This window comes from Oryx dammah, unplaced genomic scaffold, assembly GCF_014754425.2.
Source record: "Oryx dammah isolate SB20612 unplaced genomic scaffold, SCBI_Odam_1.1 HiC_scaffold_3, whole genome shotgun sequence".
NCBI classification, from domain to species: Eukaryota; Metazoa; Chordata; class Mammalia; order Artiodactyla; family Bovidae; genus Oryx; species Oryx dammah.
Window position 1 is genome coordinate 44645551 of NW_024070187.1, and position 144179 is coordinate 44789729.

General features: G+C 43.7%; 1 protein-coding gene and 1 pseudogene across 1 annotated transcript; one reads left to right on the plus strand and one right to left on the minus strand.

Annotated features, from left to right (window-relative positions):
- Window positions 1-7871: 7871 nt before the first annotated feature.
- Window positions 7872-117657, minus strand: SEL1L3 (SEL1L family member 3). The gene is made up of 24 exons (XM_040237972.1): window positions 117493-117657; window positions 100788-101358; window positions 87579-87705; window positions 85554-85675; window positions 85082-85197; window positions 82731-82789; window positions 74397-74529; window positions 72376-72508; window positions 70538-70678; window positions 57586-57797; window positions 55915-56094; window positions 47267-47386; window positions 44419-44559; window positions 39886-39948; window positions 36686-36862; window positions 33844-33971; window positions 32408-32491; window positions 24399-24489; window positions 24182-24266; window positions 22967-23076; window positions 18624-18751; window positions 17691-17793; window positions 17535-17607; window positions 7872-8997 (listed from the first exon to the last, which is right to left on the minus strand). The coding sequence occupies exons 1-24, from the start codon at window positions 117655-117657 to the stop codon at window positions 8858-8860; spliced, it is 3402 nt and encodes a 1133-aa protein (XP_040093906.1). The 3' UTR covers window positions 7872-8857.
- Window positions 79952-80330, plus strand: LOC120862000 (annotated as a pseudogene).
- Window positions 117658-144179: the final 26522 nt, after the last annotated feature.

Genomic DNA, 144179 nt, shown 5'->3' on the forward strand with positions numbered 1-144179 from the left:
TGGTGTGTATCAATAGTTCATTCCTTTTTATTACTGGTTAGTAATCCATTTTATGACTATACCATAGATTGTTTATCTATTCTTTTGCTCATAGACATTTAGGTTGTCTCTAGTTTAGGGCTATTACAAAGGAAGCCACTTTGAACACTGGTGAACAAGTGGACATGTTTTTTCCTGTTTTATTGGGTGAATAACTAGAAATGGAATGGCTAGGTTGTATGCAAAGTAGAGTTGCCAGATTTAGTAAACAAAAATATATAAACCCCAATTAAATTTGAATTTTAGATAAACAAGCAATTCTTTAGTATATATATGTCCCATTTGGGACATACTTAAATTTTTTTCATTGTTTATGTGAAATTCAAATTTAACTTTGTGTCTTTTATCTGGCAACACTAAATTAGGAAGTGTACTATTAACTTTTTAAGGAATTCTTCAAGCTTAGTTCCTAAAGTGATTGTATCATTTTACATTCCCATATTGCATTCCAGTACTTTTTGCCATCAAACTTAAAAACTGATGTGAAGAGCTGACTCGTTAGAAAAGACCTTGATGCTGGGAAAGATTGAAGGCAGGAGGAGAAGGGGGCACCAGAGGACAAGAAGGTTGGATGGCATCACCAACTCAATGGACATGAGTTTGAGCAAGCTCCAGGAGATGAAGGACGGGGAAGTCTGGAGTGCCACAGTCCATGTGGTGGCAAAGAGTCGGACATGACCAAACAACAACATTCCCATGATGAGTAAATGAGGGGCTTCCCAAGTAGCTCAGTGGTAAATGATCCCTATTCCAGTATTCTTGCCTGAAAAACCCCATGGACAAAAGAGCCTAAGAGTCAGATATGACTTAGCAACTAAAACAAGTCCCCAGGAGGACTGATCCTCAAACTTAAACACAGGGGAGTCCTGGGCATAGAGTCAGACATGACTGATTGAGCATGCACGTGCGAGCAGTCAGCGAGAGTTTCATTTGCTTCATGTCCTTGCCAATATTTACTCTAATCAATCTTTTGAATTTTACCAATCTAATGAATATGCAGTGGTATTTCAATGAGGTTTTAATTTGCCTTTCCATCGTGACCAATGACATTAAAGTATATTTTCGGTCTGCTTATTTGCCCTCCCTATAGTCAGCTTCATGAGGAGGTTATTTTGTTCAGTTTGTTTCTCCTGTTTTTGCATTGAGTTTCTGGTCTTTTATTATTGAGTTGCAAGGATTCTTTACATATGGTACATTCAAGTCCTCTGTCATATACATTTTTTTGCAGATATATTTTCTCAGTTTGTAACTTGCCTTTTCATTGGGTAAGTGTCTTTTGAAGAGCAAGAGTTCCTCATTTTGGTCAAGTCCAATTTACTGATTTTTTAAATTTATAATTCATGTTTTTTTGTATCTTACATAAGAAAATCTTTGCCAAATTCAAGGATACTAGAGGAGCCTGGAAGGCTGCAGTCCATGGGGTCGCTGAGGGTTGGACACGACTGAGCGGCTTCACTTTCACTTTTCACTTTCATGCATTGGAGAAGGAAATGGCAACCCATTCCAGTGTTCTTGCCTGGAGAATCCCAGGGACGGGGGAGCCTGGTGGGCTGCCATCTATGGGGTCGCACAGAGTCGGACACAACTGAAGTGACTTAGCAGCAGCAGCACTTTCTTCCACAAGTTTTATAATTTTAGTGTGTACATTTTATGTCCAATTTTAATTTTTATATCTGGTGTAAGGGAAGAATCAAATTTTTTGTTTTGTTTTTGCTTATGACTATTAAGTTGTTTTTATGAAAACATCTTTCTTTCTCCAAGGCAGATAATTTTTTTTTTTGAAACTTTGTTGAAAATCATGTGTATGTGTGTGGGAATTTCTGGAATCTCTATTCTTTACCATTTATTTGTCTATTTTTATGCCAGTATGACACTCACTGTCTTAATAACTATAGCTTTATGATAAGTCTTAAAATCAAGTAGTGTCAGTCTTCCAGTTTTGTTATTATATTTGTTTTTACATATTTTCTTTTACCTTGCTTTCTTTATTCCAGGTCTTTGCATTTCCATATAAATTTTAGAATCAACTTGGCCAAAAAAAAAAAAAAAAGAATCAACTTGGCAATTTCTACCAAAGTATCCTGCTGAGATTTTGATTGTTATTGCATTGAATCTATAAACCAATTCAAAAAGGATTGCTATCTTGAAAATATTAAGTCTATTAATCTATAAACATGGTATATATCTCCATTTTATTCCAGTTTGTTTAATTTTTCTCTTTGTTTAATTTTAAGTAATGCTCTTAGTTTTCAGAATACAGACTTCATAAAATTTTGTTAAATTTATCCCTAGGTATTTTATATTATCAGACACTGTGTGTTGTTTTACACTTCATCCATCCATCATATCCATTCTCCAACTGATGGGCATCCAGGCTGCTCCATCACCTTGCTCTCTCGGTACTGCTGTGAAGAACATCCTCCCTCATATATATTCCCCATGGGACCTGTGCAGTTTGTGGAGTCCATACTCAGGAGTGTTTGCTGAGTCTATAGATATTTAATTTCACCATTGCTGCCATATTGCTTGCCAGTTTGCCCTCCTAGTGACTAAGAATGAGAGTTACTATTTTCCCATACGCATGTCTTTCTCATTCTTGCAAATATGATGGCTATGAAGTTATACCTTTTAATTTTAGTTTGTATTTCTTTGACTTCAAGATAGATTGAGCAGCTCTTTGTTTGTAAGTCATTAAATTTTCTTCATTTATGAATTACCTGATAATAGGTTTTGAATATTTTTTCTACTGGGTTTTCTGTTTGTTGTGGTGGTTAATTAACATACATTCCTAGCACAATCTATATATTGATCCTTTGCAGTGCTGGATGTTACAAATGCCTTCTCCCAGCCTGTCACCAATCCACCAACTTTGGCTGTGGTAGACTTTTCTGAATAAAAATCCTTCATTCTTGAAGAGGGAAAACCTATATATTGTTTTAAAAAATCTTTCCTTATTAAAATGTATAAAATATTCTCCTACAATTTCTCCTACTAGCCTTGTGGTTCTACTTTTTATGTTAAATTTTTAATTTATTTTGAATTTTAAAAATAAAGGGCATGAGGTACAATTTCAATCTTATTTTTCTGCATATGATTGGCCAATTTCCTAACTCTATTTATTAAATATTCCACTCTTAGTCCCACTGAGTTGTGATAATATTTTATCACACATCAAATTTCCATATAAATTCAGTCGGTTCCTGTGATCCCCATTTTTTCACCTGGAATCATTTGTCCGTTCCTGCATCATCACCCTACTATTTCTGCTATTATGATTTTGTTGTATAATAATATTGGGTAGGTCAATGCACTTCACTTTTGTTTTTTTAGTTAGTTATGCATGGATTTTTATTCTTTCATATAAATTTTAAAATCAGTTTGCTAGTTTCTCACAAAATCAGGACTTTGATTAAAATTTCAGTGAATTTATATATCAACTATGAGGAAATTGACATATTTTTATGTTGTTATCCCACCCATGAACTTGGTATATTGCTTTATTTATATCTTCTCTATACACTTTTAAAAAATGTTTATCCATTATTTATTTTTGTTGTTTTGTTATCCATTATTTATTCTTGTGTTGCTGCATGCTGGCTTTCTCTAGTTTTGGTGAACAGGGGCTACTCTCTAGCTGTGGTGCCTGGGCTTCTCATTGCCGTGGCCTTCCTGTTCCAGGACACAGGCTCCAGGATATGTGAGTTTCAGTAGTTTCAGCTCCCTGACTCCAGCTTCAGAGCACAGTCTTGGTAGCTGTGGGGCACAGGCCTAGCTGCCCCGAAACACATGGAATCGTCCCAGACCAGGTATCGAACCCATGTCCCTGCATTGTTCAGTTCAGTTCAGTTCAGTCGCTCAGTTGTGTCTGACTCTTTGCGACCCCATGAATCGCAGCATGCCAGGCCTCCCTGTCCATCACCAACTCCCGGAGTTCACTCAGACTCACGTCCATCGAGTCAGTGATGCCATCCAGCCATCTCATCCTCTGTCGTCCCCTTCTCCTCCTACCCCCAATCCCTCCCAGCATCAAAGTCTTTTCCAGTGAATCAACTCTTCGCATGAGGTGGCCAAAGTACTGGAGTTTCAGCTTTAGCATCATTCCTTCCAAAGAAATCCCAGGGTTGATCTCCTTCAAAATGGACTGGTTGGATCTCCCTGCAGTCCAAGGGACTCTCAAGAGTTCTCCAACACCACAGTTCAAAAGTATCAATTCTTTGGTGCTCAGCCTTCTTCACAGTCCAGCTCTCACATCCATACATGACCACTGGGAAAAACCATAGCCTTGACTAGACGGACCTTAGTCGGCAAAGTAATGTCTCTGCTTTTGAATATGCTATCTAGGTTGGTCATAACCTGCATTGTTAGGAAGGCTCTTAACCACTGGACCACCAGGGAAGTCCATTATATACTTTGAAATTAAAATATTTTTCTTGGTAAAGATCTATTGAATTCATTGTTAATTACTAGACATGTTTGTTTATCCTTTTTATAACTGTATTGCTATTGTAAATGAACTATTTAAGTTACAATATTTATTTTATTAAATATTTGTTTTTAACAAATATAATTCTTTAATATTTTATCATTTAGTTATTTGTTGGTGTAGGAAAATGCTAATCTTTAGAAAAATTTTTCGGTCTCATTGTGAGGATTGTGGGATCCTAGTTCCCAGACCAGGGGTTGAACCCATACCCTCAGCAGTGAAAGAATGGAATCTTAGTCACTGGTCTGCCAGGGAATTCCCGAAAATACTGTGTTTTGTTTTTTTTTAATTGACATTTTATACCACAACATTTTGGACAATTTACTGGGACTTCATGTGACTCGCAACTTGGCCTCTCCCTCTATCAGACCACAGAAAGACTACCATTTCCCTAGTTCCCCAAGGGCTTTACAGTGATTAAGCAGTAGATAAATTTGGAGGTCTGTCTCAAACTTGTCAAAATAATCATTAAGCATGAAGAGAAAGTCCAAAGCATGGATCATAAATTCAAATACCTACGTAGGTTAAGTTTAAACAGCAGGCAATGGTGGAGATGGGGGCAAACCAGAAAGAACAAGATCTATCTAAAAAGAGCAGACCTTCTCAGCTCCAGCCAGTTCTTACCACATAGCAATGAAAGTGCAGTTTTTTCACATCTGTAGATTTTTCTAGGAAAAGCGTAAAATCTTTAAGATAGCAACATAATTGAATTTTTAAAAGAATTTGGTGGACCAAATAAATCACATTTGTGTGCTAGATCTGTTTGACAATCTACTGAACTTCACCCTCTGGCCTAAGAATGTCCCAAGGAGAGGGGATGACAGGGAAGTAAATGAGCATCACCTCTGGACCCCACCCTCCCATTCCTTTTTCTCCCCACCCCCCACCCCCAACCCCAGGCCCTGTTTCCTTCACTGGGCAGGGTTCTATTCCAGCCAGCATGGACATCGGACTTGGGGGAACTGAGCTGAGAACATAAGGAGAGAAGATGGAGATCAAGGCTGGACCTACATCATAATGTCTGAGAACTCTCAAGAGAACAGGAGTCTAAGCTGGAACAGGAACTGATGGAAGACCTACTAGCTTCCCTAGTAGCTCACATGGTAAAGAATCCAGCCTCCAGTGCAAAAGACCCAGGTTCGATCCCTGGGTCGGGAAGATCCCCTGGAGAAGGGAATGGCTGGCATTCCAGTGTTCTTGTCTGGAGAATTCCATGGACAGAAGAGCCTGGTGGGCTACAGTCCACAGGCTCTCAAAGAGTTGGCAGAACTGAGCGACTAACACTTTTACTCTTGTCCTACTGAAGTGATTGAAGTGGTTTGGTTCTGGAACCACTCCTGTTCTTTCCAGAATCAGCTGAGATGAGCAAGTTTGGGCAACTGTCGCAGATCAGGACACCTCCCAAGAGTCCATATTCTGGACCTTAATCAACCTCCCATGGTGTTTTAGGTTGGTATTATGGGCTGAACTGTGTCCTCCTAAAACTCACGTATTAGAGTCTTAACCTCCAGTACCACAGAATGTGATCACATTTGGAGATAGGGTCTTTAAAGAGATATTTAAGGTAAAATGAGGTCATTAGGATGGGCCCTGATCCAATAGGACTGGTGTCCTTGTAAGAGGAGGAGATTAGGGCACAGACACACACAGAAGGAAGACTATAAAGAGATACCGTTAGAAGACATGCGACTTACATGCTATGGAGAGGCCTCAGAAGAAACCACCCTGCTGACATCTTGATCTTGGGTTTCCAGTCTCCCTACAGCAAGAAAATAAATTCTGTTGCTTAAGTCACCCAGTCTGTGCTACTTTGACATGGCAGCTCTAGAAGACTAAAATAATTGTGTTTCTTGGAAACAGATTCTTAATGCAGAGTTGTGTGGAAAGGTTTATAGGAGCCTTTATAGGAGATGTCAGGAAATCTAACGTGAAAACAAGGAGGGCAGAATTGGGCAGAGGGAGAATTTGAGCTAGAATGAGGGTGCCACCAAGGTGGTGTTCTGGAGCTGGGGTGGCCCTTCAAGGACTGTTCCAAATTGAGGCAAGGAGCCTTTGTTTTCCTACACCAATCATTATCAAGGTGGAGGGGTGATGATTTTTTTACCCCCTAAGGAATGTTTGGCAATGTCAGAACTTTTTTGGCAGTCACAACTGGCCTACAAGGGGGTGTGTGTGTTGGGGGGACTGCATGCACTACTGGTTCCTAATGGGTAGAGACCAGTGATGCTGCTGAAGTACATCCTAATGCCCAAGACAGGCAACCTTCCTCCACCGCCCCACGACAAAGGAGCGCCTGACCCCGAATGTCAGTAGTGCTGAGATTGTGAAAACCTCCCTCCCAACATTAATCAGTCACTGGCCCTGAGCTGCATGTGGAAAGATTTACCTTGGGCAGATCCCTGTCACTGATGGCAATCCCCAGTGAGGAGTGCAGCTATGGACTGTCCGTGGCCTGTGTTCCCAGCAGCTGGAGAACAGGCGTGTTTGCCATGAAGAGCATCTGGGTGGACCAAAGAGCCCTTGATCTGACCCCTCAACTTCTCTTTCTAATATAAATAACAACCAGTCATGTTCAGGGCACCGTCCTGAGAGTTTTACACGTTACCCTACTTGACAGCGTGTGTGCTGAGGCGCTTGAGTTGTGTCTGTTGTCTCTTTGCAACCCTATGTTCTGTAGCCCGCCAGCCTCCTCTGTCCATGGGATTCTCCAGGCAAGAATACTGGAATGGGTTGCATTTCCTTCTCCAGGGGATCTTCCAAATGTGAGTCTTCTGCACTAGCAGGCAGGTTCTTTATCACTAGGCCACCTGGGAAGCTCTGTTATCCCACTTAAGCCTCATAAAAAGCCCAAGAGGTCAGTTATATGGCCAATATTTTGTAAAACAATAATCTGGGACTCAGAGAGGTTAATCACTCACCCCAGATTACAGAGCTAGTAAGCAGCAGAACCAGAATTTGTATCCAGGGCTGTCTGACTCCGAAGCCTAATGTTTTCACAAGCAGGAAGGACAATCTTTGCTAAAACAAGAACAGTACACAGAGGAGTAAGAGGATGGGCTACAGACTTAGCCTAGAACTGATAGAAACCCAGCCTCACAACAGCAGAGCCCTGAGACAACAGCTGATACTGTGTGAACATCACAGGGCCCAGCCCCTGAGCTCAGGCTCCCTGGAGAGGAGACTCCTGCCACCTCTCTATCCACAAACGTTAATGGTTACCAGCAATAATCCCTCTCATAAGGGGACTTTTTCTTTTTGCCTCCTTGAGGTGAATGTATGGACTTTAGGACTTTGTACGATGACAACAGTTAACTACAAAAAAGTAAAAAAAGCAGCCACTTCCTAGGAGTCAATGGTATAAAAATAATTTTTATTTACTACTGTAAATAAAGTAGTGCAAAGAGTAGTTTGGACCCACAATATTGCATTACTGATTTATTTACTACCTTAGCAGCATACAGTGTGGGCTTGGCTCTTTCTCTTCTTTTCTCTCTCTCAGACACACACACACACACACACACACCCCTACGCAGATGCAGGCAGGCATAATGGGTGGGGAATGAGACTATGAGCTAAAGTCTTGTTTCCTGCATTTTCCACTGCTGCCAGTCTATTCTAATGGGTAATTCATGGAAAATACTACACTTAAATACTAAGAATTTTCTAAATGTTATTTTATGGATTGCAATTGAAAAGTAAATGACATCCAACAGTGTCATTAACTTATTTGGAAGCATTACGACCCTAGAAAAAAAATCAAGGAGAAAAATGTAAACCCATTTACAAAGCCATTGCGTTTCCTGTGTTTCCAGCCTTAACCTATTCATTTCAAGGTGCCTCAGAAATGCTGGTCTTAGATGTCAAATGGAAGTCTGTCCGTGGGACTGCGAGGAATAGGGCAGTGGCAAACACGCATACCAAATATTATCCAACTGGTAGAGAAGTCACAATTTTCTGTTGTTTTAATAAAATGGAATGAACAAGGGGGTAAGATTCTTAAAATGCACCTCAGTGTATAAGGATTTGGATACACCACAAGGCAAACTCTGACTCCCTGTACACACGATCATTAGGCATGGACATCCAGAATAACCCAGTTAACCTTCCCAACACACCTCTGCGATCAGGATGCTCCTTGTATTTGTTTGATAACCTTTGGTATAACCACTGTCTGCTCTGGGTATTTCTTTAATTAATAAAAAAAAAAAGACACCAAGTGCAAAATTCGCATCCAGTTGAGAAGACATTTAAGGTGTATAATGCCCCAGCCATAGCTCTCCAATACCAGTTGCTGAAAGGATTCTCTCTCATCTGGAGAGACCTGGATCGCACAGTTCACCCACGTGGCTCTGGACTGTTGGTGGCGGTGGGCTGGTCCTGAGCGGAGGCGTCTGCCGTTGGAGTGACAGCTGGACTTGCAGGGGGGTCCGTAGGGTTTGCGGAGGCCCGGGCTGCTGTCAGGTGGGAACTGCTGGCTGCAGAGACACGTGCACAACACATGCTGAATCCTCAAAACAGTATGTATGGGACACACAACCACACCTGGACTCTAGCAAGCCAGAAGAGATGCTGCTTGTCTAGTGTCCTTGATACTGTAAACAGATGAGCAACTTTGGACCCATTATCTAGGTTCTTTGGACTTTGGTGTTTCCTCCTATAAAATGGCAATTGGAATAGATATACAAAGATCTCTGGGAGTCTAAGTCTTAAAATTATGCTGCAAATTCCAGGTAAATATTAAGAAAGAAAGAAAAAGAGGAAAAGAAAGGGAAGAAGGTGGAGGGATGGAAGGAAGGACGGACGGACGGAAGGAAGGAAAGGAGAAACAACTCTTGGTCTATGTTTTCTATGGTCAGATCTCTCTCTCTCTCTTTTTTTTTCCACTTGGTGTTGATGCAATGCAAGCTATGGATTATAACAATCAATCAGAAAAGAGTGTTGGTTTCATTCATATTCTGATTCCATTTGGATGATATACCAAAGTTGATTTAAATTGACTTATTTAAGTCCATGTATATAAGCTTTGGAAACATAATTACCAGGCTTAATTATTTATCATTCTACCTTTAGTAAGAAGCTTGGACCACCATAAAGATTAGGGAAGCTTATAAAGTTTTATACTTTATGTCAATAGTTTTCAAGTGGGGGTAATTTTGATTTCCAGGAGACAGTTGGCAACGTCAGTAGACATTCTTGGTTGTCACAACTGGAGGGTGAGGTGCTACTGGCATTTAGTGGGTAGAAGCCGGGGATGCTGCTAAGCATCATAAAATGCCTATGCCAGCCTCCCCCACTCCCATCAACAAGGAGTGATTCAGCTCCACTATCACAAGTGCTAAGGCTGACACACCTGCATTCGGCACTGAGGCTGAGATATATCCTGGTCCATCCATAAAACTGGGCTCTGGGACCTGGCTGCCCTGCCTTTAATCAGTGATGTAACTTTGGACAAGTTACCCACTCTCTTTCTGCCTCTAAAAAAATGGGCAAAATAAGAATATCTATACCTTATTGTCATAAGGATTAAATGAATTAATGTATATTCTGTTCTTAAAACAGTGTTTGGTTTGTCTACATACTCATTAAATGTTAACTATTACTACTAGTGACCTGGCTAACCATGGTAATGTGTTGATTTATCAATTTCTGGGGCCTGGCTGGCAGGACTGATGAAAGCATTTGTTTCTGGGATGCTTATGGCTCACTTTTAGACCCCAAGAGCTTATGAAAATAGCTAAAACTTTGAAGCCAGAAAACCGAGGAGTCACATGGTCCTGCCAGTTCCCAGTTGCTGAGCGATCTTGGGCAAGTTACTTAACCTCTCTGAGCTGCAGTTTCTCTGTCAAATGGGGGTAGCATGACATATGGCTAGTACAGTGGCCAGCTTTGTGGGAACAATTGCTAGTTTGCTTTTAAGCAGTGCTCTTAAGTTCTGCAGTCCTGGAGTCAGTTTTTTAAAGGTTCCCAAATGTCCATCCTGAAATGTACCAACTTGCAGAAGATGCCACCAGATGTTGATCATCTGACTTCTAGATAAACTCTTCAAGATTTCCACCTCTGAGAGGCTATTCAAGATAAATCAGGAATGGGCTCCAAAGCCTCTGACCTTTTTGAATATGTAAAGGAATTCTTCAAGGACCCCCCTCCAGTATCTACAGAAGACTTTGTGAATCCAGAGATTGTTCTGAAAGAACAACACAGGGGTGATGGTGGTGTGGGGTGGGGGGGGTGGTGCCCAGGTGTTATGTAATGATGTGATGCTTCTGGCAGGTGACCTAACCATGCATGGCAGGGACTGTGAGACCCAGTGATTCGGTAGAAAGACCATTTGTTGGAGTCAGGAGACCTGTTCTAGGCAAATCACATTTATCAATCACTAGTAGGCAACTTTGGGGTAGATACTGAATGGCAGACATTTCAGTCCTAAGATGATGCTTGAATCTCATAGGCCTCGGTTTCCTCATCTGTAAGTTGAGGGGCTTGGATCACATGGTGTCCAAAACCTTCTCAGGCCCAAAGATTTATCCTTCTGATGATTCTCTGAGGAAGTTAATGAAGTACTAAGTCACCTATTTTTCCATTTCAGGCTCAGGGAAACGTTTAAATCACCATGGTAACAAGATAAATCAGCAATCAGTTTTCTGATTAAAACAAAAAAATGCCAATGTGTAAATGTAGAAAGAATGCATAATTAGCATTGCCACCACTGAAATCTTGTTAGAACGTTATAAAAATGCTCAGTGTTTCAGCAGTAAATTTGCTATTATCCATGTGAGAACTCTTCCATTTTCATCAGGAGTTTGCAATCATTGGACAAGCCCCGTCCCCCATAGTGGGTCACAATTTTAGAATGGCCTCTTTGTCTCCACTCACCTGGACTCCATTCTAATTTGATTACTGGACTAGAATCAAGGTAACCAGGAAAACCAGCATGCTGCTTAAAAAATTGCAGAGTGCATTCCAGAGCCAAATAGAAGTGATTTTTGGATTATTTGCTGCTTGGGGGACCATTTCCTGTTCATTAGTGAGAAAAATCAAGAGTTGGCCCTGGGTTGGCAGACTGCAGTGCATGGACCTAACGTGACTTGCTGCCTGTTTTTGTATAGTTTGCAATCCAAGAATGGTTTTTGCATTTAGAAATGGTTGAATAAAAATCAAGAGTACTATTTTGTGATATGTGAGAAGTATATGAGATTTAAATAATCACGTCCACAGTAGCATTTTATTGAAGACCAGCCTCATCATTTGTTTTCCAGTATCGTCAATGAATGCTTTCGAACTATAATGAAAGTTGAATAGCTGTGACAGAGATGGCCCTCAAAGGCCCAAATGTTTATTACCTGGCCCTTTTCAGAAAAAGTTAGCCAACCTCTGTCGTGGACCATTGTAGGAAAAATATCTGCTTGCCAGCTCACCAGATGTAAGCACAAAGAAAAGAAGAATAGTAGAGAATATATTGGGTGAGTTGGGAGATAATTGAATATTTACAAAGACAGGGGAGGTAGGTGCGGGTAAGGAGGTGAGGGAGGGAAACTCTGAAAATCTGAAGATTAAATCTACTTCATTTGAGCCTCTGGCTCCAGCAGGGCCCAGCCCACGTAGAAAATCCATGTCATTTAAACATTTCTCATGAGTAAAGATACCAGTAGGGCACCAAGGGTAATGAGATAGGAGAAAAGTAAAATCTCACCATTAAATCACTCTGACTTTAAAGCTAGTGCTTTTTTCATGAGCACCACTTTGTGACATTTTACTGTAATTTTAGAAGAAACCTCATTAACTGGAAATGTAGAGGACAGGGAAAGAGTAGGGGAAGGTTTAATTAATCTTGTTCGTATCATCTTATTCTTTTTAAAAGACCCCTAAATTAACTACTTAGGGGAAACGGATGAGTTGGCTTAAATTATGAATGTTTTGAATTGGCTGACATTGGTTCCAAAGGTGACCCTGTGTCATGCCCGGAGCTGGTAGTTCTACAGATCTTGCTCTCTCCTGTGTGTTATGTTTAGACATAAAGTTTACACTAATCCGAGGAAGGCAGGACTTTCTCTGAACTGGTCATTACATTGTCTCCCTCTGTTCTCCCTTTTACTTTCTACTAGGCAGCCAGTCTTCATACTTTTTTTGGTCTTAGGGGAGATTTGTGACAAGAGAAATGGAGATGCTCCCAGACACACTTTGGGATTTCCTCCCCTCCCAAAGCCCGAGTCTATTAAGGCAATTATGCTTGGCATCTTTGACAGGGAGGGAAGAGGAAAAGTACTTTAGAGACGCAATGAGGTGGGGAAAGGAGGTTTTTGGAATGTGAGAAAGAGGCTGAGCCTGGCTGGGGGTATAGCTCAGTGGAATTCTCATCTTGCCATGCAGCAATCTGAGAAAGGAAGAATTGGGGGAAGAAAGGCTAATGGTGATGAGCTTTGGGACTCATTGATGACTCAGAAGCTGCAAAGCTGAAGGACCTGGAAGGACGCTGTAGGCCCAGATCAGTGTGTATTCTGCTATGAGACTGGTGATCATCTGAGTGGTTAGTGCCACCCAAGACCCATGGACCTTAGCACGTCCCTGGGAGGCATCAGCTTCCAGAAAGATTGAGCCAACTGGGAGAATGCAAGCTAGGAATCAAAAACAATTTCCCTCAAAGGAAAAAAAAGATCTATTGTGTGTACACAATATTTTTTGTGGACTTATTCTGGTATGCTTGCTAGACTAATCGGTATCTTTGTTCAGCTGGTTTTTGAAAATGAGTTTTATGTCTTAGAAAGAGTCTAACAGCAAAGAAAAGCATGCTAGACTCTAGTAGTATTGTGATATTGACTGAGGTAAACAAGCTCTTTAAGTGTAGGCATTACCTGGTGGCAGCGTGCTTTAACTGAAAGGAAAATGCCCCAGAGACCATTACTCCTTAGGAAACTACCAGCTAACATTTCTTGAGTCCTAAAGAACCCTATGTTCTTTCATTTGGCTTTCTCAACTACAATACGAGGTAGGTGTACTACTATTTTTGCTGTTTTATTTATTTATTTTTCTTTTCTTAAAAAATTTTTTTTGGAGTATAGTTGCATTACAATGTTGTGTTAATGGTACAGCAAAGTTTCTATGGTACAGCAAAGTGAATCAGCTATATAAATACATGAAAGTGAAGTCGCGTCTGACTCTTTGCGACCCCATGGACTGCAGTCCACCAGGCTCCTCCCTTCCATGGGATTCTCCAGGCAAGAATACTGGAGTGGGTTGCCATTTCCTTCTCCAGGGGATCTTCCTGACCCAGGAATCGAACTCAGGTCTCCAGCATTCCAGGCAGATGCTTTAACCTCTGAGCCACCAGGGAAGCCCATATATATCCCCTCTTTTTTGGATTTTCTTCTCATTTAGGTCCCCACAGAGCACTGAGTAGAGTCCCCTGAGCTATACAGTAGGTTCTCATTAGTTATCTTTTTTATCCATGGTACCAATAGTGTATATGTCAGTCCCGATCTCCCAGTTCATCCCGTTCTCTCCCCAACTCCGTCCCTGCTTGGTATCAGTATGTTTGTTCTCTATGTCTGTGTCTCTATTTCTGCTTTGTAAATAAGATGGTCTTCTGCTGTTTTAGAGAATGGGAAACCGAGGAACAGAAAGGGTCCCTCCCTTGCCAAAGGTCACACAACTAGCAACAGGCCAGAATCTCAGCAACCTGTGCTGTCAGCTACAGTCCCGCACCGCTAGCCTTCTGAATGCAGGACATTTTAATGTGGCAAACACAGTGAAATGTTGACTATATATCACAAAGCGAATAAACTCAGGAGGAAAATGAAGGTAGCTGGAGCTGAACGCAAAATGGATGGACAGTTCAATTTAAAGGTCTGGCCATAAATCATTAGTTTTTAAAAACAACTGACAGTAAAAAATGCAAATCACAAAATGACAAAGATCCCTAACTTATGGCACAATCCTCCCACCCACCTTAAGGGAGGCTCTGAGCGCAGCAAATCCTGTCCCTCTGTACTCTGGCAGTCAGCATCCGGGCTGCATTCCTGCACCAGCTACACCATGGTCAGGGTTACCACCTGCGCCTACTACATCCATCCCATTTGTGGGGCAGCTCATGGACCTTGGCTCATCCAGGAGGTGCCTGGGGCAGAAACTTTGCCCTTTCAGGACCCCTCTGCAGCGCTTCTCTTCTTCTCTGTGCTCCAATCCCCCACTGCCCCATTGCCCAATCACTGATGGAGTACCCCCTTATTTCAAAACTAGGGACAAATCTGCACTTATGTTGAAGACTTTAAAAATATGGAAATAATTTACTACATATTTTAATTCAAGGTTAGTCCTAACAGAGCTGGTAGGTACCCCCATGGGGGCATGTTTTGGAAATATCTAGAGGTTTTTTTTGTTTTTTTTTTTACTTCTAGGCCTTTGTGACTCTAAGTATGATCCATAGAATAGCTCTGTGGATGCAATCTGAAACTCTGTGCGAAATGCAGGATCTCAGAGGCCACCTCCAGACTGACTGACCTAGAATCTACATTTAACCAGATCCATGCCTGATTTCTATGCACATTGAAATTAAGAAGCACGGGACTAGGATATACATATTGAAATATGTGTTATTTTATTATAATTGCTTTCTTTTTTATTTCTTCTTTATATCGCTGTTTAGAGTATTTTTTAAAAAATAAGTATACAGGCAGGTTACTTGTCCTTCATTTTGGGGTACCAGAAAATGTGTTAAAAAATACGTCTTATGTAAGATGACAATGGGTCAGAGGCAGATGGTAGCCCCTGCTGTAAATTGTGAGTGTGAAAAAGCTTAGGTGTCAGCTGCCCTACATCCTTTCTTGGATTTTATTGTGATTTTGGGCAAACCATGTCATTCCTGTAGCCCCCATTTTACCATCTGTAAAATGAAGGGCATAGAATTAAATTTATATATATATATTCAGACTTCTCCAGTGCTCACGAAAGGAAAGAGGTATGTATATAAAGAAGCAAGTGAAAGAGTTTGAAAAAAGTGAAAAAAAAAAGAGAATGAAGGAGCAAAGGATACATAGGAAGGGGAAAACATCAAAAGGCAGGAGGGACAGGGAGATGGAGATGTGGAGGGACTGATGATGAAGCTACGGAGAAAGGAAAAAAAAGACGACTTCTGATAGAAGCCATTCTACCAGCCCATGAATTTTCATGGCGACCAGCTGGCATAAAATCATAAAGACAATTTTCAGCTCCTCTAACGGAATTGCATTTGTAATAATCATAACAATATTTCTACAGAGTAAAAATGACAAAGATAATTTGAAATGGAAAACACTGACAAGATGCAAAATAAATGTGCTCTACCTGGCAACAAATTTAGGGACGGGACAGAATTTGCATGAGGAAAATTTATCAGCCAGCATGCTACAGGGCATCAAACCTGAAAGGGTTTTTGATGGTTTCTTATTAACCTCCTCAGGTAATCAGGGAAAATGACTCTGTATTAGCCTCTCAGAAGAGTGACTTCCCATCTCACCATCGAATATGTGCTGAAATGCACTCCTTTTGCTTTTCATTATTTGCTATATAAACAACGGCTGTGCCGATGCTCAAATGCCATGTCCAGTCCTAATGCATCCATCTGTAAATGTCCCTGTTGGTCTTCGTGCATAATTCGGTCCTGGTGTAGCTTCCCAGGTGGTGGGGAATTGGAATTCTCCACTGAGAGGCGTTAGCAAATTTGAGCATCTACTAAGTGTGAGATCATAAATGATGAGACCAAGGCCTTCCTCTGACTCAGCCTATGGTCTCATAGGAAAGACAGACACAACAGTGAACTTTACCAAGAGGGTTTTATATATCAAATAAACATAACATCTTGGAGAAGGAAATGGTAACCCACTCCAGTATTCTTGCCTGGAGAATACCATGGACAGAGGAGCTTGGTGGGCTAGAGTCCACAGGTCGCAAAGAGTCAGGCACGACTGAGCGACTTCACTTTCACTGTCAAACATAACATCTAACATTGAACTACAGTTGTCATTTTAGTGCCATGAGTATTTTTTTTCACTGAGCCCTCCTAACAGCCCTGGGAAGTAGCTACTGTTATAACTTTATTTTATTGATGAGAAATTAGAGGATTGGGAAGGTGAATAACTGTCCATAAGTCACATAGCTAAAGAGGCGATAAGCCACACAGCTAAAGAGGCGATAAGCCTGGACTCTAAACCCAGCTAGAAGGACTGCCCCACCCTAGTTCAGAAAAGAACTACTGACTAGTGGAAGCTGCACTAGACAGAACGCTGGCTCCATTACCCTCTCGGCCCCTCCCTCTGAATCTAAGTGACTCGGCATGTTATTCATCACAAGAGCTTCTTTATCATCCCGCATGCTTGCCTGGGATGCACAGGAAGACTTTGTGCCAGAGGGAGCCTTGGAACTGGGTTTTAAGACACACAAAGGATAGTTTTTTTTGTTTTGTTTTGTTTTTAGTATTTCTTTTCTTTTTTTTTTCTTTACAATTCTGTATTGGTTTTGCCATACATTTTTGTGTGTGCACGTGCACTCAGTTGCTCAGTCTTGTCTGATGCTGTGACTCTCGGGATTATAGCCCACCAGGCTCCTCTGCCCCTGGAATTTTCCAAGCAAGAATACTGGAGTGGGGTGCCATTTCTTCCTCCAGGAGATCTTCCTGACCCAGGGACTGACCCACATCTCCTGCATTGGTGGGTGGATTCTTTACCACTGTGCCACCTGGGACACCCATAGTTTTTTTGATAGCAGGTATATTTTCAATGGGAGTAGACATTTTTGTTCAATTTCTTAAGCACCTTATTTTTTTGTTTTTTAAATCCTTGCTTATTTTGAAAAATATAACAGTACTTGGAGACTTGCATCAGCCAGAGATTACCATATAGCCCTAGGGGTAACCATCACTTTGTGAATGACCCTCCTAACAAAAGGCAACATCATGGCCAAGGGGGGAAAGTGTCATTTTTCTCGTAGGGAAAAAAAATCACTACTTTTTTATATATGGGCCCAGCTTTTTGTAAATCTTTACCTGAGACAGACTGGAAATATTGCACAGTCCAGGCGATCAATATGGACAGCAGGAAGGTTCCCAGGAAGTAGATCTGCAAACATCCGAAGCAGATGTCAGATGACTGATAGAAGGCAGGGACCACGAGGGCAGGGCTGGGGGGAGACGGTTCCTTACCAGCGCAGAATGCAGGACAGCGCCCCAGATCAGCCGGAGGTTAAGGTAAAGCCAGGCCAGGGAGCAGGGGCTGAAGGACTCCTCATTGCTATGGCTCCAGCACCTGCAGACAAACAGCACAGGCCATCCTGACAGTGTTGGAAGACGTTGGTAGCATTGCCCATATTTGCAGATCCTCAAACCCATGTCCCTCGTGTTTTGGGTCAAATGAGCACATGTAGATGAGGGGAAAAAGAAATAAAGCAGTTCTGAGGAGTCTGAGCCTACATGGAAATACTAGACACCCAGGCAACAATCTCAGAAAAGGTCAGTCTTATCATTTATAAAAAGACATTTCAAGGAAGACCTTGCAGCATAGAGACTGCCAAGCAACACTTTTGTCTGAGTGTCCAAAGTCCAGACACAGGGATACCTCTCTATCTGCAGAAGAGCATCATCTGATTGGACACTATTTTTTCCACTCTCATGGAAAACCTGGGTCAGCATTTTAACTTCAGAGCAAGCACATTCTGTATCTCAGTCCTCAGATACTAGAAAGGGGAATTAAGTTTGGGTCCAGCTGTGTGTTCTCTAACTGAAGCAAATCCTGGGCCCTCTATAATCACTGACATTAGAAAATAAGGGGCTTTTCCCTCGTGGCTCAGGCAATAAAGAATTTGCCTGCAATGCAGGAGATTAGGGTTCGAAACCTGGGTCAGGAAGATCCTCTGGAGAAGGGAGTGGCTACCCACTCCAGCATTCTTGCCTGGAGAATTCCATAGACAGAGGAGCCTGGTGGGATACAGTCCATAGCGTCGCAAAGAGTTGGACACAACTGAGCAACTAACACTAATACTTTAGAAAATAAGAATAAGGATAACTTTAGCCAAAAAGCAAACAGTACCCACTTGGATTCCTCCAGCGGTCACAGTACTGAAGAGGCTCTGAACTCACCTTTCATACAGTTCCCGGAGGATGGAGATGTTATTAGAATGGATTGTTGGGTCAATTTCCAAGAAATCCAGAATATGATGTGGGATTATAGCACCTTCCTCTATTAGCAGTGCCAGGTTAAAAAATCCCTGAAAACAAGCCACAAACCAAACTCATTCTTTCCTTATAATAAAACTTTGACGTACACTCCTCAGAATATAAACTTTTACAACCTCTGGATTTTTCCTCAGTCTTTAGAACCAGATGGCTTTGTCATCTTCATTGATAAATTGTTTCCCTAAATATATGCATCTGAGAAACTTATTTGCAGGAGAACCAGGAGGCTTTCAGAGGCTGCAGTGTCCCATCTGCTCAGAAGCCAGTCAACCGGAGGAATCTGTCCTCCTGCTCACTCTCTCAAGACAGAACTTTCTGGAAAACATGCCCTTGAGTTATCAACAAAACCAGAACACCGAGTCAAAGGCAATGTGCATCATTACATTACTACCCTGGGTCACCATCGGCATGTCAGAAATGGAGCTAGCTGTGGCTGTGGGCGCTGCTCACGGCTGATGTTCTAAGTGGAGAGGGTCTCTGATGCACATAGTCATGTATGAGTGTTTGACTCATCTTTCCTAGGCTAGTGAGGACAATCTCCTCTTCTGATTCCTCTTGGCACAAATCCTCTACTTTGGCATGCTTCCCCACCTCTCCCTTATTAAACCTCTTCTTCTTGACCCACAGAGGCAGGGACTACAATATTATGCTGTGCAGGTGCAATAAAATCGCACAGTTAAGAGCCTGATGGTTGAGATGCTTCATAAAGAATGACAACTATTATAGTACCTGGAGGAAATGTACCATCCATCATGAGCTGAGCACGTGGCCAGCCCAAGAAATAAACAATGATGCATTACTTATCATTAGGGCTTTACAGATTCCAAAGAGTTGTTGCCCTTCAAAGAATTAAGTCATACTTTAATGACTTATATCCTCCCTTTTCTTTCATTTAGTTGATTCTAAATAAAAATCACCAACCCTTGGTTTGTAAACAGCAGGAGTCTCACAAACATGCTAAGTGATGATCATGATAAAAATAACAGAGCCAGCATTTTCTGAGTGCTGTTGTATAGGAGGCTTGGTTCTGTTTTATGTATATTAACTCAATCCTCATAACAACAAATCAAGATAGGCGCTATTACCCTGTATACTACTGTTACTAGGAAGCTGAGGCACAGAGAGGTTAAGGAATTTGCCCTATGTCACATAGCTGGGAAGGCGATCCAGATGCAAGCGGACAGGACTCACAGTCCCAAATCTGAAGCTCCACTGTGCTGACAAATAATTTCTTAATAGTTATAGGTGTAAGGCATCTTTAAAATTTACACACACACATAAGCAGAAAGCAGACTATTTCTTCACTTTTTGAAAGAAAGGTCCTCTTAAAATGAGATATTAGAAGAAAAGGATAAAATGACTATAAAATTTTAAAGTCTCTGAACAATGGAAGAACAACATGGTTAAAATAAATGAGAAAATGGTCTAGGAAAATATTTATATGCAATGTAATAGCTTAAAATTCATTATCTATTGGCCAAATGTATAAAGAACTAATTATAATTTAAATTGAAAAATACCACAACTACAATAGATAAGCAGACAAAGAGTAAGAACAGAAAATTCACATAAGAAAATATGAGAGTAAATAAATTATCATAGATAAGTATATGTAACAGTGTCCATCCCCAGCAGTGGTCAAATACAGACAATTTAAAACAATAAGGAAGGATCAACTTGTATTATTCAATTAGCAAAATTAAGCCGTGAAAATATCCAGTGCTGATGTGATTTCCATTATCCTCTTATACTTAAATAGTGCTTGGTGATATATTGATTGGGAAACAACTTCAGAAAGCAAATTGGCAATATACTATTATTATGAGCCATAAAACAATTTAGACTGTTTGACTTAGTAATACCATTTGTCAGATTATAAAGAAATTAATCAAATGGAGGTAAAAGGTAGAAATATGAACACATTCATTGTAGTACTTACTATAATTGCAACACAATTGGAAATGACCTTCACATCTTCCTTAATAGACTTCCTTAGTAGACAAAAATATTGTCTATTTTTTAATGTTGTGCCCCCACGACTAAGCAGTGTCTAAGACATGGCAGGACTACATAAACATGTGTCAAATCAATCAATAAATTAGTGAACAAGATATAATAAATGTCCATGAAAAGATAAAACTTAATAAATTACATTCTATCAGCTTAACAGAATATGGGGCAGTAGTTAAGAGTAATGATTACAGAGATTAGGCAATAGGATGCACATATTCCTGCAAGATGTGAGAAGGAGCAGATTTTTCAAGTGGCCCATGGGCTCTAGTTACCATTACAGAGACCCAGTGGCCTGTGGCCAGGACTCAGAAAGGCATGAAAACTGAAGGAATTGATAGGAAAAGAAAGACCAAAGGGATACAGCCCCCTAACATGGAATTGTGGGTGCATTCTTCAATATTATTCTCTTTAAAAAATTATTCTTTAATGTTTTTATCACATTATCTTTTGAAAAATAAACACTCAGAATTGGAAAAAAAAAAAAAATTAGGTCCAGGCCTGCTTTTGAGTAAAAACAGATGTCATTTAGGGGAGTTTGGCTCTCGAGCAAATCCTTTTAGCACCAAAATTTATTTTATTCCAGAAGAAATAATAATAATATAGGCTAGATCATGTCCACTGAGTGTACTCAGAGATGGGCTCGGCACGTTACATCTAGCATCTCATTTATCTTTGCAACCTATGATTTGGATGCTATTATTATCCTCAGTTCACAAATGAGAAAATCAAGACTCAGTACTTGAGTGACTTTCTATGTACAAATAACTGTGAAGTGACAGAGATATGGGTAAAAGGAACATAGTATCTCCTTTTTTTTTTTTTTTAAAAAAAAGACGGAGATGGGAATTCTCTGGCAGTCCAGTAGCTGGGGCTCTGCCGTTACTGCCAAGGGCCCAGATTCAATCTTTGGTCAGGGAACTTAGAAACTAAGATCTCAAAAGCTGAGTGGCATGGCCCCCAAAAAGAGACTGAGATAGGAAGGTTTCCAACTTTTGCTCTGTGATCAGATCACAGATCACAACACTGGAAATCTGTGGCATAAGACAGTAACAGCTATTCTAACTTCCATCATGAAATGGCCTTAGATCCTTACAGGAGCATTTTGATTAGCAAATATAGAAGGAATGAGAGAAACAGAAAATTATCATTAGCACTCCACAGTTGGTTGCCTGAACATTGTTGCAGGTAAGATTTACTGAAGGATACTAAAATCAGTGTGCAGAAGTTTGAGGAGAAATAGAATATTTACCTTCCCCAATTATCTATAAATTAGAAAGAGAAAAAAATATTAACATTACAGGGAAGAAACCCAGCAGAAACCACCTTCACCGAGTGAATGAGATCAACCTCCCCAGTAATAAGACATCATGCATGCCTCATATGATACACTGAGAAGGACACATCACTTCTGGGCTATCCTTGCCCCAGTGCATAAACTCTACATTCATGAGACAAGAGACAGACACAAATCAAGGGACATTCTACAAAATATCTGACCAGCAACCTTCAAATGTACCAAGGTGATGAGAGACAAACAAAGATAGGAATGGTTCCAGTTGGAAGAACTCTAAAGAAATATGACAACTAAATGCAGTGTGGGATCCTGGAATACAAAAGTAACATCAGTGGAAAAAGTAGTGAGATCCAAGTAACTTCTGCCGTATAGTTACTGGTACTGAGTCAACACTAATTTCTTAGTTTGATAATGGTATTATGGTTATGTGACCTTTCTATAACTCTTAGAAATATTCCAAAATAAGAAGTCCCCCCTCTCCCGGAAAAACAAGGTCACTGAGAATAAAGTCCTATCACTAAAGCACTGACACAGCTATATAAGTAAAGTCCTTCTCATTTTGACCACTCAAGCAGTTGCTTGAGTTTCTATCTGGGGAGTTAGTTTGATGGAATCTGATAGAAAGACTCCTGGGTTTGGAGTCAGGAGACCTGGGTTTAGGCTCTGACTGCTTCATCTATTACCTGGTTGTTTATCCTTGAGCATCTTATCACCCTGTCACAATCTTGGCATTCTTTACTATAAAATAGGTCCACTGACCCCCATTCCCACAAGATTGTTATAAGAATGGCGTGGGAAACATAGTAAGTGCTTGATAAAGGTTTGCCATGCTGATTAGTGGCCTCAGAGAGGTTGTGAGGGGCTCATGAAAATGAATGAGAAGTGGATTTGCAACCTCAGGAATGAGCACAATCAGGAGCTCATTTCTGTTGCTATTTACCTGTGAGTCTCCATCCAGCGCTGCTTGGGCGTACATCTGCACAGACAACTCAAGGTCTTGTGACTGGTTTTGGTGGCCATAGTAGTAAAGATCTCCCATTTTCAAATATGCTGCAGGACAAGAATTACAGGTCCATTTGTCGAGTGGTTTGATTTCAGATCGATATTTTAGAAGAATGGCTCATTTGCATTATTTCAAATTTTTTCCACCAGAATCTGAATAAAGATACATCTTTAGGTTTCCTTGCTGTTAGGAGGGGGAAAATGGTTTTTGCGTTTCTCCATTTCTGGACACATTTTCTTACTTGGCTGGGTAGCTCTCCTACATGGAGACTACCCAGTGAAAATCAGTCTGCAACCTCACAGTCCAATCAGCCAAGGATGTTGGAGTATCAAGGTTTTGCTGCCTAGGTTTTATGATTGATGAGCATGTCTTTACTCTGTTTAAGCCATATGTTTTGTTTTTTCTCTAAGGAAAAATTTTAAGAGTGTATGTATCTTTCAAAGTCCAATCAGAAAAAGAATCCATGTTGGACCATTCAAAACTGGGATTCTGCTACTGGCTACGAGTGTTGGAAGAGCTGAAAGGGCAAATGGGAAAGAGTAGGCAACCTAGAGATTAGCAATGCAGGAAGCTACAACCTTCCCAGAACTCGGGGCCAGCCGAGACCACAGAGGATGGACTGCCAGGCAGGAGCTGGAACCATGGAAATGCAGCCATTGACAGAGATACAGCCCAAAGCAGACAGAGAAGTGGAGAAATATTTGGGCTTCTCATCTCCTCCTACCCTGAAATTTCCTGCCTGTGCCTCCCATTGGCTGAAACTAATCAGATCCAAACGGGTCTGGGAACTATAGTTCCTGAGGGTCAGCCTCCTATCACACAGAGCAGAACCAGGTAGACAGGGAATCCATCTGAGGGCAAAAGGGTAAAAGAGTGGCCCAGGGACTCTCCAGAATAGCTTTCTCTTATGAATTCTCGCTGATTCTTTAGAAAAGGGTGGATCTAAGCATTCAGTAGACGATGGATGAAGAGAAATGCACTGCTTGAGATTGAGAGCAGAGTTTAGGCAAGATCTTAATAGCTGAGATTTTTCACTCTCTTTCTTAATTGTTTAGAAATATCACACTCCACACAAAGCTGTTAGATGGTCCCTGTTACCAAAGATTAAAAGCCTCCAAAGCTTCAATTTAGCACCCGTTTCTCTATACATACCAAATGAAGGAGCATCGATTTGAAAAACAGAGAAATTATAGTATCTCCAAACACAATTAACACCCAAGTATCTCTTGGCCAGGTCCTAAGGGAATGAAGGGGGAGAAAAAGTTAACTCATTAATATTTTGGCCAAGTGACTGATTTTGCCTCCATAAAACCCAATTCATTATCCTTAACCTTAGAGCTTCTAGTCTGAGGAGAATACATTTACTTACTGGCCTCTCCTCACAGATGTGTGCTAAATTTGTCTGTGACACTTCAATTCCAGTTTCTGCTGCTAAAACATAATACAGCAAAGCTTCGTGCCTAAAAATAGATGATTAATAATAAATTTCATATAGTGGCTCTTACTAATATTCACAGAGAGCTTTATATTCACACATAAGAGGGCACAAAATAAGCAGCTTTTTTAAAAGCACAAAATCATGAGTTTTTTTTTTTTTTTTAATAAATACTGTTGTTAAAAATACTGCTTGCACTGATTTATTTTCTATCTTAAAAGGCTGAACTCACAGATAAGGTTGGGGAGCTGGTTGATACAACAGCGACCTCTACTGGCCCAATGACACGTGGCGTGCTGCCTGGGGAGCTGCCTATCGGCTTTGGGTCCTTGAAATCCTTCCATCCTCCATCCTCCACCCTTGCTTAGAGGAGATAAGTGGTATTAAGAAAAAGCTCTGTGCTTTTGAGTCCTGTTTTGTGAAGGGCTTTATGAGGCTTAGGACTCTGAACAAGCTTAATTAAAGCTGAGCTTTTGTGGTACATTAGAAGTTTGGCAAAGGAGAGGCAGTTTACAAGGGGCTTGATACCAATGGTCAAAAACACATTAAAAAAAAACAAAAGTATTCAAGTATACTGGTAGTTGAATAATTGCAAAACAATGAGACCACCTGTCATCTATTGAAAGATTGGCATCCGATTCATAATCCAGATAATGGCAAGGGCTTGGGGAAAATGGACATATTTCTCTAACCACTGCTAGTGGGAAGCACTAGCAATTGATGCAACTGTTAAATGTGAGAGCCTTACAAACGTACATACCACCTGGCCCAACAGTTCTGCCTCATGAAGGTTTATTCCAAGAACCATATGTAAAATAGACAGCCAACGGGAATTTGCTGTATGGCTCAGGAAACTCAAACAGGGGCTCTGTATCAACCTAGAGGGGTGGGATGGGGAGGGAGATGGGAGGGAGTTTCAAAAGGGAGGGGATATATGTATACCTATTGCTGATTCATGTTGAGGTTTTACAGAAAACAACAAAATTCTGTAAAGTAATTGTGCTTCAATAAAAATTAAATTAATGTAAAAAAATAGTAAATTAAAAAAAATCAGAAACATGCAAAGACTCTGTGACAACAGAGGTCATGTCAGATCTGTGTATATCAACAATGACAACATCAAAAAGCCCACAAATATCTGAATACCAGTGACGAGCTCAGTTAACCCATGGTGCAGCCACTTTCAGAGGAGGTCACTAAAGTGATGTTGAAGAAGAGCATTCAAAATCGTAGAAAGGTGTCTATGCCAAATTTTCCATTGGGTGAGAAAAGCAGGATAAAAAACAGTGCAATCTCATTTTTGCAAAACAAATATAAAACTGAATACACACATGGACATACATATGCAGATGCACATATGCAGAGAAAAAAACGACTTAAAATGACCTACCAAAATGCTAACAGTACTTATCCCTAGGCACTGAGAGGGCAAGTGATTTTTTTTTTTTTCACTTATCTGATTTCCTCCATTTTCTTTTGTGTTACCCATTTCATAAGTTAAAATTTTAACTATAAATGGTTGTTTCTAAGGCTTATTTTTTTCATTTTCAGTGGCTGACATTAAGAACTCTTTGTTAATGTTAGCTACATCTAAGAACTGGGCAGGGTGGGGGGGCTGGAGGCAATCATCTTTTCTTTTCTTTTGTTGGCCAGACCTCATGGCATGCAGGATCTTAGTTCCCCAACCTGGGATCCAACCTGTGCCTCCTGCAGAGGAAGTGAAAAGTGTTAATCACTGGACCCCCAAGAATGTCCCAGAAGGTCATCTTTTCTACGTGACTAAAGCAGCTCCTGGCAGGCCTTCCAGTGGAGACAAAGAGAGATGATTGGGGGTCAAATTAGGACAGGCAGACCTTCAATCAGACATCCCAGGTCATGGTTGCTGAGTGTGCTGATTTCTGGCCTCCAAGATACCCAAGGCAGCTGACCAATTAGGCATGACTCATGCTCGAGAGATATGGCTGGCTAAGCAGCCATGTAAGGGGTGTAGACAAGCCACAGAACAAGCCTACAACCGCGACTGCAACAACACAAAAGGCTCCAGGCATTTTCTTACATAGCCTCCAAGAATCACGTTTGGTGACAAGAATCCTCAGAGAGGACCCTAGATGGAGGACCCTCGAGGAAGATTCAGCAGCAAATCCCATCCTACAATAAGGTTCCATTCCAAAGGTCTTATAATATCAAACACTCAGGTTTGCATCGGTGCTTCAGTGTCCCCCCGGGATGGATGAGGGAAGGAGACGGCGTAGAGTTGCCAGCCCAAGGTCAGATGTCAGGTGGGCTCCCTCTGCTGCCATCATGGAACAGGGCTCAAATTACTTGCAATGTAAGAAAATGAGTTTTTCTTAGACAGTGGTTGGGCAGACTGTTAGAATTTGGGAGCAGGGGACACAGGTCGACATTTCCTGTAAAAACAAAGTCACTATGATAAATTTTATAAAGACAATACCTTGTCTCTAAAGTTACTAGGGTGATGGGAGAGGGAAGAGAGGAACACATTGTATGGGAAGACTTCCACTGACTGGGGCTTTCCAGGTGGCTCAGTGGTAAAGAATCCGCCTGCCAATGCAGGAGACCTGGGTTTGATCCCTGGGTCTGGAAGATCCCCTGGAGAAGGAAATGGCAACGCACTCCAGTATTCTTGCCTGAGAAATCCCATGAACAGCGGAGCCTGGTGGGCTACAATCCATGGAGTTGCCAAAAGTCAGACAGACTTTATCAGCTAAATGACAATAACAACCTTCCATTGACCAATTATTGTGTCAGTAGAAGCCAGGAGGAAATTTCACAGAATTCTCAAGCGTTTCCTTCGAGGAAGCACTGAAGTCATCAAAAAGAAGTCTAAAAACTTTGACTTCCTGGAGATCCAGTGGTTAAGACTCTGCGTTTCCACTGTAGGGGGCGCAGGTTCAGTCTCTGATCAGGGAAGATCCCACATGCCCAGGGGCAGAAAGAAAGAAGCGCGGAACAGAAATCCACTCTGTCTTCCATTTTACAGAAGCCATGGAACCCAAAACCACCAGCATCCATTTTCATACATTGAAGAGTGAACTCTGGGCAAGCGTCAGAACACTGAAGACCAGATTCTCTCAACTTATGAAAACTTCAGAGACAGGACACCTCTGCCGAAACCCTATCTACATTCAGCCTCCCAGCACTTTGCTCTTACTAGTGTCCCAACTGAGATTGCCTGAAAGTATTAATTACAGATATTTCTATTCTTCTATTCACAGGATAAACATTTATTCAGTATTTTCTCTGTGTAGAGGGCCCAGAGACAAGCCGGAAATCTGTACTATCCTTCCGTGAACTTCTTCAGGAAGCTGACCAGGGTGTCCAGCTTTATTTCCAATGTGCTAAAGTGAACTAGTTGCCCAGGCAGTCATTCTGATGGGGATTGGGGTGGGGGTGCAGAGAGAAGCGGATTAAAGAGCGAGTGTAGGGGCACATTTGCTACCCTTCCACTTCAGACTCGGCACATCCATTTATAGAACTTTCATAATGATACATCTTAATAATCAATCCTTTGGCTGCTTGCTGTGAACTGTGAATTTGAGTTTCTCTGAGCAGTTTCTCAAACAATCCAATTATTTTCTCTGGATTCCTTTCTGCCAATACCTGAAGCAGTCCAAACTGGAAGTATATATATATGTAAAAAAAAAATCCTGGGGTCTCAGTGGAATTTAGGACCCTGCTCCAAGGCAAAAAGACGCATCTCTTTGAACAGGAATCTTGCATGCCTGCTTGTCTTGCCTCAAGCTTACTAGAATCTGGCTAACCTCCTGGGTTAAGTGTTTGGGGGGTATAGTTAAGACAAAGGACAATAAAACACACAGCTCACAGATAAAACACACAGCAGGGTATGCGGGAAAGAAATGAAACACGACAGGTGACCTCTCCTTAGCTGACTTCTCCTGGGGTCCAAGGATGGCCTCGGGCATGACAGCATTATCTTCCGTATTTTGCCTAAGCAGCAAAATGCCCTTTTCTCAATCATGCTCCTCTTTTAAACTATCCCATATAAATCTCAGAACAACACAGAAAAGCACAAGCTCATCAAACTGACACATGTGATTTGAAAATAATGCCCAGAATAAATGCACTCACAAAAAATGAAAAAAGAGGTGAACTTGGGACATTGATGGATGATTTAGTTCTATAACAGCAAAATAGATGGCACTCCAAAAAATGCCATGTTGTGGTGTGAGGAGGCCAACGGTCATACCTTTCCTATTTAACCTCTGAGGCATTTGGAAGCTCAGAGAGAAGGAAAAGAGAAAAGCTCTTTGTCTCAAATGTACTTTGACAAAGATACTCCCACCGTAATGGGTACTAGGTGTTTCTTCCTGTTAGTAGGAGAAGGTCTCAAGTCCAGATGAAGACATATCTTTAATAATACTTAGCATCAGCATCAGAATTGGCAAGGCTATGAAGAAACAAATTTATATGGGGTTGACAGGAGTGTAAATGGGTAAAATACTTTGGAAAACAGTTGACGTTGTCTTGTAAAGTTGAACACATGGCAAGCCTGTGACCCTATTCCGAAGCATGTATTTTTAGAGAAATTCTTCCTACATGCACTAGGATATACATTGAAAACGTGCATGGCTACACTGTTCTTAAGGGAAAGAACCCAAATATGTGTTAATATGAGAACTGGTAAGTAAACTGCAGTATATGACAGCAGTGAAAATGAATGACCTACATGTATCCAAAGATATGCAACCCAGAAACATCAGGTTAAATAAGCATGATGTTTATTTATGAAGAATTACATATGATATGACTCTAATGATATGAAGCTCAGAAACAAGCCAAATCTATTGCTCAGGATTATATCCATATATAGCAAAACTATAAAGCAAGCAATGGGCAGAAGGACAAAAGACTCACGAAATGGTTAGTTCTGGATCCTGGGGGCTGGGGTGGTTTCATCTGGGAAGAACACGCAAGGGGTTTCAGTGGTCTATTTTCTTAAACAGGATGGTAGGGTTACAAGTATTCATTTTATTGTTATGCTTTGGAACTTGGGCTTCCCTTGTGGCTCAGCTGGTAAAGAATCTGCCTGCAATGTGGGAGACCTAGATCAGATCCCTGGGTTGGGAAGATCCCCTGGAGAAGGAAAAGGCTACCCACCCTAGTGTTCTGGCCTGGAGAATTCCGTGGACCGTATAGACCATGGGGTAGCAAAGAGTCAGACACGACTGCATACATATTACATATTATTGGTATGCAATAATTATTGAGTCATAGAAGAAGTGGAAACAGCTTACCTGGCTCAGACTGCAGCTCCAGCTCAAAAGCTCAGCTCCTTTAACCTGGGTTCTGAACTAACTCCCCCATTCAGGTTCTTCCTTCTCGTCCCCATAATTTGCAGCTGTTTGGTTAAGCATCTCAGAACCCACCTCTCTCATGTCACTACCCTCTCTTCAAACCATTATTGGCTCCCCACTACTTGACAAACTAAATAAAAACTATATAACTGCTATTCAAAATCCCATAACACAGCACCTCTTTGGTCTTGTCATAGACCACTTCCTTTTACGAATTTTACCCTCAAGGCAAACTGGGTGGCTTAAAAATTTCTAGACACACCCAGAATTTTCCTGTCTCTTTGCTTTTTGAGATCCTGTTCATTACTGTGAAAGTGTTAGTCACTCAGTCATGTCCAACTCTTTGAGACCCCAAGGACTGTAATCCACCAGGCTCCTCTGTCCACAGAAATCTCCAGGCAAGAATGCTGGAGTGGGTTGCCATTCCCTTCTCCAGGGGATCTTCCCGACCCAGGGATCAAACCCGGGTCTCCTGCATTGCAGGCAGATTCTCTACCATCTGAGCCACCAGGGAAGCCCATCGAAGTACCATGACTAGGTGGAAATTCCACCCATCCCTCGAGGCCATATAGTGTCACCTCCTTTATAAAGGCTGAACTAAGTGCCCCAGCCAGGCTGCATCTTGTCTCCCTCTGAATCCCTGATGCTCTTCATATACCGCTCATGGCTCTTCAGTGACAGTTGTTCTATTAGCCTTAAATTATTCGCTCAGTAGTTTTTGAGTACTTCCTAGAAGCCGTTAGGTGCTGGGCACTGGGATACACATTACAGGGCAATCAACAAGTAAAGAGCCATCATGACCCATGCAAGGACAAAGGGACTAAAGGGTTAGGCAGGACTTCTGGGCAGAGGGAACAGCAAGTGCAAAGGCCCAGAGGTCAGAGAGAATATGGGCCGCCTGAGAAACTGCAGGCAGTTTAGTACCAGGAAGAGCTGAGGCAGCAGACTGCCCCCAGTCTTACCTGTGACATCCCCTGCAGCTATGGCACTCTGCATTTAAGTGTACTCAGGAAAACTGCTGAACTGAACCCAAACTCACCAACCATGGAGAGCATACTTAATCCACCCCCCGCCCCACCGCCCCCAAGTCAATCATGTAATGCAGCTGAATATTCTAAGAAGGAAAGCAGGCCACTACAGCTTAATCCCTCTTGACCTTCACAGAAAATTTTTAAATGTGCTCCCTGAAGTGCTTTGTGATGTTAAATTCAAAAGTCGGCAAGAAAGCTAAGCTATTAGCAGATACCCTCTTTATGGGAAACAGTGTGAGACATCTTGGGGGCGGGGTGTGTGTGTGTGTGCTGGGGGTGTTTACATATGTGCTCTTTCTTTGGGAAAACCCCACATAGAAACATTTTGATGTTTGAATGCTTAGTTTCCCCTAAGAAATTGTCAGGAGCAAAGGATGGGAAATGTGGATGGGTGAGAAGCAGAAATGAGCTAAGGTCAAACTGGGAAGTTTAATAAATTGAAGTTTACTTGGGAAACAAGATAAACAGCACACAAATAGTAAGGTGTATCAATTGGGAAAAGAACCATTTCATAAAAAAATTCCTTTCTCATTATACAAAGTGAGGCCACAGATGATAAACTTTTACAAGATGATACTAATACAGTTTCATTAAGTGCTTTTTTCCACGTGGCCCATTTCCCCTGCATTTTCTAATTTGAGATTCTCATTCACTTAGATGCTATCTGTGGATCACCTGGGCATCCATGAACCAAAGAAGGAAATGACCTTCTTTGGGACTTATATTTTAATTTTTAATTGAAGTTCATATCAGAGCACAATCAATGATAGGGCTGCTCTAAAGTCTTTGAGATGGTGGACCAATGGGATGTGTGCTGATTTGCATTTCCCTTTTATTTATTATGGAAATATCCAGGTCATTTAGGCAATAAACAAGCACACAAAATGTAGCACAAAGAGAAGTAAGATGGGCCGCGAGGCCTGAAAACAGAGAACAGAGAGATGGACTCAGGTAGATCTTGGAGAGGAGTGCCCTTATATTTGTAAAATCAAGTAACTGGAAATGGAGCATTTACTGGTCCTCATGTATGGGGTTTCACCTCATTTCATACAGGGTGAGATTTGCTAACTCCATCAGAAGATACTTAGAGAGAGGGAGTCTCTTTGGCTGTGATACTTGAGGTCTGCTGAGTGACTTCCAGCAATCCTAGGAAAGAGGTAGCCTAAGCCCTAAAGCACACTGCTTTCACTCCTTCCCACGAACAAGATAGAAATCCTGGACTTTCTGTGACGTGCCAGTGAGAAGCAGAGGGTCGGTAGTGATCCCCTGTGCTGTCTACAGACTCTGAAGCCAAGTAGAACGAGCTGAAGGGAAGAAAAGTCAACGCATTCATGTGTTTCTCAACTTGATGAATGTGGACGCGCCCCCTAGAGAACTAATTTTTGCGTATAATTAAACATAGAAATGCTATGTTTTCTAATCAACAGCCAATCAGTCGGTGATACTCTGAATATCATTACCAGGAGACTGTGATTTCCCTGCAAATTGCTTTTTCAGTTGCATTTTAAGATTCCATCTCCTAAGAATACATTGACAGATTGAAAGGTAAGGACTGAGAAAGTTCAGTCGAACTTACCACGAGCCCTCCAGGTAGGCATTGAGGCCTTTGCGAATGACATGGCCCAAGTAGCCATTTTTCTCAGCTATGTGCTTTGCCCATCTATAAAGGAAACAGAGGAGAAAATATCCAAACTGTGGCAAATTAAATAATTTCTTTTTACTTCAAGTGATTTCAATAAATCTCACTTGGGAAATATTTTGCTTGTTAGAATTTTTATGGAGCCACAAGTTGGACCTGAATGTTAAGAAGGCAAAGAGAGATATACTTTGGGAGCGCTTGAGTTCAGTGCCCTTTATAATAAATGTTTAAGAGTTGTCATTTTTTGAAACAAAGATGTGAAAAGTGATTAATGAAAAGAGTCAACCAATCTGGAAAAAAGATAGCGTGAATCAAGAATTCTAACAAGTCAATAGCAGGAAGACAGCTCTCCCTGAACAAAGAGAAGAGATGTTGCCAAGAAGATTAAATGAACAGAGTACCTGATAGGTGTAGACATACTGAGAGGAGATTTAGACAACACAAGGAGAATGTGAACATCAACTACACAGGAAATGATAAGTACACAGAGAGCTAAGCAAATAAATAATAATTATTAGTAGTATTCCATAGAAAACAAAAAGTTATGCAAGAAAGGGTAGTCAGAGCACACTACATGGTCAGCTATGAGTAGCATTAAATGGTAAAAATATTGGGTTGGCCAAAAGAACTTTTTGGCAAATCCAATAATATGAACCCTGATACCAATCCAAGCAAAATGATGATGTTCCTCATGGGGAAGATGGGAGAAAGTAGGAAGTGTGAACATGTAGGGCAGTCAGAAGCAGCAGAGTGAAAGAACTATTTATATATTTGTCTTTTCCCGGTGACACATCATTAGACAAAGTCTGTAGTGAGTACAATAAGAAATAGTGATTTAAGCATGTTATTTAGACATAGAGGCAAATAAAAAGAGAAATAATTATTAATAAAACATGCTGCTGCTGCTAAGTTGCTTCAGTCATGTCCAGAAGTGTGACCCCATAGACGGCAGCCCACCAGCTCCCCCATCCCTGGGATTCTCCAGGCAAGAACACTGGAGTGGGTTGCCATTTCCTTCTCTGATGCAGGAAAGTGAAAAGTGAAAGTAAAGCCACTCAGTCGTGTCCGACTCTTTGCGACCCCATGGACTGCAGCCTCCCAGGCTCCTCCGTCCATGGGATTCTCCAGGCAAGAGTGCATGAAAAGTGATTTAGGGTAAGGGATAGAGACTTCCTATTTTTCTTGTCAAATTATTACTTTTTAAATTTTTGCCTCCTCAAATAATTTGGCTCTTTTTGTGCTCATGTAACTGATAGAAATTACATTTTAAAAATGAAAACAAAAAAAGAATAAAAGAAAAAAGAACTCTTCTCAGAAGTGGTGAACATAGTATATGGCTTTCCCTTCACAAGCAGCATCTGATAGGTTCTTACACAACAGCCTTCTCGGGATCTCGCGGGAACGTCTCCAGGTTGCCTGTGATATAGTACAGAGAGCACCACAAAGTTCCTTCTATGTGTCCACCTTGTGCAGCCTTATGGAAATATTCACCGGCTAATGTCTGGAAAGAGATGGGCAAACGTTGGTATCATTAGTGAGACGTCCTCCTGGGCAGGTTTCATCAGAGCTAAGGTCGTGAGGTACATAACATGTGATTTCATCATAAGCTTATAACCTCTGATATCTTTAAGAAACCAAGTCAAGTTCCAGGAAGACAGTCAATCACAGAAGCTTCTCGACATGATAACCTTGACTGCAGCTATTCTGTTAAGTTTACCCAATAAATAACATTACAAATGTCATTATCATCAGGTATCCTCACATAAACCCCCTGCCAGCCAGACAGAAGATCGCAGCAGAAATCACACCTGGTGAAACTTCAGGCATTTGCTTTCCTAATCTCACTTAATACCTTTTTTCAAACTCAGATGCAAAAACTGCAGTTCCAGTAGGAAGGTGAAAATTAGAATATGACAATTAAAAAATCCATTCTAGCAGATGTGTGGGAGGGCTAACAGACATTTGCAATGCATAAAAATACACAGCCTCCTAGGTAGTCAAAGAGAGGTAGAGTGAAAAGAGAAAGCAAGTGCTTAAATGGGTAGAAGCGCCACTGATTATCGTTATTTTTTCCCAGGCAGTTAACTGCCATTTTTAAGCAAGGGCTTTGGAGTCAGTGATGCCATGAGATGGTTGGATAGCATCACCAACTCAATGGAATGAGTTTGAGCAAGTTCCAGGAGTTGGTGATGGACAGGGAAGCCTGGTGTGTTGCCGTCCATGGGGTCTCAAAGACCCGGACGTGACTGAGCGACTGAACTGAACTGCACTTGGAGTCAGGCAGGCCTGGGTTCAAATCCCAGCTCTGCTCCTTATTAGCTGTGTGACTGTGAGCATGTCAGTTTAACTCTCCAACTAAGAGAATACTCCGTTTCTACAAATGAAACATGTGGCTTCTGATAGTAGCTACCATGAAAGTTTGTCATGAGGATTAAATAAGATAATGATATTTGAGGCTTTACCAAGTAATAATAATTTGAGGCTTTACCAAAAATAATCCTCTCATTTCTCACCCCCAAATCTGCTGTTACAGCTTGCCCATCTGTCTGAATACTACCTTTCTTCCCATCTCAATAAATGCCAAACCCTCTGGAGTCAGGCTGACTCCTCTCCCTGCTTCACACCTCACATCCAATCACCATCAAATTCTGCCCTCTTGACCTTCAAAACAGACCCAGAATCTAGTCACATCTCAGCCCTCTTTCTGATACTGCCCATCCATTCTCATTTGGATTCAATGCATTAATCCCCTGCTTCTTCTTTTCTAAACTTTTAATGTTGTATTGGAGGATAGCCGATTAACTATGTTGTGATAGTTTCAGGTGGACGGCAAAGGGATTCAGACACTCATACGCATGTATCCAGTCTCCTCCCAACTCCCCTCCCATCCGGGCTGCCACATAACAACATGGAGTACAGAGTTCCGTGTGTTCTACAGTAGGTCCTTGTTGCATCAACCCCCCGCTCTTGCTCGTCTCTTCCTCAAGCCCATCTTCATCAGGATCCAGGAGGAGCCTTTTCAAACACAGCATATCCCAGCCCTGTTCAGAGCTGCCCCATCTGGCTCAGGGCAGCTGCCTGGGCACCTGCCTCCTTGACCTTATCTCTTCTGCCACCTCTCTGTTCTCAGCTCCTGCCAGTTGCATCTCCCTGCTGTTCTTCTGCTGATCCTGCTTTCTGGAATGTTCTTCCCTCTTTCTGGAATGTTCTCCCAGATATTCACAAGACTCCTTTAGGAGTCTGTACAAGGTCACATTATCAGAGAGACCTTCTCTGATCTTGCTTATAAAATTGCATCCCCTAGTCTCTACCTTCTGGGTCCTCCTCATCTGGCTTTATTTCTCCCCATATCACTTCCCTCCATTTTCCCTCATGCTCTATCTTTGCTTACCATCTTTCTGTCCCACTGGAATATAAGCTTCTAAGCTTCCCCAAAGCAGAGACTGTCTGCTGCTGTAACCACCACTGCCCAGAAGAGTGCCTGGCAGAGGGTGGGTGTTCAGTTAATTTGTTGACTGTAATGGTGCTCAGATTGTTATTACCACCATTAACATTATTATCAATAACGAGGGGCTTCCATTTCACATGGGAACCAGGTCCTGACTCCACTCCAATGTCTGACGTCTGAGTAAGTTATGAAACCTTTCATAGCCTTGGTCGCTTATTCTGTTAAATGGATGTAATAACATTTGTATTCCAAGAGTGTAGTTAGGATGACATGGGATGGCACACAGAAAGTATCTATGCGTGTATGGCCCAGAGGAAGTGTTCAGCAAACACTGAAGACTGCCATTGCTATTTACATTATTATTATTCAATCCGATCTCATACCTGGCAATCCTTTCTGGACACAGCGCGCTTTGCTTCCAGTAAAATCAGTGATCAATCTCTGCACCATCTCTCTTATTCTTGTCTCGCATCATCTCCCTCTCCTCTCCCCAGTGCAAGTCTCCTCCTCCATGAAGCCTTCCTGACTGCTTTGGCTTTCCTTATTTCCCCTTTCCAGAACTGCTTGGGTCACAGCGATTAGAACGCACTTGGCATTTGGCTAATGCCGGTTTTTGCTCTTCACTCTCTTGTCTTCTTAACTGGGCCCTTGAGTTCCTTGAGCTCATGATCTGTATGTCGGGTGGTGTCTGTACTGGGCTGGGCGCATAGTACACCTGCTTCCTGACCAAGTGTCTGACCAGCTGCACAGCTGGTCACAAGGCTTACCTGATTCCTTCCAGGAACTCCTGGGAAAATGCCATCCAAGTACAGGACTCCAAGGTTGTATGAGGCATCTGGGTTCCCCATTTCTTCTGCTTTTAACCAGTACTTAGCCGCTTTGGCATAATTTTTCTTGAATTTGTGGTAATACCATCCCAGGCCGTTGACTGCCTGATGCAACCCCTGGATTTTAGAACAACAAGAAAGAAATGACTTTTTTTTTTTTTAATGAAAAATTCTCTAAAGAGAATCAGTTGTTGTGAAAGCATTCTGCCAGAGTCTGAGAAAAACCTTTCCTGTCTCTTTTTGGGGCCAGATGGCACTAAAGAAATGCTAAATGTTGGAAAACATGAGGCCACCTCAAAATCTTCCCAGGAGGACTTCACCAGCCTGCTGTTGGGATTTCTGCCTTCCACCTCGGCAATGATGCTGGCCTTGAATCATTACTCAGCCCCTGTGAACTGTTTCACAATGCCCTTGTCTACAGAAGGCCTTGTGTTGTCCTGAGTATCAGCAACGCCCTTCAAATTCACAAGCACTCAGCTGCGACAGGAGGCCAGAACCTGGCCTGGCTGGGCTGGTTTCTAGGTGACCTGCCGGCCGTCTGTTGATTACTCTGCACTGGACACCAACAAATAATCTGAGGGAAGAAGCCGCAATGGTCTGCTTGTAAAGGTCAGGGGCTATGGGTCTGCTTAGCAGACAGGTAGGTGGCTGGGCCTGAGGCAGAGGGGAGGGGACGGAGAAGGGAGGGTGGCTTCAGGACTGTGTCTAAACCTGGGATTGTACTGCAGAAGGGCTGGTTCTTGTGAGTCTAGTCTCAAATCTCCTTGTTCTTGCTGATCCGTGCTCTCAGGGGCCCACTTCTGCTCCCTCTAGGTGCTCCCACCTGCATCTATACAGTAGCTTCCAGCCTGGCTGTCGAAGGCTTAGGAGCCCTGTGGGGGTGTAAGTGTGCAAACCTGGACATTCGGGTCTCTCATTCCTGCTTTCCTGCCAGATCAACAAGACCATGGGCAAGCAAGTGAAAAAAGGATTAGAGGGGCAAACGGTGAGTGCCCTCGCATCTGTGAGACAGGTTAAGAGTCCAAGTGTGGAACAAAATCTCTTTCCCCTCCCCTTTGAGAAGTGAAGAACAGGTGTCCCTCAGCTATGGATGCCAAGATCCCAGCTTGCAGCCTTTTTATCTGCGAGGGCTCCCAAAACCCTTTTAGTTTTTACACTGGACTCCAGGTGCCAGGAAGACCAGGAGAAAGAAACTGACAAAGCCCATTGGAATAGATACTCTATGCGGGCAAGGATCTTTATTTTGTATTCCAAGCACCTTTGTTAGTACTTGCATACAGTAAGTGCTCAATAAATACCTGAGAAATGAATGAGAGCCCTCCCTTGAATGCTGATGACGCACAAAACAGAATCCAATCCTACACTGAGGGTAGTGCTCAGACTCACAGGCCCTCAAGATTGCTGACACTTGGCACAGTACCAGTGCTGCGGATCAGTCATGGAAATATTCTTCCTGAGCCTCGGGTGGTACCAGATGCAAGGCAGCCTCCTGAGAAGTTGCAGGATGAATGTATTTCCGTGAAGTGACAGACCACGCCATATTATGAAGTGGCAAGAACCAGCTTTGGAATAAGCCTATGGAATTTACATCAAGATGGTTTCTGTACTGCTCACCTCCATATGCCTAGGTTTATTCAAAGGTACCTGTCATCACTCAAAACATCAGCAGAACTTTCTTTAGAAATTGTACTAGGACCCAGGTCAGGAGCCCCACAGGAAATCTTGTTTTATTTCTTCATGCTCACACCTTATTGTGGACATTTCCAGCTATATCTGCAGATTTACCTTCAAGTGACTTTTAGCTAATTCCAGACATCAAACTCTGTGCTTCACCACGGTGCCTGACAAAGAGTAAGGGCTTAATAACTCCCTGCCAAATGAATAAGTGAGAATCATGTAACACTCTTAAGAATGTGAGTACTCCAGGCTATAAAACTGCATTTCCTCTAATATTCATCTCAGCTCTGCTAAAAGCATGCTCCGAATAAAGCACCTTAGACGACAATTCACCACTGGCATGCTAAAGAGATGCAAATTTCACACCTGCCAGGAAGCCCCATTTTAGGGTGCTCTAGAACTTGCCCTCAATGACCAACATTAAGCAGCTTTTCTATTTCTGCACTACAGTCTTTGTCAGGGTTGGGAGCTGGTGTGTGTTTCAGCCCACTGTCTCCTGGGTGATGTGCCCCCTTGAGACCACACAGGTGGAGAAAAAGCCTCTTGACTCTGACTACATGCTCCAACTTCCTAGTCTACAGGAAAAATAGACACTCTAAGCTTCCTAAGAAAAGCGAGCGAGGAAGGAAAATCGGCATGGTTACTTGAGGAATCGTTGTAGTTAGGGCAAATATTAGCAGCCTTGGGATGAAGGTACATTCAAGAGCCTGAAGGGCTATAAAGGACTCTGTCTAGGTTGTAGAGTCACAGTGGTTTCTATCAATCCATTTATTTACAAATAGGTATGCGTGCACATGTGAGTGTGCACGTGAGTGTGCATGCATGGGGGGGTGTTTGCACAGAGGGATACGTTGTGCATCCCTGCTTATGTGTATGTGTGTGTGTGTATCCCCTCACAAGCAATATTACAACCTCTATTCTGTACTGCGATACTGAAACTAGTTGGCTTGAAGGTTACTTTGAAGAGTAAATAGTGACAAAAAGAAAATAATTTCTAAACCCAGCAATAAACTTGATAAACAGTCCTTTTATTAAAGCACAGAGAAGGAAATGAGCACTGGACATGACAGGGTTAATCCAGAGGATTCAAGATTCAGAGGAATCAGGCTTTTGGTTTTCCTAATTCATTGGCATTTATATCCATTCAGTTTCAAGGAGCCCCTGCTGCTGCTTGTTATTAGGGCAGCCCTTGATTATAATTTTAGCCTTCAAACAAAATCAGTCTGAATTCTATTGACTGGAAAGTGAGTTCGCCTTTTGAAGTTTGTCATCCCCATTGTGCAGGTTTCTATGTATGTGTTGTAGCTCAAAAATGACTAATCGCTGCAATGCTAGTGACCCCTCCCTCCTCACTGTATTTCTACCTTCCTGGAAGGCTGGCCATTCACTCTCCTAGACTTATAAATGCATGGGTGGGTATGTGTAGGCAAAGGCTTCCCTCTGACAATATGCACAAGTGTTACCTTGGAAGCTGCTTTCTTCATCAGCTCCAAGGCAAGCCGTCTGTTCTTTTTCACTCCTTGACCCTAAACAACAATAAACAGCAATGATCACAAAAAAAAATAAACACAGAATGCACGCAAAACCATCACACCGATCCGCCAGTGTTCAACAGAAGATCCAACAGAAGCCCAGGCCCTGCCAAAGAAAAACCTAATCTTGAAGATTTCCACATGCAGAGCTATTATGTCATCATCATCATCTTGGGTATATTTGTAGAACAGTGACAACAACCCTCCCCCTTCCTGTTAAGCATCATACAAAATTCCCCATTTGATCATTAGGTGAATCACACTCTCGTCAATCCACTGGTGCAGCTTGGAGAAGCCATGAATAAGGTTACATGAGTCTGGTCATTCTGGTTGTGTTTTTCTGGGGATTACCTAACGTGTGAGTCAGATAAAGCACTTGATCTGTGTCGGACAGTCAAGACTTATCAGGCTGGGACAACTCAGTTATCCCAGTTCCATGTGGGAGTCCCCATGGTGGACCTCTGTGACTTCAGAAACAGCTGGAAGGTCAGTGGTGAAAGAGATAGGATCCCTTAGAATCAGTTCCTTTAGACACTGACGACTGACAAGCTTCCTCCAGCAAAATCAAGTTTTTCCAGCAGACGCGTTTTGTGGATCACGAGAGAAATGGCTTTGGGGTTCTTGTCCTAAGAGCAGAATTTCATGGGACCACTCTGGGGTGTCCGCGGGACCACGTGGGAAAATGGTGGGTCCAAGGGCGGGACAGGAGGAGTCGCTGAGGGCTCTCTCGACGTGGCTCTGACCACGAAGAGGGTAGGTGAGAAGACTGGATGAAAACCCTGATGCTTCCAAGCTCACTTAGAGCCTACTTTTGACCCCTACATCACATGTGATATAACGTCAGAGGGCTTTGCAATGACTACAACTATTAACTCTATTTAAATACTCAGCTCTAGTAATGAAGACAGCACTAGCAAACATTCCTACGTTAATTACCCTGGGCCAGGAGCTCTCCTGCTATATCTAATCCTCCCGACCCTAGCCGTGGTGCTGCTATCATTCTCGTCTGAGAAATCAACCCAGAGGCACACAGGGAATGAGGAACAGAGGCAAGATTTGAACCCAGGCTCCAGAGTTCAGGTTTATAACTGCCATGCTGTATTTTCTCCTGTATATTGTCATTTCCATGCTGAGAAAGTAAAATGATTCACAATCTCCTTACAGAATACGAAAACAACAAGCTGCAGAATCTGTCCTTAGAGTTCTGGGACCCAAAGTAAAACAGTGGATCCAATAAAGGTTAAATTACATACACTGAGTTTCTACTCGCCTTTAACTTACCTATTTAATAAAAAGCGATGAGCTGAAGCAGGATGCAAGATGAAACTATTTTTCAGAAGTGGACCATTACTTCGTTTAATTAGAGGAAGAGGAAAGAGAAAAGGACATGAAGGCTATTTGGAGTAACTAGACAGGGCAATGAGACAACTTTTTTGTACTTTGCAGAAAGGATCAGAACCATCAGGATGACAGAATGTTAGAACCTGGATGCACTCAAAGTTTATCTTCTCCAGCTTCTTTGTTTGGAAGGAATAAAACTGGGGCCCAAAGGGGCTGACTAACCCAAAGCCTCTTAGTTAGATCTGCAAACAGAACTCAAGATACTCGCATTTCTAGATCAGGGATTTCCCAGTGTAATTACATAATCAGAAGTGGGATGATTTCTTGCACAAAGACTATATACTCTGCACAAGTCTGAGTAGCACTGGAAGCTGTTAGAAGAAACATACAAAGTCCTGATGCATAGCAAACGCTCAGTGATGTCCACTGGATGAATTCATGGAGGACGGTAGCTGCAGTAAAAGTCCAAGCTCCATGCTCAGGTATATGTAAAATGGGATTGACTTGACCGTCTTGGAAAAACTACAACCATCATCATGGCACCATTTTTGAATACAATAAGCCAAATATCCACACAAAACAATAAGCCGAGTGCACACTGCCCTTCTTCCTGTTTGGAAAGTTCATTTTTTTGTATGAGGTTTTTTTTTTTACACTGAAAATACTTAAAGACACCTTTGGCCAGAGGTAAAAATCTTTCTCTAGATGTTGATAATGGGTTTTCTTCCTCCCACTCAGAGATAACTTAGAATGTAGGAAAACCAAAAAAACTTTCAGAAATCCGACCCTGAAGAAACATTTTGTCACCTCCCATGTCATATATTTATATCTTTGGCTTTCCCTCTAGATTTCAAGCTCCCTGGTAGGCAGAAATAATGCCTGAGTCATGCCTTTATCTTCTCTGCACTCTGGGCAATAACCAGCCCCAACTCCGGTGGACCGGTGCCTCTCCTCTGCACCTGTCTCAGTCCTGTCTTCCCCATGAGTGTCTGAGGCTCCAGAGATCAGAGACGTGGCGCATGCATCCATACGTCCCTCCATCTAGTGCAGAGCCTGGCGTTTTGTCAGCCCTGAATGGGTGTGTATTACATAAATACACAAATGCACTGGCATATGGCTAAGAGTCAAACCACTTCTATGTTGATTTAACAACTACAAAGAAAAAGTCTGGGCTCTAAACTTGGAAACCGTAACAACCAATAGGTTTTAAGACTTGGAGGGCTAGAGATGTAGCAAGAGTCATGGCTGTTAATCAGTGAGCGACCACAACTGTGGTTCTGGAGATGAGCCCGGCCATGTGCATCCAAGTCCTTGTTTGACAGCCCACTTGCTGTCTGTGGGCAGCTGCCTCCTTTGGGCCTGGACATAGCCACCAAGATTTTCCTTAGTAGAGCTAAAAGCTTTCTATTTGTCCAAGGTGGATGAATTGATGTCTCTGTGTTCAGGGGTGAAGAGCACAGACTTTGAAGCCAGACTGCCTGGATCCCAATCCCAGGTCTGAAATGTACCAACTGTACAATCTTGTACGTGTATGTGCGTGCTATGTTGCTTCAGTAGTGTCCAGCTCTTTGCAACCCCATGGACTGTAGCCTGCCAGGCTCCTCTGGCTATGGGGCTCCTTAGGCAAGAATACTGGAGTGGGTTCCCATGCCCTTCTCCAGGAGATCTTCCCAATCCAGGGATTGAAACCGTGTCTCTTAAGGCTCCTAGATTGGCAGGCTGGTTCTTTACCACTAGCGCCATCTGGGAAACCCTTGGGTAAGTTAAAAATCCTTTCTTAGCTTCTCTTAGCACACACATAAACAGAGATCATCATATACCACGATAGCTACCTTTGCAAGGTTGTCTTGCAGACTGAATGTACATCAGGTAATAAGCATTGCATCAATCGAAGTAAACTATTGTTACTCCATAAAGCATTTTGCAGTTCTTGGAGTCCCTTCTTTAGGTTCTTTCACTCAACCTGTGGTCATTACCAGAGTCCCATAACGTCCATCTAGTCAAGGCTATGGTTTTCCCAGTAGTCATGTATGGATATGAGAGTCGGACTGTGAAGAAAGCTGAGCACTGAAGAATTGATGCTTTTGAACTGTGGTGTTGGAGAAGACTCTTGAGAATCCCTTGGACTGCAAGGAGATTCAACTAGTCCATTCTGAAGGAGATCAGCCCTGGGATTTCTTTGGAAGGAATGATGCTAAAGCTGAAACTCCAGTACTTTGGCCGCCTCATGTGAAGAGGTGGAGAAGATGCTTGAGAGTCCCTTGGACTGCAAGGAGATCCAACCAGTCCATCCTAAAGGAGACCAGTCCTGGGTGTTCATTGGAAGGACTGATGCCGAGGCTGAAACTCCAATACTTCGGCCACCTCATGCGAAGAGCTGACTCACTGGAAAAGACTCTGATGCTGGGAGGGATTGGGGGCAGGAGGAGAAGGGGACAACAGAGGATGAGATGGCTGGATGGCATCACTGACTCGATGGACGTGAGTCTGAGTGAACTCCGGGAGTTGGTGATGGACAGGGAGGCCTGGCGTGCTGCAATTCATGGGGTCGCAAAGAGTCGGACACGACTGAGCAACTGAACTGAACTGATGAGGTCAGATAAGTCCAAGGATGCAGCTGCTGGTTGCAGGGGAGGGATTTGAACTCCATTTTCTTTCTCCTGAGCTAATGGTCCTCTCACCCATTCCCCTGCTCTCCTGTTGGCTTAAAACCAAGATCTTTGTTTTGATCAGAGAGACTGTTGGGATCCAGCCAAATACGCACTTCATCTCAGCTGTAATTCAGCGACAGCTCTGCCTGATAAGAGAACTTGCAGCACCTTTGGGGGCTGCCAGCAATGTACCAATCCGTAAAATATGGGGTGTCTCCTCCAGAATGCCACAGTGCTTACAAAAGCAAAGAGAATTCAGGTGCCAAACCTAAGACTAATGATTAAAAACAAGACCAGGGAACTGTTTCTGACTCTGCCGTTTCAGCAAATACCCCTTTCCATCCAGCCTGACAGAAGCAGATTCCGAGGTTCTTGGATTACAGGCTCCCTGTTTGCCTGCACGCCTACATCAAACTGCTCAGGAAATCTGATAGGAATTTTGCAACCTCAGCACAAATTGAGTGATTCTTACCTTGAATAACACAATGGCGTAGTCGTATATTAATGCGGGGTCCTCAGTCTCCAGGGCACCCTTGGCATACCACTCGACAGCTGCTTCCGGGTTCTTGGCCACACCTTGCTGGCCCCAGAACAGCATCTGGGCCAACCGTTGCTTTAAGACAGTAGCAATTTAAAACAATGACTTTCCTGTGAAATGCTTAACATATATGTGTGTGTGTGTGTGTGTGTGTGTGTGTGTGCACACGTGCGCTTAGTGGCTCAATTGTGTCCAACTCTTCATGACCCTATGGACTGTAGTCTACCAAGCTCCTCTGTCCATGGGATTCTCCAGGCAAAAATATTGGAGTGGGTTGTCATGCCTTCCTCCAGGGGATCTTCCTGACCCAGGGATTGAACCTGCGTCTGCCTGCAATGCAGGAGACCTGGGTTCGATCCCTGGGTCAGGAAGATCCCTTGGAGAAAAAGGAAATGGCAACCCACTCCAGTACTCTTGCCTGGAAATTCCCATGGGCAGAGAAGCCTGCTAGACTACAGTCCATGGGATCGCAAAGAGTCGGACACGACTGAGCGACTTCACCCTTCACCCTCCTGCATCACAGGAGGATTCTTTACCCACTGAGCCACCTGGGAAGCCGTAATATGTAACATATGAGATTTTTAAAGAGGGTAAGGCAAACCTAGTTTAAAATGTTTTTATATTGAGAACCGAGACTTAGGTGGACACATGCTATCTTTCTACTGGGGACCAGAGCCCTAAAGGTGTACTGGGTTAAATACAAGTTATTAACACAATGATGTGTGTCAGGGGGATGTGGGTGTGTGTGTATGTGAATGAATGTACTACACCCAGGTCAGAGCTGATGGATCAACAACCGTACTGTCTCCTCTCTCGAAATGCCCTTCCCTTTGGGAGTCACTGTCTGTCTTCTGGGCCCAGTGTGAGGCATGCATGCCTGTGCACATCTGTGGCCGTCAGGGCATCTCCCTATGAGGCAAGAGATAGATGGGCTCCAGGCTAGGCATTTACAGCTGGCCTCCTGTTTGCATTTCCTGAGACAGGAGGTAGGTGGGCTCCTGGTTAGATATTTACAACCAGCCTCCTGTCTGCATACTGAAACAGAAATAACAACAGAAACAGGGTAAATAGGCAGGCTTTGTCTCCTGAGGACACCTTAAGATAGCAGACAAGGCAGGAAGAGAGGGGCTAAACCCTGTTTGAGTAAAGGATCACGAGGTCATATATTTCCCATTCTTGGGGCAAGAGAGACACTGCACATGTGCAGAAAGCGCCTTGGGGAGCAAAAGGAGGAGGCACCACCCCATAATATGTGATGCCAAGGCCACCCCATAGGCCTCAATCCATCTTGGAAACAGTGACACACACAGGGGAGGGTCCTAGGGTAGGTCAAGTATGAAAAAAGAAACCAGATAATTGGCCAAAGGTAAACAAAGACCCTGAAGAACTGCCCTATATAAATGATTTATATCATTATATCTATATAGCTGATGCACTAGAATGTCTGATGGCGTCTTGGGGCTGATCATAAATCCTGTGACTCTCTCTCCAACGGGTGCAGATCTGACTGCACTCAATGTCAAGAGCGACCAACTGGGCTTCCCTGGTGGCTCAGTGGTAAAGAATCTGCCTGCCAATGCAGGAAACACAGGTTCCGTCCCTGATCCCACAAGATCCCACATGCCAAGTAACAAAGCCCCTGCGCCACCACTGCTGAAGCCCGTGCGCCCTAGAGCCCAAGCTCTGCAACGAGAAGCCACGGCAACAAGAAGCACGCACACCGCAGCTAGAGAGTAGCCCTCACGCTCGGCAACTAGAGAAAAGCCCGTGCAGCAACAAAGACCCAACAGAACCAGAAATAAAGACAGAAATCAAACATGTACCCCAATGTTCATTGCAGCACTGTTTATAATAGCCAGGACATGGAAACAACCTAGATGTCCATCAGCAGATGAATGGCTAAGAAAGCTGTGGTACATATACACAATGAAGTATTACTCAGCCATTAAAAAGAATACATTCGAATCAGTTCTGATGAGATGGATGAAACTGGAGCCGATTATACAGAGTGAAGTGAGCCAGAAAGAAAAACACCAATACAGCATACTAACACATATATATGGAATTTAGAAAGATGGCAATGATGACCCTGTATGCAGGACAGCAAAAAAGACACAGATGGGTATAGCGGACTTTTGGACTCAGTGGGAGAGGGAGAGGGTGAGAAGATTTGGGAGAATGACATTGAAACATGTATAATATCATGTAAGAATCGAAATGCCAGTCTATGTCCGATGCAGGATATGGCACGCTTGGGGCTGGTACGCGGGGATGACCCAGAGAGATGTTGTGGGGAGGGGGGCGGGAGGGGGGTTCATGTTTGGGAACGCACATACACCCGTGGTGGATTCATGTCAATGTATGCCAAAACCAATACAGAATTGTAAAGTAAAAAAAATAAATTATATATAAAAAAATGATATGTAATAGCAAGTTATAAATAACTATAATCCAAAAAAAAAAAATGAATGACCAAATGACTTGCTCTTGCTGATGAAATGTGCGAAGTGCCCCATCTGAGCAGAAGCGTCAGGAGCCAGCTGTGACATGTCACAGGGTGGCCCTGAGGCAATGGCTTTGGAAGCACATTTTGGTGACTCCTCTGTTAGCTTGGGCTCCTAAAGAACTATGAGAGCACAGCCCCCGCCGGCACCCCCAGTAGTGTGAACAGCAACACACTGGTGCTATGTTAAGTCACTAGGATTGGGAGATCTTGTTATCACAGCGTATCCTGGTCCATCAGGGATGAGACAGTTTCCAAGACAGTGGACCACACTGTTACCTGAGCTGCCGCATTGCCTCGAGTAGCTTCATGCTTCAGCCACATAAAGACATCTCCATCTTCTTTGGTTTGTACCTTGAGTATTTCATCATCTTTTAGTCTAATTGTTTCAACATATGCCTAAAAGGGAAGGAAGGAATATAAGGAGGGAGGGAGAGAGGAAAAAAGGAAAGGGAGAAGGGAGAATGAAAATATTCAAGTAATTTGGGCATGCAAAAGACATGCCATTATTCTTAAACCAGCAATTATTCAAGTAAAAACTCATAAATGGAAATATGAGGTGTGTCCACAATGCCATAAGATCACATTCTTTTTAAATGAGTAGATCACATGCCTTGCATCTAAATGGGCATTTTTGTTCCTATCAAAGCATTTGCCTTGGGAAGATGAAGCTTACTCCACTTTCTCTTCCTTTGCTCAAGCTAGTTGAGAAGTCCACCTCTGTGCCATCAGTTTTAGGGCCAGATTATACAAGGCATCAAAAAAGGTAAATCAATAAATTTTAAGTATAATCTTATTATTGTGTTTTATTATTATCCTGCATGACTAACCCTTTTTATTTAGCAGGCTCAGCCTCCAATATCTTTTGGCTATTTCCAAAAATGAAATCTGCTCTGAAAAGAAAAGGGCATATTAACTTTTTGAGTACATGCACAAGGATGCACCGGAGGTTCTAAGGAGGAACCCAAGGGGAAAGTTCACAAAATGCTTCAAACTTGCAAACAGCCTCCCAGGTATCTGCCTCCTTTGAAGAAAATAAGGCTCATTTTTATGTATAAATTTTGGCTCTTTATCCAAAAAACAGTCTTGTTGTTTCACAGTTTCCCCTTATATTTAATACATGATGAACTCTATCTAATGCCAGAGGGCCTGGGAAGGGCTTCAAGGCCACAAGCAGATGGTACAAAAATTGGTTCTGGATGAGGCTGGGACAAAGAACAAAAAGCTTTAGAGAACAAAAAGCTCAGCCTGATTTCCCTTCTGATCCTTTGTTTGTCAGTGAAGGGAAGGACTTAGACATGTACACACTGCTGTATTTAAAATGGATAACCAACAAGGTCCTACTATATAGCACAGAGAACTCTGCTCAATGTTATATGGGAGCCTGGATAGGAGGGGAGTTTGGGGGAGAATGGGTACATGTATATGTATGGCTGAGTCCCTTTGCTGTTCACCTGAAACTATCACAACATTGTTAATCAACTATACTCCAATACAAAATTAAAAAGAGAGAGAGAGAAAAGGACTCAGATTCACAAGCTCTAGCCTGCAGCCCCATCATCCTCTGTGGCCACATGCAACCAGAGGTCCCTCTTAGGTGCAGTAGAGGGCAGACTTGGGACCAGAGCTAGGACTCAGAACACAACAGGTATCAATTCCTGTTGGGTGTCTAACCTTGACATACCACCCAGCAAATAGCAACAAGTAGAATAATGATGCTGCCACCTTTGATTGAAACCATGTGCAGGGTGGTTAACAAACATTTTTTTCACTTAATCCTCATTGCAGGACTGAAACCCAAATATCACTGTCCTCAATTTATAGGCAAAGAACTGAGGCTCACAGGGTAAAACCGTGAGCTCAAGGTCATGTTGCAGAGAGGGCTTTGGAAGCCAGGTTGACCTGTCTCCAATGACAGGCTCTGAGAGACTCCCCAGCAATGTCGCCTTCTAGCAGGAAAGCCCTGGAGTCCTATCTGGGCACTGGTCTGTATCTCATTCTTCGCTAACTGCAAGGCCAATAAGTAGGCGCTTCAGGTCAAACTCCAGGAGCTACTCTGTCATCTGCGATGAGCCTGGAATTGGGCAGAAGCTCAGGTTGCTCAAATAATATAATTCTCAGCTATAACGTTTTATTTGTCAACTAGGGAGTTGGATATTTGATTTGGGATTGATTTTCTTCTTTTTCTTATTTTGCTTTTTCCTTCTTAACTTTGTTATGATACTTGAATGAAAGACATAGCACATGAAGACAGAGTTTCTATGCTGCAAGAATTTATACTCTTAGGTATTTCTGCCATTCTCTGGCAGTGATAACATACCATAATTACCAACAAGGACTGTGTGTGGGGACCGATTGCTTGGTCCAGACTGAGTCACTGAATCTTTGCAACCTCATGACAGTCCCTGTCAATATCCCCACTTCACACATGTGGAAAATGAGGCCCAGAAAGGTTAAGCAACTTACCTAAGTTCTTCAAACTAATGAATCAGACCCAGGACAGCTGGCTGTGAGATAGTCCTCACCCAGCCTCACCACCCTGCGAAGGACTTATGCGTCTGCGAGAAAGCAGCTGGGGGGCTGGTTCATCGTCTCCCTTTGTACATAATGAATTCCATCTAATAGTGTCATGGTGGTGACATCAGATCTTTCACATCACCCCCAGGGGAGATGAATTCTAACTCGCCACTAACTACCTGTAGGCCTTGGGCCACTGACTTTATTGATCTGAGTCTTAGCTCCTGCATCAATAAAAATGAAGTGTAGCATGGTATCTGCTATATCAAAAGCACTCTACCTACTAGCCATTATTTTTAATAGTGCAAAAGAGTTACAAACACTCAGGGTTCAAATCTAGGCTCTACTACTTGCTTGCTGTTTGACTTTGGGCAAGTTCTTTGGCTTCTCCGAGTCTCAGTTGCCCCATTTGTAAAATGGAAACAATACCTGTACTGGCCTCGCAAAGTTGCAGGAGGACTAAATGAGATTGTTTGTGAAGATCTTAGCAGAGCGTCTGGTATACGGGAAGCCCTCTGGAATGGTAACTCATGTTTTAGGTCCTGAACTCATTCTAACATGTAAAAGGCTGACAGCAGTTTAGAATATTAGCCCTCCTGTTGGTGTTTGCAGTTTTGTACAGCTCAGAGCCTTACGTTGTGGGGATGAATTTCTGAGAGTTTGACGCTTTTGAAGATGGAAGGGACAGAGTTGAGGAGGGAGTGTCAGGGCTGGAAACATCTGAGAGCGTCATGTTGTGTGTTGGGCTCCACTCAGCACACATCAGCTGAATTAATTTATTCACGCTATCAACTCTGTGAGGTGGAGCGTGTCATGGCAGTCTTTACTAGTGAAAAACTGTGCAGAGACAGAGAAGTGAGTGGAATTATCCAAGATTTCACACCCTATGAACAGCAGACCTGGGACCTGAATCCAGGCAAACTGGCCTTGAAGCTACACCTCAATTGCCTGCCGCACCCAGGCTGGTGGTCGCATCTTTACAGCTCTGGGGTCCCCACAGTGGCAACCAGCACCAGTCAGAGCCACACACCCGGGCCCTCTGTGAAAGTCAACCATCTACAAAGACATCTGATGAAAGAACTATCCCTAAAAGGGAGCAGTGTCGGACTGTTCATCCATCAAACATTTTGAGAACAAAGAATGATGCTTCAGATGGGAAAGTGACCAATCCTGGATGAAGCTATGGTGTGGAGAAAGACCGGTGGGGGTGAGTGTTGGGGGCAGAGCTGGGGAGATGCTGGCAGGAGTCCAGAGTCCCAGACTGACCAGTCTGGGATCTTCTATGGCTTCTGTCGGGGAAGGGTTCTTTTTGTTGCTGTGTTATAAAATCAAGGCCTCTAGGATGAGCAGTTCATAGCCTATACTGCAGGGTTAAGACCAGCTGACCAGGTGAGAGGAAGTCTGGTGTCCAGAGACTCTGCAATCCTCATACGTCCTTGGACCCAGCATCAGAGAAGTCTCCACACTGTCCCTAGACTCTTCATAGGCTTTGCCACCTTTCTCTCTGCTCACCTGCAGGCTACATCATGCCAGCTGTCTGCCATCAATCACTAGACAGGCCAGACGGAGCAGAGATCAGGGAGGGGTAAGGAGGGTAAAGGACTTAGTGGACTTTGAACCTGGGAAGCAAATGCTCTTAGTGGGCCCCCATTTCCCAGAGCATCTACGTTCTCTGAAGTTGTGAAATAGAATGGTTCAGTCAGCACTCCTGGGAACTCAGCAGCAGGGCAATTTGAGTCTATACCTAAGCCACCACTTCCTTCAGGGTCTGGAGGAGCCACTGGGAGGAACCCAGATCTTAGGGTGTTCAAAATCAGCTACAATGTCTGGCTTCCAATGCGGGGAATCTAAGTGTTCTTTGTTGAAATTTAACATTTTAGGGATTTTAAAAGTAAGAACAGAGGAATATCAAGTGTAAAGATGTAGACACAGAAGCAAATACCCAAGATTCCCCAAACAGGGGTAAGAGGTGTTGACTGCAAGGGAGGCAGAGTTGAAAGCCAAGTGCCTAGGTGCTTGCTGTCGACAATGATCACTGGTCACATGAAAAAGTACCAGAGAGTCAACAAAACACTGCGATCACTTTGTGTCCATTTCTGGTTACTCTGCATTCTCTCCTGTCAGTCAACAGTGAGTGCCACCTAAATTTCAAGCACAGTGCTGGGCCTTGGGATCACCAACGTGAACAGACAAAGCGTTTGTCTTGGGGAGCTCCCAGTCTACTGGTACAGCCCAGTCCTCAGATCCTGTACACAGCACCCATCATTGAGCGAGGGCACGGATGTGCCTGGGTGCCCAGGTGCAGGGCAAAGGGGACATCCAAGGAGAAGGTGATGCCTGAGCCCAGTGTTCCAGGAGGAGGAAGGGCCAGCAGACGGGAAAAGGAGGGGTTGGCATAGAGAAAGCAAGCCAGGCAGAGGAAACCCGGCAGGGTCAGGAGGTATGGGCAGCCTGATGTGACCGAAAGCTTGTCATCTTCAGAGTGGGCCGGCCAAGTAGGGACTGTTGAGCGCTGAGACCGGAGAAGCAGAGAGAAACCTGATCAAGGAATGACTCTTGTGCCAAGCAATGAGCTGGGCTTGGTGCTTCCGGGTCAGTATTTCTCAGCCCTGACTGCACGTTACTACCATCTGAAGAAGTTTTAAATACACACATGCGCGTAGACGTATATACCCATACTACACGCCTGGACCCCGCCCTGTCAATTTGATCAGACTGCGGGGTGGAGCCAGCACAGAGGTGTTCTCTGATGCCCCACGAGGTGCAGCCAGGTTGAGAACCTCCCGTCGTCAGCCCCTTCTGGCCTCCATGGGAAGAACATGGAAAGGGACAAAACTGGTGGCAGAAAGGCCAGTTGGGGGTAAATGTATTTGCCAGAGCTGCTGCCATAACAAAAAGCCACAGACGGCGTGGCTTAGACCACGGAAACTAACTTCCTCGTGCTCCTGGGGGCTGGCAGTCCACGATCAAGAGGCTGGCAGGTGTCGTTCTTTCGTTTGTTCTGGCCACGTGGCAGGTGGGCCCAGGGATCAGGCCCGTGCTCTCCGCATCGGCAGCTCGGAGTCTGCCAGGGAAGTCCTGGTTTAGTTCCTTCTGAGGCCCCTTTTCCCTAACTTGTGTTGTCACATGGTCCCCCTCTGTTTCATCCTAACCTCCTCTTCTTGTAAGGATACCAGTCATGCTGGATGAGGGCTACTCATGATTGAATGTTTTCCTCTCTTCAAAGGTTCTGTCTCCTTAATGTAGGGCCCTATTCTGAGGTACTGGGCGGGAGGGCTTCAACCTATGGACTCAGCGGTCAATTCATGCCATACTCAGCCCATAAAAGGAGGCCATCATAGTCGCTCAGCAGAGAGATGAAAAGGACAGTTGTAGGCTGTGGCTGTATACTGGATGGGAGTGGGAGCAGAGAGAAGTTGGTGTGTAAAGCTGCTGGGGATTATAACCCCAGCTGGATGATGGGGGGATTATAACCCCAGGTAGGGTGATGTGGGGATTGAAGATGACTCCCCAGTTCCTGGCATGGACAGGGGTGTCATGGGTTGAGGAGTTTGGGGGGAATGGAGAGGAGGAAAGAGTGTGTTGCCTTTGTGATAGGTTATTTTTGCAGATGGGGGTTTGTAAGAAAGAGCTCAGCCTGAGAGTCAGATTTCTGTGTCATCAGTATTTGGAGGGAGGGATGTGTGAGACCCCTGGCCCTCTAGAAGGTGTAGACACAAAAGGCTGAGGACCAAACCTTTCAGAAGAGCACATTCTGAAGGGCGAAAAGGATGATAGGAACTCATTTGTGATTAAGCCACAAAAACAAGCCAAAAAGCAATTAGTGTCTTCTTTCTCTTTGACCTGAAGTAGAGTCCCTCTAAATCATACATGAGTGACATGAAGAGAGATTGCTAATATAGAAGTGATGGGAACCACAAGTTACATAAAAAATGGAACAAGAACCAAGAACGAAGTCACTGATGGATCTCTGGTTTGTTACTTAGAGGTCTGGCTTTCCAGATCTCTTCATTTTTTATCTGCTGTGTGTGGGTGTGCTCGGTCATGCCTGACTCTCTGTGGCCCGCCGGGCTCCTCTGTCCATGGAGTTTTCCAGGCAAGGATCCTGGGGTGGGTTGCCATTTCCTTCTCCAGGGGATCTTCCCGACCCAGGGATTGAACCCTTGTCTCCTGTGTCTCCTGCATCAACAGGAGGATCCTTTACCACTGTGGCACCTGAGAAGCCCCTTGTTGTGTGCTGCCGGTGAATTAATAGATCTCTCAACAAAAGGATATTTAAATTGATGTATGACACCTGCTAAAATTCTCAAGAAGCCATTAATTACACACTCTTAAGAAAATGAGCTATGATACAACTAACTGTATAATTCGTATCTATGATTCTTAATCATACGACTTTCCAGCTGCAAGATGGATCTTCTCTATTCATCTTCTCTGGTTCTGACCAATTAAACATTTTCTTTCATAATCATAACACTTCATGGGCCAAATCTTCAAAAGAAAAGGAGCTTGTTAGCAACATACCATCTCCCCTTGCTCATTTATGCTGCATTAGAATTCCTAAAAGTGTATACGTACAGGACATTATTAACACATTCAAGCTTAGCAGAACAATAACAATATTATTTGGTGGTCTAATTTTTTTATGAATGTGTTTCCAGAATAATTCTTTAAAAACTTTATAAATGAATAAATTAAAAAATTCCTGTCAAACTGAGGTCAAAGTTTGCCCATAGCCTATGTATGCTGAGAGAATACAAGTTTATTCAGGAGAAATCATTATCTTCTAAAGGAATTAGAATGTCTATACAGACAGCCTTTGGGTGCTTTATAGCTTGATTCATGTTTAATGTTCACTGACAACATGTATCTCTGAGTCATTTATTTCATAACTCTGCAGTGGCCACTGTAGGTTTCTTTTCCAGAAACCATTCATTCCCAATCATCGAAGCACACGTTTCCTGCACTGGGGGTTTCTAAATGTAATACAGGAGCAGCACGGGGAACAGTAAGTGGTCTGGTTCCCAGTTAGCCTGCTCTGTCTAAGATTCCACAAGCCTGACCCATCCCCCAGGCTCACCAAGCATAAGGTGAAAATCAAGAGCTTATGGCTTTGACCAGAGCCAAATCTAACCATGCAGCAACCTACTGTCCCTGGTTGCACAAACCCAGGCACCCCATTGGTTTAGATACTATCTTTGGGAGAAGCTGAGTAGCTGAAATAGTGACTACAAAATCAGAGCTTAAAATATTTACTGTCTGGCCTTATATAGAAAAACATCATCAACTCCTGGTACAGTCTACTCGCATTTCTCAACTAGCTCAAGGGCTATGAAAAATACAAGCCAAGAGGCCAACCATGTCACAGTCTACTCCGGCTGGATGCAAATCTACATCATTTAAAGGCAGCTTTCTTTTTATTCTTACACTGTCACCTTTACTTGGGCTTCCCCCGTGGCACTGGTGGTAAAGAACCTGCCTGCCAATGCAAGGGATGTAAAGAGATATGGGTTTGATCCCTCGGTCGAGAAGATCCCCTGGAGGAGGGCATGGCAACCCACTGCAATACTCTTGCCTGGAGAATCCCATGCCCAGAGGAGCCTGGCGGGCTACAGTCCGTAAGGTTGCAGAGTCAGAAATGGCTGAATAGACAGTGCATGCCCGCATCAACTTTACCTATAGCCTTTTATTCGCAGTTTCTGAAACAAACCATCAGTTGGTCCAGTGTAACATATCATGTTTTGAAGGCAGATATTAGCCACTGATTTCCTTGCCTAACGAGTCAAAAAGATAGGTGAGCCTGCAAAATGAGAGGCTGGAGTCAGTGCCCCTCATCCAGTCCTTAATCCAGGACGGACTGCCTGCTGTCAGTCACCTGGAGCCCTGTGGCTCATGTGATGGGCAGACACTTCTTGAGGCACTGGGCAGCAGGAACATAGGGAGGGATAGAGCTTTCTTATATGTAGACTCTGCAACTCTGCTGCTTGTGACGTGTTGATAGCAGCCCTTGGCTTATTGCCCCCGCTTAATTTGACTCAGTCTCCCCTGACATCTCCAGATCCTGCCAAGTCACATGATTTTGGAACAAAGACAAAATGTCTCCCTTTCTGGTGCACATGGTTTTCAAAATCAAAGTCTGTCCAGGGCTGTATCTCCCCTCCCCATACCAGTCTTCCCACTCATGAAAAGCTCCTCACGCACAGATGTAGGATGGTCCCTGCGTTCAGCCTGAGAGCACAGTGAGGAAATATGAATTGGAGAATATGAGAGGGCTTCTCTCTGCATGGGATTATGCTTGCACTCTGAAGGCCAGTGAATAAACCAGCCACTGAGGCAGACACTTTATAAAATTGTTCAGGAAGCCCTAGTAAGCAGGGCCATAACCACTCCCACCCATTTCTCTCTTGTACCTGATCTCCTTGTAGTGTGTGCTGGTCAAGAGGTGTCTTGGTAGCGATGTTGCTGTAGTAGGCATAGGACAACTCCCAGTCCAGGGGGTAGTTATCAATACCCTGGTAATGTTTGTACCCAAGATTCATCGAAGACAGTCTCTCACTGCCCTGGCCTCCAACCAAACTGTACAACATGCCCTGTTAGAAAGAAATGGACAGTGTTCACAAGATTACAGAAAAGGGTGGTAAAATTCTAACATAGAAAGGTCATCTGGACCCACCCCTATAATATGAACTTAGTCATTCTGGAAAGAAGTTAATACGCCTTTTAAGAAAAACTTTAGATAGGATTTCCCTGGTGGTCCAGTGGTTAAGACTCTGTACTCCCAAAGCAGGTTGCATGGGCTCTACCCCTGGTTGGGGAACTAAGATCCTGCGTGCCACACTGCATGGCCAAAAAACAAAACAAAAAACACGAAAAACTTCAGAAAAGTCACAAGAGCTTTCTCATGATTATCTGTCCTTACTGTCTAATAGCTGAAAATTCCTTTGTTCTTCTCGCAGTGAAGACAGGGTCTTCCCCTGACTTATTTCACAGCATCTCTTCGTGTATCTACCAACTGTTCTAAGGATGCTGGCCCACTTCAGCTACATCATCTGTGGTCAGCTGATCTGAATGGTGGGCCACGTTCCAACCTCACATTCTCAGAATGTTAGTGTCCTTAGAGATCGACTGGTCCGACCACCTCATTTCAGAGTTAAGGAAATAGAGGCTCAGAAAGTTGAAGTCATATGCCTTTGGTCAACCAGTCGTTTTGTGGCAGAAACAGGGCTCACATCTTCTCTATACACCTCGATGGGGACTGCCTCAGGGACTTAGGAAAGCACGCCATCAGTCATGAGCTGCTACAGCCAGAGACGCACACAAAGAAATCAAGTGAAAGAAACGCGGAGCCACCTGGGAGGGTGTAAACAGTCTGAGTCTCTTCAAATCCAGGATAAACAATCCTGGGTGCAAATACAAAAACTATGTGATCAGGGATTATTTAGCAGCACTTATAAAAATGCAACTCCGGATGTTAAGCAAGTTGCATAAGAAATTTGGATTCAACACCATAAACAAAACAGTCTAGTATGACTTTTGTTTTAATGTGTGCAATTCATTCAGTCGTGTCTGACTCTTTGTCACCCCATAGACTGTAGCCCTCCAGGCTCTTCTGTCCATGGAATTCTCCAGGCAAGAATACTGGAGTGGATTGCCATTTCCTTCTCCTGTTTTAATGGTAGAAGGCTGAATGTGACAACTGTTTGCTTAGAGGTCTAAATGATTCCAGTAAGCTAAAAAGTCATATGGAATAATGGGCCCACAGCCAGAATAGTTACAAGAATTGGGTAAGAGGCACCTGTTCTTGAAGGAATAGGATTTTGATAAGCCCTGCACAAACTATTCCTTAGTATATCAATTGTATCCCCATGCTGTGTCCAGAAATGGATAAAGTGCACTTCTTCACTCACTGCCAGCAGAAGATCCTGTATTTAACACAGCCCTAAGCTGTTTTTCTTGAGTGTAAAGATTTTAAAGGACTCCAGGGAGCATGAATATGTCCAGTTCCACCTCGGGCACGAGGGCCTTACCCTGCAAATAAAATCTAGGTGACGGATATTCCTGCGACACATGAAATACTCTACCTGCAGCTGATCCCGAGGTACAGTTAATCCAGTTTCATAAAAGACTGCGAGGTAGTAGGATGCTTTATGGTATCCACAGCAGCTGGCATCCATCAGAAAGGGGACGATGGAGCTAATTTGGTGAAGGCCATCAACACTGGAGAGTCTCTTTACAGCCTTCTCGAATATCCGCCCACCAATGTCTAATACAGATTCATTTTGGTTCCTCGGCACTGTAAATAACACAATTCACAGCACACACAATTAACTACCATGGGATTGACATGGCTTTAAAAAGAATTGGGAAGAGCCAATTAAATCACCTGAGTTATTAATATTGTTGGCCCTGCAGTGCCTTGAAATATACCACCTTCAGGGGAAGTAAATCAAACCCTTTGGGGATGCCAGAGTGTCATTCTGTAAATAGCTTTTCCTTTGGCACTAAATGACAGCCTAGTATCCCGGGGGAAAGGATGTGCTTTCTATAGCTGAGAGAAAGCCTCAAGAGAATAATCTACTTAGTGTAACTCACACCAAGTTAGGACCACCGAAACTGCCAGAGAGATTTTTTCTTTCCCTCTAAAACTCTGAAGGAGAGTGTTTTATCTCAGAAATAGATCCTAGGTGCTGCTGTAAAAAGTTGAGCACAAGAATCTTATTTTGAGATGCCTTCTTATCATCTTTTGCCTCCAGTTTTCCTTGTGGGTTTCTAAATACAACAAAAAGAATGTCAACTTTTATTGAAGGCTTATGAAATGCCCAATACTGAGTTGAGTGCCTTATGCAAATTATATCATGTAATTCAAACAATTTTAGGAGGTAAAGTACTATTATTAGGGTCTTAATTTTTCGGATGAGGAGATTGAAGTCTACAGAAGTCAACTAACTTGTCTAAAGTTACAAAAGCTGGCAAGTGGCTGAGCCAAGCTTAGACTCCAGCTTGGTAGGTCACAGAAAAAGAGTCCTATTCACTGCGCTCCAGCTTTTTCCTGCTAATAGGCAACCAGGTGTCTTAATAAGTACCTTACTGCCATGGGTAGAGACCTCCCTATACAATCGCTTTAAGTTATGGCACTGCCTTTCACCTAGCCTCCCATAAATTGATAAACTAAGTCCACACGGGAAAGTTGTAAGGCCTTATAATCTGTCACAGTCCTTTAAAGTCTATCTACATTATTCATCTCTCGTTTATTAATCAGCCAGCAAATGTTTACAGTTCTACTCTGTATCTACTAGATGCTATGTTACAAAAAGCCACATAGGATTGCACAGGTACTATTTCCATTTAAAGAGATGCAGTCAACTTATTTAAAGTGAAAATTTTCTCCCCTAAGAATTATGTCCAACAGTCTTCTTTGAGCTTCTTCAATCTATCCCACATTAAAATGTTACTAACAACTTCCAGGAGGCAACGAGAGACTCATTCTATCAGCACTCCATCAAAGCAATGTGGGAGACCTGGGTTTGACCCCTGGGTTGGGAAGATCCCCTGGAGAAGGGAAAGGCCACCCACTCCAGTATTCTGGCCGGGAGAATTCCATTGACTATATAGCCCATGGGGTTGCAAACAGACACGGCTGAGCGACTTTCACAAAAAATTCACAAAAGGCATGAACAGAGATAAGTTTCCAACGTGGGAAACCTCTCTCTGGAGGATCTGAGATTGGATTGAAGGGCAGGTCATTGGCAGAGGTTGATGCCTCTGCCTTGGCATCACAGAAGCCAGTGGACTCCAACGGATGAAACTGTGAGACCCACGCCATTGATTATGAGCTGGTGCCTATCCCTTTGAGCACATAGGCAGCTGACTGCCCCTGTCAGGGAGGCACGTACCTTCACTTGCTAAGCTGTGGGAAAGGTACCCGCCCACCACCTCCCCTCAGCGCTAAGGCAGTCCTATCTCCTGGCTCCTGAAACGCCTCACCCTCATCCTCCTCAGCTTGTTCAAAGGCAGCACCTTGGATCTGTTTTACTCTCTCCATGCCAAGAGGTAAGTGCTGAAAGAACAAATGGACTTTGCTCATCCTTCTGTATATTTTTTTAACTCCTAAAGAAATAGCTGCTTGTTATTTTAAAAAAAGACTCAAACAAAGTAGGTTTATATAAAATAAAAAGTCCCCTCTCTCCCAGTCATTCTTTAATTGTGAAGGAAAACTATTGAAAGTTTGGTGTATGTACTTCTAGACTTTTCCTCAGCACAGATAATTCATTACACATCTATCTGCCTATATACATACATATTTTCCTTCTGAAAAGCTCCTATAGATTCAAACTCTCAACTTTTTTCCCTTATGAATGTTTTTATTGAAATTAGTTTAACATTGTGTTAGTATCAGCTGTAGAACAAAATGACTCATACATATTCTTGTTCAGATTCTTTTCCATTGTAGGTTATTACAGATATGAAGTCTAGTTCCCTATGCTTATCTGTCAACTTTCTTTTGAAATTAACAGCATACCACAAATACCTGTCCGCAGCAGTCAGAAGCTTATTCTTCTTCCCAAACTTTTAATAGTTTTGCATTTTATAGCAGTGCTGTTCTTCCAACCAGTTCTCTATTTTTAGCCTCTTGGGTTGCTTCCAGTGGTTTGGCTATAACCAACAACATGCCAATGAACATCCTTGAACATTTTCCTCTGCTCATCTGTTGGGATGGATCTAAATAATAACCCCCTTTTCCACCAGGAGTCTGGGGCTCTTCTTTTGAATTTTCCCTCTGCAGAGTTGAGAGAATTCCATCCCATCCAACTATTAGACAGGGTGAGAACCTACTGCAGTGATTCAGTGTGTACTGCAGCACTCAGCTGGAGTTGCAAAATAAACCCTACCCCTACTTGCTCTTATATTTACTTTTAAATACATGCTCATCTCCAATGCCCCTTTGTGCACACTCAGAGCAAAGCAATATTACCATTTTGTTAACGATTCATTCTGGCCTTACCTGCTTTGCCAAACACATAACTAAGATGATGAGTTTTGCCTGAGTACCCACGGACATAGGCTTTGGGGACTCAAAGGGGAGAAGAGACTCCAAACTAAATGAAGCTCCAAATGAAACACTTGCCCTGCTGACATCTGGCACAGAACCCCAGAAATCATTAGCAGGATTGTCCCAGAAGCACGGATTGCTGGAGAATAACAATCAGGAGGGAGAAACTTCACAAAGTTCAAATCCTCAGCAAATGCACACACACAAAAAAAATTTGCAGACTGAAATGAAGGCAGGTGGAAAAGCCTTCATTATTTCTTTTACCTATTAAAATTCTTAACTCCCCCCAAAACATTACCAATCGGTACTTTCTCTACAAAAGAATCAAGACAGTTTTCTGCCCTTGTGGATATAATAATAAAATAATAATACTTCTAAAGGAAAACTGCTCATTTTGCACATTTTTTAAAGTTTGCCTTTCAAATGTGGCACAAAATCAAAGCTCTGATGTCACTGGTGATATTGTAAAACTGGCTATCTAAAAATACATTTAATGAGACTGTTAATTTCACCCATCTGGTTTAGCATATGCATTTTTTTCTAGTGGATCTGTAACTAAAAAACATGCCTTGTTTATGGAGATTAATGGAGTAATGAAAAACAAACAAACAAAATAGAAGTGGAGCCATTTTCCCATTTTTCTTTCTTCCTACACGAGAGGCTAAGGAAACAAAAGGCACCACCACCGTTAATTAACTCTCACTCTCTTCCCAAGAGCACAGTATTGTTTATTTTGCTCTTTTTTTTCTTTTTTCCAGCAATACCATAAGGTCACCATTTGTGGGCTCATCATTAAAAGAAGCAAAAAGCAGAAAACGAGAAGGTAGCCGCCTACTGAAGGAGCTGAAGCCACATCTGATGGAAAATTGGGGAGAAAAGGCAGGCTTATTTATTCCTTGTGAGGGGAAAAAGACACATTAAGAAAGTCATTTTTGGTTTCAACCTTCCAAAAGGTATAATGTACCCAGAGAAGTTTGAAAAAGGGGGAAAAACATGGAAGGAGAAAATATCATTTAACCAGAAAAGGAAAGATCTTCATCAAGTTTTACTAGTTTTTTTTTTTTTTAATAGCACATCTCTCCTTTGCATTTGCATTTGATGAGTCCCACAGGGTTCCTGAGGCTTAAAGAGGTGGCTTATTTCTCTCCCCGAGATAAACTATTTGTACTTTTCTGTCCTGTGTAGATTTTCTGACTTTATACACGTCATTTCTCTTCCTCCCTCCTCTTCTCCCCACTCCCTCCTTCTTTTTATCTCTTTCTCTGTGTGTATTTTTTAAAAACTATAATGTATACTTCCTTGAATTAAAAAAATAAGATGGGGCCCTTTAATGAAAAACAGCAAGCATAGCTCTTAAATTCCAGAGTATCCTGGAATTGCTAAATAACACCATTGTGTTTCTACCCTTTTCATGCTCTGCATTTTAGTCTCCAAACAAACACTGCAAAAATATGAAAGAGTTGGGGGCTTCCCTGGTGGCTCAGACAGTAAAGAATCTGCCTGCAAGGTGGGAGACGCAGGTTTGATCCCCGGGTGGAGAAGATCCCCTGGAGAAGGGAATGGCAACCCACTCCAGTATTCTTGCCTGGAGAATCCCCATGGACCGAGGAGTCTGAGGGCCTACAGTCCCTGCGGTTGCAATGAGTCAGACACGACTGAGCGACTAACACTTTCCCTTTCAGGAACAAGCTAGAGTGACATCAGTGCAGCCAGCACCCCTCTGCATATTGTGAAGAGGAACCTTGTCTCCTGTACTCCACTCTCTGAAGCCTGGGGCAGGAGCCAGGCAGTGGTCCCGCAGGAACAATGCAGACAGCGTCAGCCCCAGGACGGGAGCCCAGCCTCAACCCCTCCCCCTGAGGTCCACTGAGGACCCCCTGAGACAGAACTCAGCCTCTCTGTAGCCACAGTCACCAGCTCTCACGGGCTCAGGGGTGCCCAGTCTGGCACAAAAAGAAGAAAGGGAGTCACCAGTTCTGGCCTCAGGGCATATGTCTGGAGGGCGTGCTGGCCGCTCACCTGTCTCGCTTCCCTGGCCCTCCCTGCCGGGGAGTCCCCTGCACCTAGGCCTTTGTGTCCTTCCTCACTCCTTCCCACCATGAGCACTTCTCTGACCCAGAGCCCTCACCTGGCTCTGCCATTCCGGTAGCCTCTTACCAGCCAGTCCCCACCATCTCTCTTCCCTGATTCCAGAGCCCCATTCAAAGGGTTTCTGAATTCAAAGGGTTCCGTTTTGTCAAGAAAGGTGTGAGAGGAGAGTGAAAGAAGCAGCCAGCTCTTCAAGGATGAAAAGGTGTGCATACTGAAATACTACCAGCCTAGCATTAGAAACAGCTAATAGGTGATTCTATGCTCTCACAAGAGCCATTTTCCAGAGAATTGGAGCTTCCCCAGGAAACAGCACAGAGGTTGGCCAATTAGAATGGTCCCCTTGAAGTCTTGAACATGGGGTCTTGGTCGGACGTCCCCCAGAGCCTGGACTTCAGGACAGAGTAGCACGGGAGCATTCCCGGACCACACGAGGGAATGAGGATGCAGAGCAGAGGCCCAGGAACGCCGTCGGCGGGAAGGGTTGGCTGCTACATCTGTATGCATCGCACCTGGGTGCCCCAGGAGCACTGCCATCTGTAACTCAAAGGCATGCTGACTCCGGGAGGTGAGGAACAAGTCCTGTGCTGCTTCAGAGGGGGAACTACCAGCGGGGACAGCTGCATTTTATATCAGGTTAGCACATCAGCTGTCACCATGTAAGAAGACTCCCACCTCCACACCCCCTGGCACTTGGCAGACATCAGTGTGTGGGTCGGTCTATGCTTCTCATTACAGTTGCCCCAGGGCCCAGCGCCATGCTTGGAGGTTCTCAGTACATGGGTGCCAAGTTGTGTCTGCATGAACCTTCGGGCAGTTTCATATCCAGGCACCTGTATTACCTCAGCAACGAGGTTACAGATACATGGAGGCAAGAACCCTGAGGGCTATATTTCGGGTATTCTTTTGCAACGCGTGTGCACAGTCTAAGAAGGATTCTGGTCTACTTGTGCTGACAGGCAAGAGTTGGGAGACAGCATTCTGCCTGACCTGGGAAACAGGACAGTGCTTTCAGAGCCAGGATGTCACCTCCTGAGGGGGAGGCAGACTAAAAATGTGCGAGAGAAATCAGAAAAATGTAGAAAAATGCAAATAAGCCATAGACTCCATCAGTCTGGATTGCTGTAATGGCTTGGCTTTGAACTTGTATCTCCTGGAAGACAAACTCCCTGTTCTCTCATACCCCCAAAAGATGTTTTTAGTACTTACAGTGAGATCACTTATTAATTTGGAGTGCATTTAATGACTTAACAAATACTTACGGAGGGTCTGCAAAGAAAGCCTAGATTTGAAGACATCTGAGTGCTGCTGTGGAACTAGACAGGCAAGTCAATATGGTAACTTGGTAAGATGGGTACTGATAAGGGAAAACCTACACAATGGCAAGGAGGGTAGGGGAGATGGCGCTGACTGCCTAAGGGGACAGGAACGATGATGCGAAGAGGCCGTTTGAGTTGGAACTTGAAGGCTTCTTGCAAGGCAGACAAGCTGAGGAGCACAGGTGGCGGAGATGTATTCTTTGTGGGGAGTGGTGCAGAAATGCACTACATCAGGACATATGGAAGAAGGACTGATAACTAAGCAGCTAACCTAAGTCCAGCATCATTGCAGACACTGCAAAGTAGGAAGTGTCAGTGGGATACTTACACCTCTCGCATCACCCTGGACAAGCCTGCAGTCAAGCAAGTAATGGAGACACACAGAGGATCAAGGACGTGTGTCTCAAGGCAGATGAGATGAGCTTTACGTGGGCAACTCTGTCGCAGGTCCATAAGTTACCTTTCTGTCTGTGGATCTCTTTCATAGACATCATCACTTTATGAGAGTATTGCATTCTTCATTCCTATGAAACTAGACTTACCCTAGCAAATAAATTACAAAGTATACCTCACACCTCTGAAAATGGCTACCATCAAAACCCCAGAGAATCACAACTGTTGGTGAGAACATAGAAAAATTGGAACCCTTGTACACTGTTGACAGGATTGTAAGATGGTGCAGCCCTTATGGAAAACAGGATAATGGTTCCTCAAAAGATTAAATGTAGAATCATCATATGATCCAGCAAGCCCATGTCTCAGTATACAGCCTAAAGGATTGAAAGCCAAGTCCTCAAGAGATACTTGTACATTACATTCAAAGCAGCACTATTTAAAATAGTGCACTTGGGTTGGGGGAAGCAATCCAAGTGTCCATCCACAGATGAAAAGAATAAACAAAATGTGATCTAGACATGCAATAAAATATTATTCAGCCTTAAACAGGAAGGATATTCTGACACAGGTACAGCATGGGCAAACCTTGAGGACTTTATGTTAAGTGAGATGAGCCAGTCACACAAGGACAAATACTAAATGATTCCACTCATATGTGGTCTTGAAGAATCAAATGCATGGGCAAAGAAAGTAGAATGGTGGCCACCAGGGGGCGGGGTGGGGTATTGTGATCTAAAGGAGTATACTAGAAGTGTTAGTCGCTCAGTCATGTCTAACTCTTTGCAACCCCATGGACTGTAGCGCCCCAGGCTCCTTTGTCCATGGAATTCTCCAGACAAGAGCACTGGAGTGGGTTACCATTCCCTTCTCCAGGGGAATCTTCCCAAGTTCAGTTCAGTTCAGTTCAGTGACTCAGTCGTGTCCGACTCTTTGCGACCCCATGAATTACAGCACGCCAGGCCTCCCTGTCCATCACCAACTCCCGGAGCTCACTCAGACTCACGTCCATCGAGTCTGTGATGCCATCCAGCCATCTCATCCTCTGTCGTCCCCTTCTCCTCCTGCCTCCAATCCCTCTCAGCATCAGAATCTTTTCCAATGAGTCAACTCTTCACATGAGGTGGCCAAAGTACTGGAGTTTCAGCTTTAGCATCATTCCTTCCAAAGAAATCCCTGGGCTGATCTCCTTCAGAATGGACTGGTTGGATCTCCTTGCAGTCCAAGGGATTCTCAAGAGTCTTCTCCAACACCACAGTTCAAAAGCATCAATTCTTCAGCGCTCAGCCTTCTTCACAGTCCAAGTCTCCCATCCATACATGACCACAGGAAAAACCATAGCCTTGACTAGACGGACCTTAGTCGGCAAAGTAATGTCTCTGCTTTTGAATATACTATCTAGGTTGGTCATAACTTTTCTTCCAAAGAGTAAGCGTTTTTTAAATTCATGGCTGCAGTCACCATCTGCAGTGATTTTGGAGCCCAAAAAAATAAAGTCTGACACTTTTTCCCCATCTATTTCCCATGAAGTGATGGGACCGGATGCCATGATCTTCGTTTTCTGAATGTTGAGCTTTAAGCCAACTTTTTCACTCTCCTCTTTCACTTTCATCAAGAGGCTTTTTAGCTCCTCTTCACTTTTTGCCATAAGGGTGGTGTCATCTGCATATCAACCCAGGGATCAAACCCAGGTCTCCTGCATTGCAGGCATATTCTTTACAGTCTGAGCTACTAGAGAAGCCCCTCTAAATGAGTACAGTTTCAGTTTTGCAAGATGAGAAAGTTCTAGAGTCTTTTGTGCAACAATGTGAATGTACTTAACACTACTGATGGTGGTGGTGGTTTAGTCGCTAAGTCATGTCCGACTCTTATGACCCCATGGACTGTAGCCTGCCAGGCTCCTCTGTCCATGGGATTCTCCAGGCAAGAATACTGGAGTGGGTTGCCATTTTCTTCTCCAGGGGATCTTCCCGACTCAGGGATCAAACCTGGATGTCCTGCATTGCAGGCAGATTCTCTACCAACTGAGCTACGAGGGAAGCCCTTACACTTAAAAATGGTGATGATGGGGAATTTTAAATTATGTGCATTTTACCATAAACATTTTTTAAAATTACAGTCCTTAAAGAGTGATAGTGTAAATACTTGATTTTCTTTTCTGTAGTAGATAAGTAGAGCTCAATCTTTTGGGAACAGCTAGGAGGTGGTGACCACTCCTGACTTCCCTGGGCAGAAAGCAGAAGACACTCCAACTGATTGTGAGGAAGCACAAGCTCCCGGCTCTGCACCCCATGCACTGTTCCCGTGGCTCCTTTGAAGTGATGATCCATCTAAAATTATATGGTGTCGGTGTTGGGGGATACACTCACATCTGAAGTGTGCACATACAGCAGCCTGGCAATGGAGTTGGCGGTGTATGTCAGGCAATGCTGCCAAGAAAATGGTGAGTCTGTCACAAAGAACGAGAAATTGCAGGCCATTGTCTGTTGCTGTCATATGTATTTTTTAACGCCAGGAAAAAAAATAATTCCACCAATTAATTCTATTTGTGGGAACTATGGGAGCTGATGTTTTTCTTTGCATTTAACCTAAGTCACTCTCACTCAAAACATGGCCCCATCTTTGTTCTATCCTGGCTCATGGGGGCCACTTGGTCAGTACTTGTCTAGGGAATGAATGAATGGAAGGTTGTGATACAAGTGACTTAAGTTATTCACACAGTTGCATTCCTTTATCTGTGCTACCGCACCTGCTCCGTTCCTACATCAGGAATTTTGAGCAGCCAACATCTGATCCTTGAGTCTGTTCCTATAGCTTATCTTAGATACGAGAAATGCAATCTGATGAGGGTATTCTAGAAAAGTCTATTAGTCAACAGACCAAAACAGCTCAGGCTGACAGCCGAAGACATGATACAAACATAGGTCCTATTGACTGGAGTTGTCCAAAGCACTCCAAAGCCAGCTAGACACCCACAGCAGGATACACTTGGGAGAAAAGGTATGTGAGGACGTGGGAAGAGAAACACACTCACACCAGTCTGACTACTCTTCTTTGTATAGGGCCAGAGTGAAGATATCTAAATAATCTTTAATTATTATTTTTTTTACCCTCAACTTACAAAACCAAATTTTCTTAATTGTCTCAGGATTGTTAGAAACTGTGCATGATGTGTGACACCAGTCTCTCTCTAGGATTAGGCAGGCAGAATATCTGGTTAACTATGATTGCCCCAAGTAAGGGCAGTGTGCCAGGCAGAGATGAATTTTAACGAGGAGTGTAGGCCCTACCTCTGCAGACGGCTCCCAGTTCCCACAGATGGGACAATGTAAGCTAGACATACAGGGGCTGACAGAATGGGGGTCTGAGGTTGGTTCTGGAGATCTGCCTATCCTGTCTGCCCCCATCCCTGTCCCACCTGCTTCTGCACCTCAGGAAGTGGCAGGGAGAGGCGGGATGCAGGTGGCCCCGTGCCTGGGGAGGCAGAGGCCCCTCAGGGTATGCTCACTGGTGCTGATGTGAGCAGACTTGGCACCAGCAGGGCCCACCTGGCTGGCTGGGCACCAGCAGTGAGCCTCGAAGCGGCAAACCCAGCTTCGCGGCCCCTCTCCCCCCAGGCATGGGGCAGCTGCATGCGTTTTTGTGCTGCCACGTGGCAGCTCCCCAGCACCGCAGCCCGTCAAGTCTCAGGGTTCGGGGGCTCATGATTTGGGTTTTTAATGAGCTCCCTTTCTAGGCCTCCACAGAGAATAAAATCATTCCACATTCTTTAAACGAAACTTCTGAGCTGTAAAAATAACACAAAAACATTCTTTATTGAGAGTATTTGCTTTAAAAAGAATGTTTTGTGAAAAATGATTCATTCCTGCTCCCAGTCAGCAAAACTATATTTAAACATATCCAAAATCTCATGAAACTAGTTTTCAGGTGGATGTTGTCTTCGTCCATTTAGCCTACACCTTCCAACTTTCATCTCCTTCTTCTGTTCACCCAACTCAGGGGGTCAACTCCACCATCTCCCAGAAGACCCATGAAGACCGGGTAATAACAGATTAACATGTATACAGCAGCAGTGATTCTCAACTGGGGGGAGTTTGGCCTCCTGGGGGACACTTGGCAATGTCTGGAGACATTTTTTGTTGTTACACTTGAGGTGGGGCGGGGACATGGGAGGAGACAGAGTGCCACTGATATCTACTGGGCAGAGATCAGAAATGCAGCTGCTGCTGCTCTGCTAAGTTACTTCAGTCGTGTACGACTCTGTGTGACCCCAGAGACGGCAGCCCACAGGCTCCCCCGTCCCTGGGATTCTCCAGGCAAGAACACTGGAGTGGATTCCCATTAGGAATGCAGCTAATCATCCTATAATGCACAGGACAGAGCCTTCACAACAAAGGATTATCCAGTCCTAAACGTCCACAGTGCCCAGACTGAGAAATGCTGTATACATAGCGTTTACTAAGTGCCAGTACTCTAAGTATAAATTCATTTAAACCAACAGGAGGAGAGACAGACTCCTGTTTGTCATCCCCATTTTGCAGATGAGGAAACTAAGGCTCAGAGAAATGAAGTGTCTTGCCTAAGATCACATAGCCAGAAAGTACTAAGTTAAAATTGGAACCAGGGGCTCCCCTGGCAGCTCAGTAGTAAAGAATCCAACTGACAATGCAGGAGACATGGGTTGGATCCCTGATCCAGGAAGATTCCACAAGCCTCGGAGCAACTACGCCTATGCACCACAACTACTGAGCCTGCACTCCAGAGCCTGGGAGGTGCAGACACTGAAGCCTGTGGGCTCTAGAGCCCATGCTCTGCACCAAGAGAAGCCACTGCCAAGGAGAAGCCTGCACACTGCACCTGGGAATTAGCCCCCAGTCACCGCAACTAGAGAAAAGCTTGTGCAGCAACGAAGACCCAGCACAGCCAAAAATAAATATTAATAAATAAAATTAGGAAAAAAATCAATCCCAGTGTCACTTCCTCCAGGAAGCCTACCCTGAACACCCTAGACTTCTAAGTAGAACTGACCGCTCCCTTTGTGCAGTTGTCAATTACTCCCATGGCGTTTATTTTTAAAAATACATTACTATTTTTCTTTGCTTTCAAGTCTGTCCTTCACAGGCAGAAATCTTGAATTATTTTACTTAACTCTGCAGTCTAGCCAAGTAACTGAGCAGTCACTCAGCAAATATCAAATGAACCAAAGATGAAATATCTTTTATGGTTTGAATTCTTTCAAGATGGGGTGAGGGTGAGTCACTATCTGCAAAGAGAATCTATTCCACTGGACACTCCCATTTTTAGAACGTTCTTAAGCGAAGCAGAAATCAGTTTCTGCATTGCCTTGCCTCAAGGGTCTGATCGTACGCCCAGCAACACCACAGGCTCTCACTAGTCACTAAAATAGTTCTCATCACCCTCCTTATCATTTCCTTCCCCAGGCTGCACACCTCCAGCTTCTCTCCTCTTCCCAACAGACACTGTTTCCTGATCCCTCAGTCTAACAGTGTGTACTTAATTACTATGCAAACCATAATGGCAATGGACTTAAGCTGGCCACACTTGGGAAATATACACAGACTCCTGGAATGGTGCTTGAAAATACTTCAAGTCAGGGGGTCTCAAGTTCAAGTGCCCAAGGGCCCAGGCAAGTGAGATCCATGATGGAGGTAGACAGGAAGTGCTCAGTTAGAGGCAGGAGGGGCTGCAGATGGACAAAACCCGTCTGTGCCAACCACTCACCTCTGAGCTCGCTGCCACTCAGGAATTGAGGCCCAGTATCTCCAGATCTCTGGATATTTTGACAAAAGCTAGAAATTTGTATTTTTATATGTTTTTAGAAACTGGAACTAATTTTTTAAAAAATTGACAACAATGTGTATGCCAGAGTAACCACATCTAGGGGTGAGGTCTGGCTGTCGGCTGTTTGTCTTTGGCCTTGGCTTTACATAAAGACTTGCTCAAGTGATTCCTAAATTTAAGTTTTTCTATTTAGTGTCACAAATGTGCACAGGTACATTGAGAGTGGTGGACATACAAGCGCAGAATTTAAATTTGAAATTAAGCTAGAACACCAGTGTTAAAAATAACTTCAAGGCATAAATCACTAAAGAAGGTAAGGGAAAGCAGAAAAACAGGGACCTTTCTAACCAATGTCCAAAGACAAGGCATGGACTCAATTACCTGTCACCAAACTCAGCTCCAACAAGGCCTGGAACAAGCTTCGATGCTTGGCTCTCAGCTCCTTCTCCCAGGGGAAGGCTCTGCACGTCGAGGGCCGCCCATATCTAAGTTTCAGGTCCAGGTAGGAATTTCGGAGGTTGCCTACAGGAAAGGGAAGCCCCAGGTACCGTTAGAGGGAAGGGCTTGCTCCCTAAATAACCAGAAATAAGGCGTCAGACTTAAGCTTACTAGATATTGGTTTGGATACATCAGGGATTTGAAATTGGCTACGATGCCTCTGCCTCGAGGTCACAGATTCAAAGCCTCGGCCAAGGGAAATGTGCCAAAGTTGCTGATAGCTGTTGAATAATTCTACAGAATGAGCAGCTGGCCTCGGATGCGTCCCCAAGAGGCCAATATCTAGGCCATTTTGTTGGCAGTGTGAGTCGAGGAGCAAAGCCCAGGGACCCCAGGGAATCGAGGCAGCAGAAGACGTTAGAAAAGTCCTCCCAATGCCACCACACAGATCAGCATGCAAGACCGGCCTTCTGACTCCGGGTATCTCTCCTGAAATTACATCAGCTATCAAAATCAGTTTCTTTCCTGTTTGGGATATTACTATTCTATATATCTTCCCCCTCTTCTGACAGCATCATATTTTCTGGATGATTCAGCGGTGAAAGCGGCAGCTGGGGGACTAGTATAGCCTATTCTTAAATTAAATTGCAGAAGTGCTGCCTTTCCACACTTACCTATCATCATCTCTAATCACTTCCCAGGACCATTTTATGTGAACCCTATCAGAATGGGGTATTGTGCAAGAGGCATCTATCCCTCCATGGTCTGAAATGGGAAGTCAGCTCTGGGGATGGTGCGATATCTTGGCGGGACTGAAATACTCAATTTGCTTTTGCTGATGGCAAAGGTCCCACAGGAATTTCTTTTCCAGAAGGAACATATGTGACTAACTGTAGTGCCACCATACCATGCAAAAAGATCTATAGCCAGAGAAATTTGTAAGTGCTAGGTTAAAGCTGGAACGTTGGAAGACGAGATGAGTTTTATAACAGGTACACCCTCCATATGAATGAAAGGATGTCCATGCAAATATGGGCAGGCATGAAAACACTCTGTTTGAAATTCATTCCTTCTGTTGAAAAATTACCAATGTCTTCCAGAATGAGTCAATTTCAAGGATTAAAAAAAAATAAAACCCAGCCCCTAACAACAAAGCCATTGTTCAACATTTCTGAAAGCTAATATTCAGATATTAATAGCCCAAGACAAAAGTGCACCGATGGGGAAACATTTCTAATGATTAATTTATTTTCCAATTCATTTTTATTTTCTTAGACTGGCCTAAGATCACATTATGGATGGGAATAATACAATTTGAGGCTCAAAACGCTCTTATTTATATTCTTAAACTAAATTACAGCTGCTTGAAGCTATGAGGCAGCCTTGGGTTCCTGCTGAGTGTTGGTCTTGTTGGGATCTAGGTAGAAGGCACACTTTAATTTGCATCAATCTATGTGAGGTCATACTTGTCCCCACTGATCAAGTCACATGTGTTTTATTTCAGCCTCCTGGGGATGAAGCTTTCTCAGGCTCAGATGGTAAAGAATCCACCTGTAATGAGGGAGACCTGGGTTCGATCCCTGGGTCAGGAAGATACCCTGGAGAAGGGAATGGCAATCCACTCCAGTATTCTTGCCTGGAGAATCCCTGGTGGGCCCCAATCCATAGGGTCGCAAAAAGTCAGACATGACTGAGTGACTAACACACTCACAGAAAGAAGCCAAATATGTTGATACAAATGCCCAGAGCTAAAATTGGCTCTCCTTAAGTTCAATACGTACATGCTTCTTGTCTCTTGTCCCCCTGCTGCACCGTGGATGTGTACACAGACACTATTTCTTGAACTTCTGCACACCTTTCGTAATATAACTTGATTTGTTGAGAAAGTTGCTTCTCAAGGAGGGGATTGAAAATCTACAAAAGGGCAAGAAAACGAAAGGAACAACACTGTCATCAAATGCCCATGGATAACTATGCTGGATTTCCTTCTCCCAGTGATAGCCCCAAGTTGGCTTGTTTGTACACAGATCATCCTCTCTGGATTCTCAAAAGAAAGGTGTTACTAGGAATTGAAGGGCACGCCAGCTCTGATCGCTTCCCTCTGGCTTCTTTTTGTAGCATCTTCTCGTCTGCAGAGCTTCTTAAATGTTAGGATTTCCCAGAGACCAGATCTCCATGCTCTCTTCTTCCCTACTGCAGCATTCTATCCCCAGAGATCACATTCATCTCCCCAGAGGTCCCAAACAGCACCAAGTCTAACCGTGATGCACCTGCTCTCTGGCAGCCCTCCTCTCCTTTTCTTCAGCTTGGAAGGCTCCTGCTCAACTTCTAAGAGTTAGATCCAAGGTCATCACTTCAGGGCTGCCTCCCTAGCAGCCCACCTACCTTCACACGAGTACCCAAGTAGATGAGCCCGCCTCAGCACTCCCAAACACCGTGCTCATGTCTGAATGAAAGCATGGACCCCAAAGCATGACTTAACTGTTTAAGACCCAGGCATGGAGCTCCTCAAGACCAGAGGTCTTATCTCAACTCAGTGGCTTTCAAAATGCGGGTTGCAATCCATTATCAGAGGGTCATGACATTATTTCAGTGGTTTGTAACCAGCAGTGATTTTGTTTTTTATGAAGCAGAATACAAAATATCATAGTACACTGAACATACCAAGGGTCTGTGTTTTTAGTAAAATTCTTCTTTCAGTTTTGTGTTTATACATTTATGTGTGTGTATTATGCACATGCATATATATATATATACACACACACGTAGGTACTGCATATGTATGAATATGTATGTATTGCTCATGCTTTTAAAACGATTTTTTTTATTGTAGATCACCTTCAAAAAAGAGTTTGGAAGTCACCACCTTAATTCATCTTGGATGCCTCCACCTTAATTCATCTTGGATGCCTCAGCATCTTGTACAGAGCCTGGCACATAGTAGGTGCTTAATAAGCACTGGTTGCACAAATGAACAAAAGAATTTCATTTTTTTCCTCTTCTAGAGATTCCTCAGCAGGGGCTCTAAGGTGACCCATGGGCAATAATGTGCTCCATTTTTCCTAACTGATTTTACCTAGTAACTCCTGATTTTCCCAGGACAAACTCCACAAGGTCATGGGAATGAAAAAAAAATTCTTTTTTCAGGTATCCAGCAATCTCCTTACCAAAGCACAAAAAGCAACCAGGGTGAAGTTTCCCATGTGGGGCACCCCTCCTCTAGCTGTTAGCCCTGCTGGAGCTGGCCTGGAGACTTGGACAGTTTGATTCCATTTGTGGGTGGGTTTTGGACTTGATAATTCAATTCTGACTACAGGGCCCTCTGTGATCTCTGCCACCGCCATTCACCCCACCCAATATGAGCTGAAGGCCTGTTTCTGGAGAAAGCAGTATGCAGAACCAAGAGTCTAATTTGCTGAGTGTCTCCTCTTCTGATACTTTAAATAATATCATATAAAAGAAGTTTTACCAAATAACTAAGCTGCTCTCCTTTCATTAGCTTAATCACTGGATAGGCAACAGCCTGATAAAAATTGACTCTATAATTAAGCTACTAGTTATTAAAACAGAGGAAGTAAATGGTTTCCATTTTATGAGTACTAAATGAACCAAACGTTAACAAAAATCTATTATCGTGTTTGCAGGGGGGAAAAGCCTCAATATTAATTATGTTTGGTGACAGAGCCGATGCGAGGTCTGGCATGGATAAATCTTTTGTTTGCACTGGACTGAGTTCCATGTTCCTGAGCCACCCGCCCATCACCCATAAGCACCCGAATACGCCTTGGTCCCCTGGGCTCACCTGTGCAGGGTGCAGAGCGTGGAGGCGATAGTACTTCAGGGGTCCAAAAAACCCTTCAATGCCGGCCACGTACCTGCTCCCTCCAATAATGAAGTACCCAGAGGTGTCATTATAATGAAAATCCTCACGGAAACTAGAAAAGTACAAAGGATTAAGAGAGCTCTGGGTTTGAACAGATTTTTTTAAAGACCCTTTCATTGACCCTCCTTGACTTAAAACCCCAAATTTCCACAAACCCTTTACTCTGAATTCGAGAAGATGAGATGATGGTGGGGTCAGGCAGGCTTGAGCTAAGATCCCATCTCTGCTATTTACCAGCTGTGTGACCTTGGATCAGTTGCTTAGCCTCTCTGAGATTGAGGTTTCTCATTAGTAAAAATGATAATTCCTCTCTTACTAGGTTGGTAAAAGGATTAGGTAGATGCAAAGACAAAGCATACAGCATCTATTAATAGCTTAGTGCCTTGCCCACCATAAATATTCAATGCAAGTGAAAGAAAAAGTGGTAGTCACTCAGTCATATCCGACTCTTTGCAACCCCATGGACTGTAGCCCACCAGACTCCTCTGTCCAGGGAATTCTCCAGGCAAGAATGCTGGAATAAATAGGTAGTCATTCCCTTCTTCAGAGAATCTTCCTGACCCAGGGATCAAATCCGGGTCTTCTGAATTGCAGGTGGATTCTTTACTGAAAACATACAGCGTCTGTTAATAGCAAAGTGCCTTGCCCACCATAAATATTTAATACATGCCAACTATTGATATTGGTGAAACTGTTTGGAATCACTGGATTTATGTGTAACTGCTAATCTTAATTAGAAATGTTTTACTCTAAAAGAAAAAAGGAAAATTTGTTGAGTAGACAGAAGGTGAATGTAGGAAAAATAAAAACACACCCTATTAGATAAAAACCAAGGTCAAATTCAGAGTTAGGAGAAGGGGGCTAGAGCAAGGTCAAAGGACTTGGCCAAAGATAAGAGGTCAGCACAGATGACGTGTTGGAAGTCCACTTTATCTTGAAAGACTCAAAGGATCAGGAAGGAAAATGGAGGAGGAAAATGGGTTGACATGAATAAAATGTACAAAGCTGTTCTTGGCAGCATTGCTTACATCCACCAAAGACTGGAAAAGTCCAGGTGTCTGTCAGTGAGGACTGGTACCCACACCATTCAATGGGTCTTAAGCATGAGCTCTTTTATTACATAGTTTAAAAAAGAACAAAAAGCTCTGGAGAAATATCTAAAATACACTGTTAAGTGAAAAAGATAAAAATGTAGGAGCAGAGCAATACATATACATTTTATCCAAGGAAGAGAAGAATGGATTTTTTTGTATCTGCATTTACAAAAACTCTGGAGAGAGATATATATATAAGAAACTAATAAAAGTATTTCCCCCTGGCATGAGGGTTAAGGGATGGAGTGGATGGGGGCAGAGATAGAAGCAAAACATCTAACTATGGACCTTTTCACATAGCTTTGGCTTTTCTACCATGCGCATTTACTACCAATTGAGAAAGTAAAATAGGTGTGGGTGGACAAGGCGCCATAGGGGCATATGTGAACAGCAAGGGGGGGTCAAGACAGGCATCAGGTGAGAAGCCAGGCAGAGACGAAAGAGCCAGGGAGCGCGGAGGGCAGACGGCAGCAGAAGGGAAGGGCACAGCTCATCAGGCAGGCTGCCAGGAGCAAGGGGCCAGGGCGAAGCAGATGAGACAGAGCGGCCACCAGTGGTGGGGGCAGAAGCCAGGCAACCTGGGGTCATCCCAGCAGAGAGGATGGGCTGACTGTCAGCCAGAAACCCGACCCTGAGCAGGTACTCCTGGCTGGAAGGAAGACACAAAGGTGAAGAAATGGGCACTGACACCATCCCCCTATGGCGGCCAGAGGGCACTGGAATTTAGAAATCAGCTTTCTGCAAAGGCAACCAATGCAGAAAAGAAATGCTTTCTGCCTGCTATTTCTTTTTCCAGAATCTTAGGCTTGAAGGGCCCCGGGAAGATGATGATCTCTTCTTCTTCTTTTTAAAGGCAGGACCACAAAGTTATTATCTCTGAGAGTGGTGAATTGATTCTGCTTCTTAAGACCTTTGAAAGATTTGAACACTCCAACTACCCTCATGAGGAGGTAATACCAGCACTTGGTGGACACGAAGCAACACTTTTGAAGTAGAAGCTCTCATGAGAGAACTCTGCTTAACCAACTCACCAGCTCACCTCGTGGCCAATCCTCAACATAATGGATACTAGCCAGCTGAGGTTACTCTCTGGAACCCTCGTATTCTCATTTTTCAATGAGGACAATATTAGTACCTATCTACAGGTGGCACTAGTGGTAAAGAATGTGCCAGTGCAGGAGACATAAGAGATGCGGGTTCAATGTTGGGTCAGGAAGATCCCCTGGAGGGAGGCACGGCAACCCGCACAGTATTCTTACCTGGAGAATCCCCATGGACACAGGAGCCTGGCGGGCTACAGTCCATAGGGTCGCGCAGAGTTGGACACGACTGAAGTGACTTGGCATGCACACACACACAAGGTCACTGGGAGAAATTAGCACTTAAAGCATTTATAAGGATGCTTGGCACATAGTAGGCACCATAACTGTTAACTACAGCTATTATTGTTAACTTAGTCCACTCTACTACTTTTGCTGCCATTTGTTGAGTTGTATGTTTACCAAGAGTAAGATGTGAAAAAGTGATAGTCGCTCAGTCATGTCTGACTCTGGGACCCCATGAACTGTAGCCCACTAGGCCCCTCTGTCCATGCGGTTTCCCAGCCAAGAAAACTGGAGTTGGTTGCCATTTCCTCCTCCAGGGATCAAACCCTTGCCTCTCGCACTGCAAGCAGATCAAACCCTTGTCTCCTTGTTCCTGACCCAGGGATCAAACCCTTGTTTCCTGCACTGCAAGCAGATTCTTTACCGCCCAAGCCAACAGGGAAGCCCCTCACTCACTTTCACTTTTATCATGCTTACTAAGAATAAGATGTGTTTGTTCCCAAACCTGTTTAGTCATTGTAACCCTACAAGGTAATTAAATCTTACATAATCCCAAAAGCATGGAAAAGAAAGAGATGTTCATTCTTTAAAAATTAAGTTGAATATTTTGGGTAGACTCAGTAAAGAATGGTTACTAAAAAAGCTCTTATGGAATTAGGACAGCTGGAAAAGGCTGGGAAAAGAAACTGAAGAAATCTTGATGAATTTTGGGCTTCAATGGTTTCACAAGTGTCTTTGTTTTCTTTCCATTTGGAAGAAACAGAAATTGGGTACCATTTATGCCAGAAAGATCAAAAGAAACTCCAATCAGTAGATCCATGCTCAAAGGCAAGGCTGTAACTAGAAAGATTGGCAAATGAATGTACATATCCATTGTTTCAATTAAAATAAAATGCTTATGGAATATTTGTATGGATCTTTGCTTTAACTGAATTTTCAATTAATCAATAAATTACTTTGTCCCTATGGTACTAGCTTGTAATTTTTTGTCATTATTATAATATAACTAATAGATCCTTTCAGTTCCATCTCTCTCCACATTTTTCTTCTCTAACATTCTCAGTGGCTGCATCAAGATTGTAAGAAATTCCTTGCACTGTGCATTGTTTGATGGTCATCAATTTTGCTGACATAAAAGCTGAGCTAGATGGTTCGAAAGCCCAAGCCTGTCCCTTCCGCACGCAAGCATCAGACAGACTGGCAAGCTATCTCTACTCTTATCTGGACATAGGAGAATGCTCTGGGTTATTACTGTGAAGGACCCGGCAGTGGGAAAGGATTGCCTCCATCGTTAGACTGGCTTCGCTCAAAATTAGGGAACAGCTTTGGCTCGAGGGTTCTGTAGCAGGGGAACTTAGAGCCTCAAATGAGCCTCTTACTCCTTAAAGTAATTCTCATCTTAAGTGTCACTTCCTCATGGCCTGGTCTAAATTCTGGCCCCTTTGTGGTCCTCTGAAGCCAACAACCTCCTTATTTCCTTCCCTGCGTTCATCACAATTTGCAATTTTAAATTTATTTGTGAATAGATTTGTTTAAAATCCGTCTTCCCCACGCTAGAATTTTTAGCTCCACGAAGGCAGGGACGGATTGTATTCTTGTTCGTTGTTTTATTCCCAGAGTCCAGCACTGTGTCAGGCATGTGGTGAATGTGTTGGATGAATGAGTACATACTGGATGGATAAATGGATGGATGAACGAATTCAACAGCAGACAGCTCTGCAACTGGCACCGCAGCCTTTCATGCAGGGCGGCACTGTACTTCTCAGCACGTAATTACCGACCTTCCTACACCGCTTTTGCGGGATAACAGCTATCATTATGTTTACATTATGAGAACAAATAAAAGGAGCATTAAGAGACTTTCCTTGGAACACCTATAAACACCTGAAATATTTGATGTGTAGTGTACTGACTTGGCCCATTCTGAAATCTCTCTGGTGAATGAGATTTCAAAAATATCTAACCACACGAATCCCAGGTGGGCCAAGATTAACTCTTTAGTTGTTCCATTGATGGTGGTGGTAGTGGGGGTACTCCAGGAGTATAGGATGAGCAGCTGAGATGGTGGTGAGGGGCAGTCTTGGGCCTGGATACTGCCTGTATAGGAACCATTTCAAAGCTTTCACTGGGATGTTGAGCTGGTATGTACCTGAACATCAGTCTTGAACTCTGGAATCCTATATGATCATAATGGTTCTGTCTTTACTTAAAATTTTGTTATTTTGAATGTTCTTAGTGGTCCAGTGGCTAAGACGCTGAATTTCCACCACGGAGGAACTGGGTTCAGTCCCTGGTCAGGGACCTAGATCTCACATGTAGCAACTAAAAAGATCCCAACTGCCACAACTAAGACTCAGCACAGCCAAATAAATACAAATAAATATTAAAGAAAAATTTGTTACTTTGTGCATCAAGGATTCTTTACATTAATCCTGATTTTTAAAACACTGTGTTAAATGTTATTTATTATAAAGATTGTTAAGTTGAATTGTGCCCCCTATAAAATGCATATGTTGAATCTGAACCCCCAGTATGGATAGGACCTTATTTGGATATAGGGTCATTACAGATATAGTTAGCTAAAATGAGATCATGCTAGAATAGGGTGGACTTTAATCCAGTGTGACTGGTAAACCTTAGAAAAGGGGGAAATTTGGACAAAGACAGACACACAGGGAAAATGTCACGTGAGGATTGGAGTTATGCTACCACAAGCCAAAGAACTATTAGAAGCTGGAGAGAAGCTTAGAACAGCTCTTTCCCTAGAGCCTGCAGAGAGAGCGTGGCTCTGCCGACACCTAGATCTTGGCCCTCCAACCTCTAGAACTGAGAGGCAATACATTTCTCTTGCTTAAAGAGGTGATGCTAGAGGGAAAAAAACCCTCCTGCCAATGCAGGAGACATAAGAGACACAGGTTCCATCCCTGAGTTGGGAAGATCCCCTGGAGGAGGGCATGGCAACCCACTCCAGTATTCTTGCCTGGAGAATCCCATGGACAGAGGAGCCTGGTGGGCTACAGTCCAGGGGGTCACAAAGAGTCAGAAATGACTGAAGTGGCTCTTTGGTCTCAGCGGCAGAAGCAAGATGAAGAAGGGAACGTCATCGTTCGGAAAGTGTCGGAATAAGACGCACACGCTGTGCCGCTGCTGTGGCTCTAAGGCCTACCACCTTCAGAAGTCGACCTGTGGCAAGTGTGGCTACCCTGCCGAGCGAAAGAGAAAGTATAATTGGAGTGCTAAAGCTAAAAGACGAAATACCACCAGGACTGGTCGAATGAGGCACCTAAAAATTGTATACCGCAGATTCAGGCATGGATTCGTGAAGAAACAACATCTAAACCCAAGCGAGCGGCTGTTGCAACATCCAGTTCATCTTAAGGACTTCAACGATTAGTCGCACAATAAATATTCTGGCTTTTAAAATTAAAAAAAAAGAAATGACTGAAGTGACTTAGGACAAGTCATTCAGTTTGTGGTACTGTGTTCTGGCAGCCTTGGCAAAATAATATAATCACTCAGTTTTGGGGGGCTTCCTTAAATTTTATGTGGAAGGTGCCCTCCTCGCCTTACCCTGGTCCTAGCTCTGGATCTTACTGTGATTCACTCCACTCATGTCAGAAGCTACATTTTGCGGATTTAAGAAGAAAGGAAGCCCTGACACAGAAAAAAAAAAAAGCTTATGAAATTCAATAGGTTGTCAGAAGTGTCTGAGGTTGGAGATGGGTGTCAGGGGAGAAAGGGCAGGCATTATTTTAGACTTTATATCCTGATGTGCAAACCCTTAGTTTCTGGGTCAGGACTTCCCTGGTGGTCCAGTGGTTGAGAATCCAACTGCCAACGCAAAGGACACAGGTTTGCTCCCAGGTCCAGGAAGATTCCACATGCCACAGGCAACCGTGCACCGCAGCTTTTGAGCCCGTGCATCCTAGAGCCTGTGTTCCACAACAAGCGTGGCCAGCAAAGTGAGAAGGCCGAGCGCTGCAACTAGAGAGGAGCCCCCGCTCGCCGTAACTAGAGAAAGTCCACGCAGCAACGAGGACCCAGCACAGCCAAAAATAAATAAAGAAATTTTTAAAAACATTTCTGGGGCAGAACAGGGCACTTGAAGACATTTCCAAAGGGGCCATGCATCATTTGTTTCTCCAGAGTAAACTCCCTGCCCTTCCTATTCTCAAAGTCTTCATAGAAGAGCCCGTGGTCGCCCATTATATAACAAAACTCCTATCTATTGATTTCTTCCTGACTGGTCTAAATCCACCTGGTGCCCTTGAGACTTCTGTTTTGTCCTAAGATCTTGGCCTCTGTGCTTCAATACTGCCATCCAGTCACCCCTGACTTTCTCTTTGTAAGCTAAGGAATACCACTGCTTTAGCCTCTCTCAGTAACTCTAATCCATTAATCTGGTCATGGACATAAGAATTGTTGTATGTGCCCAGGGCCTGACATAGTTGTTTGATTTAAATGTAAAGAGAAATAGTGGGGGAGGAAAGTGGAGTGTGTGCTCCCTACTCTGCTGACATCACCCCTCTTTGCTTTCCTTCCTTTAATAATTGGTTTCCAAGAAAATTTGGACTGCTCAGGGACTCTGAGTGAACACAGCCTGTTTGGAAAGACAGTTTTATGCTTGGTGTTGTGAGATGACTAAAGGATGAAGGGATGAACCACTTTGCCACCCCCCAGCCAAAGTGCCCAACAGTCCTGATTTTCTCCTTTTTTCTTTTGGCCACATAGCATAGCATGCGGGATTTTAATTCCCAGATGAGGGACTGATTCTGTGCCCGGTGCAGAGGAAGTCCAGAGGCCTAACCACTGGAGTGCCAGGGAATTCCTCTGGTAAGTTTTTTAAAATTATACATACAAAGCTACTAATTTTTGTTTCTGTTTTATACACACACACACACACACACACACACACACACACACACAGGGGCTTCCCAGGTGGCTCAGTGGTAAAGAATCCACCTGCCAATGCAGGAGACATAGGTTCAATCTCTGGATCAGGAAGATCCCATAATGGAGGGCATGGCAACCCATTCCAGTATTCTTGCCTGAAAAATCCCATGGACAAAGGAGCCTGGTGGGCTACAGTCCATGGGGTCGCAAAAGAGTTGGACATGACTGAGCAACTGAACAAACTACTTCTGTCTCCAGATCTCATTGTAAATTCTTCCTTTTATGACACCATAATGAGGTATCCTGAGTTCCTAAAGAACTCATGCCCCATGGTTCTACCACTATAAAACCTACTCTTAATCAGGGATGCAGAAGCAAGTTAAAATTATGACATACAAAGAAAAAGACCCAATTCTCAGTTTCTTTAACTCTTGTAGAGAATGATTATATCAAGATGAAAAGTTAGCCCAATATCAATAGTTACATACATTTCAAATTTAGATTATAAACATAAATATGAAGGCTGTCTGCTTTTATGTTTTACACTAAGTCAAAGTTATCAACTCCTCCCAGTAAGCAACATTAATACTTTGATTTGTTTTCTAGAATCCTTTGTAAATGATAATTTTCAAAGAACACGAATTATGCAGTGCTATAAAAGGAAGAATTTACAATGAGATCTGGAGACAGAACTAGTTTCTCTTGCTTGGGAAAAAACAAAAAGAAGGTTGTGGGGAAAACAAGGAGAGTTTGTGGGCATTTAAAAAAGAAAAAAAGAAAAAAGGTACAAAGATTAACTTCAAGGCAGACTAGTTACCATTTGTGCTTGGAAAAGCTGAATCAGATGGGGTAGGAATAACATTACGGTGCAGGGCTAACACAGGAAGGTTCCTTTAGCCCTCATCCAGAAAATTTTGACACAAATGAAAAGCCACACTTACCTAATGGTCTGATTATGGTAGTCTTTCAAATCCTGCCCAGTGCTGGTGGTTACTACTATCTATGTTGGGAGAGATACACAAGGATTAGTAATGCCTCCAGACCCCACACCATAAATACAGTCCTGGGGATGAGTTACTCATAACATATGCTTCACAGTCTTTTGTTTGATCAGTTTCTGCAAAAATCAAAATAGTAGTTTACCAACACTGTGTATATTTTGAGACTTAAGAAATTTAATTTCTCCAAATGACTTGAGATGATAAAAATATCTATAACGTAGTTTTCCCCAGGGGGTTGCAGACACTTCTAAACTTTGAGTCAAAAGATTCTTTTGGTGAATTTGTGCTTGAAAGCTTGTTGCATAGAAAGACGAAGAAAGGTGTAAGATACTTCCCCAGCACTAAGAATCGTCACCATCACTTCAATGGTGACAATGTTTTCATCGTGAGTGTTGTTAGCTGTCATGCATTCTTCTCGTGTCTGGATTACAACATAAACCCTTAAGGTTAAAGGGCTCTTTGACTCCCCAGTGCTACCACAGAGCAAGTGTTCAGAAAACACATTCTGGCTTAAGTAGATTCTCAAAGATGTAGCTCCAACACCATGTCTCTGAAAGAAAAGCTAACCCAGAAAAAGCAGCCCAATTCAGCCACAGACACCGTGTTGTTTCAGAGAAAAAAATGACTCAGACCAATTGTCTTTCTAAACCAACCATTTACTTTAGGCCAATGTGTCCATTTAGTCAAAGTAATGAATATAGTGGTCTTACCACAGAGCTGGATTTTGTATAGAAAAACAATAAGTATTATTTTGGAACCTAGGGGTATCACGGAGAGCAGATGGGATGCAAAGATAAAAGGGCAGTTGGTGAATGTCTACTAAAAAAAAAAAAATCTGCTTTTTTTTTCTTTCTACTCCATCTGTTCTTCCTAACTCTTCTCTCCTGCTTTACCCAATCATGTACTCTGCCATTAGTTAAAGGATTACTTTGATTTACTCCTCTGTTTAAAACACTTCAATGACACCATGCTGCATGGCAAGAAGAAATTGGAAGTGAGCATCCAATGACGGGCTAAAATATCCCCTCTGTTTCTCCATTTAAACTCTGTCCCCCATCTGTAGGAACCTTCTTTAGGAAACCTTCCCTGAGCATCCCAGCATGAAGTTGGATGTCTCTCTTCTGCGAGTGAATATGAATCATTTGGCAATTAGGCTCACCTTATGACCCCCTTACCTGCTCTATGTGACTTCCATAAATAGTCTCTAAGCTCCTTGATCCTAGTGCCTGGCATACAGCAGGTATAAAATAAGATCTGTGATTTGCTCTGGTGATTTGATACCTAAGTGATATGAGGCACTGAAGTGACCTTAAGAGAAAGCAGCAACCAAGCTATAATGCCATCATAATCTTCATGCAAATGAGACACTAAAACTCAGACCACAGCAATGTCACCTAACAACAGTAAGGAAACAAATATACAAAAAATGCCAGCTAATATCTTACAGACTCTCCTCAGTTAAGCTACAAGGACTGACCCAATTTTTCTTCTCTTCAGAAAAAGGACATGTGATAAACCTAACCACCAAGGGAAGTCTGTGTATTCTCTAACACAGAAGACAAACAAAACATCTTTTCCAGTTTCGTTTTCAGAAAATCACAAATCAGTAAGAAAAGCTGATAAGAAAGTAATCAGAAAAAAGGCAGTACACCAATATCATATATAACAACATAAAGGAATGGAATTACCTTCAATAATAAAGAGAGATTTGCCATAATCCATAGAATCTGTGTTATGAGTGCTTGAACATGTTATGTGCGGTGTTTCATAGTACAAAGTAGATAAAGAACGTCCACCTCACGAGAATTATCACTCAGGTTTGTTGGTTACTATTTGTTTAATGTCAAACACAAGCAATTGTTTCCACTGCCAAAAACAGTCAAACCATTTCTCGGCTGAGCTAACCAATAAATTTCCTATAAAAAAGTTGTAGATTTGATAACACTATATAAATATGCCAAGGCTGTTTTACCATTTATCTCCTCAAAGCCTATTTTGCTAGGAAAAAAGGCTTGAATTGCTCAGATAATTGTGGTTATATAGCTAGATGTATTATTCATTCACAATGTAGTCGAAAAAAGCACTTTAAAAGTTAATTAAATGGGATAGAATGCTTATGATTTAAGATTCCAACTATAAAATTTTTATTTTAAAAAAGTGTTATGGTTGTAAAAGTTTATCAGCTACCACAAATTTGTTTTTGCAGATTTCTTAGCTCCCTGACTTTACAGCAATGCTTAAAGTTAAGTGACGGTGCTGATATGATTCATGATGGAACATGCTCTTGGTACCTGGCCACCATTAAAAGAGATATCCAGGCGAAACCACTCCTTCAAAGGTATGGTGAATTTCGTTTTTACAGCAAGGTCTTCTCCTTTGACAAGATGCATTTGAATATGCAAGTAGCCTAAAGGGAAAACAAAAGTTTGTGAAAATGACAAAGAATACTTAGAAGTGAAGGAAGTGGCTATATCTTTTCAATGATTTTCCAAAAAAGCTATGACTAGATCACATTCCTTCTTCCTTTAAATAAAAGCAAAATGAAACAAAACAACAAAAAAACACCTAAGTACATTCGTCTGTATTGAAAATGTTTGTTTTAAGCTTCCAGAAAAAGTTGAACTTGAAGTCCATATTTGGAAACCATCTTTCTTACTGCATTGCCACAGCGACAACATTCCTTATTCTAGACAGACATATCGTCCAAAAGACAGAGGTCAAGAAAACCACACTATCGTTCTAAAGATTCTATTTCATACTTACCCTCTTCAGTAAGAAATATAGAAGGTGTGCCGTACATCTCATTAGAATCAACAAAGTACAGAATCCCACAGAGACTGGCCTTGCAGTGATGGAGTAAATAAAGCCACAATGAAACAGTAAACCTGCAAGAGTGAGGAGAAAAAAGATCTGCAGATTGATATCAGCCAAGAACAGGTAATCATAGTTAACAATGACCAAGTAAATTGCTTTTTTTCCATTGAAGGGATGAATCTGCCTTCGTACTCATCATGGGAGATCCACTTGCAAAGCTTGATTTTAGAAACAAAGGAGGTAGTTAGAGTAACTGCGAAAGACAGAAGTTAAGCATCACTGTATAAAACTAGCAGACATTGTACCTTGCACCAAAAACTATTCCTATGCCTTTTTGAGAATCACACGGACCTGCCATTTGAATACTTGATTAAGGCTTATAAAGCCAGAAACAGACTAAAAATCTGGGTTTTAATAAGAGGTGATTTGATAAGAAGCTATTCTAATTTCAATGATTAAAAAAAAAACATAATTAGGGCTTTTTGAGCAATTTCATTTCTTTCAAAGATAAAAGCCCTAAGGCAGAAACATGTCATAATCTGCAAATGGCATTGCAATATGCTAATAGGACCCAGAAATACTATTTTAATGCACACATGAGGTTGTTTGGTATCACGGTTCTGGCTGACCGATATGGAGCAACTACTCTAATTGTTCCATTTTTGGATAAGGGCTATTTTAGTTGAAAAAAAATACACTGTCCATCTGTGATTTGCCAAGTGAGGATAAAATAACAGTAGTCAACTTCAAGAGGAAATATTTTAGCCAAGCTTTGTGATCCACGAATCATTCAACAAATATTTGCTGTTTGAACACTTGCTTGATGTCACACATTGTGCTAGTGACCAGCAGTTTAAAGATGAGCTGAGAGCAATTGTGTTTTGTGAGTAAAACATGAATCAAAGTCAAAACCCATACAGAGAATGCTCTCCATTTCCCCAAAAACCAATTCACAGTTTGGGTTAAAGTGGTAGCAGCTCCAGATTCTTTGGGGATTCATCCCCACAAGACCTTAGAATATTAGAATATTCTGGGCTTTATAATCTGGCCTCCAAATCAGTGTAAGATATACAAACAGATGGTGCCACACAGCTCCCTCCTGACCCACCCAGCTGAGCAAGCTCATGAAGATAAGTTATTACAAGGAAGCTTAGCAAGAACATACGCTTAGTAAAGTGACTCAAGATCTTTCTACAGCCAGCAGCATGGGAAGAATTAAATCACTCTGCTGAATCCATCCGGTCTGAGGTGAACCACGAACCATTTTCAGCATCTTCAATTCAGCAGAAGGGAAAAAAAATTATATATATATATATCTGGGTTTTGCTGAAATCAATGGAGGAGATCAGAAGTTATGAGATTTCAAGCAGCTCATCCAATCTTCCAAGGCAGAAAAAGCAAACCAAAGGTTGCAATCTGACAGGGCTGTGGCTGGCTGCATCTGACACCTTGCAAAACCTCAGGCTCCAATACCTGACTCCCTTACTTCGGTCATTCCCAGGAATGGCATACCAGTCATTCCGAGGCAAACTGAAGATTGCTAAGTGAGAGAATGATTTCCAAATGCTGAAGTTTTGGGGTCCACAAATTCTGCCTAAGCTATGTAGATCTCATCATTTCCTCAAAGCATATTACAAAGGTAGGTCCTCCTAAGTGGGTCCACTAGCCTGCTCTAGACTTCCCAGATGGTTCAGCAGGTAAAAAATCTGCCTGCAATGCAGAAGACACAGGAGATGCAAGTTCAGTACCTGGGTAAGGTAGATCCCCTAGAGAAGGAAATGGCAACCCACTCCAGTTATTTCTTGCCTGAAAAATCCCATGGACAGAGGATCCTGGTGGGTTACAGTCCTTGGGGTCACAAAGAGTCAGACATGTTTGAGTGACTAAGTGTGTGAGTCAGATCAGCCTGCTCTGGTCCTCAGATAAAAAGCACACTGTGGCCGCACTGGCCTCCCATCACCAGCCCCTTCTTACACTGGGTAATCTATCCGCTGGCGTCGGGTGGCCTCCAACTCTCGATTCTGAAATCTCAGGAACTTCTTCACAATGCCTGTGTTTTCTCCACTGGAGGCATAGAGAAATCCCAGGAGGGTAACCATATCTGTAAACAGCAAGACAGCTGACTTTAAATTATTTCCAGAAAAACACGGCTTTCAACATCACATTCTTTCTGGAACCTATTGCCTAGCTCCAATCAAACGTTTAAGTGAATCGTCTGAAAATATCAGCAAACATTTATGGCACCCTGAATATATGCCAGGCACCCAAGAAGCACTCTACAGAGATATCTCAATTCATGTCCGTAGCAACCCTACAAAGGAGAGTCTTCATTAGTCCCACCCTACAGATGAAAAGCCTGAAGTACAGAGAGATAAAATAACTTGCCTAAGGTAACAGAGCTAATAAGTAGTAGAACAAAATGTCAAGTTTCTAGCTTAGATTCTATGTGCTTAACCACCTTACATCCTGCCCGTCTAATGCTATGAAAAGCATTTTTAAATTGTGTAATAATACTAAGTACCATTACTATGGTCCATACTGCTGTTAAATAAATAAATAAATATGTATATGTATATATATAGTTGTTCAGCAAGTCAAATTACACTTTAGATAAGAAAGGGAGCGGGTCCTGGAATTTCTTGAGCCACCTAGGACTTCTCCTGTGCCTCAGCTGGTAAAGAATTTACCTGCAATGCAGGAGACCTGGGTTTGATCCCTGGGTTGGGAAGATCCCTTGGAGAAGGGAATGGCTGCCCACTCTAGTATTCTGGCCTGGAGAATTCCATGGACTATACAGTCCATGGGGTCACAAACAGTCCAACATGACTGAGCAACTTTCACTTTTTCACTTGGGGTCTAAGAAGTCTTCTGACTCACAAGGTGAAACAGAGGGAATTGTAAAAGTTAAAGAAAAATCAGAGCTGCATTTCTGAATGCAAACCGATGATGATATCAGATTGCAGCCTGGGGTTGTAAATGAGAACTGTGAAAACTGCAATTTGAACTCTTACTTGCAGAGTGAACACACAGCCCAGGACCCTTTTCCCAACTAGGACTCCAGATTGCTGTCATTCAGGACTTTCCAGGACTGTTCAAGTCTGGATGTAGATTTCAGCCCAATTTGGTGATGAATATACTACTACTTCTCTCTAATGCTTCTATTTCTTTTCTTTTAATGACTGCATATTGAAATTAAGTTAAATAATCTTCTATTAAATATTGAAATTGTTGTGTAATGAGTGGAATTGTGTATAATGAGTGGCTTCTTTTGTTAAGGCAAAACACTATACCCTTTAAAACTAGAGTCTTTGGTAACAACCTAGAGGGGTGGGATGGAGAGAGAGGTGGGAAGGATGTTCAAGTGGGAGGGGACATGAATAAACCTATGGACGAGTCATATTGATGTTTGGCAGAAAACAACACAATAATGTAAAGTAATTAAACTTCAATGAAAAATAAATAATTTTTTAAAAGAATCAATAAAACAAAAAAAAATAGAGAGTCTCCCTCTTTATTTTGCACATGTGGGAGAGTTCTGTGGCTCTAGAAAAGAGGAGTACCTGTAACAAATCTTATAGAGAAAACTGAGTTATTTCATCTGTATTTAAGGTCTAAAAGGTTAATATGGATTTTTTATTTCCCATACTCCACCCCACTTCAAAGAAAAATTAATTCACTGAGTTCAACGTAGAAATAAAGATCATCTTTTCTCTTTCTTAAAATGCTCCTGGTCTAAAGGTCTCTATTTAAATGGTGGAAATAATCTGCTTTCCTGGTCTTCTTAGAGAGGGAAGAGTTGACTTCTGGGCAAGTTACCAAATGACAATATTGGCAAAAATTATAGGAGCCTCAGCCTGGGATAGAGGACATCCCAGCTCTCATTCCTCATTGGGGAAAAATGCTTCAGTATATAAAGAGGTCCCTCTAGTTCATTATAACTTGAAAATCATAAGAGTGATGTTTTCATAGTCTCAGAGATACATTTAGAAACCCCAAAGGGTGGAGTTACTAATTCCAACAGAAATACTTCAAACGTTTTCCTTTGCAATTTGAGCTCGATGTGAGCACGCTGGACTTGCTGGTCAGTTATGGGAGCCAGGAAAGAGGATTAGAAATGGAGATACTGCAAGGGTGTCTTCAGAATCCAAGGAAAAAAACTGACCAAGAGGGTGATGCCAGCCCAACCTTGGCTGGCTTCCACCGTGGTGAGCAAAACATAGGAGACCAGATGGCCACGTTAGCCCCCTGGGAAGCCTTCTGCTGGTGACTGCTGTTATCTAGTATACAGTAGAAAAATTTATCAGAATGAGCAGGATTTGATTCTGCCCCATCTGACTACAGTAAAAGGAGTTTTCATAAAGGAGGTTTCCAAAGTGAAAGGAGTCAAAAGTGAATGTTGATGAGCCTTTCCTTTATCCAGGAATCAAAGTAAAGCTAGTTGAATAGGAGAACTTGCAGCAAAAGACTGTGAAGGGAAAATCTAAGACCCAAAGATCTAAAATAATTTTACAATAACACATATCTTTTGTGTCCAACAAAACCAAACTGATGATGGTTTTCTTGTAAAATCTGTAGCTTTAATAATAGTTCTATGATTTGGAGTTCTATTACAGTTTCCCTCAGTACAATACTGTCTTCCCATTTCATTAGAAATAATGAATAAGAATGAAACATTTTGGAGTTGGGAAAGACTTGAGAATTCATCGACATAAAATGCATCAATATAAAATATTAGCCCAGGATAAATAACATCCTCCAGTAACTGATTGGCTGCTTGGACTGCTATAATTGATTTGTGATGACTGTCATAGGCATTAAGCGGGAAACAGTAGTAACAATGCCACTGCCCATTGAAAGATTTACAGGTAGGAAAACTCGATTTCAAAACATGGGCTCAAAGAGGTCAAATGAATTGCTAACATAGAATGTAAGCTCCAGGGACAGCAAGGACTTTACTTCATTCTTTAATCCGTCCTCAGAGCCAGAACAGTGGCCCAAACATAATAGAGGCTCAAAAAACATTTAGAGAGTGAACAGATGAATGAACAAATGAACACAGCTGTGGCCAAATCAGGATCTGAATCCATGTCTCTTTCACCCATCATGTTCCATCATTCTACAATGTTCCCCATGCCCCCCAGGTCAAAAATTAAATGTCTTTTTTCAGATCCTTCCCCCAGATCCATTTCTTTTGGCTAATCTTGAATGAGGAAGTTACATGGGGAAGAGGCATCATTGGGACATAAACACGAAATGCCATAGAATCAGTTCAGGTTTGAAACCCACTCCTTGGCCACTTTTATTGCTTTGTTTCCTCAAATTTTAGAGCAAGAAGAAGCATTAGATTTAACATGGGGCAAACTCCTTCATTTGGAGACAAGAGAAGTGTTCATGTCTTGTTAAAGGTCGTATAACTAACAAGAGACCTAGGTATGACTCAAACCTGGTCTCCCACTGCAAACCAATGTGCTTGTTATTAAACCACATCACATCTCACAAGTCCTTCCAGAGAGAACTAGGGCTGATGTTCAGCTGGCATGCCCACATGCGGCTCTACTGGTTGTTAAAATACTGAAATATGTCTTATTGTTTAGGTGATGTGCCCCAACACACACACAATACCCACTCTGGCTTCTCCTTCAGAGTAGAATCTGGCTCAGTAATGATATTCAGCACATCCTGTTTCAGCACCAGGGCCAGTGCCTGGAGGAGCCTGCCTGGGCCCCCCACCTCGTACTATTTGTCAAATGTTTTTAATATCACCCTGAGTGATATTTTAAATATATATATACATATCACTCTGAGTGACATTTAAAAAAAAAAAAAGATGAGCACAAAAAAGACAGAAATGGTATGGACCTAACAGAAGCAGAAGATATTAAGAAGAGGTGGCAAGAATACACAGAAGAACTATACAAAAAAAGATATCTTCATGACCCACAATGGTGTGGTCACTCACCTGAAGCCAGACATCCTGGAATGTGAAGTCAAGTGGGCCTTAGGAAGCATCACTATGAACAAAGCTAGTGGAGGTGGTGGAATCCCAGTGGAGCTATTTCAAATCCTAAAAGATGGTTCTGTGAAAGTGCTGCACTCAACATGCCATCACATTTGGAAAACTCAGCACTGGCCACAGGACTGGTAAAAGTCAGTTTTCATTCCAATCCCAAAGAAAGGCAATGCCAAAGAATGCTCAAACTACTGCATAATTGCACTCATCTCACATGCTGGCAAAGTAACGCTCGAAATTCTCCAAGCCAGGCTTCAACAGTATGTGAACCATGAACTTCCAGATGTTCAGGCTGGATTTAGAAAAGGCAGAGGAACCAGAGATCGAATTGACAACATCCATTGGATCATCGAAAAAGCAAGAGAATTCCAGAAAAACATCTACTGCTTTATTGATTATGCCAAAGCCTCTGACTGTGTGGATCACAATAAACTGTGGAAAACTTTTCAAGAGATGGGAATACCAGACCACCTGACCTGCCTCCTGGGAAATCTGTATGTAGGTCAAGAAGCAACAGTTACAACCAGACATGGAACAACGAACTGGTTCCAAATTGGGAAAGGAGTGCATCAAGGCTGTATATTGTCACCCTGCTTATTTAACTTCTACACAGAGTACATCATGTGAAATGCCAGGCTGGATGAAACCCCAGCTGGAATCAAGATTGCCAGAAGAAATATTAATAACCTCAGATATGCAGATGATACCACCCTTATGGCAGAAAGCAAAGAAAACTAAAGAGCCTCTTGATGAAAGTGAAAGAGGAGAGTGAAAAAGTTGGCTTAAAACTCAACATTCAGAAAACTAAGATCATGGCATGTGCCATCACTTCATGGCAAATAGATGGGGAAACAATGGAAACAGTGAGAGACTTTATTTTCTTGGGCTCCCAAATCACTGCAGATGGTGACTGCAGCCATGAAATTAAAAGACACTTGCTTCTTGGAAGGAAAGCTATGACCAACCTAGACAGCATTTTAAGAAGCAGAGACATTACTTTGCTGACAAAGATCCATCTAGTCAAAGCTATGGTTTATCCAGTAGTCATGTATGGATGTGAGAGTTGGACTATAAAGAAAGCTGAGTGCTGAAGAACTGAAGCTTTTGAACTGGTGTTGGAGAAGATTCTTGAGAGTCCCTTGGACAGCAAGGATATTAAACTAGTCCATCCTAAAGGAAATCAGTCCTGGGTGTTCACTGGAAGGACTGATGCTGAAGACTAAGCTCCAATATTTTGGCCACCTGATTCAAAGAACTGACTCATTGGAAAAGACTTTGGTGCGGGGAAAGACTGAAGGCAAGAGGAGAAGGGGAATGCAGAAGATGAGATGTTAGATGGCATCACCGACTCGATGAACATGAGTTAGAGCAAGCTGTAGGAGTTGGTGATGACAGGGAAGCCTGGTGTGCTGCAGTCCACAGGGTCGCAAAGAGTCGGACACAGCTGAGTGACTGAACTGAACTGAACTGAACTGATTACCCTAAGTGGGGTGGCTTGGGGGTTACACAGCCCATTCTCTAGTTCAACAGAATGCTCAGAGCCCGAACAGGGATACCTGCTTTGGGGAAGTTCCTGTTTCTACATAACAAAGCCCTATTTAGGATGAGCTTCAAATACACCACAGTGATGCAGCTGAAACCCTCAGTCCTTTTGTGGAGAAATTCTGTCGTAGACAATAAAGAATTGCCTGCAGTCGGGGAGACCTGGGTTTGATCCCTGGGTTGGGAAGATCCTCTGGAGAAGAGAACGGCCACACACTTCAGTACTCTGGCCTGGAGAATTCATGGACAGAAGAGCCTGGCAGTCTACAGTCTATGGGGTGGCAAAGAGTCGGACACCACTGAGTGACTTTCACTATCACGTTTCTTTAGAGATAGTCTTGAGGCAAAGAATTCATTGTTTTGTTGTTGTTTAGTCACTCTGTCGTGTCTGACTCTTTGCAACCCCATGGACAATAGCCCACCAGGTCCCTCTATCCCTGGGATTTTCCAGGCAAGAATACTGGAGGTCGTTGCCATTTCCTTCTCCAGGGGATGTTCCTGAGGCTAAAAGTCTGTAAGAGAAACTTGGAGGAAAATAAGCTATGATTTTCCAACCCAGAGAAGTAAAGTTAGAATGATGATAACTCAATCTTCTTTCCAAACGCAGGACACTGAACAGGAAGTGGTGATTGGGAATTTTATTGTCCTTAAAGCCAAAGCCTGGGAACAAAAAATTCTACTTTCTAGCAAGTATGATTTAGGTTGGAATTTATCCTTGCAAAGGGCACTAGGCAAAGAAGTGAGTGGCTAAGGAAGCCTGTAAGATGTTCAATACTAGGAGTCTTAAGAATAAATTCCACTCTCAGGAATTTATCCTCCAAACATATTTATTTGTGTGAACAAAGATACACATGCAAAGGTGCTTACAGAAACCTTGTTGCTAACAGTAAAAGACAAAAGATGACCTGCATGACCATCAACAGAGGACAGGGCAAATAAATTATGGACTGCCAGGTAATGCAATGCTAGGGAGCTATTGCAAAGAATGTGGTTATGTTTCCTGTACTGACATAGAAAAAATTTCGGCCATATTGTTAATGAGTGCAAAGCAGAATCTTTAGGATCTTCCCACGTGTGTAAGAAGAGAAGGGTCTATCAGCCTAATGATTATATGGGCAGAGAACATCCCTGGAAGGAAACACAGAATCTAGTGTTACTGAGCTTGCCTCTAAGAAATAGAACCAAAAGACTGGGGCAGGTAGGAATTTACTCTTCCCCCAAACCTTTTAACACTCTCTGAATTTTTTAACCAGGTACATGTATTACTTTGTTGGCTACAAGAGAAAAGAACATCTCTGGGCATTTCCATGCAGGCAGGGAGAAGGAACCTGCCACACGCAGAGGCCTGCCCCGCCCTGGGCGCCCCAGAGGTTCAATCCACTTCAAAGAGGCAAAGTCCAGTGGGTGAGGAAAACAAGGTGATTCACATCAATCAAAATTCAACTTAGACAAAAGTGTATTCCTTCTAATGTATAACCTGGGTTGGAATTGTTTTAGCATATGTCAGAGAAGCAGCTTAGCAAAGTTGAAAGAACCAAGAACTTGGACTCCATTAAACAAGTTCCCAGAGCCTCAATTTTCACCTCTGTAAAAAGAGAATGAAACTACAGTCTGCCCCCGGGGCTCTTATGAGGGTTAAATGAGACACTGCTCATGGAAAAAGTGACTTGAAAATCATAAAGGGCAATGCAGACGCTAGGCATTCATTAATGGTATTATTGAAAAATCCAAGTCTACAGTGATTACCTGGGGGAAAGAAAGAAGTCTCTTTTGTCTCTAAGAGTGTCACATTTGTAGTTCTTATAATTACAAAAAGCATCATCATATCATTGACTTGAATTGTTCCACTGAATAAACTGATATTTTCACAGAGACATGTAAAGTCTGTCTCCAAAATTTGACTTACTCTTCTATGATTTTGTTGTAAATGAATTTTGTTATAAGGAAATCTTACTTACAATCCATTGGGTCTGAAAATGAGAATGAATTTTTAGTGGAAGGAAAAGAGAGTAAAGAAGGAGACTGCCAGTTTCTGACCTAAGAGGGAAAATCAGAAAAACCTTCGTCTAGGTGGAAGTGTAGCAGACATAAGAGATCCCTGGAGGAGGGCACGACAGTCCACTCCAGTGTTCTTGCCTGGAGATCCCATGGACAGAGGAGTCTGGTCAGCTACAGTCCACGGGGTCAGAGTTGGACTGAGCATGCAGCAGGTGGAAGTAGAACAAAATGCTTGCTACATCTGAGCATGGCATTTAAGGAACTCCAAAGTGTCGCCCCAACTTGCCTTTCCAGTCTTCTTTCTGGAACTGCCCATCTCACACTTGAGACTCTACCTGAACAAAAGCTCAAGTGTGGCTACTCCACACTTCCACCTGTGGCAGACACTGGTAATCAGTCTACATGGCGTCTCTCTCACTAAGCACAGACTCGGCCTCAGAATCCTTCTCAGCACTGTGCTCTAGGTAGCCACCCCCATTGCTCTGAGCTGGCAAGCAAGATGAAACCCATTTGCCATCCCTCATTCCAAGGGTTGCAGGCTCGTCCCCATTCCCGCATCAGACGGCATTCCTTTCTCTTTTTTTCCCTTCTGCCTAGATGTGTGTGCGTGCATGCTAAGTTGTTTCTTTCATGTCTCTTTGTGACCCCATGGACTGTAGCCCGCCAGACTCCTCTGTCCATGGGATTCTCCAGGCAAGAATACTGGAGTGGGTGGCCATGCCCTCCTCAAAGGATCTTCTCGACTCAGGGGTCAAACCTGTGTCTCTCGTGTCTCCTGCACTGGCAGATGGGTTCTTTCCTTTATTCTTTTTCTGACTATGGAAACTCTACTCTTTCTTAAAATTTCTGTTCAAATGTCACTTCCTCTGTGAAGAACCCTTGCAAAGTACTTAAGATGCAGATTGCTCAGTAACTTTTTTCTATGAATAAGTGACTTTAATAAATAAATAGCTTCAAGACATCCCCTGGCAATATAGCTTAGTGGTTAAGTGTGGTGTTTGGGAACCAAACTATGTGAGTTCAAGTCCTAGTTCGATCATTAGCTGTGTGACTTTAGACCAATTACTCTTGTTCTCTGAGTCGGTTTCCTCCTCTATAAATAATGACAGTAGAGCACTGGTATTAAATTAGATACTTGCAGAAGCACTTAGCACACTTCCTGGCACACAGTGAGTGCTCAGTAAGGGAAAGTGACTGTTACTATTGGGAGCTGTGTTTACTTCTGGATAACCACGTTAAAGAGAAGGACCATGTCTGCGTCTTTGAATATCCAGACTTAGTAAAGAAATTGGCGCAGGATAGGTGTTCAATCAATCTTTATGGAATTGAACATGATACACATCATAAGGGGTGGTGAGTACCAAGAGAGAACTAGAGGCAGCTGGAGGGCAGAGAGTTCGTTTCCGATTTGAGAATCAAAAAAGGAAAGAAAAGAAAAGAAGAAACCTTTGTGGGGAAGGAGTAGAAAATTTGAGCGGACTACTGAAATATGACTATGATTTTGCTAGGAAAACATGAAAGATGGCTGTGGGGCTGGGAGAGTGTTGAGGGGGCGGCAGGGTGGCAGCTTCTAGTAAAAAGAGATGCATTAGCCAAGGCATACAGATGAGTGATCACAGACTCGAGCTAGAGGGCAGGTGCACGGTGAAGGTGTGCTCATGTCTAGTTGCAAAGGAGAATCACTGCAGCCATAACCAGCGCAGCAAAACGGTCTCCACCCAGGAAGCCTCAGTGTATACAGGCCCTACGGAAGGCACACGGCTGACCCCACCCTACACGCTCCCTACCATAGCCATGTAAGAAGGCTGTCACAGTGTGACGGTCACACATAAGCTAAGAGAGAAAGGGTCCCTGCCTCTTGGCTAAGAGCCCTCATCCCTCAATCAACAAGCAGTTGTCATGTGCCTGCTGTGTACAGGGTGCCACACTGGGCACCAGAACCAGACAAACCAGGCCTTATGGAGCCTGTGTGCTAGTACAGAGACACTCCACAGGCAAATAAACCATTCAGTATATTCAATTACAAGGCCTGGGGGAGCTAAGGTTATGAAGGAAATAAAAGGTGGATACTGGTGTGGCGGGAGCAACTGGGTAGGGCTGCCGTCTTAGATAAGGTGGTCCAGGATGCTGTCCCCAGTAAGATGACATTCATGCAGAGGTTGCAAGGAGGTAAGAGAGCAAGTCACACAGCGATCTAGGGGAGGAGCATGTTAGGGGGAGGGGACAGTGATGCAAATATCTCAAAGTGGGAATGAACTTGGTACATCAAGGGAGAAGCAAGCTGGCCTGCATGGCTGGAACAGGTGGGCAAGGGGGAGCATGGCAGGAGATGAGGCCGGTAAGGGGACAGGGACAGATTCCACAGGCCATGCTCAGGGACGTGGGTGATCCTTCCCTACTCCATCAGGGAGGAGCCGGCTGCAGGGGCCATTGCGTAGGGGGACAAGGGCCAGTGGGGAGGCCATTTGCAGACTGTGGCCAGAATCCAGACAGGGACAATGGTGGCTTAGACCAGGATGACAGCAGACACATGGTGAACAGCGATTGAATACGTGGTCTGGGCTGAAGATGGAGGCCGCAGGGCCAGCTGACCTCTCACAACAGAACGTGTGATCCAGGTGCACCCCTGGAGCCACCAGCCCGAGCGGTTGATTTCTTTCTCTGGGTGAGCTCATGCGTGAGTCAGGCACACGTGTGACAAGGCAGCGGATAATGCCTGGTGTCCTCCCCTGGAGGGAACAGACAATCAGCTGGGCCCAGGCAGGGTGGATCTATTGGCCAAAGGCAAAAACAGGTGCACTGGCAGGGCACGTGGCTGAGCCTTGGCACAAACGTGTCCTGAAAGGCTGCCAGCTTCTGATCCAGGGTAGGTTGACCCAGCAGGGCGGGACGGAAGCCGGCTGCACCTCCACCCAAAACCAGCCCACCGGCCAGGCTGGCACAATCCCAGCACAGGAGATGAGCTACAAAGAGTGTCAGGGCGCACAGCTCTGGCCCCGGAAGCCTAACTGAAGACTTTAGGTGGGGGCGCTCCAACCACACAGACGGAACATGTATGCACCGAGACTGGGCTCTCTCTTCATAAAGAGAAAAGAAAATGCAAGCGAGTCACAGGGGGTACTTAGTTCAGACACAGAGCTCTTGCAGGATAGCAGGCACTCGACACAGAAAACGTCCCCCCTACTCCACACCAGGGCTGGCGGCAGACTGCGGTGGGGCCAGGCATGAAAGCGCCCCCGCGGCGCACTAATGCCACCTTGTTGTTCAGACTTGACTCTTGTTCTTCAAGAGCAGAATAAAGAAGCCCCCGCTGGGAACCAGCCAGAGGCCTGGCCCCCTTCCGTTGCGCCACCGATATCAAGAACAAAGGTCGTGGACAGTTTCCACGGGGCTTGCGGCAGACTCTCTTTTGATTTCCTTTTTAAGACAGGGAGGGGAAGTGCTCCCCTTTCCTGGTGAACAAACCTCAGCCTGGCAAATAGCTGGTTTTGCGGGTGGATGGAGCCCCCCGCCATTGTCAGTGATTTTGACTCTTAGAAAAGGTTTTCTTCTGCATTATGCCTTTATTAGACTGGTTCTCGCCCCAAAAGTAATGGTCTGAAGGAGGTGGGGAGAAACAAAACCCACTGCGCTGTTCCTGAACCCAGTGACTACTGAGAAGGAACAACAAAAGAAAGAAAAGCTGTTTCGCATTTTAAGGGTATGTTCGGGCACCCTAAGAACTCAGCCGGTTCATAAATGACTTCATTTGAAAACTTCCAGCTTGCGATTCAGTCATTCTTCATGAGAAATATGTGATTTGCCAAACATGAAATGGAATCATTAAGCCCTGACAAAATCAATTGGAGGCAAAGCAAAACTGTGGCTGCTGGTGCCCCGTGTTGCCTTCTCCTTAACAAATTAGGTATCCCCGCGGAAGGCATTCCAGACAGATGCTAGCATGGGGCCCTGCCTGGAAGAGGGATGTACACTGATCATCAAAACGCAGGCAGCTTGACTATTTCGGAGGCTTAACTGCCCATCCCGCCCTACCCTCAGTGTGCACACTCACACACACACACACACACAGAAAGAGAGAAAGTGGATTCTTCTTCCAGATTTTACTACATTTAAAGCACTGCTCAGACATAAGCCAGACATAGAAGAGGACTATAAAATAAAATGTGGAATGAAATTGTCTAGAACTATGCACACACAAAAGTGCTTGTAAAAACAGGTGCACTCTGAAGAAGGTCTGCAGTCTAGTTAGGAGTATTAGATCAGCGTCAATTTCCTGGTTTTGAAAACGTACTCTAGTTATGGAAGATGTCAGTTAGGAGAAGCTGGGGGAAATAAACAAGGACTTGATCCCATTTTTGCAACTTCCTGCAAATGTCTATTTATTTCGAAATAAAGAGTATTTTTAAATGCCAAATGTGTTGGTTCTACAGCAAGTGGCCTCTGACCAACTATATACTACACGGTTATTCTGGTCCATTCTGTTTTCATTATATGCCGGGTTGTTTGGGAGTGACCCCAGGAAATATTCACTGCCATTGTATTTCCTCCACCCTCCAAGTCTGCCTGGGGGTCCAGCCACTTCAACTCAAAGTCCCACCAGCTCTATCCTTGCTCCAGGGTTTCTCAAGCTTTAAGGTGCATCAGAGTCATGGAAATGTATTTAAAATGTGAATTCCAGGGCCAGACACCCCACAGATCCTGTCTAAGCAGGAAATGGGAATCTGCATTTGCAACAAGAGCCCTGGGTGATTCTGATACAGATGATCCTAGGGTCCCACTTTAGCAAACATGACCAGGCTCGGGGTGAGTGCCTGGGAGCATGCCTGGATAGGGCCCCCGTTGCAGGATGGGGAGAGAGCTGGCAGGCACTCCACATCCACATAGCAAGGTGCCCCCTGCAACAATGGAGAGAACTATAGCCCTCTTCTTCCAAATGCACGTAGCCAGTGACCTCCAACCCCAGTGCTTAAAGAAGGCTGAAAAAAGGCATAGGAGCTTCCTCTATTGATTCCTCAGTGGCTGTGACCCTGTGACATTTGGGTTAAAATATAGAGTTGGCATTCTATCATCATTATGCCTACTACTTTTTACTGAGTGTTGATTATGTGTTAAGCACATCTCATTTAATTCTCACCACACTGCCCTGAGGGAATTATTATTTATTATCCCATTTTACGGATAAGAAAACAGGTTCTGAAAGTTCCAAAGTTACGCTGGCAGAAAGTGGCAGAGTCAGGAATTGAACTCAGGTACTTGGCTGACAAGCTAATGCTGCACCAAAACCAACACTTGAGGGCTTTTTGAGGGACCTGAGGAGGAAGATTTTCCAGATCCTTATTTCAGTGGCACTAATGTTCCTCTTCAACGTAAAGCAGATTCAAGCCTCTCAAAGCACCCTTCCATGACCCTCTGTCCTCTCTCTCACCTCCATCTTCAATCCTGTTCTCTCCTACTCTTTCTCTGCTCACACCTTTTCATTTTATCCCTTTTCTCCCCAAAGTCCAGAATTACAGACTCAGTTTGCCTTGTGTCCCCGACTGCTAAGATAAGAATTTTCTCATACACTCCTCCTCCTCCCATCCAGGCTGTCTGAAGAAATGAGCATTAGGTCCCCAGCAAGGCAAATGACCTACCACTCTCGAGAGGGCACTGGGGAATCTTGTTTGCTCGAAGGTTCCAAACATAATCCATGTTCCACTCAAGGCACACTTGATGATCTTTGAAAGGGCGTTCAAAAGGCGGGACAGTCTTCAACAGCGTGTAATTCTTTGCTACAGCGTGTAGCAAATTTTCCTCCCATTTAACATTCAAGTCCCCGCTGCTATATTGGTGAGTAATCCAGGCGCGTAGTATCACCACAGATACTGAAATGGAGTGTCTGATGAAATAATCATCTCTGTAAACCATGATGCTCGGGAATTTCACATGTACAATTTGTGTTCTGCTGGTGTGAAGATGTTTCTCATTCTTCCACCTTTTTTTGTACACGGGAATGCTACTTCTGAACTCAGATGAAACAACTGCTTCCAAATTGACAACACAAGGCTGAGAGCATAAATACTCTACCGAGACTTCAGACACATTGCGAACATTCCCTTCGAAGATGGTGAAATAAATAAAGTCTTTGTAAGCCACACTTTGCTCCGCTCTGGGTATCACCGACGTTGTCAGGGAAGTCTGCCTCCCCAAAGATGGTACAAAATTCTGAGAAGAAAAGAAAAGAAGTAAGTTTAAAAATGATCATATTCTTGTTAACTTTCGTTTTAATTGCTTTACAGGGCTTCTCGGGTGGCGCCACTGGTAAAGAACCTGCATGTTAATGAAAGAGACATAAGAGACACAGGTCCCATCCCTGGGTCGGGAAGATCCCCTGGAGGAGGGCATGGCAACCCACTCCAATATTCTTGCCTGGAGAATCGCATGGATAGAGGAGACTAGCACGCTATAGTCTATAAGGTTGCGAAGAGTTGGACTTGACTGAATCGACTTGGCATTCATGCACATTTGCTTTACAATGCTGTGTTCATTTCTACTGTACAGCAAAGCGAATTGGCTATACATATATGTATATATATCCCCTCTTTTTTTGCATTCACTTCCCATTTAAGTCACTACAGAGGGCTGAGTTCCCTGTTCTAGACACTATGTTCTCACTAGTTATCCACTTTATGCATAGTATCAGTAGTGTACATATGTCAGTCCCAATCTCCCAATTCTTCCCACTGCCCATATTAACAGATACATGAATCATTATATTCCTGGAAGAAAAAAAAAATATCCATTTATATCATGCAATGAAAGTGGAAGATAAAGGATGTCGAAAGCACTACCAAACAATTGGAGAAAAACCAACATACACACAAGTGAAGATTAGGCCACATTAAATTCTCTCCCCAGACTGAGTAGCATCTGCTGATCAAAATGGGACTTTCAAAGCTACATGGCAATCATTCCAGAGTTGGTTTCCAAATGGAAGAGCTAGTTCAGGGCAAATCCTGAACAGTAGCGGTGAACATGCCTTAGAGTGGAAAAGAGGCAGTCCAGCTGCAGACATTTTCAAACTATTGTCCTGACTTCAAATGGTAGTCAAAAGCAGCCAAATGAGACGATGGGAGAAGAGTTCAAAGCGGCGCCCGAGAGAACACATATCAGGGATGCCAGCCTGGCCCCTTTTTCTCAGTTAAGTTCTGAGCCAGGATAAGCCTACATTACGAATGAGCCAGCAGGAAGTTTCTGTTGCTCCAAATCACACATAGGCAGGCTCGGACCACAGACTGTGTTTTCTGATTTTTTTTCACCATGGATGGTGCCGGATGTGCCAAGAAAGATTTTCTGCTGTGGGTTTATCTACTTGTTTCAATGATGAGGCCTTCTCACTGTAGACGTTCCTTCCAGAAAAAAGTCTGGAAAGTTTTGTCATGAAATCAAGGCAATACTTTTTGACTAGGAGGCACAGACGGATGGATGCTAAGAGCTCTTCTCTAAATGAGACTTTGTGATTTAGACATCCAAAACACAGTCAGCTCAGTTTAGTTCAGTCGCTCAGTCATGTCCAACTCTTTGCGATTCCATGAACTGCAGCACACCAGGCTTCCCTGTCCATCACGAACTCCTGCAGCTTGCTCAAACTCATGTCCATCAAGTCAGTGATGCCCATTCAATATCTCATCCTCTGCATTCCCCTTCTCCTTCTGCCTTCAGTCTTTCCCAGTATCAGGGTCTTTTCCAATGAGTCAGTTCTTTGAATCAGGCAGCCAAAGTATTGGAGCTTCATCTTCAGCATCAGTCCAGGGAATATCCAGCACTGATTTCCTTTAAGGATAGACTGGTTGGATCTCCTTGCAGTCCAAGGGACTCTCAAGAGTGTTCTCCAACACCACAGTTCAAAAGCATCAATTCTTCAGTGCTCAGCTTTCTTTATAGTCCAACTCTCACATCCATACATGACTACTGGATAAACCACAGCTTTGACTAGATGGATCTTTGTCAGCAAAGTAATGTCTCTGCTTCTTAAAATGCTGTCTAGGTTGGTCATAGCTTTCCTTCCAAGAAGCAAGTGTCTTTTAATTTCATGGCTGCAGTCACCATCTGCAGTGATTTGGGAGCCCAAGAAAATAAAGTCTCTCACTGTTTCCATTGTTTCCCCATCTATTTGCCATGAAGTGATGGGACCACATGCCATGATCTTAGTTTTCTGAATGTTGAGTTTTAAGCCAACTTTTTCACTCTCCTCTTTCACTTTCATCAAGAGGCTCTTTAGTTTTCTTTGCTTTCTGCCATAAGGGTGGTGTCATCTGCATATCTGAGGTTATTGATATTTCTTCTGGCAATCTTGATTCCAGCTGGTGCTGCATCCAGCCTAGCATTTCACGTGATGTACTCTGTGTAGAAGTTAAATAAGCAGGGTGACAATATACAGCCTTGACGTACTCCTTTCCCTGTTTGGAACCAGTCTGTTGTTCCATGTCTGGTTGTAACTGTTGCTTCTTGACCTGCATACAGATTTCTCAGGAGGCAGGTCAGGTGGTCTGGTATTCCCCTCTCCTGAAGAATTTTCCACAGTTTATTGTGATCTACACAGTCAAAGGCTTTGGCATAGTCAATAAAGCAGAAATAGATGTTTCTCTGGAACTCTCTTGCTTTTTCAATGATCCGACAGATGTTGGCAATTTGATCTCTGGTTCCCCTGGTTTTTCTGAATCCAGTCTGAACATCTGGAAGTTCATGGTTCACATATCGTTGAAGCCTGGCTTGGAGAATTTTGAGCTTTACTTTGTCAGCATATGAGATGAGTGCAATTATGCAGTAGTTTGAGCATTCTTTGGCATTGCCTTTCTTTGGGATTGGAATGAAAACTGACTTTTACCAGTCCTGTGGCCAGTGCTGAGTTTTCCAAATGTGATGGCATGTTGAGTGCAGCACTTTCACAGAATCATCTTTTAGGATTTGAAATAGCTCCACTGGGTTTCCACCACCTCCACTAGCTTTGTTTGTAGTGATGCTTCCTAAGGCCCACTTGACTTCGCATTCCAGGATGTCTGGCTCTAGGTGAGTGATCACACCATCATGGTTATCTGGGTCATGAAGATATCTTTTTTGTATAGTTCTTTTGTGTGTTCTTGCTACCTCTTAATATATCTTCTGCTTCTGTTAGGTCTATATCATTTCTGTCCTTTATTGAGCCCATCTTTGCATGTACGTTCCCTTGGTATCTCTAATTTTCTTGAAGAGATCTCTAGTCTTTCCCATTCTATTGTTTTCCTCTATTTCTTTGTGTTGATCACTGACGAAAGCTTTCTTATCTCTCCTTACTAGTCTTTGAAACTCTGCATTCAAATGGGTATATCTTTCCTTTTCTCCTTTGCCTTTAGCTTCCCTTCTTTTCTCAGCTCTTTGTAAGGCCTCCTCAGACAACTATTTTGCCTTTTTGCATTTCTTTTTCTTGGGAATGGTCTTGATCCCTGCCTCCTGTATAATGTCACAAACCTTCATCCATAGTTCTTCAGGCACTCTATCAGATCTAATCCCTTGAATCTATTTGTCACTTCCACTGTATAATCGCTCGCGATTTGATACCTGAATGGTCTAATGGTTTTTCCTACTTTCTTCAATTTAAGTCTGAATTTTGCAATAAGGAGTTCATGATCGGAGCCACAGTCTGCTCCCGGTCCAAAGCACAATAGCAAAAAGGTTACTGTGGACCCCCTTACTCCCATTGGAATGGTTGCTATTTAAAAAAAAAGAAAGGACCAAATTTTGGAGAGCATGTAGAGAAATCAGAACGCTTGTGCATTACTGGCAGGAATGTAAAATGGTACAGCCACTGTGGAAAACAGTACTGCAGTCCCTAAAAGAATTAAGCACAGAATTACCATATAATTGAACAATGCCACTTCTGTGTCTATACCTGAGTTGAAAGCAGGGACTGGAAAAGATATGTTCATAGGCTTACAACCAGCTTCACAGCAGCATCATTCATAACACCAAAAAGGTAGGTATTCTGAGCTTCCCTGGGGGCTCAGACAGTAAAGAATCTGCCTGCAATGCAAGAGACCTAGGTTTGGTCCTTGGGTTGGGAAGATCCCCTGGAGAAGGAAATGGCAACTCGCTCCAGTATTCTTGCAAGGGAAATCCCATGGGCAGAGGAGCCTGGCGGGCTATAGTCCATGGGATCACAGAGAGTTGAACTCGACTGAGCAACTAACATTTTCAAAAGGTAGAAACAACCCAAATGTTCACTGATGGATTGACAGATAAACAAAATGTGGTACAGACATACAGTGGAACATTATTCAGCCTTAAAAAGGAAGGGAATTATGATACACGCGACAATATAGATAAATGATGAGGACATTATGCTAAGTGAAATAAGCCAGTCACCAAAGAATGAATACTGCTTGATTCCACTTACATGAGTTACCAAGAGAAGTGAGATTCACACAGATGGAAAGTAGATTGTTTACGAGTGTCAATGGGGAGGGGAAATGGGGAAGTGTGCTTTAATGAGCATAGAGTTTCAGTTCTGCAAGCTGAGAAGAGTTCTGGAGATGGATGGTGGTGATGGCCACACAACAGTGTGGATATACTTACTGGCACTGAACTGTAAATTTTTAAATGGCTAAAACAGTAAATGTTTTGTTATGAGTATTCTCACCACAATCTTAAAGAAACGGGTCACTGTAGTCTTCTCCAGAGAGGGAAGAAATAGGGAGCCCTTTCTTCAGTTCTGTAGGAGAGGCAAAGGTGGATAGCACCCAGAGTCTGGGATCAGGGAATCATATTTGAAAATAGCAGAGACATGGGACAGAACATGGGCAGTACGCCAGTCAAACTGAAAGCAAAATCCTAAGGGAATACAGCAAACGAGAGTCATTTTGACTGGGGGCTCTGGGACAGATTTTGTGGAGGAAATGGCATTTCAACAGTGCTTTGAAGAGTTCTTTAGGTAGGGAGGCAAAGGGAGAACACTGCAAGTGTTGTGAACAGCTTAAGTAGAGGCATGAAGGCAGGGAAACATGGCTGTCCGAAGGTCCAGCAAGCAGCTGGATTTGGCCAGAGAACAGAACAGGGTGAAAACACAAAAGGACATGGGAATATGAGGGTGAAAAGAAAGCAGAACCCCAGCTCTGGAGAACACCAAATTTCAGCCCAAGGAAGGTGGACTCGTATTCTACTGACAATAAAGAATCAATAAAGGTTTGAGTATGTATATTTGTTGAAGCAAATCCTAGAAGAATTTGGGGGTCAGAGGGTAGGGGCATTTTACGCTTTTGATAGTGCCTGATTTCCATCCAGGGAGATCAAGCCCACAACAATACATAAGGGCAGGCATCCCCACTTCGTCCCCACTTCGACCAGAACAATGTACTATTGGGCTTTTTGATCTCTGTGAATCTGTGAATAAGTGAATATTCATACTCAAATGTGTGCAAATAAAAAAGGGGATAGTGTTTCTATTTTAGAGCACTGACAGTTGAGTAGAAACAAGGCTAGCAATCAAGAAAAATGAGCAAATGATATTAATCAAAATTCTCACTTATAGCAAGAAAAAGGGAAATTAAAACTACACTGACAATGGAGAAACAGACATAGAGAACAACCTATGGACACAGGGGCATGAGGAGAGGGTGAGACATATCGAGAGAGTAACATGGAAACTAACATTACCATATGCAAAATAGATAGCCAATGGGAATTTGCTCTATGACTCAGGGAACCCAATCAGGGGCTCTGTAACAACCTAGAAGGGTGGGATGGGGAGGGACATGGGAGGGAGGTTCAGGAGGAACATATGTATACCTATGCTTAATTCATGTTGATATTTGACAGAAATCAACGAAATTCTGTAAAGCAATTATCCCTCAATTAAAAAAATAAATAATTTTTAAAAATATTTTTTGAAAATTAAAAAAATACTACACTGAAATGCCATTTTGAACCTAGGTTCACAGAGATAAAAAAGCCCAATAGTACATTGCACTGGTCGAAGTGGGGTCGCCTGCCCTTATGTATTGCTGTAGGCATGACCTCCACGGACAGAAATCAGGCACTATCAAAAGTGTAAATGTCCCTACCCTCTGACCCCCAGATTCTTCTATGATTTGCTTCTACAAATATACATAGTCAAATTTGTGCAAATTGATCTATGTATGACTTTCCACTATAGCACTACTTGTAACTGCAAAAGATGGAAAACCTAAATGTCCACCAAGAGAAAGTTGGTTTTGTAAATGATAGTACATCTGCTCCTGGAGTACTAAACAGCTATTCAAATCAGGAAGATTTCCTGCAGATAATGGGATGATCTCCAGTTGTTTGTTTGTTTGTTTGTTTTTAAGCAAAGTTAGAAGTGCAACTTTTTAAAAAAGGAAAAAATATATACACTTTTGTTTCAGCACACACGGCCCTGGCGGCTCACGTGGAGAAGGACCAGGTGACCAGGAGAGAGGGGGAGAGTGAGACCTGCACTCTTGCTCTTTACTTATCTTTCGAAGTTTGTGTCACATGAATATTTCTCCCCTAAAAGTCGGGGTTTAGGGGTGGGGGAGAAAAACAACCATTCTAAAAGATGAAAATGGAAAATGCAGCTTCTTCAAAAGGCAGAGGAATGCTAGAAGAGCCAGCCACAACTTTTGATTAGTCATGGGAAACCTGTAGGAAGAAACACCTCAAGAGGTGGGTACAGTCCAAACTGCCCGCCCCCGCAAGGAGAAGTTTAACTGTTTTATGTTATCATGTAGACCTCCAAATTACAAGAGGGGGAATAAAAATTAAAATCATTTTATAAGTAGAGAATATTAGAGCAGATGAATCCTTGGTGATAAATCAGCTCACCCCATTTTTCAAGACAAGGAAACGGCAAGCCGGAGGGAACGTTCTCCAACATTCCACAACTGGAGGCTTAGCCGAGTCAGCCCAGACACTTAGCGGCTCCTTCTCTTCACACCCACCCCGAGGCTCTCCACTGGACAGCACACACCACGAGACCAGAGATTTGCCATTTCACTGCTCCCTGAGAACTCCAGACTGAATTCTGCTTTTGTATGAAGGGAGATATGGCCAGCATTTAAACAAGTGAGGGTTTATTCACTTGGCCAGAGGTGCCAAGATGTGGCCCCCGTTAAGATCTGAATCGAGCTGTTAAGCCCACAGCAGAGTTTAGCTGAAGCCAGAGGCGGCCGGTGCTAATGGAAGCTGGACCAGAGGGGTGAGCATGGGTGAATAACACTCCCCAGTCCAAATGCCCACTCCCTCAATCCCTGGGGCTTCCCTTCCTCAGCTCCCTGGAAGGGACATTTCCTTATTTAATGATACAATAAGGAGCGGAGTCCAGGATATGCTGTGGCTTGTTAAATATAATTGTGTCCCTTCTCGGAGAATGACTTAAAACTTCTTCCTCATTCTTTTTACATATATTTAACACTTAACCCAGGCTCTGTTCTCTTCAATTTTTTTTTAATCACTGAAAAAAAAATTTTATTGGAAGGTATTGCTTTACCATATTGGGCTGGTTTCTACCATACATCAGTATGAGTCAGCCCCAGGTATACATATAGCCCCTCCCTCGTGAACCTCCCTCCCACCTCCCACCCAATCCCACTCCTCTAGGTTGTCACAGAGCCCTTATCCCTGTGTCACACAGCAAACTCCCCTTGGCTGTCTATTTTACATATGGTAATGAGTATGTCTCCATGCTACTCTCTCAATTCATCCCATCCTCTCCCTCCTACACTGTGTCCACAAGTCTGCTCTCTATGCCTGCATCTCCATTGCTGCCTGGCAAATAGGTTCATCAGTACTATCTTTAGACTCCATACACATGCATTAATATACAATATTTGTCTTTCTCTTTCTGACTTACATCACTCTGTACAATACGCTCTAGGTTCATTCAGCTCATTAGGACTGACTCAAATGCCTTCTTTTTTAAAGCTGAGTAACATTCCATTGTACGTATGTACCACAATTTCCATATCCATTCATCTATTGATGGACATTTAGGCTACTTCCATGCCCTAGTTATTGTAAAAAGTGCTGCAACAAACACTGGGGCACATGCATCTCTTTCGACTACAGTATTCTTAGGGTACATGCCCAGTAGTGGGATTGCTGGATCATATGGTAGATTCTTTAAATCGCACTTTTATTGCTGATGCTAGGAACTCCAGTAAAAAACCTCTTTTAAACAGAGCTGTCTGATTTCCTTACATTTCATTTGGAAAGTGCAGTTAATAATAATGTTCATTAGTTTACATCTTATTGCTAAAAATCCCCCAGCCCATTTTCTGTGTTAGTAAGTGCAGTATTAAGTTAAATATAGTTTCACTTTACCTTGGTAACACACAACTTTCCACACCCCAGGCTCCTCATTGTGGCGATGGGTGGTGACAGAGGAGAATGAAGAAGGTATGGGGTATTCTCTCAGAGACCTTCCCTTGAAATTCTGTTTTTAAGGAAACCTCCATATACTCATTTGAAGATCATTTTATTCTCACTGGCTTCAGAATCTCAAGTGAACTAAAAGTATATTCCAGGTTGACAGGTTCTGGATGTGTGCTATCTGGTATAGTAGCCACAAGTCATACTAAGCACTTAAACTGAGATGTGCTATAAGTGTAAAAGATACAATGGATTTCAAAGACTGAAGACAGAAAAGGATGAAAAACATTGCATTAATAATTTTTATACTGATTTCATGTTGTAATAAGTGAGTCAAATAAAATGCATCACTAAAATGTGATTATATGGCTCGGATTTGTGGCTCACGTGATATTTCTACCCAATAGTACTATTCTAGATTTGAAGTCAGAGACATTTCCTGTAAAAAAAGGACCACATGGTAATTATTTAGGGTTTCTCTGCCACTCAACGTTCACCTAGTGCGGTATCTAGAAAGCAGCCACTGACAACACACAAAGCCAGTGAGCATGGCTGTCGCCCACTGCAATCCTGTTTACAGAAAAAGGCAGCAGGCCAGATTGGCCCAGGGGCCATAGCTTGCAGATCACTGTTGTAGATTGTCAAGCCTTTACTCTAGATAGAGTTTTTGTATCATTAGATATTATTTTGTCATTTTTATGAAAATGTGTTCTCATGTCATTATTTTGAATTACAGCCATTTGGAAAGATGACAAGATCATACAATAATCAACAAAGACCACTTAAAGTGTTAGAGTTTTAAAGAACACAGAGATACACTTTTTAAAGGAATAATCACATAGGAGAGATGAGATGAATAACCCAATCAGGCATCATTTCCTATATGTGTGATTGATGAGGTTTGATTTGTTATTTTGCCAAGGGTCTCTTGTGGGCATGTTGACGTCTTGCTAATGTTTCTTTCGCTAAAAATCTAAGACAATAAGTTGGAGTTAGGCTGAGAAAAGATAGAATTTCATGGACTGACACAGATGATTTGAGAAGTATGAGTGTCATCTGGGGAACAGAAGAGCAACATCAGGGATAGGGCAATATTCTTAATATGATGGGATGTGCTGGCCCCAAAGAGGACCTCAGAGTCACTGTAAGTGGTTTGAAGACCATGGTTTAAATCCCCCAAGAAAGTGTTACAATCTTCAGTCTTGTGGGCACCTATGTGATGTAGGCAGCTGGCATCTTGTGAGTTGGAGCAGACCCAGTGTGCAGCTGCTACACCGTGAGCCGTGGCTACCTCTGTTATGTACAAAACCAACACCGATTAGTGACACATCACACTCTAAATATTGATTAAGCTGAAGCTGATTTCCTGGCTCAAGTCATGTGTGTGGTTATGAGCTATTTTCTGCCAGGAGAATAAGGCAATTAACTTGAAGAGTTTCAGCTACAGGCATGACACGTGTCCAACCTTCATAGGTATTTTCACATGCCAGGTTGCATTAACATAAGCTAAAAATTACCCCAACTGTTCCTTTCTTTAGATATTATAAAATCAGAGTCCATGTCTTATTCATTGTTATGTCTCCAGCTTCTAAGACAGAGCTCGGCACATATAGAGTTTGGCTAAGTGTTTCTTGCTGAAATAAAGTACCAGACATGGGCATTTTTGCCAGAAGCCTCAATGGTCCAACTCGGATCAACTGCCCCACAGTCCCGGAGGCACCTGCATATAATTCAAAGGACTAGATCCAATCTTGAGTTCCTACCACCCTTTCCTGACATCCACAAGTTCTTTGGTCATGGAGGTGGATTGTCACTTCCTTCCATGTTTTCCATCCAGCCTCATTCATCTCCTTCCAAAGAGCCCTTAGCCTCTGGCATCTCACCGGGCCCCCAGGTGTTAGAGCTGACCTGGAGGACTGTGAGTGAGGTCAGAGAAGGTGGCACTCCAGCACTCATCATGTTCCTTTGGGGTGGACTTCTCCCATATCTTTCAGACAACTGCCCTACAGTCTAGAACTTTTCCATTTCTACATGCCAAAAATACAAATTAAAAAATTTTAGATTTCCTGTCCCTCTAGCCTCTGTTGGACTCCTCATCTGGCAAGTTCATCCATGTTAATGGGATAATGAAAAAAATACTGCAGTAACGTCATATATCTGCATTTCTATGCCAGCTTTGGGGAGATCATGCCTTAAAAACAAGGCCAAATGCCCTGCAGCTCATAAGCAACATAGTTGGGGTGTAAAGGACATTGCTGTGCCCCTCAAATGATCATTTAGGCAGCCACGTCCATGCTCCACCCACACACAATGGAGCTGGGCTCAAGCCCTGAAACATCTGTTTATACCAGAAGGAAGCCCTAATCAAAGTCAAACTTGACAACAGTCCACAGAGTCACAAAACAGATTCCTTTGTCTTTGTCTAATTATGTGTGTTTTGTAATTTTTAAAAAAGAAAGAAAGAAATGGGTCATTTGTGTATGTTCCTAATAATAGACCCCAAATTGGAAACCTAACTGCATTTCATTCAGCCTGAGAATCAAGAAACAGATGAACTTATATATCTTTTGGATGAACAAAAAAAATCTATCAAAGCCACCTAAACTTTTTTTAGGATGAGTGCATCTCATTCCTTTAAAAATCAATAAAAGGAAACTATTCAAATAACCTTCACTTGTTCCAAAGAGCTGAGAAAACTTGGTTCTTCTCTCTATACGATACACTTATTAGCTAAGGAAGGGGCAGAGAGATTAGAAAATCTTAACTCTCGTCACTTTACACCTCGCTGTGGAAAATTCATTTACACTTACACATGCACATGAATATATCTGATTATAAACAACACTTGACTGTTTTTCTCATCCCTGTTTATTCTACCCCATGGGCTCCTAGGAAAACCTTGGCTCTTGAGCACCCTGTCTCCAAACTGGCTGGATCAAACTTTCCATAGGTCAAAAGGGCAACTGCATTGACTTAGAAGGCCCTTGTTTATGACTTCTGCCAACTAGAAATAAGCAAAAATTCTGTTTATGTCAACAAAGCATGCCATTAAGCAGAATGAACAATGACGTCAACACGGACTTCAAGGTTAAGACAAGCCTAGAGAAACATTTCCCAGCTGACCCAAGTGCCTTCCCAAACTGAGAGCTGGCTAGAGAAAAGCCATCACAATAATGATCAATACTCCTTGCTGACCCAATACTCCTCTCTCCTATTTAATATTCTTTGATATGCTGTTTCTTTCTAACACACATTACAGGAGGGTAAACAAGGTTGGTTTAGTTTCATTTCACTGAGTACCTACTATGTGCTGGACACTGGGACAAATGCAGTTAAGTCTTCTCATTCACTTCTAACCTCATCCTCTCACACTAAGTTGCACAGAAGGTCTCCCCTCTAACCTCACAGCAGCTCCATGAGGGACACAGCATTCCAGTTAACAGAAGAGGAAATAGAATGGATTCAGAGAGGGTAAATAACTTGCCCAACAGCAACCAGCTACTAAAAAGCAGAACCAAAATTCAAATCCATAGCTGCCGACTCCAAAGCCTGTGGTGGTGTGCCTCCTGCCTCACAGAAACACCCAAAACGATGCCTAAAATGCACTCACTTACGTCTTTGCCTGTCACCACCTTCTGGTTACAGGTGGGATAGTCTCGGGACTTGGCTCACTCTCATCTTAAAAGTGGGGGGTGACAGGTTAAAATGCCATCAGATCACCATTCATGCATTACGTGTGGGGAGGGGAGACATTATCTTACTCACAAACACACACGCTGCACTGAGCTGACTCCACAGTCCGGGTCAGCCCTTCTTCGGGTGAAGCGAGGAAACCAATACTAAGCCGCCAAAGCAGAACCTCCTCAGCAGTTCCTCACATCCTGCTTGCCCTCCTGCCCCTCAGTCCTTTTCCCCAGGGAATGGGATGAGCAATAAACAGGGTAACTGAATTTGCTTCAGGCTATTTATGGTCTACTCCACTCTATCCATCTTCTCCATAAACTGCCTGGGTTTTTTACACCTTCTCTTCTACCTTCCCTCCAGCTGCTTCGTTCAGCCAACTAGTGGCTCCTACACTGTTGCCAACAGGCAACCAGAAGGAAGAGAAAGCAGGAGGCAAACACCGCCATTTGGGAGCTTTTGGGGGCTGTGGCTGGGAGGCATGCGGAAGCTATTGGCTGATGTGAAGTTTGAGGATGGTCGTGCATTTCAGACATGCATAATTACTTGCACAAACTGGATAATTGAGGGCCTCTATATCTTGTTTTGAACTTCGGAGGTCCTGTGTTACACAAAGAAGGAATTAATGAATACTTCTAAAGGGATAACTGACGGTCTGTGGCCGCTTACGGAGAATTCTGTACCAGACTCTGTCACAGTCACTGTCTGCTAATGAGCCCCACATACATCTGCGACGCTAATGCACTTTTGTTTCTTTGTCCTCTGGTTGTCTCACAAGTACAAATGTCCGCTCGGAATATTTCAGCTCTACAGATGACACCAATACCAGCCGCTGTGAGATTTGTTTTCCCATTTAAGAAAAACAATTATACATTCGAGACTAGAGTTCGGATCAGACAGAACTACCTTCTCCAAGCGCCACTGCCACAGATGAGGCTGGGCAGGCTCAGGTCACTCTAGTCACGTCTGGAGGAAGGTAAGAGTTAACAATGACTGAGACTGGCAAGGGGGTCTGTGAAGCTGAGCAAGAACTCCACGGACCATACCAGGCAGCACCCGTGACCCCAGTGGAAGCGGTTTCCATTACCTTTTGTTTTCAAGGGCCTCAGCCTCTCTGAGGAGGCTCTCTGCATCTTGACCTTTGGCGACCTCAGAATTTTTTTGGCAGCTGCTGGAACCAGGGATCATCTTTTCAGAAATCTGCCTGGCATCGTTCCGTGACTTATCTTTCAGGCCTCGTCACAATTATTCATGCTTTGGCAGTATCCTAGCTACAGTCACAGTACTGTTCTTGGGCTGCTCCTGAAGGTTATTCTGTCCCAGCCAGTGGAAGAGGAATGTGCCCATCACCTCAGGACCCTGGCTCCAGGAAGCATGTCCCCCATGAGGGCAGGAGCTTAAAGGCATTTGTTTAGAAAGCCACTCTGACCTTCAGCCCTTGTAAACAAGCATGTAGGTAAGGATGACACAAAAGAGGAATCAGTCCCCAGATCACCGACAGTTTGTCTTTGGAATACATTCCAAGGCACACTTGGCTATACTCATGGACACATGTTCATACAGACTCAAGTGCTGAACTCGGCCAGCTGCCTCTGGACTGTACAAGGACTCCATCCTTTACCTCTCCACTGCGATGGCAAATATCTCCTGACTTTACCTTTTGTTTTGTTTTGTTTTTTTTCTCTTTAGCATTCTGCTTCTACTCTGTGGCTAGGCTTCCTGCTTTGTATATTTTAAGCTACTTTAGACATGACCTCACATCCTGGCCCATTTCACAGTAGCTGCTAATTTTGAGAACTTTACTAATGGGCCATACATCTATGAATGAGGGGAATGGGTTACAAGCAGCAAAATCCAGAAGGCAATAAGCTTTCTTCTTCCAGTGTCTCCATATTTCTGAGGTTCTGCTTAGCTTTTCTGCTCTCTACCCTCCACCTGTCCACCTCTCTGTCCTGACCAATCACTTTCTCTAGGAAGCATCCCTAGATATACAAGATGTACACAATTATGCACTTTCTCAGTTGTTCCATGTTTTTCATGCAGCTGTTTTACATTTTCCCCAATTTGCAATTGAATTTCTCCAATGTCAAGAGGGGTTACCTTTCAGCAGTTTCTCTGGTAGCACAAACCTCTAGAACAAAATCTCTAGCCAACGGCTAGACCTTTAGAACAAAAGGTTAAGCCCACCTTTCAAGTCACACTTCTGCTTCTCTGGGTTTTGCAAAACTTTCTCATTCAGTTGCAAAATGGCTTTCTTGTTTATCCAAATCATTTTTCTTTTACAGTAGCATATCTGAAGCTCATCTGAAGGAAGCACACACAGTCTAGAAGCACTGACATTTCCCTTTCCAAGATAATTCCAAAATTCATTCCCTGTCTGCCAAGACATTCATCTATGCTCTAGTTATTTTCCACCTTACAGTATTTTCTATAATCTTTCTTTTTGGAGCCCTACCTTACCACTTCACTAACTCACCATATTCTGTCCATAGCATCATTTTTCTCCTCTCTGTGATCGGTTCTTTCAAATCCCCCCTGGTCCATAGAGAACTTTTACACTTGCTCCATCATCTGTCTCTGTTCCTGTGGACCACTTAGGCTTTTATTGCTCTTGTTTTTTTTTTTTAATTTCTTGTAACTGTCAAGAAGCAGTCTCCTTGCCAGGTCTTGGGATTTCCACGTGGAACTTTCCTGATCGCCTGTCCATTAATGTTTCACCCAGTGCTCTACCACACCATTTCTGCCTCTGTGGGTAACCAGTGCATTGTGGACGGGAATCATCTGTTTACGCTGAAACCCTGTCATTTGTTATGGCGGTTTTATTTATGAGCCTGTGTGCTATAACCCTGTGCCATAAATATTAAATAATAATATCTCCTGGGTGAAAAAAATCATTCATGTCAACTGACAACGTCTTATAAAAACATGAACTAAAGCCAACCACAAAACCTGGTACTGGCTTATTTTATAATATGAGGGAAAACATGGGCTGCTCAACAGGTAGATACTAAAGCAGAATTACAACTTGCATTTTTACATCCTCTTGCTTCAGGGAGTGAAACATCCAAGAAGTAAAGAGTATCAAAAGAAACTTGGGCTGGATGACAAGTTTCTCTGGAATCAAATTCTAATTCCTGCCAGTTCTTAAGCAGTTTTATCCTCCAAAAAGAAAAGTCTCCGAATAATGACAATGCCACATAAATGAAAATAATTCTGGACAATGACACTGCTCATTTTTTTTCTTTTTAGTATTCTGTGAATTTCCTATTACATCAGTTTCATGATTCAGCATTTTCCATTTCATTTATTTACAGTAATATATGGCAAGATAACCCAAGATTTTTGCGGGATCCTGGAACATAAGGTAGGCTGGCTGGACAGAAAGGGTGTTCCCTCCTTCAAATTTACTATAGTTTAGGAGAATTCAAAGCAGAAGAAAGAAAGCTACCGAAGGAATTGAGGACTATTTCCCCACCTTGTTCTGAGGGTCTAAATTACTCCGATATTTTAAATGAGTTGGTTTTAAATAATAGGTTACTGCCATTTAGTTGATGGCTAAAGCAGAAGCCAAGAAGTGTGCAAACTGTAAACGGAACATGCATGAGCCAAGTGTGTTCTCTGAAATAATGCTCAAGACGCAGCTGAAGTCTCCATTCTGGCGGTAAGCGTGTTACAAAGAACTAGATTTCTTTCTGGCATCCGCAACTTGGCTGGAGTGACCATGGAGGAGTTGAAGAGCGCTGGAAATACTAGGCTCCTCGCCCGGTGCGTCCGCACAAAACGGTCCGGGCCATGAAGACCGGGTGGAAACTAAAAGGAGGGTCGAGGCGGGTGGCTTTGGCGGAGAGCAAGAGGCGAAGTTGGGTACGGGAAGGAAAGGAGCCGCGAGAAGACTGTCAGGGAAGCCCAGGACTGGCGGGGAGGGAGCAGGAGAGCCGTGCGCTGCAGGGAGGGAGGAAACGCGGGGAGCAAGGCTCCCAGGTGAAGTGGGGAACAGGACCGGGGCTCCAGAGGAACCTGACTCGGGTCTAGAGCGGGTCTCAGAGGAAGAGGAACGGATCCCGGCGAGAGTGCAGCGCCGCAAGTCCGCTCCACGCACCCCTCTCCACGCCCCGGGTACCCATCCCAGGTGCCGGGAGCGCTCGAGGTGCGGCGGCGAGGAAGAGACAAAACTAGCCGCGCCGTACCCGCCCGCGAGCCGGAGGTCCCTGGTCGCCCCCACCCGCGTCCCCGGCGCCCCGCGCGGAGGGGAGGACCCGGGCAGGGTCTGGCGCTCACCAGGTAGCAGAGCAGGAGCATCGCGCAGGCAGGGCGCCCGCCGAGGCCCGGGGGGACGCCGCCGCCCGGGGGTGCCATAGCTGCGGCCCGGGGGCCGACCGCGGGCGGCGGGGGTTGCTGCTGCCGCCGCTGTAGCCACCCGAGCCCCGCGCCGCGCCGCTGCATGGCGAGGCCGCCCGGATCCGGGCCGGAACAGGTCACCTGGTGCAGGGACCGGCCCCCGCCCGAGGCGCCACCTTCCCGCCCGCCCCCGGCCGGGCGGCCGCCGCGCGCGGGGCCACCTGCCGCCGGACCCGCCGCCGCCTCCACTGCCGCTCCCGCCGTCGCCGCCCCCGCAGCCCCAGCCGAGCGCCGGCTCCTCCCCGCCTCTCAGTCCACGTTCCCTCCCTCCCCTCCGCTCCCGGCCCAGCCCGCCTCCCGGCCGCTCCCTGCGGCCCCCGGGCATCCACCCCAGGGGGCAGCCCGCGCCCACGCAGGTGGGGACCGACCCCAGCCCCGCCCCCTGGCCGCTGCCCCCAGTTCCCCGCCCGCTCCGCTTTGCCTTTCTTTCCTTTCCTCCCCAACCACCGCCCCCCGCCCCGCCCGCCTTCCGCACTCTTTCTCTCCGCGATCCCTCTCCCCTCCCTCCTTTTCCCATTTTTCCCTCTCCCCAATTCTCTCACTCTTTCCTCTCTCTTCCTAACCTCCCCCTTCCCCTCCTCCACTTTCTCCCTTCTCTCCCAATCCGCTTCCTCTCCCCTTCCTTTTCTCATTCTGTCTCTCTCCTGCACATCCCGTCTCTCCCACCCACTCCTCCGGCGGGTCGCGCAGCCCAGTTCCCGCCCGTGCAGTGGGTTTTTGTTTGGTGGCTTTTTTGGCGAGGGCGCCATTCCCTCCCGGCGCAGGGCGAGTGTGCCCCCTGGAGTCGCGCCTCGCAGCGGCCCAGCTTCCAGTCTTTAAGATGGATTTTGACCCCTGCCAACCTCCACCTGTCCACCTGCAGGGGCGGGGCCGCCTCGCTGCCTGCACAGTTTCAGCCCGGGTTGTGCCCCACCCTGCCAGCTGGTTCTCAGCACGTTCTGGATGCTTCCCGAGGGTTTTGTGCCCGGCTGGCACCGCCGCCGCCGCCGCCGAGCTCTTTGTTTTAATTGTCCGGAGTATCGGCGCCCAAAGCGGGTTTGTATTTGATTTGCATCCCTGTGCCGCGGCTTCCACTTTGGACGGAAAAGAAAATGAGTTAATTAGGCCAGTGCAATTGTGCTCAAGCCCTAAGTGAAAGGGGCGAGGCTCTTGAAGTGCACAAACAGCTTAAAAAAAAAAAATCCCGCACAACCTCGGCCTTGGGGACTCAGGTTGGGATGGCTGCTCGCCGCCCTGAGTTCTGCCGTCAGGCCAAGGGGCCAGGCTGGAGTGAGGGGTCCCCAGCTCGCGCCAGCTCTGGGGCTCTGGGAAGCGTGTGGCTGTGTCTAACGGCTCCCACAATTGCTTGGGCCCGCGGCTGCTGTGAAACAGTTAACCAGCCTTCGAAAGTTCTCTGAAGCTTCCCTTTGGCACTGGTGGATTGAGCGGATTGGAACTAATAATAGATTGGGAGCCTGAGAGGACACCATAGCAGGTCAAGTCCCCACAGGCATCTGGAGAGAGTTGGTGGTGAAGAGAGGATGCCCAGGGTAGGGTTAGACCAGCTTTGGAATCCCCTGTGCCTGGATATGCCCTCAGCCATCTCTTGTGCAGCCCTGTCCACACTCAGCAACTCAGCTGAGTCATTCCTTACTTTTTTTAGGTCACCTAGGGCTGTGGCCCTGGGTCAGGCTCTTGGCTCCAAGTCACTTGCTGCAAAGTAGTCTTATGTCACAGGTTCTCAAACTTCAGTCTGCCTTGCAGTCACCAGGAGGGTTTGTTAAAACCCACATTGCTGGGCAAGGCAGCTAGAATTTGGGGTTCAGCTGGTCCTGGTTGGGACTTGCTACCAAGCTGGGAGGTGATGCTGCTGCCAGTCCAGAGACCCCATTTCCAGAACCACTGGCTGATAGGAAAGGGTCACTCTGCTCCCCCTTCATCCAGAAGCAACCACATTAAAGCGTTTGAGGATTTCTTTATTTTATACCTTGTCCCACTTCCACAGACCCAAAGCTCTATTAAAATTCTCCTGTGTGATGTAGAAAACCATTTATTCTATCAAGTGTCCAAAGGGATAAAAGATTTGGTGGCTTTGTCCTAGATTATATACATATTTTTTTCTATCAGTATAGTAGACTGTAGTTTTTTTATTTTTTTTTAATTGGAGGATAATTGCTTTACAGTATTGTGTTGTTTTTTGCCATATATCAACATGGGTCAGCCACAGGTGTACATATATCCCCTCCCTCTTGAACCTCCCTCCCATCTTCCACCCTATTCCACTCCTCTAGGTTGTCACAGAGCACTAGGTTGAGCTCCCTGTATCACACAGCAAATTCCCACTGGCTGGCTGTTTTACATATGGTAATGAGTATGTTCCCATGATGTTTTTTTCCAGTTCGTCCCACCCTCTCCTTCCCCCACTGTGTCCGCTGCCCTGAAAATAGGTTCGTCGGTACTTTTTAATGCTTATGGAAGACAATCTGTTCCAGTTCCAGAGAACTGGACCTCATAGTGTTTCTGGGGGTCCCATCTGTCTTCCAGGACCTTCCTCTGGATTTTTCCTCCTCCTTCATTATACATGGTTTAGACTGGTCTTTGGGGAACTGAATTCTTGGGTTGTTTGTAATCAGGATATGTAGAATGTAAAGCTTTCAAGTCTTGTGAGCTTTAAGAGTTTAAATTTACCTAACTCTAGCCAATATGGAGGCACCCCCTAGGGAACGGGGCTCTTGTTAACCAGATGTAGGCCATGTCTCACTTAGTTATCTTCTACTGCCTTCCTACTGTGTGTCTGGCTCCACCCCAGGTACTGGCAATCCTGAGGAGCAGCAGGCAGGCAGAAAACTGACCCAAACACAATTTGATCCTCTGGAAGTGACTTTCAAGTTGCTCTGTGGTCCAGGGCAGGGGGTGATGGGATTGACTGATTAATTCTGTACTGCAGAGGGGCAGAGAAAGAGAAGGTCAGGATTTCTATTCACAGTCGACTATGACATTTTGATCCAGAAGACAAAATCCGTTATTGCCCTTGCCTCCTCTCTAGAGGTTTGTGTCATTAATTTGAAGGGTGTGGTCTGGTTTCAGAAGAAGTCTCTTTATTTAAAAATAGCCTCTTTTCCATTGCCCCCGTGGAATGGCTTAAAATTCCACCATTACAATTCATTGGTTTGAATTAAGTTTTAATACTCCACTAAAATGTGAAGGCCCCTGGAGAAAGTGTATTAATGTGATATCTCTCATTACTGCCAAAGCATAAGTCAGTTCATCACATGTTCTCTAAGGAGACAGTGGAAGGTGAACGATTCCATACCTGAACAGGGGAAAGGAGAAAGGCAACAGAGTCTGGAAGGAAGATGGCAGCCTCCCTTATCTGTGGAGGAGCACCCAGAGTCCTGGAGGGAAAAGGACTGGGGAGGATCCGCTTGCCTGGTTGGATGCTGCGTTACATCCGAGGCCAGTAGTTCTCAGATTCTGGAATGGTTGTGTGTGTGTGTGTGTGCGCGCGCGTGCGCGCGTGCACGCATGCTCAGTCATGTCCCACTCTTTGCAACCCCATGGACTGTAGCCTTCTAGGCTCCTTTGTTCATGGAATTTTCCAGGCAAGAATACTGTAGTGGGTTGCCATTTCCTACTCCAGGCCGGAATGGTTGGAGATAGAAAAATCTCAGAGAGCAATGCCATTTGGCCAACTATTAACTTACCGAGTAAAAATATTTAAGCCAAACCACCAAACAAAACACAATCCCCACCCCCTATACACAATCTTCTATCAGGATTATTTCATTAACAAGACAGGGCATTTTTGCCAGCAAAAATTAGGAAGGAACTAGCATCATCATAATGGAGAAGGAATTGGCAAGAAGGAAATGGTACTCTTACCTGGAAAATCCCATGGACGGAGGGCCTGGTGGGCTGCAGTCCATGGGGTCGCTAAGAGTCGGACACAACTAAGAGACTTCACTTTCACTTTTCACTTTCATGCATTGGAGAAGGAAATGGCAACCCACTCCAGTGTTCTTGCCTGGAGAATCCCAGGGACGGGGGAGCCGGGTGGGCTGCCGTCTATGGGGTCGCACAGAGTCAGACACGACTGAAGTAACTTAGCAGCAGCAGCAGCAGCAACTCAAACAGTAAAGAATCTGCCTACAATGCAGGAGACCTGGGTTCAGGCCCTGGGTTGGGAAGATCTCCTGGAGAAGGGAATGGCTACCCACTCCAATATTCTTGCCTAGAGAATTCCACGGACAGAGGAACCTGTAGATTAAAGGGCTACAATCCATGGGATTGCAAAGAGTCAGACATGACCGAGTAACTTTCACACACACACACACACATACAATATAATGAAAAATAATCTGAAAAAAATATATATATATATAAAACTGAATCACTTTGCTGTATACCTGAAACTAACACACTACTGTAAACCAACTACATTTCAATTTTAAAATGCCACTAAATAAAATAATATACCTATGAAAAAATCAACTGGTCATTTCTCTCTGTTCCCACTAAGGATTGCCTGCAGCCCTTTAATCCTGCTTTATACTGTAGTTAGTTTGTTGTCCATTTCTCCTCATCAGATGGACTGTGAGCTCCTTGAAAGCAGGGGTTGTGTCTTAATCAGCTCTGAGTAACCCTCTCATACTTTGCATAGAAAATTCCTAAACAAATTCCTTGAATATAATCAAATCCACTATCTTCCTTTTCCATTTTTCCTCTCTCTTCCCTCTCCTGTCTTCCTTCCTTCTTATCTTCCTTCCTCCTTTTCCTTTTTCGTTTGTTCCTCTCTCCCTGATTTTCTTCTGTTAGAATACAGTCGCCCTCCCCACCCCCAGCCCCCACCGCAGTCAGAGGTCTCTGGCATCTTCCCGCCTTCTTTCTTCCATCCTTGACTTCCTTTCTGCAATTTCAGATATTTGGAATCAAGACGAATGAACTGTGACATTTGCCTTTTACATCAAAATAGAAGAGCAGAAAATGAAAATAGAAGAGAAGAAGGCTATAAGAAGACACATTCCCATTCTGACCAGGAGACCATGGGATTTCTTTCTGCCAAGGACAGCATTCAGGATCCAGCTAAATTCTGCACGGCGTTTTTAAACGTTCAGTACTTCATTTTTCTTTTGACACCTAGCCTTTACCTTCCCTCCATCCCAGTTCTATCTCTGTTCTATATGGACTGATTACTTCCTATTTCTGCCTTCCTTAGAACATTGCACCAGGTACCATCCTCGTGTCTTGGTTGCCAGACCTTATCCTTCAAGCCTCAAGCCTCTGATTCTGCAGACTCTTCCTTTGGGCCCCAGAGCCCTCTCTCTGAGGATTTGTAGTGAAGAGGCAATGGAAGCTCTTGGTGTCACCTCAGACTTTCCCTGTGTATTTCTGTGGGGACGCTGAAGGTCTCGGAATCATTTGGTCTGTAGCTCTGAAATGAGCTCTATTTCTGGGACTGTCAGATGAAATGCTGTTGCTCCTAGTTATTTTTGGCTCTTTGCCCTTCTGAATAGGTGCATATTCAGCTCAATGCTCCCCCCAACTCTGAGCTGGGAAAAAGCAGGCAGCTTCCCTTAGCCAAGCCTCCTCCCTCCCGTGTTGGGAACACTTGTCCCCTTAAGCACCAGCTGTCATCCCTGGTCCGCTCCCATGATGTCTGTGCAGTGTCCAGGTGAGCAGCAGGGAAATCCACTCTCTGGCCACTGATGAAGAGCTCTGTGAGCTAAGCATCCCCGGGAAGGTGCAGCCAGAACCTCCTCACTCATACATAGATCTGCATCTTGCCCTTCTGAGGCACAGCTGAAAAACTTCTCCAGATCCTTGGGGGAATCTGAGATGGAGGGAGACGTTTCAGGCTCAGTGAGCAAGAAGTGTTTGTACATGGTGGGTCTGAGGAAGGAAGATGCTCTGAGATGCGGAAGGTCAAGAGCACATGTCCACAGGTGGAAGGATGTCTTTGGTTGCACATATTGAGAAGAATGTGTGTGTGGAAAAGGAGCAGAGTGGAGAGGAGTTGGGCGTGGATGTGCAGATCCGCTCGGGATGGAGAATGAGAGGAGAGAGCCACTGGGCACCGAGGGAGAGAACGTCAGTGTAAATAATTGAAGCGGGAGCATGGATGCATGCGAGAGCATGGGAAGTGGATTATGTTGACAAGTCTTGACGATATTTTATAACTGCATCCTGCAACTGCATTTGTGATACTCAGGCAGTCATTAACATTGACTTAGGACTTTTCATCTATCCGGTAATATGCAGTATCCAGTAAAGTGTAAAATGTCAATACCATCCTGGAAGCTTAGTAAGGTCCATATAAAATCAATAAAAGCATAAAGGAAGGAAAGCTAGACAAGAGTCCTCTTAATAGCTACTTATCTCTGTAGCTTTTCATGGAAAAATTTCTTTTTAAAGTTCATATCGAGTATGACTTTGATGCATTAATTCATTTAATCCTCATGAGAGCCCTGAGAGGGGATAAGCAGCATCGTCATCAGCAATCTCATTTTACAGATGAAGAAACTGAGTCGTTTAAAGGGTCCCAGGTCCGCAGCTGGGAAGCAGCAGGACCAGAGCCAGGTTGGATTCAGTTCTGCCCAAGGACTCATGCTCACGCCACTTCGCTGAACTCCTGCTGGGAGTGGGTGTTGGAGAAGCAGCAGGTGTTGTGCAGCATGTCAGGGACTCACTCCTGGGTTTTACACTTAGGTATCTATCAGGGCTCCACCCGGTGCGTGAGGAAGTGGACTGCCAGCTCAGACACCATTGTCCAGTTGTGCTTCCAGCTGTGTGACCCTGGGCAAATGACTAATCTTTTTCTAAACTGTCTCCATGTCTGTAAAAATAAGGATGAAATCAGTGGGCCTGCCCATCTTCATGGTGTTGCAAAGGCCGGGTAAAGTAGCACAAGTGGGTGCATTGTCCATTATCAAGGCCTAGAAAAGAGTCAAGCATCCTCTGGATGTTATTCATGCTTGTCTACTTCAAAAAAAAGCTCACAAAAAAAGACATCCCCTATGAGACCCTGAACAATAATAAAAGGTTAATAAATAGCTGTGGGAGCATGTCTCCAAAGATGACCCCACCCGTAGACCACATCTCCCATTATAAGCTTGCAGGGGAGGAATATGACGCCCGGGGAAGTCAGTGGCCATGTGTGAACTGTGACCACTGGCATGAAGTGAGAAAGTCCAAGCCAGCCATCTGGAGGGAGACAGGTAGCCAGCCCCAGCCATTCTGGCCATCTCATGCATGAGCAAAGCATCCTGCATGTTTGCCCTAGTTCAGCCTTTAGATGACTTCAGCCCCAGCCACCATTATGCTGAAACTGCACTAGCATCCCCAAACAAGCACTGCCCAGCAAAATCCTGTCAACCCACTGACCCATGACAGATACAAATAAACTGTTTGAGACACTGAGTTTGGGGGTTGTCTGTTCACAGCAATAGATAACTGAAACAGTGGGCTAATTTTTAATATTTTAACTGAACTGTGTAGTTGGCTTTGAGCTTCCTGGCATTCAAAGCAGAAAGAGGAGCAGAGTGGATTATACGCACTTCTTGTCTTGAGGTACTATGATTCACTTGAATGGATAGTTGATCTGACCCATCTCCTTGCAGACAAATCAGAATGAAAATTAAACTACCCTGCTTACATGACAATCTCTCCTATTTTTACCAAAATTACAATTGCTCAGATTCTATAATCCGCCTTGCTAGAGTGAGCCAAAGAATTGCAGGTGTCATTAAGGAGATGTCCCTTGCATTTGGCCCAAATCTTTCAGAATGGAATTCAAGCCCATTTCCTCCTGTTTGGTTCCCAGTGAATCTTCTGCCTCCTCCCTCATTCCAATCCCAAATTAAGTCACAAACAGGCTTGGTGACTCTGGGGTCCTGAGCAGCCAAAATTAATGATTAAAATAGAAATGCCGGAAACAGTTGAAACAGAAGCAGATTGGATGATTTATTCAAACCTTCAGGAAAAATTACTATTGAGCCCAGAATTGAAATTTACACTTGTGGCTCCTAATCAACTAGAATGCAGTGCTTCCCTGGTGCTAACCCCCCAAAACAGGTGCAAAAGGCACATAAAATATATACCAGTGCTCATGTCTTGTGTCCTTTAGAACCCATGCTCTGGAAGGTCAGGAACCATGTCCATCTTCTGAATAGTACAATATTTAATGCCTTACTGCTGCTTATTAAAGCTTTTCTTCATTAAGCGACCTTCCAAGTTTATGGCTATAAACCACCTCAGATGAATGTGAGTCAGTGGTCTCCATTCTCTCTGGTATGACCTTGACACTTGGGACCAGCAGGCAATCAATGCCCGGGACATATTCTGGGGAGTCTGGGTCAGCACATGGGGTATTGGAAGTGACCTCAGTCATTTGGGACCTGAACTAAGCCTACGTAGCCCTGTAAAGGTGGTGAAAATTGTCTTTTGGGTCCTGAAGATCATTTTCTATATTCTTCCCCCTCATTTATCTTCACAACTGGACATCAGAGTCCTTATGCTGAAGCTCCTTGTGGATAGCCTAATGGTTGGGAGAAAGGGCCAGACTCACATCTCAGCTGAGTTCCTTACCCTACATTTGCATAAACACTTTCCAAGCATCAAGACATTTCATAATCCAGTTTCAGTTCACTGCTCCAATAGTCCCATGGAGTAGGTGGTTATTGGTTGAACTGTGTCTTCTAAAAAGACAGGTTGGAGTACTAACCCCTGGTACCTGTCAATATGACTTTATTTGAAAATAGAGTTTTTGCAGATGATTTCCAGTTAAGGTGAGCTCATAAGAGGGGCCCTAATCCGATACTACTGCTGTACTCAGAGAATACGGAAATCTGAACATAGGCATGCACAGAGGGATGGCAGTGTGAAGACGCAGAGGGAAGACAGCCATGTGAAGACATCAGCAGAGATTGGAGTTTCGCTACCATGAACCAAGGAATGTCTGGGTCTACCAGAAATTGGAAGAGACAAGGAAGGATCCTTGTCTAGAGGCTTCAGAGGGAGCATGGCTTTGCCAGAGCACTGATTTTGGACTCTTGCTTTCTGGAACTGTAAGACTATTGCAGTGTCTATTGTTTCAAGCCACCCAGTTTGTGACATATTGTTCCAGTGGCACTAGAAAACTAACATATAGGTGTTATCATTTTTCTTATTTTTTTAATTCAATGTCTTTGGGTCCTTACTGTGTCCCAGGCTCTGTGCTGAGCTCTGGAACCTGGACACAAAGCTTTAGATTCAGTTCAGTTCAGTCACTCAGTCGTGTCCGACTCTTTGCGACCCCATGAATCGCAGCACGGCAGGCCTCCCTGTCCATCACCAACTCCCGGAGTTGACTCAGACTCACATCCATCGAGTCGGTGATGCCATTCAGCCATCTCATCCTCTGTCATCCCCTTCTCCTCCTGCCCCCAATTCCTTCCAGCATCAGAGTCTTTTCCAATGAGTCAACTCTTCGCATGAGGTGGCCAAAGTATTGGAGTTTCAGCTTTAGCATCATTCCTTCCAAAGAAATCCCAGAGCTGATCTCCTTCAGAATGGACTGGTTGGATCTCCTTGCAGTCCAAGGGACTCTCAAGAGTCTTCTCCAACACCACAGTTCAAAAGCATCAATTCTTCAGCGTTCAGCTTTCTTCACAGTCCAGCTCCCACATCCATACATGACCACTGGAAAAACCATAGCCTTGACTAGACGGACCTTTGTTGGCAAAGTAATGTCTCTGCTTTTGAATCTGCTATCTAGGTTGCTCATAACTTTTCTTCCAAGGAGTAAGTGTCTTTTAATTTCATGGCTGCAATCACCATCTGCAGTGATTTTGTAGCCCAGAAAAATAAAGTCTGACACTGTTTCCACTGTTTCCCCGTCTATTTCCCATGAAGTGATGGGACCGGATGCCATGATCTTCGTTTTAGGTTAATACAGAGCAGATCTGAGACCCTGAGCTATCTGGTGAATTTCCGCATTCAAGCCCTTGTTTCTCGGGCTCGATCCAGCCATCCCCCACCTGTCTAGTGTGTGCTAGTTCCCACAGCTGGCTGAGAGACAGACAATACTGGCTCTGGAAGTGCTTGGGAGTTCTCCTGATCTGTCTTCCTGGTTTTCTGGTTTTCCAGGGGTGCCCGCTGAGGTTCTGAGGGGTCTTGCCACCCACAGAAAGGCAGCCTTGGGCTCTGCCGCATCTTCTCCCTCCCTGACTCTGATTAATTCATGTTATGAATAAATTCAACAAACAACAAATGTTTGTCGAATGAACACTAAATTATTAATTACTGGTAAAGAGAATGCATTATGCTTCCCAGAGGTATTTGAATGTGGAACAATGCTTTCACCCAGAGAAGGGAATTTCCAGGCATGGAATGGGGGTGGGAGTAAGGTGGACCAAGCAGAGTGAGGATTTGGAGACGAGCGCAGTCTTCTGCAGGTCTTTTATCTTATATCCTGAAAGTAACTTCTGTGTCTGTTCAGGATGTGGCTGGCTGCCCTCAAGGATTCTAGGAGAGGGCTGAGGAAGAGTTGGGTCTGCCCCGTACTTTGGGAGGCCATGCAGGGCTGTGAACAGTGCCCTCCCGGATGCAGAAGGAGGCAGTGGCCCCATTCTATGCATGTACCAGGGCTGCTGTTTTAAACTCCAATACTGCTTAACAATTCAGAAATAGATCCATTATAGGTCTGCTTTAGCCCCAGGGCTTTAACACAGGTCACTAGAAAATCCAAGCTTGCACAGTAATTCAAACTCTCAAGAGGGAAAGAAAACAATTCTCTTCAGCACTTCCTTATCCACCTCTCCCATCCTCACCCCCAACATAAGAGAGAACACCTCTTCATTTCTGTAGTACTTTTGAATAAATAGCTCTTACATTGAACTTGAAATCTAAATTTTTCTTCAGCTATTAATTGATAAGAGGAGCTCATTTTACCTCTCATGCTCTGAAGTAAGATTACAGTGTAAATAAACTGGGTCAGGTTTAGCAGGATGGACGTGAACTGTTCCCTAATTCCTTTTAATCTCTGTAAAGGAATAACTAGGATTTGGACATCAACATTCAATAAGCAATTATGTCACTCCTTCAGACTCCATCTAAATCAGTTCACTGTTCACTCAAAACCGCCAAAGCGTGCTCTTAAATTGCAATCTCCTCGGTTTGTTCTGGCCCCTGAGAGGAAGGGAGGTTGTAGGAGGGATTTGATTTGATTTATATTAATTTTTAGAGTATCAAGGGTTTCTTGTTTTACTTGACACGGATCAGGGAAAAGGGGTCAGTAAACAAGGTTTTCTCAACTACTGATCGCTACACCGTGCTCAGCATCTCAGGAGCCTGCTTTCTCATTTTCTCAGTGCCTTAGAATCATTATCTAATTATTAATCTCACCCTAGAGTTCTGAGGAGCTTATGATGCCCATTGAAGTTAATGAAGGCTTTTACCTATAGGTCTGGCACTAAATCATTGTGATTGACTGAGTGCCCACAATCTGGTAGGCACTGATAGAACTGGCAGAGGGGAAAAAGAATTAAAAACAGAAGGAATTAAGAAGAGGAAGAAAGAGAAAGCGTGGGGAAGGAGGAGGGTCGAGAAACCAAACCCAGACTGGAACTTCAAAACACCTCATTAGGAAAATGGGGCAGTTAAGGAAGAAATCACCAAGTAATCTGCTTACACTTTAATTAATTATTCATTTATATATATTTACGTGGCACACTTTCTCTAGGGAACCCAATGTGCTTTGCAAAAGTATTAAATAATTAACTCTCTCAAATCTGAGTGAAGTGGAAAGGCAGTGAAAATATTCCAGGAAGAGCCAAGCAGGTTGGTGAGTGATGACCAGATGCGTTGCTTTGAAAAAGCAAACCCACATGGTGCCTGGCAGAGGCCACAGGACACAAGGCTTCTTCTGGGGGCTGACACTCTGGCGGTCTGTCTTAGCATATTCCAGAGTAAGCAGGTTTTTTTAATGTAGATAAATGATGCTAGAAGGACAGACAAACACATAAATAGAGATGAATTACTGTAGAAATCCAGTATATTTTGAGAGAGGCTGTTATTAGAAGAAAGTCGAATGGGAAACGTTAAAAAAATACTGCCTTCAAGACAAAAATAAAAGGAAGTATTTCAAATCAAGAACATCAAATATGGCATTAAATAAAATGAAACTGCAAAGGCCAAACACCCAATGATGAGCCATAACATTTACTAGGCTGTGTTTGAACATATTTTCAGTTTCTAAAATTGTATCTTCACTGCACTGTTGACAAGACACATATTAAAAAAAAAAACATACCTTTAACACAAATGGTTTAAATATCTCTGTGGGAAGTATAAATGTATTTGCCAAATCATCAGAGGGCAAAACCAAACAAAAGTCATAGGAAATGGAAAAAAAAAAAAAAAAACTGAGAAGTGAAAGTAGCAGATATGTGGCTGTAGTGGAGAAGGAAATGGCAACCCACTCCAGCGTTCTCGCCTGGAGAATCCCAGGGACGGCGGAGCCTGGTGGGCTGCCGTCTATGGGGTCGCACAGTCGGACACGACTGAAGTGACTTAGCAGCAGCAGCAGCAGCAGTCAGAGTGGCTGCAGAATGAGTAGAGTAGCCATGTGCCTCCCTGGGCTAAGACCTCTTGGTCAATTACAGGAACAGACTTCAGTTCACTGCGTCTTACAATTGATAAACCGGAATCCACACACACAGAAGAACAGGCATGATCCTTGGAGAGATCAAAGTGATTAAAACCACAACATGTAATCGTTCACTTACCTGTCACCCAGTGACACACAGACCAGCAGCTAATGTTGAGATTTGGCCAATTAGCCTATAGGAAGTCTCAATGTGGGAGAGAGATGGTAATGAACAAGAAGACATGTTTTCTCACCTCCTTAAAATGAAAGATGACCTTACCCTAAGTCCATTGGCAGGAAATTCAAATAAAAAGGAAAGGGTGGTGAGTTGCAGGGGAAGACACTTTTTAAAAAATCATTCTATGGATCCCCAACTCCATCTGGAATCCTGACTGCTTTCAATTTTTATTTTACCTTTAAAAAACAAACAAACAGGGATTTGTCTTCCTTGGTTTGTGAGATAGAATTCGTCCTCTACCAACTCCCAATCAAGGACCTTTGAGAAAGTCCCTTCACCCTCCTGAGCAGGCTTTACCCATTGAAAATGATGCCAGCCACTCTCAGGATTGTTCCTAGGATTAAAGGACAAGGTGGCTGAGAAGTGCTTTGCAAACTACACAGATGTGGGGTTATTTGTATCATTTTGGACAGGGATCAGTCTTACTATTCAGGACACACACTTCTGAGCATCAGGAACGAAAACCTCAGAGGTCTCTGCCTCCCACCTTTTCCCACAGACCAACATCCCAAGCTGCTACCACTGAAATATTCCAACATCATGCTCTGGTTTCAAAGATGTTAGTTTCATTTTTATTGCTTGCTTCCCCACCCCCTGCACTCATCCCAGTTTATCTGGTGAAGTTCAGCCTTAGTCAGGGAGCAGTTTTCAGCCTTCACATAAATGGACCAGCATCTTCCTACCTAACCCTCCTCCTTCCAGCAACACAGACCACAAAACAAAACCAAACAAGCCCTGTCCCTGTATTCTTTCAGGGACTGTAGATAAATTCTCCTTCCCCCAGATAAACACCAAGGCTGCCTATTGGGCTTCCCTGGTGGTTCAGTCAGCAAATAATCTGCCTGCAATGCAGGAGACCTGGGTTCCATCCCTGGGTCGGTAAGATGCCCTGGAGACTGGAATAGCTACCCACTCCAGTATTCTTGCCTGGGGAATCCTCATGGACTGAGGAGACTGTTGGACTACATAGGATCACAAAGAATCGGACACAACTGAAGCAACTGAGTATACACACACACACAAGCTATATTATTAAGGCACTATGAATATTTTAGGTAATATTATCATTTACATGAGGACTCTATTCAAGGATATTTGCTATAGCTATAGTTTGAATCTATTTTATATATTACATATAGAGAGCAAACAACTATATATTAGAGATTAAGATTAAACTTATTTAATCTTATTATACAAAAAAAGATTAAACTTATTTTGTATATGTAAGTTTATATATTTTATATATACATAAAATTCACTTAAATTTGTCTATATCTAACCTCAACTCACCAAATTTAAAGTTAGGATGGTTGACAGGTACTTCCCTGACATTTCTAAATCCTGCATCTCCAATTATACAAAAGAAACATCTGCCTACCTAGCCAATTTAACAAAAATAGGCAAAATAAGGGGAAAGCCCTGGCAGCATCAAGGTGAGAAGCAACACTCCTTAAATGATAACGCCAGATCCCCCAACTGTGATCTCATTAAACCTCACCACACTAAGATGAAGGATTCAGTCACTGCTTTTATTTTTATTCTCAGGGAAAAAGACAGTGGAGGTCCAAGGAGATTGAGCCAATTTTCAAGGTCACTCACGTATACCACAGTAAAAAAGCTGAAAGCCAAATATCTTCAGTCTGCCTGGCTGTGGCAGCCCCCGCTGGACACCAATGCCTGTCCCAGCAGAGGACGGAGAGCACTGGACCCCAGACGGCACTTCACCCTCTTGGGAAATTTCACAAAGCTTTTCCCATTCCTCCAGACTATGGGTAAGCATCCAAATGATTGTATTACAGCATTTAATATCCTCCCATTTCCCACCCAAACTGAGAAATATTTAAAGGCTTAAGAGCACCAAACATGAACAGTCAGTTATTTGTTGGTGCTGCTATTCTTCTGCAAAGAAAGAAATGGCAAAACCATCTTTGCACTCCCAACTTAAAATTAAAAAGTGGACTTGCAGAATCAAAAGTTCAGCTTCCCTCAGTGAATAGAAAGGGGTTTGCCCCTTAGCTGGGAGTTTCAAGTAGTCATTTTCACACATGTACTATGTGTCTAAATAGTTTGAGAAGTAAAACTGATTTCAGGTTGAAAAACCTCTGGCCACATTCCATAGAAAAATTCAAACATTGTTACATGGAACAATTTTCAGATTACTGGCAATGCATACTTTTATTTCACAATAGTCTCTACACCATATATATTAATTATGGATCCTCTAGTACAGGGTTTCAAAACTGGGGGGTGAAATTTTCCCTCCAGGAGACATTTGGCAATGTCTGGAGACATTTTTGCTTATCACAACCAGGAGAGGGGATGTTGCGCTTCTGGCATCGAATGAGGGCAGGGCAGGGATGCTGTTAAATATGCTAGTGACACAATGCATAGGACAAGCCCCGCAACAAGGAATGACCCAGCCCCAAATGTCAACAGTGCCAAGGTTGAGAAACTCTGCTCTATGACCATCACATCCAACATCAGGAAATAGGTGCCCCTTTCCTTCTGTCCCCGCCCAGAAGTCTGCTTGAATTCTTATTGTTGTTACTGTTGTCTTAGCAGGCTTCACATTAGAATAGCTTGAACCAAAAATATTTTTTTGGATCTTTTGCATCTCCAAATGTTGAATACCTGGAGTCTGAGAATGCCATTTGCAATGTGCTTTATGATTTGCATTATAAATAGGGTCAAGAACGTTTATATTCTGCATTTGTCTATATTTAATCTAGGTTGTAAATGGAAGCTCCAGCACACAAAGGCCACACATTACCTTTCTGGAGAGAGATTATGTCAGTCGGTTGGGTGCACTGTGTTCTATTAAAGTTGAAACCAGGCTTCCCTGTCAGACTCTTACAGCTCAATACATTTGGGTCTCCCAGCAGAAAGCACAGGCGTCCTGCAAATGGCTCCTTGTGCACAGAGGAAAGAGCAGATCCGGACCACTGGAGCGTGGCCTGCCACCACCCCTTAGCATCCTCCCTATTACCCACTCAGGCCTGGGAGAGAAGCCTGCCTGACAGCTATCAGGGGACCTCTGCAATTGAGTCAAGTAAACACCTTGGGGCTGTGTAAAGCGAGAACAAGAGGTTCTAAAACCCTCTTCCTTGTATACCTCTGAGTCCCACAACTCACACTGTGCAATTGGATCTCTTCCTGTCCTCCACCTATTCTTCCCCATGTGTCAACTTGGCTCTTAAGATAAAGACAAAGCTCCTTTAGTGCCTGCAAAGTCCTACCCACTGCCTTTACTCTCTCTGCTCCTGCCACACTGACCTAATCCTCACATAAGGCACTGTCCCACCACAGGGCCTTTGCACAAGCTGTTCCCATTTCCTCAAGCTCCCCTCCACTCCCCCTACCTTACCTAATTAATTCACTTGCTGGTTTAACAGACATCATCTCAGCCCGTCACTTCCTTAAGAACACTTCCCAGACCACCCTAAATCAAAGCCCTTGAACACACATCTCCATCTTGCTCTTCCTTTGGCGCATTCACACTGATGCAGGTTTACAATCATTTGTGTAATGATTTGAATAATGTCTGGCTAGGACACATCATTGTACTCTGAACAACAAGCACAACACTTACCATATCACAGATGCTGGGTAAGTATTGGTTATTTGACTATTTAATTAGACATTAAACATAAAATGAATGAAACGACATGATTGAATGAATGAAACGTTAAATCACCAGCCAAGATATAGGTGTGAAAATGTGTGTGCTTAGGTCCAGGTAACCATTCGGATTGTCAGTATTCGGCATTGAGATTATCGAAAGGAGCAGAAGAGAAACCTTGCCTACAAAACAACTGAGAAAAAAATTGTATACCTCACTTAGAGCATCATTAAGTTAGAGAACAACTCCCACACTGTGCTTTAGGATGAAGCCAACATCCAGATTCTCATCGCAAATTTGGCTCCCCTAGAATTCTCTTCTTCTCTTCCCTGATCCTGCTGCTTCCTAAACGTGAAATAGTCACAGCTGCACCATTCCTTTACTTTTTTTCTCTTTTTTTTGGCGTGGCTAACCTTCTTTCTTTAGTTGTATGTTGTAAAGTACCCAAGAAGCCAAGAGCACCATTTGAGATATTTAAATACGAATTTGAGAAATGATTCTGACTTAGATATAAAAGCCCACAGTCACCATGATGAACATGACTGCAATGTTTAAAATCCCTAAATAAAGAGTTGCAGCACTTTCTGCATATTCATTGCTGAAATGAATATTATATATGATTCCTGACTTTGTAAGCATTCAAGCCAGGCAAGAAGGGAATGAGGATTTGCTTAGTTTTATCAATGAAAACAGACTGCACTTGACCGAAGAAAGAACTGTTTCCTCTAGGATAAAGAGTGCTGTGTACATGGAAAGCAGTTCTGTGTATTAGTCTCTGAGCAAAGCTTTATTTTTATACTATTGTGTCATTTTATGCACAGTCCCCAAGTGCCTTGTCAGTGACAGCCACTCATTAAATCACTTAAACTATCGTATAAAGATGGAATTTAAGCTACACTAAGCCGGGCAGTCCATTAGCAAATACTGATGGCTCCCCATGGGGTCCCAAGGATTCCTGCAGGTGATGAAGGTATATATTAAAGGAGTATATGGTCCGTTTCCTTGAAAGAACTTGGAGGCAAATCTAAGTGACAGAGAGATGAATGTGTGATCAAAATAAGATTATTCAGATAAGAACTGTCTTGGAAAAATAAATTGAAGGTCAGCAGTGGGTCCTCCTCACAGACAGAGGAGGGAAGCTGGGCTCTGAATAAAAAAGTTGGTGAAAGGCTAGAAGGTAATGACTCTGGTTAAAGAACCTCTAAGAGGTCAGTTTGGTTGAGCTCCTCCACTTTGGGACAGATGAAGCCACAGGATAAACTTGGTACATCTTCCAGAAAGGTCAATTTTCCCTTTCTGGCAAAAAATGTATAATATTTTTCAACATGGAAACAAACATGGCTGTATCATGGGGGATAATTTTTTTAAAAACCTAAGAAAATGTGGAGCCACAAGAACTTTTGCAGACTGAAGATGGGTGCACAAACGGGTTCAGTCACTCTGGAAAACGATTAGGGAGTTTCAGTTAAGCTGAAATAGGCAAAACCCATGATCTAGAGGTCTACTTCTAGATATGAAAGTGAAAAGAGAAAGTAAAATCACTCAGTCGTGTACAACTCTTTGTGACCCCATGGACTGTGGCCTACTAGGCTCTTCTGTCCATGGGATTTTTCAGGCAAGGGTTCTGGAGTAGGTTGCCGTTTCCTTCTCCAGGGGATCTACCTGATCCAGGGATCAAACCCAGTTCTCCAGCATTGCAGACAGACGCTTTACCATCTGAGCCACCAAGGAAGCCCACTTCTAGATCTATATAACCCCAATTTCATGCTCAGGTGTACCAACAGATATTTACAAGAACATTCTTAAAAACCAACAACTGGATACAGTCCCAATGCCTATCAACAATGAGCTAGCTGTATAAGTAGATCGTAAAAAGTGAAAGTGAAAGTTTTAGTCACTCAGCCGTGTTCATGGACTGTAGCCCACCAGGCTCCTCTGGCCATGAAATTCTCCAGGCAAGAATATTTTAGTGGGTTGCCATTCCCTTCTCCATGTGTTCAGTCACTCTGGAACGCCAGGGGATGGAACCCAGGTCTCCTGCAGATTCTTTGCCATCTGATCCACCAGGGAAGCCCATAAGTGGACCATGGAGTCCTCACATAATGCACCCATGGCAATGAAAATGGGTGAACTACAACCACACGTGGCATCACAGGCGACTCTCACAAACATATTGAGTGAAAGAAGCCATACACAAAGAAATAAATAGTGCATGATTCCATTTACATAAAATCTCAAAATAGGCAAAATGGACTATAGTAGCTGGTTTCCTTCAGGGAGAAGAGAGCAAGGTACAAAAGGGTGAGGTCTTGTGAGGCATTTATTTACCTGGTGATCAGAAGCCTTGTGATAATTCATTATGCTGTTTATGCTTTGTGTACTTTCTAGAATGTATGTTATGCATATTTAATCATATTCTAAAGATTAATTTTTTTTCTTAAAACGTGTAACCCTTTGAAAATAAAAACACTAGCTTTCAGAGAAGTATGTTGCTTGTGGGTGGGACTACCTCCCACCCTCACTACCGCAAATTTGCTGCAGTATGTGTTCATCCTTGGTGATTAAGTTCAAGAGGTATTGGCGAGGCAGAGGGGCTATCATGGAAGACCTGGGAGCTAGGAAGTGGATGGGAGTTGGCCTGGTTGTTGGCCAGCTCTGGTGGGGAGTCCATCAGGGACACTACTTCCTGGGGATTGCCAAATGTAAGCACTAGACCAGGGTTACCCGAAGAGACCGGAAACAAATGAACCCACAATGCAAGAGGAATTGGGTTTAAGTATAAAAATCACAGGATAGAGCCAGATAAATGGTACCAAATGACAGATACAAGCAATGAGACCGCAAAGAGGAAACAACTAGAAAGAAGTTGCTGAGGAGTCCGAGTAAGGCCAGAAAATAGAAAGATGGGTTCATCTCCCAGAAAGCTGAAACCCAGGGGACTAGGACTGTTTCCCACGCTGCCTGTCTTCCAGCATTACCACTCTGAGGACTCAGAGAATCTGAATTTGAATCTAGGCTTCCAGGTGGTGTCAAGGTAGAAAGAAAAGAACACACTTTGTCTAAAAGTTTGTTAGACTGATTTATAACTTCAAAGTCTTTGGTTGTATGGAATGCTGGTCTTCATTTGTACTTTTGCCCCAGGGCCCAGGAATGTTAGGGGTGGATGTTCAGGAGTCTCACATTTATCCCTTAAGAAAGCACCGCTCTAGCTTATCAAGATTTTCTGAAACAGTGATGCTGACAAATCAATGCCCATTACTAGCTATCCCCTATCCCCCAGCTATGGGCAAACTTCACACTGATAGCATGGTTTCTGAATTATTAGTGCCAATAAAAATGCTGAGCGGGGCAGGAGTTAAGTCCGGAGTCTTGTGAGAACTTGTTAGAGATCTCCAAGATTGATGTCAGCCCATTCATCTGTACATTGTATACGGCATTATTTGACCATCAACACAACCTACTAATCAGTTCCATCCTACCTATATGGTGGAAGGTTTTTGAACTCTGATGTAATCAATATGCTTGGCAGGCTGCTCACCTCATGCTCGGGGACTCCTGCTGAGAAGAAATGGAGTGGTTTGACCAGACTTGCCTAGTTCCTGGTGCTCACCCTCCTTTGTACGTGACACTCTTCACTCTTTTTCCTGCTACTGACTTAAACAGCATGATTGAATCTGGTCACTTGTTAAAGGCAGAGGTGAGCCGTACACAAGGTAATGAGGCAAACCTTCAAGATGATCTCCAGAGTTTCTAGTCTGATGGGAAAATTGGCATAAACTTCAGAGAACCAAAGGGCAAGGGTCAGTACAGTTTTTCTGTAAAGCATCAAATCATGAATATCTCACACCTTGCAAGTCATACAGTCTATATTGCTACTACTCAACTCTGCTTTGAGATCAGCCACAGTGCGAAAGCCACAGTGGAGAGCACAAAGAAATGACGAGAACGTGTTCTTTATTGATAAAGCAGGTGGGAGACCAGATATGGCCAGTGAGTCATAGTTTGCAGACCTCTGTTCTAGGGTAAACACTCCCTGAGAATAAGCAAAGAACTTTAGGAAGTGGATTAATTCTCTGAATCAGTAAAAAAAAAAAAAAAAAACCACCACAAAAAACAGCGCCATGTATCACCCTTAAGGTGGATCTCACTGGGAGCTCTGCTCTGCAGATCAAAGACTGTTTAAAACACCAATCTGCTTGTGCCTTTCTCAGCCTGAAAAGTCTCCAGGGTTCATATCCACATAGAGCCAGCCCAGCCACCCTGCCCTCTTTTCCAGCTTCACGCACACCATCAGCCACACAAATCTCTTCCTGTTCCTTCGTTAGCTGTGCAGAGTCATGTCTCCAAACCTTTGCCCACGCTGTCACTCAGCAGAGAAGACTTCCCATGCTGTTTTCAGACTCTTATTCATCCTTCAAGACACCGTTCAAATGTCTCTGTCTTGATGTTTCCCTGGCACCCCTGGGTTGGGTTAATTTTCACCTCGTCTGTGTCCCCAGCACACTCTGTATATAATCTATACTTCAATGCAGCTTCAGAGTGATCCCTTCCAATTGATGTTTAATGGTTTACCCTCATCTTGTACGGTATTTTTTAAATCTGTTTGCTCCTTCCCCCCTGGGTTGTGAACACGCTTAGACACAGCAGTACCTTGTGACTCATCCTTTACCTGGAGTTAGCACTGGATCTGCCATGGAAAGGGGCTGAGTTCATGTTTGTGCAACTGTTTAACTCAGTGCCAAATCCAGTCTGGGCCACCAGGGCTTCATGGAATGATTTACAGTTTACATTGTCTGTTATTTTTATACTTTCAGTGGCTTAATAAGCAACTCTTTTTGACAAGGTACTTGGGAACTGTTCATCAATAACAGAATGACATGAAAATCAGGTTCAGAGGTAAATACAGAAATCTCTCCAACATTATATGTTCCCTTCAAATTGGGAGGGATAATGGTTTGGATTTATCCATGTTATTTCTGCACATGCATTTTCCTTTTTGGAAGATAGCTCATGAAAATGTCATTCCTTTATTAGATATGGGAATGTGTTGCCTTTTCTTTTATTAATGGCTTTCCCCGATCTTGTGGTCTTGCTCTCCTGTTCCATTTAGAACAATAGAATGATCACTTCTTCAGTCGAACCCTAGCAACTCAAAAGTGTGGCTGCAGTTTTTCAGAGTGCCTCTTGGATGATCTCTCGCAGAATTAAATCCAGGGGAGAATAGAGTTTATGAAATGCCAGGTGTCCCCGGGGCTGCTGCTGCTGCTGCTGCTGCTAAGTCGCTTCAGTCCTGTCTGACTCTGTGCGACCCCATAGATGGCAGCCCACCAGGCTCCCCCGTCCCTGGGATTCTCCAGGCAAGACCACTGGAGTGGGTTGCCATTTTCTTCTCCAACGCATGAAAGTGAAAAGTGAAAGTGAAGATGCTCAGTCGTATCCGACTCCTAGCTGTTACATTATTTGTCCAAGGGATAGATCAGTATTTGAGATGGACATACATTGACTACTTAACGCCCCCCCCCCATGTCATCTGGCTTTCTGCAGCACCCATTTTCCAGATGCTGCTTTTTCTGCAAATTAATGTATATGGCAGGCTTCCCAGGTGGCTCCGTGGTTAAAAAAAAAAAAAAAACAAATCTGCCCACTATACATACAGGAGACCTAGGTTCGATCCCTGGGTATGGAAGAACCACTGGAGAAGGAGATGGCAACCTACTCCAGTATTCTTGCCTGGGAAATGCCATGAACAGAGGAGCCTGGTCAGGCTACATCCAGGGGATGGCAGAAAGAGTTAGACACGACTTAGTGACTAAACAACAACAACGAATAGGGCACACACGACTGGGATCAGGGGGTGGGGGTATGGAGGCGGGAGGGGGGGTGGTCAGATATGCAGGTATACTCTGCCCCCAGGCCCCCTGAAGGGGGCAAGTGGGAGGCTGCTCACTCTGTTCTACCATTAGTCCTAGCCTCGGGCTGCCCAGAGTGAGAGGGAGAAGGGGTCCAGGGACAATGGGTCATATTTTTATAACTTACACACAAGAACCTTACAGTCCAGGACTGGCCCCAAGGAAAACCGAGGCAAAAATTTCAGACTAGGCACACCCCAAACCTCGATCTTGCTTGCTGTAGAGTTGCTCTTGCTCTTGCTCCCTGTAGAGTTTTGGACAGCCTCACGTTTCCCCCCTTATTTGCCCTGAGAATTCTTGGGGAAACAGTAGGTCTAAGAGAATTGAGCCCCTCAGCAGGCAAGGTGACTCAGTCCTGCCCCCAGTTAGGTGGTGGCATTGTCACCTCTCTACCTTCCTCCCAGTCTCTCCCTCACTAGCACCTCCCTTTCCCATAAAGAACTGGCCCTGCCTGGGGCCCCACACCAGCAGGAAGCCCAGGCAGGCTAGTTCCTCAAGGTTACAGAGACCACGAACAAGAGCAAGGGAAAGGAGAAGTGCTGGAAATCAGTTTCTTTTAGGCTTGTCTAATATCCTCTGGGCTCTGAGTTTGGCAGGGCATAAATAGATAATCAAAGATTTTTACTTTCCCAGGTTGGAATTATGTAACCAGGAGCGGCTTCTTCCTTTGTTTTCCTGAAACTTCTCTAGAAGGAAATTCCCCTTTCGTTCTCAATCACAATGAGTGTTTCCCCCTGTGCTTTTACTTGCAGATCTTCAAGTCAGCAGCCTCTGAAGCTAATCAGATAATTCTGTGTGAGTTAATGCACACACTGGAGTTTTAAAAATATATCCTTCACGATCCTTTGGAGTGCATGCGTGTGTGTGTGTGTGTGTGTGTGAAGAAATATCATATACTGACATGGATAACCCTTTCCAGAAATAGCTCTGATTCCTTTTTCCAGATCTACTGAATTCAACTTGGTCCCACTCCCCTCCTTCCCACCCCCAAGCGCTTCAAAGATGAGTAAGTGTTCTATCCGTGCTCTCAATCTGAAAAGGTGAACTGTTCAACTCCTGTTGACAGAGGGAATAATTTCTTCCCTTGGTACACGAATTCTGATTCTCTGAGGTTTCAGCCCCCATTCCTAATGACTCTAAACTCTATCCTTGGCTCTGGAGACCCACCCTCCTCCTGGACATCTCCATATATTTATCCCCCGTGCCATTTCCAGCTCCACCCGTCTGTCCCACCTTTAGTCCACCAGACCTGCACTTCCTCTGGCACTTCCTGCAGCACTGGGAATATACCCGGTTATCCAAGGGAGAAACACACTGCCCCTGGCCAGGAATTCTTTTCTGGGAAACAAGCCTTGCTCTCATTGTGCCCCAGGGGAGCCTCTCGCTTCCTACTTGTCTCCGAGTCTGGGCAGTTTTATCCTCTTCATTCCTCGTCAGGTTGCTATGGCTCAGGTCCTCAGCTTCTTCCCTGCTGCTGCTGCTGCTAAGTCACGTCAGTCGTGTCCGACTCTGTGCGACCCCACAGATGGCAGCCCACCAGGCTCCTCCATCCTTGGGATTCTCCGGGCAAGAACACTGGAGTGGGTCGCCATTTCCTTCTCCGATGCATGAACGTGGAAAGTGAAAGTGAAGTCGCTCAGTCATGTATGACTCCTAGCGACCCCGTGGACCGCAGCCTACCAGGCTCCTCCACCCGTGGGATTTTCCAGGCAAGAGTACTGGAGTGGGGTGCCATTGCCTTCTCCCCTAGACCTCCTTAAATTAGAATGATGCCTCATGGGTATTTGGAAAGGACAAGGGTTGGCAGGCTTTTCCCATAAAGGGCCAGGTAGCATTTCCAGCTTTGTAGGTCAGTTTGTAGGTCAAGATGCAAAATTAAGGCTATGATACAACTAGAGAGAGAATAAATTTCCATAATATATTTTACTGATAAAATTCAAAATATAATAATAATTGAAGATTGAAGACTTTTCTAATAATAATACGGGTCTGCTAATGAGAACAATGGAATTCTTTTGGGGGAAAAGATAATACTTTGCTTAATTAGGTTCAGTCTTAGTATTTTCCTATCATCAAAATCTTTTGCAAACGTTCGTCTGTGAAAAATCATGCTTAGCTTAGCTCTTAGGCTAAAAACAAAAACCAGTGGTGGACTAGATTTGGCCCGCAGTTTGCCTACTTCAGGGAAAGAATGAGAGATAGCAGAGAGTACTTAACACGCTGTGGGTACTCAGAGGATGTTGGTTATGATAATGATTTCTTATCTTCCTATCCACGTTCACCCTTGGCTTCAGACATGTAAATACTTGGGGTTTCCTGGAGCTGTTTCATCCCTCTGAACTTTGTTCATCCTGTTTTTCTCCCTTCTTCCATCTCTTTTCATCCAACTTCTCCCTCAAGGTCCTGCTCAGAGTGACTCTTTACAGAGGTCCCTCCCTGCCACGTAGCATCCAGTGGTTTACTTCCTCCACTTCAAACTGTTAATAGAAGCCATGCATTACTCATAAGGTCCCCAGCTCTGTGCCCGATCACAGTATGTGTTCAACAAATATTGGCTGAAGAAATAAAAGGAGCTCCTCCCGCGAATGGAAGATTCAGAAGAAAACTTCCTTGACTGCCCCAGCTCCCTGGGAGCTCTTTGTTCTCTGCATACCTAAAGCCCTTGTGGATTTTCTTCTAGGGAACCTGGGCTCTGGGTACAAACCCCAGTATTCCATCACTTCCTAGCTTTGTGGCTCTGTATAAAAAATCGCTTAACTTCTCTGAGACTCCACTTCCTTATTGATAAAACAAGGATAACGTTGGTGTCCATCTCACATGTTGTTTGCAGATTAGATGAAATAGAGCGTATAAAACACTCAGCACAGTGAATACTCTACAAATGATTGTTGCTTGGTCACATTTACTGAGTAATGACCATGGTTTAAGCCCTTTTGTTAATGTTTACTCCCCACAATGACCCTATGAGGGAGGTAGGTAGTATTGTTATCCCCATCCTACAGATTCGAAAACTTGAGGTTTTAGAGGTTGTGTAATTTGCCTGAGGTCACATAGCCAGTGTGATAGAGCCAGGATGCAAGCCCAGGATGTCTGCCTTCAAAGTTGTGCTGCTAACCCTGGCTGGAAGAGATGTACCTCTTTTGCAAGATCATAGGCTATTTGAGGGTCAGGAATGTGTTCCGGAATTCTTCGTACCTTTCCTAGCTGCCAGCACAGCATCTTGCATGAGATGAAGCTCCATAGGCACCTGCTCATTCATTTACCCATCTCTCCTCCACCCTGATCCAGACGAGGGATCAGAGTGTTCTAGAGACATTTCTTACTGTCTGGGATTGACCACCAATGAGCACCTTGGTGTCTCAGAGATGGTGATAGGAAGGGAAGCAGAAAAGAATAGTGTAACTAAGGAAGCGGTGCAGGTGGGTTCTGGAGAGAGTTTCGCCTGTTCAGAAGGTGACTGTGGGCTTTCGGCCTATCTCACAGAATTCATAATCCCTGTGGGAGCCCCAAGGCCACCATCAGTAAGCGACTCTAAGGACACTGACCAGTGCAAACTGACTCCACTGATTGTCTGTAACGTGCTTGTTCCTCTTAATCAAAGTGATGTCATCCTTTGATTTCAGAAAGTGAAGGATAGCAAAATTAATGATGGCTTCAGTGGGCTTCTGACAGCCAAGGCCGCCGAGGAGCCGTAGGGCTGCAGAGCCCGCTGCATTTCAATGATGTGCACCGGGATTTCTTCACTAACGAGGGTGCCGTAAGTCTTAATTACCCAGAACTGAAGCCTCACCTTGCTGCCTGTCCCCCGGGAGCACTCTGTGAAGTCAGTGGGAGCTCTGCCTGCAGTCAGCCTGGTGAAAACTTGCCTGCAAATATTTGCAAATTACCTTGAGCACCTCGGATAGAAACGGGGGGAGAATTATTTGTTTTAAGATGTTGGCATAGCCCAGTCCCTGCCTTGCCTGACGCTTACTGCAATGATGCTCCAATCCCACTCCCTTTATCTCTGATTAATTCGGGACTGTGGGCCTCTTTTCTTCGTGGTTGATGACCCACCTCTTTGGTCTCACCCTCAGCCAAACCGCTGGTAATCTCCCGTTGTTCTCACTCTTTGCTTAGCTGCTCTTTCTAGACAGCCTAATGCATTTTCCATTAGAGAAACCGATTTGCCCTTTCGTTTCCAGCAACGACAAGCTGCAA

Excerpts from the sequence above, each read along its gene's own strand:
- SEL1L3 (XM_040237972.1), bottom strand. The coding sequence starts at position 117,657 with ATGCAGCGGCGCGGCGCGGGGCTCGGGTGGCTACAGCGGCGGCAGCAG. Across the intron at positions 101,359-117,492 it reads TGCTCCTGCTCTGCTACCTG|AATTTTGTACCATCTTTGGG; the intron begins GTGAGCGCCAGA and ends TTTTCTTCTCAG. Across the intron at positions 74,530-82,730 it reads TACCATAATCAGACCATTAG|TTTCCGTGAGGATTTTCATT; the intron begins GTAAGTGTGGCT and ends GTACTTTTCTAG.